At 39.5% G+C, this 110,635-nt stretch overlaps 3 protein-coding genes across 3 annotated transcripts in view; 2 read left to right on the forward strand and 1 right to left on the reverse strand.

Moving 5' to 3' along the window:
- LOC122494657 (UDP-glucuronosyltransferase 3A2-like) overlaps window positions 1-25,360 on the forward strand; it is a 45,539-nt gene extending 20,179 nt beyond the window's left edge. The window contains exons 3-7 of the mRNA XM_043600013.1: window positions 9,289-9,397; window positions 14,935-15,466; window positions 20,872-21,103; window positions 22,423-22,642; window positions 23,758-25,360. Of these exons, the coding sequence (XP_043455948.1) occupies window positions 9,289-9,397; window positions 14,935-15,466; window positions 20,872-21,103; window positions 22,423-22,642; window positions 23,758-24,034 (1,370 nt within the window). The 3' untranslated portion in view covers window positions 24,035-25,360. The remainder of the gene's footprint in view (window positions 1-9,288; window positions 9,398-14,934; window positions 15,467-20,871; window positions 21,104-22,422; window positions 22,643-23,757) is intronic.
- A 19,300-nt stretch (window positions 25,361-44,660) lies between these two features.
- CAPSL (calcyphosine like) lies at window positions 44,661-54,084 on the forward strand. The gene is made up of 4 exons (XM_043572318.1): window positions 44,661-44,917; window positions 47,769-47,946; window positions 48,237-48,446; window positions 53,483-54,084. The coding sequence occupies exons 1-4, from the start codon at window positions 44,661-44,663 to the stop codon at window positions 53,582-53,584; spliced, it is 747 nt and encodes a 248-aa protein (XP_043428253.1). The 3' UTR covers window positions 53,585-54,084.
- A 21,915-nt stretch (window positions 54,085-75,999) lies between these two features.
- Window positions 76,000-104,088, reverse strand: IL7R (interleukin 7 receptor). Its single transcript, XM_043600026.1, has 8 exons — window positions 103,906-104,088; window positions 99,278-99,416; window positions 88,146-88,303; window positions 84,023-84,180; window positions 82,053-82,215; window positions 81,061-81,154; window positions 79,868-79,943; window positions 76,000-79,468 (listed from the first exon to the last, which is right to left on the reverse strand). Exons 1-8 carry the CDS (start codon window positions 103,985-103,987, stop codon window positions 78,965-78,967), a joined length of 1,374 nt encoding a protein of 457 aa, XP_043455961.1. The 5' UTR covers window positions 103,988-104,088; the 3' UTR covers window positions 76,000-78,964.
- Between the last annotated feature and the right edge of the window lie 6,547 nt (window positions 104,089-110,635).

The following is a 110,635-nucleotide window of genomic DNA, read 5'->3' on the forward strand; positions in this document are numbered from 1 at the left end:
TTTGTTAATTCTTTCAAAGAACCAGCTTCTGGTTTCACTGATCTGTCCTACTGTTTTTTTGGTTTGGATAGCATTAATTTCTGCTCTAATCTTTATTATTTCCTGTCTTCTTCTGGTTTGGAGTTTTATTTGTTGTTCTTTTTCCAGCTCTTTAAGGTGTAAGGTTAGGTTGTGTATCTGAGATCTTTCTTCCTTCTTTAGGAAGGCCTGGATTGCTATATACTTTCCTCTTATGACTGCCTTTGCTGCATCCCAGAGGTTTGGGGTTGTGGTGTTATCATTTTAATTGGCTTCCATATACTTTTCAATTTCCTCTTTAACTTCGTGGTTAGCCCATTCATTCTTCAGTAGCATGTTCTCCAGTCTCCAAGTATTTGTTACTTTTCCAAATTTTTTGTTGTGGTTGATTTCGAGTTTCATAGCATTGTGGTCTGAAAATATGCATGGTATGATGTCGATCTTTTTGTATTTACTTAGGGCTGATTTGTGTCCCAGTATGTGGTCTATTCTGGAGAATGTTCCATGTGCATTGGAGAAGAATGTATATTCCTCTGCTTTAGGATGAAATGTCCTGGATATATCTGTGAAGTCCATCTAGTCCAGGGTGTCATTCAAAGGCATTGCTTCCTTGTTGATTTTTTGATTAGATGATTTGTCCATTGCTGTGAGTGGGGCGTTTAAGTCTCATACTATTATGGTATTACTATCGATGAGTTTCTTTATGTTTGTGACTAATTGATTTATATATTTGGGTGCTGCCACATTTGGCGCATAAATGTTTACAATTGTTAGGTCTTCTTGGTGGATAGACCCCTTGATTATGATATAATGCCCTTCTGCCATCTCTTGATACAGTCTTTATTTTAAAGTCTAGATTGTCTGATGAAAGTATGGCTACTCCAGCTTTCTTTTGTTGACCATTAGCATGATAGTTGCTTCTCCATCCCCTTATTTTCAATCTGTAGGTGTCTTTAAGTCTAAAGTGGGTCTCTAATATACAGCATATAGATGGGTCTTGTTTTCTTATCCATTCTGTTACGCTATGTCTTTTGATTGGAGCATTGAGCCCATTGACGTTTAGAGTGAGTACTGAAAGTATGAATTTATTGCCATTATGATGCTTGTAAAGTTGGAGTTTCTGGTGGTGTTCTCTGGTCCTTTCTAATCTTTTGCTGCTCTGTGTGTGTGTGTGTGTGTGTATGTATGTATTTTCATCTTTTCTCCCCTTCAGTGTGTCCCCCTTAAAATTTCTTGCAGGGTGGTTTAGTGGTCACAAACTCCTTTAATTTTTGTTTGTCTGGGAAAGTTTTTATCTCTCCTTCTATTTTGAATGACAGCCTTGCTGGATAAAGAATTCTTGGCTGCATGTTTCTGATTCAGCACACTGAATATAACCCGCCACTCCTTTCTGGCCTGCCAAGTTTCTGTGGATAGGTCTGCTGCAAACCTGATCTGTCTTCCCTTGTAGGTTAGGGACTTTTTTTCCCTTGCTGCTTTCATGATTCTCTCCTTGCTTGAGTATTTTGTGAATTTGACTATGATATGCCTTACTAATGGTCGGTTTTTGTTGAATCTAATGGGAGTCCTCTGTGCTTCCTGGATTTTGATGTCTGTGTCTTTCTCCAAGTTAGGAAAGTTTCCTGCTATTATTTGCTCACATAACCCTTCTACCCCTTTTTCTCTCTCTTCCTCCTCTGGGACCCCTATGATTCTGATGTTGCTCCTTTTTAATGAGTCACGGATTTCTCTAATTCTTAAATCGTGCTCTTTTGTCTTAATTTCCCTCTTTTTTTCTGCTTCATTATTCTCTATAAGTTTGTTCTCTGTATCACTGATTCTCTGTTCTGCCTCATCCATCCTTGGTGCTGCTGCATCCATCCGTGTTTGCAGCTCATTTATAGCATTTTTAATTTCATTCTGGCTATTTTTTACTTCTTTTATCTCTGCAGAAAGGGATTCTAATCTATTTTTGACTCCAGCTAGTATTCTTATTATGGTGATTCTAAATTCTGGTTCAGACATCTTGCTTGTGTCTGTGTTGGTTAAATCCCTGGCTGTCGTTTCTTTGTGCTCTTTCTTTTGGGGTGAATTCCTTCATTGCATCATTTTGAAGGGAGAAAAGGAAGTTATGAGGCAGAAAAATTGAAATTAAAAAATTTAATATTAAAGAAATATTAAAATTAAAAAATTGGAAAAACACACACAAAAATCGAATAAATGATACTAGATCCTAGGTGTGTTTGGTCTGGGTGTTGAAAGTGGTTTGATAGATTAGAGAAAAAAGGTGGGGGAGGAAAAAGGGAAATCGTTTGAGAAATTGAAAAATTGAATACACTGAAGTAGACTAAAATGAAATGTTGGGAGTAAAATAGAATGAAAAAATTTACATAAAAGCAAAAAATATAGTGAAAAAATTAAAGAAAAATATTTTTAATAGAGATTGAAAATAAAATGAATTTTTTCTCTTTCTGTATTCAAGAGAAAGAAAAGAAATGAATAAGAGAAAAAAGAATAAGAAAAAAGGAAATCATTTGAAAATTGATAAAGTGAATACACTGAAGTAGAGTAAAGTAATATGATGGAAGTAAAATAGAATTTGAAAAAATTTACACAAAAGTAAAAAATATAGTAAAAAGTTAAACAAAAATGTGTTTAATAAAAATTAAAAATGAATTTTTCTCTTTCTGTATTCAAGAAAAAGAAAAGAAGTGAAAAATAGAAAAAAAAGGAAAGAAAATTGAATAGATGGATGTACTAACAGACTGAAATAGGACTGAAATTACTTCATTTTCTGCTAGAAGTCAGACTATGAAGCACTTTATAGTCCACACACTAAGCAGGCGGTGAGACTTGTGTTCTTCAAGAGCAAGGTTGGCCCAGTTGGGCGGGGCTTAGTGTAATGGCCTCATTTTCCAGTAAATGGCACTGCTAGCCTACTGGGGTGGAGTGTTGTGGCACTCGTAGGTGCATATGCACATGCGTGGGAGCAGTGAAAATGGTGTCACCCATTACCCAGTCTCTAGTATCGGAATTCTGTTCTCCCCAGTCAGCAATCGTGCACCCATCCTCTGTCTTCAGCTTTGGTCCACTGCCTGCTTCTTTACTGTCCATGACCAAGCCCCAGGCAATATCTCTCTCCAGAGTTTTATCTCAGATGCAGCTGTTTTCCCTGGCCCCTTACTTGTGAAAGACCTTGGCTTTGACCCATTCCACCCCTCTACAGGAGGGTCTCACCTCACAATGGCCGAATGTCAGCTGTACCCAGGAATACTTGCTGGACCCTGCTGCTGCCTGTGCCCCAAGACTGTGGCCAGGTGCCATCCTGCCTCAGAAAAAGTTCTCGAGATAGTGTAGCAGCAGTGTTTCAGGGATTATGGAAAATCACAATGCACATCAGGCACCAGGCTTCACCCTTAACAACCTTGTTCCAGCACCAGCCAATGTGGCCGTTTTCTGGGGTCTGCTGGGACCAGGTGGCCTCAACAGTTTCTACCAAATGTCCTTTTAGCAGTGGGACTGCTTTTTCTCATGTGGCCCAAGAACCTCCTGGACCCCACTCTGTTCCGGGGATTCGCCCTTCTCACCAGAGCACCTCCAGGTATCGAGCTGCAGAGTTGCAGACTTTGTGCTCCCCTTGTTTACAGTCTTAATGGAATTTAAACCCTTTCCTTTCTCCTTTCTCCCTTTTTAGTTTAGTCCCTGGGGTTGTTTCCAACTTTCCACTTTCTCTCCAGCTGCTTTTGGAGAGGGGTGTTTCTCCTGTATTCTCCCCTCCGTCCCAGTCTCCATCCTCTCTCTGCCTGCAAAAGGGGTTCCCTACCTTTTGGGGCTTCTTGCTCTCCAAGTTCAGCCCTTTGTGTCATGTACCTGCTGAATTCTGTGGTTTAGGTTGTGCAGATTGTTGTGTTAATCTTCCAATCAGTTCTCTAGGTGTGTAAGATGGTTTAGTGTTGGTCTGGCTGTATTTCATAGACAAGAGACCCACAAAAATCTTCCACGTTGTTCTGTCATCTTGGCTCCTCTATTATTTTTTATTGAAGTATAGTTGATACACAATGTGACACTAGTTTCAGATGTCTGACATAGTGATTTGCCAACTGCATATGTATATATATGTTATGCTATGCTCACCACACGTGTAGCTACCATCTGTCACCAAACAATGCTATTACAATTGGATCCTGTGTTTTTACCCAAAGTTTGTCTTTTGATATGGGAGTTTCATGCATGTCCATTTGAAGTACTTACTGATGAGGAGAGACTTCTGTCATTTTTCTATTTGTTTTCTATATGCCTTGCAGCTTTTTTGTTCCTCACTTTCTGTATTACTGTTTCTTTTGTGTTTAGTTGATTCTTTGTTGTGACAATTTTAAATCCCTTTGTCATTTCCTTTTGTGTATATTCTATAGCTATTTTTTTGCGTGTGTTATCTTGGGGATTTCATTTAACCTGCTAAATCTGTGTCATTCATTATAATTTATAGAAGTTCAAGTTTAATAACATTCAAAAATTCTGCTCCTGTAATGTGTTGTTCATGGTCACCCTCTTGGGTTGTTGACATCACAAAAATATCTTTTTGTACATCGTGTGCCCCCAGACATAAACTTTCATTAATTTAAATGAATTAGTTAGTACATTAAATTATATAGAAAACTTGATTGGCGTTACAAAGTTTAAGTAATACTTGTTTTTAAATCAATGATTTGTTTTAAAAAACGGACTAGTTTCTTTAATCATGTAGAAACCAAAAGTAGTTAGAAACTGTTGCTATAATACTAAGTTTATATTTTTCTATGCAGTTACCTTTATTAGAATATTTATTTTTCATTCACCTTTGAGTTAGTATCTGGTGTCCTTTTGTTTTTCCCCTGGAGGACTCCCTTGAGCATTTCTCTCAGTGTGGGCCTAGTAGTAGCAAGTTTCCTTAGGTTTTGTTTATTTGGGAATGTTTTGATTTTCCCCTCACTTTTGAGGGACAGTGTTGCCAGATATAGAATTTTTTTTTGGGCCATTCTTTTATTTTACCACTTTGAATGTATTGGACTGCTGACTTCTGGTCTCTAAAGTTTCTGATTAGAAATCTATTGATAATCTCATTGACAATCACTTGTATGTGATGAGTCACTTTTCTCTTGCTGCTTTTAATATTCTCTTTTTATCTTTCTAAATTTGATTATAATGTGTCTCGACTATGTGTCTGAGCTCATTTTTCTTGGAGTTGATGAGTTTGGATGTTTATATTCACATCTTTCATCCAATTTGGGAGATTTGGGAGATCATAGCTGAAATATTCTCTCTATCCCTTTCTTTCTTTCTTCTCCTTCTGAGCATCCACAGTGCATATGTTGGATCCTTAGGCTATGTTGTCTTGTTTTCAGTCTTAACTTTACTGCTCTCCAGCCTCTATCATTTCCATTATCTTCTCTTTAGGTTCACTGTTAATTTCTTTTGCCTCAAATCTGCCTTTGAATGCTTCTAGTGAAATTTTCATCACATTAGTTGTATTTTTCATTTCTAGAATTCATTTTTAGCTTCTTTTTTGATTTTCTATCCCTTTATTGACATTTTTATTTTGCACACATTTTTTTTTTCCTCTACCTCCCCCACATCTTGCTTTAGTTCTCTGAGAATCTTTAAGGCAGTGATTTTAAAGTCATTGTCTGGTATATCTACCATCAGGTTTTTCTAAAGAATAGTTTCTGTTGATTTATTATTTTCCTCTGAATAGGCTTTTGTTTTCAGCTTCTTGGTGTGTCTTGTGATTTTTGTAGAAGACTGAATATTTGAATCTAACCATGTGTTGAATCTGGAGATGAGACTTTCCTCCCTTCCCCAGGGTCTGCAGATTTTTGTTATTCGTTTTGTTTTAATTTTTTTGATTGTTTTATCCTGCTGTTGTGGAAAAGATCAATATAAGATGTAGATTTCAATGTCCTCAGGTATTTTCTGGACCTTTTCCTGGTCATAAGTGGATACTTTCTTCTAATGTTCCTGGTTTATGTAGTTGTTTTCCAATGTTCTAGCCTTTAATATCTGTCTCGCATAAGGGAAAACCAGAAAAATGAGGGAGAAAAAAAGATCCCTTTTAAGATCCCTTGAAGTCCATTCAGCCAGAGGGGGGAGATGTTTGCAACAATAGGTGTAGGGATAGCAAAGACTTTGCTGCCTACTTCTTTGTCTGCACTTCTGTGATTAGAGCAGCAAGCAGCAATCAGAACCCAGATACGTGATATTTGGATTTTGGTTTTTTTGTTTTTTTTGTTTTTGTTTTTTTTTTTTTGGTCCACTCTGGTTCTTGAAACCTCTGTGCATGCTGCTTTGTGAACACATGTATAGGTGCTTGCCATGTGATGGGGACAGGGGATGGATAGTTGCTACTGTGACAAAAGCTGAAATAACTGAAATTGAGTAAAATTATCTGCAATTTACATTGAAAACCTGCCCTAGAAGTTACTGCAACTCTTCAAAATAGATACTCTAGCCCGAGTCTTCTAGTTCAATTTTTATTTAATTAGGGGAGGCAGATTCCTGTTGCTCTACCATCTTCCCAGAAATTTTCCTACTATCTTTTGACCTTTTTTTTTTTACAAAATTATATATATACATATGATGTTGAATATGTGTGTGTGTGCATATAAAAGAGAATTTTCACCAGTTTCTGTTTGAATGTGTGTCCAGGAAAGCTTTTTATACATATGTGCTCAAAGTGGACCACAGGAGTACTTTCTTGACAGTGTCAGGGATGGAAAGTCCTCCACTGAACAAATAATTCTTCTTAGGAATACCTGAGGTGCTGTAGCTTCTGCTTTGTGTAAGGCAGTGGCACATCCCTCTTTGTGAGCCTCTATGTGAATTTTTGTGTCTTGAATGAATGTATTCAATGAATCTCTACAAAAGTTGTCCACAATATAGTGTCATACACGTGCTCCTGGAGAAAGGTGAATGTGGTTAAGATCTTGCCAGCAAAGCTTATGAGCAAGGCTGTTGAGGTAGCCCATGAGAAGTCAGTACAAGTGATTTGTATCCTTCAAAGATGAAGAAGAGAAACTGCAGCTGAGATCTTGTTGAAATAGGATCAGAACATACTAACAAATCTATGCTTGCAAAGTATCTATTACTACTTAGATAGAGTCAGCAATTTCAGTAATATTGGAGATGGGGAGCAGGCTTAATATGATGCATCACTGCAATAATGTTATAGTAATGTTCTGCAAGGTATCATAAATTATTTTCAGGTTTATGAATTAATCTAAATTAAGCTATTAAATGGAAAAGCAGTGTAGATAATCACTCCTTTGCTTAATAGATCTTTTATAATGGGATTTCATCCTTAAAGCCACTGTTTCAATATGTATTGGGTTGTATTTAAAGGTTAATATGTTGGACAGATCCAAACACGTCCTTTTTTGTGAAGCTGACTATAAGTGCCAAAACTCTAATATTATTTTAATTTATGACATGTTACATAAGACAACAATAACTATTAGTAGTTGATGTAAAAGATGGTTGCTATGACTAAGGGATATTTTATCCCAGTAGTTAAGACAGGGCATGGAAATTTGTCTTGTATTTAATACTTTTGGCTCCTAGTAATACAGGAATATCTACATAAATATAGAAAATATAATCATTATATCTGTTATTTTTGCCCCAGTATTGATTAAGAACACTAATCTCACTAATCTTTGTCATTGTTTCATCTCATCCAATGTTAAAATTCATTTGGAAGTTCTGACAGAGAGGTACAAAAGCAACTTGTGCCCTTTATCAGTTGTAAATTTTTAAAAGTAGTGTTAGATTCCCACACGTATCAAAACAGAACTCTGTTTTCTTTCCTGACTCTCCCACCCTGCCCATCTCCTCTCTTTCCTCTTTCTTTTGGTTCTTATTAGATGTATTTTGGGGAAGTATCTGTTATAACCTGCCTATATATATATATATATATATATATATATATATATGTGTGTGTGTGTATAAGCTTCTTCTTCAGAATATCCCCATTAGTATCATCAAAGTTAGGGGTCTCCCCATGGATAATTTTGAGACATGTGAAATTAATTTGAACTAACTCCTTGAAATAACTCCATGGGCCTGTCATCAGTCTTTTTCTCTATTACTGTGTTAATCAAGAATTTCCTCCAACTACAAGATAATCAGCAGCAGCAGAAAAGTCATTTTCTAAGGTTCTAGCACACCATCTACTTTTGCAGGTATCGATCTCATCATACCACTTGGTAACTACCCTTCTTTACATCATTCAGTGCACTTGTAAATTGCTATCAGTTCTACTCTGGAGGACCATTCTTAAGGGGACAATACCTGACTGCGACACACAGTCACAGAATTCTACCTAGCCTAGTGTCAATCACAGCTCATGCTGGAATCCAGAAACAAAATCCAATCTGATACAGAAAATAGGTTTGTGCGAGACACATAATCAAGACCATGTAAAGACTAAACCCATACTTTTGTCTCTAAATGCTAATTGTGGAAACTTCTGAGTGGTATGGAGGTGAGGATCCCCCTAACATGGATCTGGCCTGCTTGGCTTGAAAATCTTAGTCACACAAGGGAGGGCATGTTGAGTCTTTCCTCTAAGTTTTTCAGGATATGTCACGGAAGATTAAGAGAGAGATGAAGCTTGAAAGCTGTCAGCAGTCTAACTTCAAAAATGGTGTTAGACTTTTTATTACACAGGAGTTATGGGGAAAATGCCAAGATGGTAAGTAGGGCTGCAGAAGACTGCAATTTTTAACTGCAATTTTTAATTTAGAAGACTAAATTTTTAATTTAGGCATTGGTATTTTTTGGTAGAATGAAAAACCTCTGTATGTTTCACTTTTAATTTTAATGAAAATGATTTCTTTTTGTAAGTGATAAATGACAGGGGAACGGGTATTTAAATATAAGGTATGCCATTCACTATACGTGCAATCCTGACAAATTATCTGGCACTCCTTTCATCTCTGTTTTCTCACCTATAAAATGATGAATAATTATAGCTTTATGTGAAAACTTTAAATAGAATCTTGAAGTACTTTAAAATGAATAAAAGTGTCTAAACCTATTAACAGGTTATCAATAAATATTGGCAGGTTGTGTGATTGAAGAAATGAGAAAGCAGAAAAAAACCATACAAAATAGAAGTTCAGTAAGGGAAAATTTGAAAATATTTACAATAATTGGAATAAATAAACCATGATATCCTCATGCGAATGTTAATTTGGGTTGTATGGCATAATTAAAAATTTTCCTATTGGTGTTTTATTTTTTATCCTCTTTTTTAAGAAAAGGGTGAAACATCATATGAAGTTATCAGTTGGCTTCCACCTGAAGATCGTAAAAAAGAATTCAAGAAATGTTTTGATTTCCTTGTGACAGAAACTTTGCATGGCAGGTAATTTCTTTTATTCTCTGCTTGAAAGACTTACCGTTTTAGTGATTTAAATGAATGGTTGGATACATAGATACTTGGAGTGAATTTAAGAGCAATGGATAGATGAATGGATGAATGGATAGATGGAGAGATCAATGACAGGGGGCAGAGGATAAATGGAGTAGATGAATTTTTACTCGCAATTATTCAGTCTGTGTAGTGTGCCTCTTCCACTGAAAGTAGGAATGCATTTCTGTATATGAGGGGGATTGTTCCTTTTGGATCTTCCTGGCAACACTTCACCTACAGTGTTTGCATATTCTCCACCACACAGATGGTGGATAGACAATTTAATTTCTCATTGTTGGTATGCAAATGGGAGTCGCCATATTATACTTATTTTTCCTCCCACTTCCTCACATAAATTCAAGAATAGAAAAATGCTTATGAATATTGATTTCTTATACCTCAAACCAGTGTCTTTTAAACTCGTTTAAGAAACCAAATATCTTGGTGATATACAATGAGTGAGTAACCTGAGAGCTTTGCCATTACCTAGAATGATAGAAAGTTCTTCATGTTCTTGACATCAGAGGGGAAGACACAAATTCATTCCTTACTTGCTTAATACAGTGGCTTAATGTCCATCCCCCTTCTTCCTTAGAAATTCTGTTTGCTAGTAGGTGGTCATAAAATATGGCTTTTTTATAAAGTCATTTTCCTTAGTCAAACTAGACTCCAAATTTTCTCATATATAAGAGATCTGATCTAAAGTACTGATTTGAAATTTTGTCTATATCGTCTTATCTTGTTATTGATACATTTTTAAATTCTGTATCTCATCTCTTCTTCCTTAAACTGATTACCTTGAAGGCCGTTTTTTTTTTTTAATGTTTATTTTATTTTTGAGAAAGAGAGAGACAGTGAGAGCAGGGGAGGAGCAGAGAGATAGGGAGACACAGAATCCGAAGCAGGCTCCAGGCTCTGAGCTGTCAGCACAGAGCCTGACGCGGGGCTGGAACTCACAGAACGTGAGATCATGACCTGTGCTGAAGTCGGATGCTTAACTGACTGAGCCACCCTGCCGCCCTGAAGGCTGGTTTTATATACATGTCACATATGGTATAATATACCAAGCACAGTGCTTTCCTATATTTTTTTAATTAACTTAATTTCTGACATGATTAATGTTCTACTTTTAAGGAATTTGTACTTCAAATTTTAAATTTGTCACCAATATTTAGCAGCACTGTTCGGGTAAAATCACTTAAAATATAATAGAGAATAATTTCAGCTAATCACCTGTTATCACATGAAGTTGATTTTAACCCCCAGGTGTAGATCTGCATATTGCCAATGAGTTCTCACCTGTGGGCTTTCTTTCAGTGGGCTGACATAGTGTAGTGTTGTACAGGTTACAGGTTGGCCAGGCCATTGATTCTCTTAGTTCTTCATTCAAATGGTAGGCCCATGGGTCACCAAAGTACTTGTACCTGTAACTTCTGGTCAGGAACATTCTCATCTATTTGTCCCTATGCTGCATAAAAAGGATCATTTTCCTTGCAGACACTGATGCAAAAACATTGAAGCAGAATGGTTCCTGGAACAGTGCCATAGACCAGAGTCTTAATAGATATTGGTAAAATTTTAGCATGAACTTTTGTGAATACTCCAGCTGGGTATGAAGTGGAAAGGATAGTAGTTAGCTTCACAAAGGCTTTTATTTTTGTTTGTTTTAAATGTTAATCTTTTCTGGTAGGAAGACGTAAATCTCATGGTCAGCTTAGAATTAGAATTCAAATGTTGCCATCAGAAAGTTCCTTGTGTGAGGCAATCTATCAAATTCAGGCTATTCTCAATTTCAACTAAAAGGGCTATATCATGAATATTGATGTCATGAAGTTATTTCCACAGTTCACTTAGGAAACAGGACAGTCACTGATAAAAAGTCAGTATACAAATGAAAGTTAAAGAGAGCATCACACCTAAAGGAAATAGAAGCAGAACAGCAAAGACACCCCAAACCCAGAGGAAGAAGAGAAATAATAAAGATCAGAGCAGAAATAAACAATATAGAATCTAAAAAAACAGTAGAGCAGATCAATGAAACCAAGAGTTGGTTGTTTGAAAAAATAAACAAAATTGATAAACCTCTAGCCAGGCTTCTCAAAAAGAAAAGGGAGAGGACCCAAATAGATAAAATCATGACTGAAAATGGAATTATTACAACCAATCCTTCAGAGATACAAGAAATTATCAGGGAATACTATGAAAAACTATATGCCAACAAACTGGACAACCTGGAAGGAATGGACAAATTCCTAAACACTCACACACTTCCAAAACTCAAACAGGAAGAACTAGAAAATTTGAACAGACCCATAACCAGCGAAGAAATTGAATCAGTTATCAAAAATCTCCCAAAAAATAAGAGTCCAGGACCAGATGGCTTCCCTGGGGAATTCTACCAGACATTTAAAGCAGAGATAATACCTATTCTTCTCAAGCTGTTCCAAAAAATAGAAAGGGAAGGAAAGCTTCCAGACTCATTCTTTGATGCCAGCATTACTTTGATTCCTAAATCAGACAGAGACCCAGTAAGAAAAGAGAACTACAGGCCAATATCCCTGATGAATATGGATGCAAAAATTCTCAATAAGATACTAGCAAATCGAATTCAACAGCATATAAAAAGAATTATTCACCATGATCAAGTGGGATTCATTCCTGGGCTGCAGGGTGGGGGGGTTCAACATTCACAAATAAATCAGTGTGATACATCACATTAATAAAAGAAAAGAAAAGAACCGTATGATCCTGTCAATCAGTGCAGAAGAAGCATTTGACAAAACTTAGCATCCTTTCTTAATAAAAACCCTTGAGAAAGTCGGGATAGAAGGAACATACTTAAGCATCATAAAAGCCATTTATGAAAAGCCCATAGCCAATATCATCCTCAATGGGGAAAAAATGAGAACTTTCCTCAGGAACACGACAGAGATGTCTACTTTCACCACTGTTGTTTAACATAGTGTTGGAAGTGCTGGCATCAGCAATCAGACAAAAAAACCGAAATAAATAAGTATCCAAATCGGTAAAGAAGTCACACTTTCATTTTTCACAGATGACATGCTACTCTACATGGAAAACCCGAAAGATTCCACCAAAAAGCTGCTAGAACTGATACATGAATTCAGAAAAGTCGCAGGATATAAAATTAATGTACAGAAATCAGTTGCATTCTTATACACTAACAATGAAGCAACAGAAAGACAAATAAAGAAACTGATCCCATTCACAATTGCAGCAAGAAGCATAAAATACCTAGGGATAAATCTAACCAAAGATGTAAAAGATCTGTATGCTGAAAACTATAGAAAGCTTATGAAGGAAATTGAAGAAGATATAAAGAAATGGAAAAACATTCCTTTCTCATGGATTGGAGAGTAAATATTGTTAAAATGTCGACACTACCCAAAGCAATCTACACATCTAATGCAATCCGAAACAAAATTGCACCAGCGTTCTTCTCGAAGCTAGAACAAGCAATCCTAAAGTTTGTATGGAACCACAAAAGACCCCAAATAGCCAAAATAATATTGAAAAAGAAAACCAAAGCAGGAGGCATCACAATCCCAGACTTTAGTCTCTGCAACAAAGCTGTCATCATTAAGACAGCATGGTATTGGCACAAAAACAAACACATAGACCAATGGAATAGAATAGAGACTCCAGAATTGGACCCACAAATGATGGCCAACTAATCTTTGACAAAACAGGCAAGAATATCCGATGGATAAAAGACAGTCTCTTTAACAAATGGTGCTGGGAGATCTGGACAGCAACATGCAGAAGAATGAAACTAGACCACTTTCTTACATCATTCAGAAAAATAAATTCAAAATGGATTAAGGACCTGAATGTGAGACAGGAAACCATCAAAACCCTAGAGATGAAAGCAAGAAAAAGCTCTCGGACCTCAGCCTCAGCAATTTCTTACTTGACACATCCCCAAAGGCAAGGGAATTAAAAGAAAAAATGAACTACTGGGACCTCATTCAAGATAAAAAGCTTCTGCACTGCAAAGGAAACAATCAACAAAACTAAAAGGCAACCAATGGAATGGTAAAAGATATTTGCAAATGACATATTGGATAAAGGGCTATATTGGATACAAACAGAAGAGACTCATAAATATGGAGAACAAACTGAGGGTTGCTGGAGGGGTTGAGGGAGGGGTGGTGGGCTAAATGGGTAAGGGGCACTAAGGAATCTCTTCCTGAAATCATTGTTTCACTATATGCTAACTAATTTGGATGTAAATTTTTAAAAATAAAGAAGAAAATTAAAACAATTATAGAAAATGTTTAATATATAATATTAAATGAAAGAAACGATATGTAAAAAAATAAAATAAATAAATAAAAATAAAAAATAAAATCAGAAATAAAAGACATCCAGATGGCCAACAGGCACATGAAACGATGCTCAATGTCACTCTTCATCAGGGAAATACAAATCAAAACTACATTGAGATATCACCTCACACCAGTCAGAGTGGCTAAAATGAACAAATCAGGAGACTATAGATGCTGGAGAGGATGTGGAGCAATGGGAACCCTCTTGTACTGTTGGTGGGAATGCAAACTGGTGCAGCTGATCTGGAAAACAGTGTGGAGGTTCCTCAAAAAAATTAAAAATAGATCTACCCTATGACCCAGCGATAGCACTGCTGGGAATTTACCCAAGGGATACAGGAGTGCTGATGCATAGGGGTACTTGTACCCCATTGTTTATAGCAGCACTTTCAACAATAGCCAGATTATGGAAGGAGCCTAAATGTCCATCAACTGACGAATGGATAAAGAAGATGTGGTTTATGTATACAATGGAATATGAATTGGCAATGAGAAAGAATGAAATCTGGTCATTTGTAGCAACGTGGATGGAATTGGAGAGTGTTATGCTAAGTGAAATAAGTCAGGCAGAGAAAGACAGATACCGTATGTTTTCACTCATATGTGGATCCTGAGAAACTCAACAGAAGACCAGGAGGGAGGAGAAGGGGAAAAAAAAGAGTTACAGAGAGGGAAGGAGGAAAACCATAAGAGACTCTTAAATATTGAGAATAAACTGAGGGTTGATGGGGGGTGGAGGGGAGGGGAAAGTGGGTGATGGGCATTGAGGAGGGCACCTGTTGGGATGAGCACTGGGTGTTGTATGGAAACCAATTAGACAATAAATTTCATAGTAAAAAAAAAAAAAGAATGTATCAACTAGAAATGAAACTCTAAAATCTGCTAGTGTAGGGAATGCTTTCAAAGCAGAAGGATCTTGAATTAGCTCTGATAGTGGGTGCATATGGATTGGCCAGAGAAAGGGGAGGGGAGGAGGTGAGAACATTTCAGGAGGCAGAAACACCTGGAGCAGAGTGATCAGAGCAGAGTATTCATTGGACACTGGTAAAATGGGTGGGTGGTAAAATATTGTGAAATTAACACCTCCAATGAATATTTGTCTTTAGTTTTTTGTTTGTTTATTTGTTTTTGTTTTTACAGGGAAGCATTTGACAACTTTGTATCATTAATGAAACAACTGGGAATTCGATGCAGTGATTTGCTAAGGAGAGGTGATATCATGGATTTCTTAAAAAATGAGAACTTTGACTTGGTATTTGTTGAAGCATTTGACTTCTGTTCTTTCCTCATTGCTGAGAAGCTTGGGAAGCCATTTGTGTCAATTCTTCCTACCCAATTTGGAAGTGTGGACCATGGGCTACCAAGTCCTGTGTCTTATGTTCCATTATTCCGTTCCTTGCTCACCGACCACATGGACTTCTGGGGCAGAGTGAGAAATTTTCTGATGTTCTTTGATTTCTCCATAAAGCAAAGGCAAATCCATTCTACCATTGAGAACACCATCAAGGAACATTTCCCGGAAGGCTCCAGGCCAGTTTTGTCTCATCTTTTAAAGAAAGCAGAGCTGTGGTTTGTTAACTCTGACTTTGCCCTTGAATTTGCTAGGCCCCTGCTTCCCAACACTGTGTATGTTGGAGGCTTATTGGCCAGACCTGTTAAACCAGTACCACAAGTAAGTAAAACCTTAGTGCTCAATAGCGACTTCATGCAGAGCTCTTCAGTGCAGAGTTGGTGGCTTCCCTGCCAGTGGGAACTGGGAGTGAAGTAGGATGAGACAAACAAAACACCTAAATGTAAATTTTTAATTTTTTAATTTTTATTTTTCTATTCTATTTATTCTATTCTATTTTAAATTTTATGTTATTTTGGTAAAAACACTTAATATGAGATCTAGCCCCTTATCAAAATTTTAACCATACAATACATAATTATTTACTGTAGGTACCATATTGGATCTCAGATCTCTAGACCTTATTTATCTCACTTATCTGTAATTCTTTCTCCATTGAATAATAGCTACCCTTTTCTCTTAAACCCTAAACCTTGGAAACCAGCTGCCACTTTTCATTTTATGAATTTGAATATTTTAAATGCTTCAGATAAGTTAACTCATGCAGTATTTGCTTATCTGGCTTATGTCACTTATCATAATATCTTTAAGTTTCACCCATGTTTTCCCATATTGCAAAATTTTCTTCTTTTTTAAAGAATACATAATATTCTTCTTAAAAGAACATATAGTATTCTCTTTTTTAAAGAATATAAGTATTGTTTTTTAAAGAATATAGAGAACTTTTAAAAAATATGTAGTATTTTTTAAAGAATATATATATTATATATATAATGGAATATATATATACATATATATATATATCTCACAATTTCTTCAACCATTCATCTTTAATGGATATTTTGTTTGTTTCCATATCTTGCTTATTGTGAATAGTGCTTCCGTGAATATGGGAATACAGACATCTCTTTGAGATCTTGATTTCCATTTTCTGTTTTTAATTTGTGGGGAAATTTCCATACTATAGACCTTAGTGCCTTTGACATTTTTCATTCCCAACCACAGTATGTAAGGGTTGTTATTTCTCCATATCTTTAACACTAGTTGTCTTCTGATTTTTAAAAATAACTACCAATATTTGTGAATTAATAACTCATTGTGGTTTTGATGTGTATTTCCCTGATGGCTAGTGTTGTTGAGCACTTTTTTCATATATCTGTTTGCCATTTGGCATGTTTTCTTTGGATAAATGTCTATTCAAGTCCTCCATCTATTTTTAATAGAGTTATAAGACTTTTTTCTTCTCCATTGAATTGTAAGCCTTTCTTATACATTTTGGAGATTAATCTCTTAGGATTATGGTTTATAAATGTTTTCTATTCTGTAGGTCTTCTGTTACTCTGTTGATTGTTTCTTTGCTGTGCAGAAGCTTTGTAGTTTAATGTAGTCTCACTTGTTTTGTTGTTTGTTTTGGTGTTTGTTTCTTTTGATTTTGATATTTCATTTTCTAGTTTATTGTGCTATATTTTTGAAATCAATAGCAAGACCAATACCATGAAGTTTCACCCTGTGTTTTTTTTCTAAGAGCTTTGTCGTTTCCGTCTTAGGATTAAGTCTTTAATCAATTTTGAGTTGAGTTTTTTGTATGGAGTAAGGTGAGGGTCCAGTCAACCTCTGGTGAGAGGTTGTTTTCATAACTATCTGCCAACTTTGGTGAGACTGGTTACACAATTTCCTGGGGTACAGTTAGTTTTTAGTTATTTTTATTTTTATCTTTTAAGTACTTCAAATAAAATATTTTTAAAATATTTCTGTACAGAATGAGAGCATGGAGCTTCCTATTCTAATGTCATGTTGTGCTCTTTTCAGTTTTAAATAATAGATTTACATTAATCTTATAATTATCAAAAGATAGTAAAGGTGATTTTAAGTGGTCCCCCAGAATGGTAGTTCTAACAGTGTAGTGCTGGATAGAGTCAATTACAGCCCAATGGAACAATGGGGTATAGGTTGGGAATTGGGAACAACCAAGCCATGAAGAGGATGGAGAAACTGTTATAAAGAATTGACAAAACTGTATTCATGCTCATTTTTAGGGGATTAAATCAGAAACTTCCTAGGGGGCCTGGTGGCTCATTTGGTTAAGCATGTGACTGCGGCTCAGGTCATGATCTTACATTCGTGAGTTGGAGCCCCGCATTGGGCCCTGTGCTGACAGCCCAGAGCCTGGGTTCTGCTTCAGGTTCTGTGTCTCTCTGTTTCTGCCCCTCTTATGCTCGCACTCTGTCTCTGTCTCTCTGTTTCAAAAATAAATAAACGTGAAAAAATTAAAAAAAAATTTCCTAAGAATAATCTAGGAATTATTATATGCTATATATTATATAGCATAATATATGCTAATTAATATCACACAAAATAGACTTCAGTCAAAAAGTTCACAGGAGGTAAAAATATTTTATAAATGGTTTAATATAACAAATCAATCAATGTAATACATTATTAGAGTGGAAGGAATAAAAAAACACATCATGTCAATATATGCAGAAAAGATATTTGACTAAATGAATACCCTTTCATGATAAAAACAAAACTAAGGGTAAAAAAGGTACTTCTTCACATGACAAAGAGTATTTACTGGAACACTCACAGCTAACATCATATTCTTTATGATAGACAGAAATTGTGCTGCCTCAGGTCAGTAGTCTAAGATGCCCACTGCTACTTAAATATGCTATAGACAGAGCAAGTAGGCAAGAAAAAGAAATTCTGAATTGGAATGGACAATGTCAAAATAGCTTACATTTTTTTATATGACATAAGTCTCTCTATAGAACATCCCAAAGACTTCACACACCAAAAAGAAACTACTAGATGTTAAACAAATCTAGCAAAGTTGCAGGGAAAATATCAACATGGAAATAGGACTTGTGTTTCCATACACTGGCTAGGAACAACCTGAAAATGAAATCAAGTAAATTATTCTGCTTACAACAGCATCCAATTAAACTGAGGAGGTGAAAGACATGTATGTTCACTGGACACTACAAATTTCCTGAGAGAAATTAAGAAAGACCTAAATAAATAAAAAGATATCTCTAGATCATGGGTTATGATACTTAATATTGTTAAAAGAGCAATACTACTGAAAATTATCTACAGATTTGATCTAATCCTTATCAATAGTTTAATGGCCTTTTTTATAGATGAAAAAGGCAGTTTTCAAATGCATATGGAAATGAAGAGACCCTGAATAACCAAAGCAATAATAAAAAGAAGAATGACTCATACATCTGTGACTAATTCATTTTTACAAGGATGCCAAAAACAACCAATGCAGTCTCTTCAGACTCTCTTCAGAAAATGGTGCTGAGACCATTGGATATTTGTTCACATTGAAGGGAATGTATTTTGAGCCTTCCTCACACCACATACCAATATGAACTCAAAATGGATCAATGGCCTAAATAAAGAGCTAAAAGCCATAAAATTCTTAGAAGACAAGAAAGGGATAAATCTACACAGACTTGGATTTGGCAATGAATTTGTAGATGTGACACCAAAGCATGAGTAACAAAGGAAAAAAATACATAAATTGGACTTCATCAGGATAAAAAACTTCTCTGTATCAAGGTAGAATGCAAGTTTGTCTTCTCACTGCCACATTTTAGCCTCATACTGGAGGTCCTAAGTAAAACAATAAGACAAAAAAGGAGGTAAAAGGCATATAGATTAGACAGGAGGAAATAACACGGTTTGGTTCACAGATGGCATGATGGTCCATTTAGAAAATCTGAAAAGTCATAAAAAAATCCTAGAATTAGTAAGCAATTGGAGCAATGCCACAGGATACTAGTTTAATGTATAAAATCATCCTTTTCTTATATATCAGCAATGAATGGAGGAATATGAAATTAAAAACAATAAACTATTTACATTAGCACTACCAAAAATGAGATCTTAGGAATAAATAAAAAATATGTATATATACAAGATTAAATGAGGAAAACTATAAAACTCTAAAGAAAGAAAGAAATTAAAGAACTAAATAAATGGAGAGTAAGTCCATGTTCATGGGTAGGAAGACTCAATATTGCCAAGATATTAGTTCTTTGAAAATTGATCTATACATTCAATGCAATCCCAATCAAAACCTCTGCAACTATTTTGTGGATATTAATTAAAAATTTTTAAAATTTGCATGGAGAGGCAAAAACCCTAAAAAGCCAACACAATATTGAAGATGAAGAACAAAGTTTGAGGAGTGATATTGTCAACTTCATGACTTACTATAAAGCTACAATAATCAAAATGGTATGATATTGGCAAAAGATTAGAAGTCAATGTAACAGAATAGAGAAGCCAAAATAGACCCACATAAATTTAGTGGGCTGATGTGTCATAAAGGAGTAAAGACAATAGTATAGAGAAAGCAGACTTTCAAAAACCAACAGTGCTGGAAAAATGATCTGACTACATAGAAAATTAATTAGCCTCAGATCCTACACATTCAAAAAAATTAACTCAAAACAGACCGTAAACCTTAATATAAAAAGCAAGTGCAAAGTACGAAACTTTTAGGATATGATATCAGAAAAGAATCTAGAGGACCTAGGGTTTGGTGAAAACTTTTTAAATGCAAAACCTAAGTCATGATCTATGAAAGAAAGAGTTGATAAGTGTGCTAAGTTGAAATTAAAATTTCTCTTCTGGGCAGGAATTATCAAGAGAATGAAAGGAGGAGGAACAGAACACAACCAAATGTTTGGAACAGATCTGTTAAAAACTATTATTCAAAATATTCAAATAAACACAGACACACATATACACAATATACAAAGAACTATTAAAATTTAACAATTAAAACCAGTATTTTAAAAATGGACCGAACACCTTACCAGAACTGTCAACAAAGAAAACACAGATGGCTCATAAGCATATGAAGGAGACACATGACAGATATTTTCCCAGCATTACCTCAGTTTCCAGAAGGCCTACTGCCCCCTACTGGTCTAGGACATCAAGTGGCACTCTCCCAGGCACTAGCACCCTGGTCTGACATTGGAACACTCCTAAGTGACCATGTATCCCTAGAACTAGGATGAGGGATGAGGATCACCCTTGTTCTGGGGCCATGTTGTTAATGAAGAAAGAAGTTTCCACCCCCTGTACTTTCCTCTTCTTAAAACATTGTTAAATCAACATTCTGAATCTAGGTGTTGGTGCTACAGTATGTGTTAAGTGCCTTATGTGCAATGTGGGCTATTGTGATAGTGGCTGGACACCTAAGGCTCTCTACACATCCATTTGTGATTATTGAAGGTATTCATATGGTATGGCGTGTCCTGAGATCTCAGAAAAATGACTTCAAAACCACCAGACACAATGGATATGAGCACAGTGAAGAGTGCACTGAGCTGTTCCCAGGGCTATGAGAACAATTTCAAGACAGTGAGCTCTAGGTACTGACAGGAGGGCGTATTCAGTTAATAGTTGACTTTCATTTCATGAATGTCTAGGCTTTCATAAACAACTTTGTTCACATCCTGTCCTTTCTCACTTCTCTCCAGGAATTTGAGAATTTCATCAGCAAGTTTGGAGACTCTGGTTTTGTCCTTGTGGCCATGGGCTCCATAGTGAGCAACTATCAGTCCCAGGAAGTTCTCATGGAGATGAACAGTGCCTTTGCTAATCTGTCTCAAGGTGTGATATGGAAATGTAAGTTATCTAAGTGGCCCAAAGACGTCAAATTGGCAGCAAATGTGAAAATTGTGGACTGGCTTCCTCAGAATGACCTCTTGGGTAAGGACTACCCAGATCTATTTCTCTCTTTCCATTTATGTAGCTTTAGGGCTCTACTAGGCACCCCAGCAGCCTGTGAAGGGGCAGATGGTAGCTAAAGGTAATGTCTAGAGGGTAGGAATGGAGCAGCCAGCTAGAGTTCTTGGGATATTAGGTATACTTCCCAAATGGCTAAAATTTCCATGTTTTCTTCTTCCTTTCTATTCCTGATACCTTCAGTCAGAAGTGATATTATCATGCCATTATTTTGACCCTATCATATTTGGCACTGAACAACATTGCCTAAATACAAAGACAGTTTACGGACTCTGAGAACACATATCAAGGGCCATACTACCAGTGTTTTCCAGGCATCTTGAGCACCTGTTAGGCTTTACGCCATTGTAGAAACACACTCCCACACTTACTCGTTCACCCTCCTTTGCTGCAAAAGATGTACTCATACTTTCACAAGGTTTCTGTTAACTGTCTGAAGAGTGTACTAAAATATCTGAATGTCAAGCTGAATAACCTCTCAGCTTTTTAGCTGGTTCAACAAATTCTCTGGTAACAGAGAGCTAGATGGTTCTGCACATTTTTTTCAGAAGGCATGGGGTATGTAAAAAGATTCTGATTTTCAAAGAAACACAAATAAATTCTGATGCACATCCCCGTTGAGAGGCAGTTTTGGAGATGAACTCTTTGTTATCAACACTTGTTTTAGTTTTCTCTAAAGAAGGGTGGAGTAAGCACACAGGAACTGGAAATACTGAGATGGGTGGTCCATCATTCTCTGCTTTAGAGGATTTCCTATGGAATTGAATAGAAAGCATATGAGGTGTAAGTTTGATGAATGTCACATGATTATGTGTCGTCAATGAAAGTGTTAAGACTTCAGATAACAGGGAAGTGAATGGACAGTGAAAGAGAGAGGGTGAAACCTGGAGAGTGAGAGATGGAAACAGAGATAGAGTGGGATACCAAGAGAGACAACAGGGATGGGAGATGCAAGAGAGATGTAGCATTGAGAGAAAAGAATGGATGGATGAAAGGATGGATATGGGAGGAAGATTATTTCTTGCTAAGCACTGTTCTCTGCAGATTTCCTTGGGTTCTTATTCCCACATGGATTGTTTTAAGGAATCTTTGTACAGAGACAAGGCCAGAATCTTGTATCTTGGAATATGCACCCTTGAGTGTGTCCTAAGCTAAATCAGTATATCAGTTTCTCCAACATAATTTGAGATCTCTTTGTATTTTTTTTCTGCCCTTGCTACTTTATCAGATGTTCTGAAAATTTTCACCCTGAAATATTCTGCTCTGTTCCTGATTTACAACAGCTCACCCACGCATCCGTCTTTTTGTCACTCATGGTGGGATGAATAGCATAATGGAGGCCATCCAACATGGTGTACCCATGGTAGCGATTCCTGTCCTTAAAGAACAGGCTGAAAACGTGGTCCGAGTAGAAGCCAAAAAGTTTGGTGTCTCTATCCAGTTAAAGCAGATCAAGGCAGAGACATTGGCTCTGAAGATGAAGGAAGTCATAGAAGACAAGAGGTATGGAGCTCTTTGGGCTTGTGGTCACTTAGGCTGAATGAAGGCATCAAATACGAAGGGTGCTGTGTGGCACACTTTTGCAATAACAGCTGGAACTTCCAGGACACGGAATGTGTATGTGACGCTAACATCTGACCTGTTACCTTTGAGAGCAAGACTAGGCATTTAGGTTAGATATTGAGAACGAGTTCTACTCAACTATAAGTAGGACTGTGACCTACTTATATAGGGTTTCTGAGAGGTGTTATATTTTAAGGGTGCTTATAATTGAATTACTTAAGGCAGAAGGTTGCCTTTCAGTCCCCCAATATGCCACACTGTTTCTTGCCTCAGGCCCTTTGTCAGTGTTGCTCTCTAAAACATCCTTCCTTCTCCTCTCAGGACTGGCACCTTCATGACAGTCGGACTAATCTCCAATGCCCTCTCCTCAGAGAGGCAGTCTTTATCTAACAGTCCTAACTGCATTCTTCTCCCATTCCCTTCAATCATAATTTCATTTTTCCTTCTTATCGCTTCTCAGGATCAGCAACTACCCCATCCCCATTTCTTTCTGTTTTAATTTATTGTGTGTCCCTCACACTATAGAGAGTAAGCTCCCCTAGATGGCCAAGTGTGTCTCTTGTGTTCCCATATTACCAGGGCCTAGTAAAGGGCCTGCTACAAAGTAAGGGTGAATTTATGTTAAGTGAATCAGTAAAAGGGCCCATGATATCCTAGGTAAATTCCCATCCAGCACAATGATCTGATAACCAGGATGAACTGAATAATTTATTAGGGTCTCCAGGACATCTATACTGAGTGGGTTATATGTTACATCCCATATATTCATATCTACTCTTCCCTTTATCAACCATAAGCTTCCTGGGTAGAGATTTGACTTTACGACTTAGTCCCTGTTTTATAGTTTAGCACTTTTAGCACTAATCATGTATCTTCCCATGGAGGCGCTAGTTTGAGCTTTTCAGTGGGACCAACTGGACAGTGGTAAGGCCAGGCCAACAACTTTTCCTTGAAAACGAGTCTTCTGTGCATGCAGAGGAAAGCATGTGTGACACAAGGTTTTTAAGACTTCTGAGACCACAGAAGTAATGCCCTGCCTCTGTGTCTGCCAACAGGTACAAGTCAGCAGCGGTGGCCGCCAGCATCATCAGGCGCTCCCACCCCCTGACCCCTGCCCAGAGGCTGGTGGGCTGGATCGACCACATCCTCCAGACAGGGGGTGCGGCCCACCTCAAGCCCCATGCCCTGCAGCAGCCGTGGCATGAGCAGTACCTGCTGGACGTCTTCTTGTTCCTGCTGGTGGTCACGCTGGGCACCCTGTGGCTCTGCGGGAAGCTGCTGGGCATGGTGACCAGGTGGCTGTGTGGGGCCAGGAAGCTGAAGAAGGCCTGATGGGGATATAATGTTGATGGTTGTCTCAGGACCCACTGGTTGTACAAGGCTTCCAACAAACACAGGACACTGCTGGTGTCTTCCCCATATTGGCACTTTAGGGTGGAACACAAATATCTCCTCATTATAATCTGCCTCTGTTTAGAAATTCTTATGAAGTAATCTTGGGATCTTTTTTAAAATTGTGGTAAAATTTATATTATGTAAAATTTACCATTTTAACCATTAAGTGTACTGTCATTGGCATTAAGCACATTGACGTTATCATGCAAACCTCACTACCATTCATTCCAGAACTGTTTTCATCATCCCAAATTCAAACTCCATGCTAATCAAACAGTAAATACTCATAACCCTGCCCCCACCCCCATGACCCCACAGGGTCCTGCCAACCCCCATTCTACTCTCTGTGTCTGTGAATTTTATCTTGGCTTCTTGACTTGCCCCTCATCAATGGCCTCCTCACTCAGATCCAGGCCTTCATCTGACAGCCCTGCTTTCCTCCCCATTCCATGTCCTTAGACACAGGGCCCTGCTTACTTCACTGTTGCTCTCTGGACACTTTTCTCTCTCTGATCTTTCTCTATCCTCACTTTTTATGGCATGACATAAGATCTTGGCCAGTTGTTCCAGTTTGGGTCTCTTTCCTCTTGTGTCTCCTTCTCACCTCATGTCCAAGCTCAGGAAGCCTCTCCTCTGTCTGTCCTGCAGTTAGGCAGGGGTGGCCCTCCCTGGACTCCACTTGTGGTCTCTGTGCTGAGTCCCCTCCTATGAAGAGCATCTCCTTTGCTCTCAGACCTGGAGCCTGCCTTTTGGCCACAGCTGATGCTGTGTTTTTCACTTGTCACAATTACCTTCTCATTTCTCACTCTTAAAAATGTAGTCATGGTGACCTCAAGTCAGATCCCAGACCTCTGTGTGAGGCTCTGGGGCCCAGGTCCAGTGACCATGGCCATTCCCAGGACTTTGTTGATTTAGGAAACATCTTTCTGCCACCCTACTGTGGCGTAAATAGGAAGTAACCCACTATGTATAGCAATTACTTTCAGTTCCTAGCAACATACACCACAAAAAGAGTGTTTTAACCACCAGGGTTATTTTTTGTTTTCTTGTTTGCTTCTTTGATAAGGACTGGTGTGGTGGCTCCATCTTATTGTCTGTAGATTTTGCTCCATTTTTTTTTTTTTGACTTTTTGATATTCTTTACTAGACATCAGGCTCCCACTCTGGTAGGTTCCCTTTATAATATATTTTACTTTCAAGTGATTATGTGCTGATATTTGCTTTTGCATTTACAGATGGAATTATATTTCTCCTTTAAAGTTTCAAATGTATGCTATCTTGTGGGTTATAACACAGTGAAGAAAATAGTAGATATGCAGGATGGTCCCAGAAACCATAGTTTGACTGCTTAATTCTGGGGTTGTGCCCACATCTTGAAATAATTCAAATAGAGGATGAAGCAGCTGCTACCAATACTTCTTGAAGATGTGGAAAGAGGCCCATCCTTACCAAGGTCAGGATAGGATTTTCTGGGTAGAATGTGAAGTGGTGCCAGGTGTCTACCGAGTCCTGTGAGTTCTCATGCTGCACGATGTCACTTATAGTCCCAAGCACATCACATGAGGATGTGTGTGTGTGTGTGTGTGTGTGTCTGTTATTCAAGGTTTAATTTTTGTAATTCTTTTAAAAAAGTGTTTATTTATTTATTTTGAGAGAGAGAGAATATGAGCGAGCAGGGGAGGGGTAGAGAGAGAGGGGGAGAGAGAGAATCCTGAGCAGGCTGTGTGCTGTCAGTGCAGAGCCCAACCTAGGGCTCGATTTCATGAATTGTTAGATCATGACATGAGCTGAAATCAAGAGTCAGATGCTCAACCGATTGAGTCACTCAGGTGCCCCTATTTCTGTAATTTTTATGAATGAAATCTCTAAAATTTGTCTTTGGCAATAGTGCCTTGAAAGGCAGACCTGAAGCTTTTTTTGTGTTGTGATTAGAAAGATTAGAAAGAAAAGCCAAGATTTCTTACCTTCATAATCAACAAACGGATATAAGGATCAGGCTTTCAGATGCTGATTCCCTTTTCCATTCCTACCACATCATCATCTTTGAACACTTTTAACTCAGTGATGCCAACTCTCTGCCTGCTGCTTCCTGGGCTCTGCTTTCATCCAGCACATCTGATCAAAGGAAGCCGTGAGTGGGGATGATGCCTCTAGTATGGATCCATTGAAACCTTCTCCACTGGACTGTGTCAGCATGGTCTTGACAGTATGGACATCTGATTTCATCATTTCCTGGTTAAGATCCTTTCCTGGCTCTCATTGCATGTAATACAAGCCCTCTGTGGTTTGTGTCTGGCTACCACTCCAGGAGCATCTTGAAAACTTGGAAATAGACCCACACAGACATGTTTACTTGATTTATGACAAATCTCTTCAGCAAATTTTACTGGAATAACTGATATCTGAATGGTCTTTGATTTTTACTTAATGGCACACACAGAAAAACATTGACTGTTACTGCATACCATACAGTATGCAAAGTAAGACATTTGATAAATTGGACTTTATCAAAATGAACAACCTTCACTCTTCTAGAGACATGCGTAAGAAGACAAAAATATAAGCCATAAACTGGGAGAAAATATTTCAACACATTTCTCAGAGAACTTGTATCTAGAATATTCAAACAAATCTTACAACCAGTACAAACATGGACAAAAAAAGCTTGACCAGACACTTCACAAAAGAAAATATGCAAATGGCCAATAATCACATGAAAAAGTGGATACAGCAGTCATTTAGAGAAATGCAAAATAAAACCTCAATATCACAACACATCTACCAGGCCGGCTAAAATTGATAGGACTGATCATATCAATAGTGAGCAAGAAGACAGAGCTACTGGAACTCATACCCGTTCCACTGCTGAGGAGAACATGAAATGGTGCAGCCACATAGGAAAATCGCTCTGTAGTTTCTCAGTTAAGCATATACTTGCCACATGTCCCAGCATTACTTGTAGGTATTTACTTAAGTTCATGAAAACATATGTCCACTTGAAAGTCTATACACAAATGTTCATAGCAGCTTTATTTATAATGGCCCTAGATTAAGAAAACTTACATGCCCATCAATAGGTGAATGAAATGACATTGTGTTGTATCCATGTAATGAATGCAGTTTGTTGCATACAAATTACACTTTAAAATTGATTTGAAAATCTCTATGTGTGAGATGTGTTTTTTAAAAGATGTTTATTTATTCATTTTGAGAGAGAGACAGAGCACAAGTGAGGGGCAGAGATGAGAATCCAAAGCTGGAAGCACAGAACAAGAGATGAGGCTCGAACCCACCAACTGTGAGATCATGACCTGAGTGCTTAACAGACTGAGCTACCCAGGCACCCCTGTATGAGATGTGTTTTTGAGTGTCTTCCTCTTGTGTACTTTAAAATGTAGTGTTCACCAATTATTGTTGCATTACATATAATTGGAAATGCAAATACATTTTAATTTCTAGAATAATAGAACTAGTACAATTTTGATGAAGGAGGAGAAATGTGTGTATAAGAAATGGAGTTACTTCTTAGAGAATCAGAGGACTAATGGTAAACAGACTAAGGAAGGAATCAAGTTCACATACTCAGACCTAATCCAAATTTATTTTGTGTGTGAGACCTGTAGTCTCTCCATAATTATAAAATAACACATTCAGAAATGATAAAAACAGGCAAAATATTTAATTTGTTGACATCTAATGGGCATGGAATATGACACACATGAAGGATCTACATATAAAATGCATATATTTGGAGGTATGTGTTAGAATGTCAAAATGAAGTTCAATCTGTCATTTATGTTTCTTTTCACTATGTAGTGATTCTTTCACTGACATGTTTATACCATTACCACTAACCATGATCACGTATTGATTCTTTGTTTGCCTAGCTACACTAAATACTCTATGGATGTGATTTTCCCCCATGTCAATCTTCTGTTGTTTGGTTTATGACATCCTGATTGCAGGCTTAGTGAGATGTTTATTTGTCAACCAATTAACCATGAAAAGGAAGTAAATGGAATATTTGTCTTAAACTTTAACATAGTCAAGGAACTATTTCTGAAAAGCAGATTTCATATTTTGAATGCCCTTAATATGAATGCATCTTATCTCGTTCAACAATTTGATTCAGACAACACTGGCTGATTTTATGTCTGTTCAAGGCACCATGGGGAGCAATTTGGAAGATGCAAAGATGAACCAGAGTATCCTGGTCCTCTCAAGTGGCTTCCCACAGTCTTACTGATGAATTAATTGAAAGGTAGATCTATCTGTCATTGTCAGGGCATCTTGTCTCAGTGGTGAGTTTAGCTTAGTAATTTTACTTAGTGTAATGAAATAACACAGTGTAATACCATGAGCTCAGCTGCAGTAAGGAAGAATGTTTCTGGATAAAAAGCTAATGGTGTGTGGGGAAGACAGTCAGAACTAACCTGGGGTGGACGTTGGTTGCACATCAAATACCCTGCCAGTGTCAACAGCTTTTTAGTGCTTGGTGGGTGTCATGTACCATATACAGGGACCTTCTGAAAACAGAATGTAACCCTAAAAGAGAGACAAAGGACTTATTTTGCAAGTGGGTTTTTCTTGTTCCTCAAATCACACTCCTCTGGAAATTCCCTCGACATAGGCAAGTCTTTATTAAAATCCACAGAGAATATCACCTTGATCTCCAGGGCAAGGCTGAGAAGTGGACAAGACAAATATAATGTCTTCTCTAGAGATTGTAGAAATCAATGACCACACTTGCCTGAGAATACAGGTTAATGTACAGTGCAGAACAGAACATGGAATACATGTCCTAGTTTCTTTGTAGTACTTATTGGTGGAAGCAAGAGAAGGGATGGAAATGATGAGGTAGGTTGGGATGTCTTGAAGGAGAGCATGAGTTAGGTACTGTTTTCTAAACAGGGCACTAGACTGCTTCTTAACTGGCAAACTCATACTAAGGAACAAGTGTGAGAAGAGAAGAGAAGAGAAGAAAGGAAAAAAGAAGACACCAAGGATGGAAAGAGTAGGCAATGGTATCCTATCAATGTGAGGATGTGGAGGAGAGAGGGCTTTGAATCACTTACAATTACACCTATGGCTCCCCCTGTGTGCTGAGGTTTTAAATCTTACTGGATAGAGGAGACATCCTAGCAGTAAGCTATTCAGAGACAACAGAAGAGCAGGAAGGGGTTATCTTATACAACATATGAGGCACATTTTGATGCTGTCCTCTAAACCAAACAATTGCCAGCTACACTTCCTGCTGGCTTCCCTCAGAAGACAAACAACTTGAGCTTTCACAGCCACTGGATTTCCTAGGCAACAGAAGTGTAAACTTGAGAAAAGGCAGAGCCAGGGTAGGGATTGACAGTGAGCTTAGCCACTTGGGCTGTGAATCTGCTTCAGTGATTTCCAAGCTGTGCAATCAGCCTGAAGAGGGCGGCCAGCAAGTCTGAGGAGGGGAGGGAGCTGGGAGGGAGGTGGATGGAGGAGCTGAGCCCTCCCAGGGGAGCCGGAGAGAGCGTCCCTAGTTTCAGATCCCAGCAACCGGTGGCAGCAGGTTAGCATTTAAGGTAAATGAGTATTTTTGATCTATTATGTTTATTTGATCACTTTGTTTAGATTTAGCTAAACAGAGAAAGAAAGACAGGGAGAAGAAAGAGGAAAGGTGTTACTTTCTAAAGAGAAAACCAACAGTTGGTGAGAATTCTTGGTTGTCAGTCTAGGGAGGAAATAGCTTGGTTCTGGGAGAGGCTTTTGTCATCTTTATGAAGAGGTGCTCAGATAAAAATTAAAAAAAAATTATTTGATAAAGGGAAAGGAAATAAACATCACTGAGCAACACTTTGTACTAGGTACCTATGAGTGAAGTGTTTGGGTGAATTGCTTTAACTAGCTTGTATGGCCATTAAAAAATTGACCTTCAAGAATATTAAATATCTCCAAGTTATATGCAATTAAAAGATTGAGCTTTGATTCAGACCATGGGGTTTTTCTGACATTCACAGATGTGCTATTTCTGCCATACCTTGCCAAACTGACCACATAGACTCAGATAAGAAACAGAACTCTTATTAAAGTGGGCTGGCATAACTTGCTAAAACTTGTAGAGTTGATTTATCACAAAATTGAGAAGGGCCTTAGTAAATAGCAATATCTTGACTTCAGTCTGGGGTATAGGTAAACCATACTAAGTAGATGAAATTGTTTCCTGGTTTTAGAGCTCTTTTTTTTCCCCTCAAAATCTTATAACTACAGAAATGTCTTTATTTTGTAATTGTGCATTTTGAATATTGAGATTTAAATCATGGCCATTAATTTATATTCAAATAGCAGTAGTCTAATAACCATATCAGTGATCAATTCCAAATAGCAATCTAGTAGCATAGTCCTAGGTGCTGATGATATGAAGACAGAAGACACAAAGTTTACAACCTTTGTCCTTAAGGGCCTTATAGTCTAGTAGGACAGGCAGTTCTGAAAGCAGACTTACATCAGGCTTCAACATGGACGCTATTTGGGTTTTTCACAGATTATACAAAGAAAGATGCAAGCTGTATTGCTCTGGTGAGGGTGGTTATGTGAGGCTTCACTATAGTGATTATATAAGGAAGAACAGGACTTCTCTAGGCTAACAAGCAAGGGAGGGTGTTCCTTAAGGTGGGACTGCATGTACAAAGGCACAGAGACAGAATACCATAGTGTGTTTGGGGAATGTGAGTGAGTATAAATGCAGAATAGATTTTAAAGCAGTGGAGAATTACTAGAAACAAGGCTGGAGAGTCAGTCAGGGCCAATGTATACTTCAAGTGGTAAGATGTTTGCTCTTTACCTGCACACATTGGGGGGCCACCAAAGGGTTTTTGATTAGAGTGTAAAGTTCACATTTCCATTTTGTAAAGATCGCTTTGACAGTCATTTGAAGGATGGTTGGAGGGGGAAGACTAGAGAAAAGGAACCAGCTAAGAGGCAATTGCAGTAGTGGAAATGGGAAATGAACAGGTCCTAGATTAAGGAGGTATCCTTGGCCATGGAGGTGAGGGAGGGAACAGAGATGCAAGGAGTGTCAAGGTGGTGAAATTCTATAGGACTTGGCTGCTGATTCGATGTAGAGGGTGAGAAGGAGTCTAAGGTAATGTTCGGTGAATGACCTGTGGAAATGGTGGTGTAACTTCCTGAGGCAAAGAATAAGGAGGAAAAGATAATGAATTTGGCTCTGGAACATTAAACTTGAGGTGTCTGTAGGTCATTGAAGTGTGCATGTTTTGTGGGAAATTTGAAATGTGGCTCTGAAGCTAGCACAGTGCATGAGTTGGAATAAAGATTTGGGAGCTGTCATTCTGTCAGTGGATGTGGCTAAGACATGGCCATGGGATGGTGTGAGAGCATGATGAGAGGAAATAACCAAATCCTGGGAAACAGCATTTAAAAAACAGGCAGAAGAAAAGGGATAGGCAAAATAGGTCAGAACCAGAGGAAGGGAGACAGAGGAAAGTAGATTCATAAACATTGAGAGAAAAGTTTTAAGAAGGAAGAATGGTCAAAACAACCAACTGCTGGGCAAGGTAAAATAGAAACTAGAAGTGACCGTTGAAGTTGGCCATCAGGTTGGCAGTGCTTCCTGAGAGAATGTTCAGTGGAGGGACAGAGGAGACCAGACTGCAGTGGACTGAAGTATGGATGGAACATGACAAAGTGGAGAAACTAGAGACTCTTTCAGGTAGTTGGACTATGAAGGGGGTGGGGGTGGGGTTGACAGAAGCAGTCTCTGATGGAGGGACCACTGCAGATTCAGGAACTAAAAAGAGGAGCTGGTGGAGGAGAGGAAAGGGGCACAGCGGAGGGTTGAAGAGGGACTGAAATTGATGTCATAGGTGGAGATTATCCTTAAGTGGAAGGCAATTCTGAACTTCCTCTGGAGGATGGTTTCAGAGATAAATACCTTTGTAGACTTGGAGGAGGTGATGTGAGTTCATCTCTGTTTGTACTGTGATTTTCAAGGTGGTGTGGAGGAGAGTGGCATAGGTTGAAAAGATTGAAAGAGGAATCTAACCAATGTCATATAAAAGTATGGTTGACTGTTTTAGAAGGCCCAGCTGTGGTTGAAGAATAAATGTGCAGTGGCATATGTCCATCTTGGCCTGTGGGTTTGTTTAGTTGCACTTCACAGCCCGCTTTAAAAGAGAGGGCACATGGAGAAATCAAGCCAAGTTAGGCATCCATATGGGAGCATAGGAAGCTGACAAGGGTTGAGGACAGAGGCTCTGGTAAGAAGTGGTCAGAATGATATGCTGATGTGTCTAGGATGAAGAGGGGAGGAAACGGATCCAGAAGGGAGAATGCAGTAGGTAATGGCTACAGCAGAAATGCAGAGCCAAGAGACTAGTGGTCAAAAGTATCTAAGGTTGGAAGAAAGAAACTAAAAGGTGGAGAGAAAGTGGATATTGAATTTTGAGTTTTCAGAGGAGGCCATATTTGGCTGGTGATAAAAGTAAGAGATGGTCTTAGAAAAGGATGCTGGGAGAGTGAGCAGATGAAATTGGCAGAAATCAAGCAGCTCCAGGAACTTCACGGCTGCATGTTGAATGGATTGTCTAGATGAGTTGTGAGGTTGCCCAGGTTGATGGGGGCACCTGGGATGGGGAAGAGATCCCTGAGGTAGTATCCAAAGTCTCAGTGTTTTAGAAAATGACAGAGCCAAAGAGGGACATGGCAGGGATTCCCAACTGTGCTGTGCTTCAAAGAAAGATGTGAGAATAGGTCATCTTAGAGACTGTGAGATTCCATAGTACTTAGAATTTGGTGTGAAAAATATCTTTATCTGTGGAGACTGCAGAAATAGAGTTCCTTATACAAATTCAGTTCTCAGGTATGAGAAAGACATTAGACCAGTCAGCACCTTGGGAGGGAATGGATGGCACATTCACAAGTAGTAATAGCATAATTTGGATAGAGCTAAGGGATGCAGGTAAGGGGTAATTGAACACCAGAGGGCCACCATAGAGAGGCAGGGCAGGAGGAGGTGCATTATTGTTAATAAGCTTGTCTCTATTTTTATACAAGAATGATTTGTGGTGACTATAGTGGTTCCTGGTTTAAAAAATGAATATTTCTTGAAATGTTGTGGACAGCTTACAAAAGATCCCTGCGGAAGTGGCAGGCACAAAAGAACCTGCTCATAATCTTGGCTTTGATAGTTATGTCTGAACTGGGACAAACTCTAAATCTCTTTGTACCTCAGTTTCCTTATTTTGTAAAATAGGACAGCCACATCCCCTCTAATGTAAGAGTACTTTGTAAATTATGAGTTATTATCCAAACTTACTTTAGAGCGGACACATTTTCTGTTCTAAACAAATGGATAGTGAATAATTTGCAAAACACGGGCCACAGAAAGCCTGACACAGAGTAAATGATCAATAAGTGTTTCTGTTGCTTTTGTTATGGTCTGTATGTTATCTTCTGTGTGGTCCTGGGTTAACAAACTATTTCTATATAAGACCAGACACTCAGAATTCAGGCCTTGTGGACCAAAGTTCTCTGTGGCAACTATTAAACTTTGCTGTTGTAGCATGAAAGCAGCCACAGATAACATGTTAATAAATGTGTGTGGCTGTTTTCCAATAAAACTTTATTTACAAAACTAGGTGGTGAGGCAAATTTGGCCCATGGGCTATGATTTGATGTACCCAGGTCTAGATCATTTAGGTTATGTTTGCCTGAACTCAGGGTCTTTTTGATAAGTGCCCAGGGAAAGGTGGATCTTATTTTCTTCAGGGGAACAGAGGTTGAGAACCCTGAAATCATCAACATGCTAACTTCTGATTTCAGGACTCACATTACTCTCCATCAGAGTAATCTGGTTGCTCCAGATAATGGCATGGGATAAACTGATCTGGATGTGCTCACACACTTAATTTCTAGAAGGATCTGAATGTGTTCACACACTTACTTTCTAGAAAGATTCTATCTCTTCTGCCAACTGTGGCAGAAACTGCCAGCTTCCCACTCAATGGCCAGTTTCCTCTTCTTTATAAATGAAACCTGAAGGATAGCAATGTACCCAGCCAAAAATTAGGTTTCTCAACTGTCTTAGTCTGCTTGGGCTGCTATAGCAAAATAGCACATACTGGGCAGCTTATAAAAACAAAAATTTAATTCTCACAGTTCCACAGGCTGGGAAGTCCAGGATCAAAATACCAGCATGGTGGGGCCCTCTTCCTGATATAAGACTGGAGCCTCTTTTATAAGACACTAATCCCCTTCATGAAGTCTCTACTCATGATTTAAGTACCTCCAGAAGTCCCTACCTCCTAATACCAGGAGTTAGTATTTCAACCTATGAATTTTAGAAGGACAGAAACATGCAGATCACAGCACCAGCCTCCTTTGCAGGAAGAGTCAACGAAATTTAAGTGGAAGGAGTTGGGTGGGGTCTCTGGGGATCCCTTAAAAGGGGATGGATGACTCAGCTAGGAAGTACATTCTTCTTGCCCTCTGTTCTTTTCTGCTGCCTGGGGTGTGGATGTAAGGGTGGGAGCAACTATGGTGATTTTGTAACTTCAGGCAACTCTGAGGATAAAAACAATGGTAAGGTAGAAAGATAGCAGTTCCTTGAGACATTCACTCTTTGAAACGCCTCCAGACTTCCTTTATACCAGAGGAAAATAAACCTCTATCATTTTCAGAGATAATTACCTGTTTCTATCATGAGTATCTAGACAGAATTCCTGTCTGAAATTCCAGTCTGCACTGATATTGACACTCTGACATTGGATTTCTATCCATCAACACTTCTTGGTTTTCTGGAAGTTATCAGTTAAGAACCTGTAAGATGCAAATAATTGGCTGGTTTCTAAGTGGCTACAAAATAAGCATTAAATAGACAATTGACTCCAAAGGAAACATTTTAAGTGATGATAAAATAGTAAGTAAGTGATTTTGGTTTCTAATGTTGCAAAAATACAAATGGTAATCATAACTTTACTCCCATCTAACAACAGTGGAAGATCCACAGTTGAGGTTTGTCCTTGCAGTGAGTTTGAAACGGGGTATTGGAAAGTTGCCTGATTGGTTCTAAGAGCATAGTCACTAAAACCAGAGAGTTTGGAAAAAAATTATTTTTCTTTTGTTTTGTTTTCTTTTCTTTTCTTTTTGCATTTTTTACAGGAATCTAGCCAAATCTTTGCTTACTTTTGTGTAGCTTAGATCCTTTTTTTAGTCTGCTTCTTTAAGATCTTTCATGTGGCGGGCTGCCTGACCAGAATAGATTGTAAGTAATTTCCTGGTAAAAACCCCAGAGACTCAAGTCACAGCAAGATGGAGAAGGAGACAGCAAGGACAGTGTTATTAAGAAAGCTCCTGGTTCCAGAGATTCCCAGGGGATGCTCATTATAAGGATCTTGTAACCCTGGGACCTCTGTGCTTTATAAAACCTGGTATCACATTGTGTTAGCTACATGAGCCCTTGAATATCACACTAAACAGTATTTCTCACTCTCTTCATGGCCAAAAATGCTACAGAGGTTGCTAAATGCTGATAAAATTCTACTGAGAGGGGCGCCTGGGTGGCTCAGTTGGTTAAGCATCTGACACATGATCTCAGCTCAGGTCTTGCTCTGAGGGTTGTGATTTCAAGCCCTATGTTGGGCTCCATGTTGGGCCCAATGCTGGGTGTAGAGCTACTTAAAAAAAAATTCTGCTGAGAGAACAGGTTATAATGGAGTCACTTTATCTCTTCTCCCACTTCTCAGGAGGAGCTGAGTCTCTCCTCACGCTGGACTGTTAGTTATTTTTCCCAGGTAAAGGTGAATATGTCGGGTCAACCCAAGCATGTAGGAATAAGATTTTGCCGATTGTATTAGTTAGTAATTTGGCTGTAAGTAATAGAGAACCTGACCAAAGGTGTATTAAGCAAATAGGGGCTTCTGTTTCTCACAAGCTGCGAATGTGAAGTCAGGCAATTGCCAGAACTCGTTCAGCGGCACAGTGATGGTAGGGCTGTAAGTTGGTCCCTCTGTGATTCCCTTGGCTTTTCCCTTGTGATTGCACGAAGGCTGTTACATCTCCAGACAGTGCCTTCTCGTTCAAGGCAGGAAGAGGCAAAGGAGATGGAAGAGTTCTCCCAGAGCCCTCAGTACTTTTCAGCTGAGTCTCTGGCCAGAACTCATCCCCACTGCCACCCAACTGAAAGTGGAACGTAGCAGACAAAGGAGATTGGAATGACCCTTGAAGAGCCAGTTGACAGTGCCTGGAAAATCCGCTGTAGTTCAAATCCAACCAAGTTAAAACTACCCTGAGGAATGTAAACTCCTGTAAGGGACGTTGGCTATCTCATTCATTACTATTGTGTGGCACGTAATAGGTGTTCAATAAATATAAGTTGGCTTTAGGACCAGGACTAGAGTGAGGCAAAAGGAGGCACTCACTCTGAGGCTCAGGCAGGTACAAGGTTGACATTGGCACAATTCTGAGATAGAAAGCTTCCTTGAACATTACACCCTAGGAGGGTCTGGGTAGCTCAGTCAGTTAGGCATCCTGCTTTGGCTCAGGTCATGATCTCATGGTTCATGAGTTTGAGCCCCGTGTTGAGCTCTGTGCTGACAGCTCAGAGCCTGGAAACTGCTTTGGATTCTGTGTCTCCCTTTCTCTCTGCCCCTCCACCACTCGTTCTCTCTCTCTCTCTCTCTCTCTCTCTCTCTCTCTCTCTCTCAAAAATAAATAAACATTAAAAAATTAAAAAATAAACAAACAAACATTGCACCCTAGACACTTACCTGAATCCCAGCCCTGGTTGAACTTAATAAAATGAAATTTCAAGAAGATGTATGAAGTAGACACTTTACAACACTGATATTTATACATTATTCTCAAATCATGCCATATCATAAACACTAAAATGAGGATTTAAATCACACCCCAAAGATCAGCAGAAAGAATAAAAGACTATAAGTAGAGGTGGGCTCTAGAGAAAACTGCCTATTGACAAGAGCTAAAGCATGAATTTTAAGCATCTTGAGAAAATGCATTTTGGCAGAGAGGATCTGATAAGATGCCAGAATTCACTGCCATCTCATTTCCACAGTGTGCCCATGTCATTAAAGCATAGATTACATACTGTCCTACTTTAAATCTACATGGAAGTTGGCAATCCAAACAAAACCCAGCTGTTTCATATGTTCATATGTTGTGGAATAATTGTCAACATAGTTTGTGGGAAAAGAGTAAATATAATGGAAGATAATCACCACAGTAGCTTTGCGTTTAGATTTCAGAAGAACAAAAAACACCTTGCATATCACTCTACTAACTGAGCAAGGACCCTGAGGAGAGAGGGAAAGGGGTCGCGTTTAGGACCCTGTGTGGCCTGTGTTTGCTGTGCACTGCTGTCCCCTTCCCTCCTCGGCAGTGGAATCCTTCCAGCATTCCAAGGCAGTCTGTTCCTTGAAGCTTTTGCTTTCCTTCTCATTTCATGGGCCTTCTCCGAATTCCCAAAGCAGTTTATGAGCACAGTGGCATAGCTGTTGACAGCAGAGACTTGGGCAGGACACTCCTAGCTGTCAGCCCTGACTCTGCCACTGCCTTGTGGCACTTTCTCAGCCCATGACTGGGGTATGTGCTGACTTCCTGGAATAGGGCAGGAATATTTGATAGAACCCACCGCATGAGGCCATGTGCTCATGTGTGTAAAGCACTGAGCCATAGGCCTGGCCACCGGAGTGGTTACAATTGTGGTTATTACCACTTCTGCTCCTGCCTGGATCTGATCCTATGTTAGGTTCCCATCTTTCCTCCAGGCCTTCCCCTCAAGGTCTCACTCCTGCCACCAGACGAACTTCACAGCTCCTGTCACTTAGATTCTCAAACTCTGATGTACATGCAAAACCTCTGGAAAACATTAAAATACAGAAACTGGCATTCACACCTAGAGATTCAAGCTTCCTGTGTTTGGGGTGGGGTGTGGACATCTTTATTTTTCAACAACACTTCTGGGGCTCTCCTTGTCCCTGATGCTCCCAATTCCTTCTCTACAGCAGGGCTGCTCAGCCTCAGTACTACTGGCATTCTGGACTAGAGAATTCTTTGTTGTCGAGGGCTTTCCTGTGCATTGTAGGATATTTAGCAGCATCTCCGGCCTCCACGCGTGAGATGCCAGTAGTACCCCTCACCCCTGTTATGACAACCCAAAATATCTCCACCTTGTCAAATGTCCCTGGGGTCAGGGGCTGGGTGGGCAGGGTGGGTGAAATCATACCTGAATGGAACTACAGCTCTACCTCACCTGCAGAATTAGCACAGTCCCTTGCATAGCCAGAGGTGCCAAGGGTCTGTTTAGTTGAATTGAGCTCAGATGGGTTCAATGAAGGCTCTCCCAGGATGTCAATGACACTGACACACACCTGTGATTATGCCTGGAGCGGGGTGGTTCCCAATATTCTACTGCAAAAACTATGTCTTTCTTCATATCGTCTGAGTCTTTCATTTCAGTCTCAGAGGAAGCACATCCTAGCCACCTGCTACACTGCTCTGAGCACTGGGATCTAATGTTTATTCCAGAGGAACATTTTCTATGGGGAAAACCTCTTGAGGGACCACAGCTTTTTGCCGTCTACCACACAGCAATAATTAATTTATTGAATGGACTGGAGTCAATAGAGATAGTTTAATTTTTCCCAACCACGACCTTCAAACGTGATCTGTTGTATGTCTCGCTCCACCCCTGGATGACATTTCAAGTATTAAAAGATGCACTGAGTCAAAATTAAAATTCCAGTCTTACTTTCTGTTCCCAAGTAGAGAAAGGGTAAAAACCACTGCATGCCCTCCATCCCCATGGGGATGGCCCTTAGGTACAGGGTCAAATCTGAGCTGGCAGATGGGGAAAGATTTGGCTTGGATGTGAGCTGTAGAGAAGGAAAGTATGACTCCCACGTCTTAAGAATGAGCTTGGAGCCCTAATGTTTTAGCAGCAGCTACCTACTCTTTTCTTTGCCTTACTCTTTTCTCTGAATAGAAGAGTGTTTAAAATCACAAGGAGCTATTATAGCAACCCTAGGACCCTTGCTACTGAAATGGTTAATGTAATGTCACAGGTATTTAACAGTGACATAAATTCCTAAAAATGCTTTTAAGGCAAAACTCATCACTTGGCCTGGCTGTGGGGAAAATGGGCTTGATAGCAACAAGAGGCAGGAGAGGTCTTTGGAAAGATTGGATGGCTTTGCTGGCAGTTGCTGTTCTCACAGGGTGGGCTTGTGTGACTTTCTCAGTAGGACGGTTTCCTCAAGGCACACACTGTCCCCCTGTCCCAGCACCCCGAGCACTAGGGTGCAAAGAAGGACTGTCCAGGTAAAACCAGGCCCACCCATCGTAGTGCACATCCCTGCCTAGCCTGGCGAGGCCGGGCTGCTGCCGTTCCTTCTCCTCAGTACGTGGCCCACCTCCCCTGTGCTCCCCCTCCCGTGTTTACAAGGCCTTCCTGTTTCCCTAATTCTGTCTCAACTCTTACAGGCTAACTCTGCTCTCTAAAGTTTACCCAAGCTGACTAAACCTGCTTCAGCTCCCTCTGCTCCTTCATATAACCACCCTTTTCCCGAGAGATGAAAACAAGAAGTGTAGTGTCACAGAAAACAGAGAGGATAGTGTTCTTTAGAGAGTGGAGTGAGACATTTCCTTTGGATTTTTGCATCAGAGGATATGGAAGATCTTGGTGCTTTCTCTTGATGGATGTCTGAATAAGTGATCCCTGGGGCTGTCTCTTTGGTTTTGAGATCTACCTCTGTGTTGCAGATTGTTGGGGTGTAGGTTCATGAGACAGAGAGAGAAGTGAGAGAAATATGTAATTCAGCTTATTGCCACTAAAGAGAGACAGACACAGAGAGACAGACACACAGGGTGATGTAATTCAGCTTATTGCCACTAGAGGACACCAAAGACCACAGTCTGGGGCTTGAGAGGTGGTGGTTGTTTTTTTGTTTTTCCCCCATAAAGGTTCAACTTAACTCTGCCCCTGAACTCAGCAAAGAAGACTTTCATTGAGAATCATGAAGAGACAGACCTCCGTGCATTTTTAGCTTTCCACATCCTGTCCCATAATGATTCTTGCATTCCAAGAAGAGTGCTCTGGCAGTGACAAGCAGCTGTGCACCAGGACAGTGGGATGAAAGAGCCTTAACTAGTTACAGTGTGAGAAGACCTGGTGACCATTGCTGCAAAGTCTCCTTTGGCTTTGCTGCTGGTGGCTCCACTCAGCCAGTGCCCCATGCCTCCAGGACTCTGCATCCTTTTGCTCTGTGCGTGTTCCTCCTCACCAGCCAGTGGGGGTGGGGTGGTGGTGAGGAGCTGTCAGCAGGCACTCTGGCTGCCACAGCTGAGCCCTCTCTCTCCTTCAGACTGCACATTCATGTGCTCTCCATCTCAGATCTCTTTACCTTTCTCTGCCCTGCTGCCAATATCTCCATCCAGTCAGCATGACCTCTCACCTGATCATCCCCAGCCTGTGCCACCTTCCCATCCATTGTCCACACTGAACCAGAGAGCTCTTTGACATTGCAAACTGTCACCCCCTCATTGAAGCTCTTTGTGATCTTCTGTTGCTCTCAGTACAGGATCCAAACTGCCCAGCACGGTGTTCCAGGCTCCTTGTGATCTGGTGCCTGCTTACTTGCCCAGTTTCGTCTTTTTCCGACTTTCTACTTCCCACACCCCCTTCCTTTTGCCACAATGCTTCACCTTACCACCCACCCACCCTTCATCAGTCATACTACAATACTTGTGTTTCTGTATTTTTTTTTAATTTTTTTTTCAACGTTTATTTATTTTGGGGACAGAGAGAGACAAAGCATGAACGAGGGAGGGGCAGAGAGAGAGGGAGACACAGAATCGGAAACAGGCTCCAGGCTCTGAGCCATCAGCCCAGAGCCCAACGCGGGGATCGAACTCCCGGACCGCGAGATCGTGACCTGGCTGAAGTTGGACGCTTAACCGACTGCGCCACCCAGGCGCCCCGTGTTTCTGTATTTATACCGTTTTCTTTTTCGCTTTGGCCTTGGTACTTGGAAAATGCCCAGTGTCCTTCCTACTTCCACCCCGTACGACCTTGGGCTGGATGACTACTCTTTCCTTTAGGATGAAAGCTTAAACATCACCTCCTCTGAGAAGTCTTCAGTGTTAGCACCCCCTTCTGATTTGTTGTGGCTGAGTAGTGGGTTTCTCCCTGCCAATTCCCACTCCCGGAAGCACTGTGTTTCTTACTCCCTGTTCCACAGTCTAACCCAGTGCCCTCCTTTTAACTAAGCCCTTACTAAACATTTGGTGGCACAATGGACCAAGTGTACCTGGCCCAGGGAAGTGTGCAGGGCCAACACCAGGTGGCGCTGCAGCCACGTGCATCAGGAGGGATCCTGCCGTTGCCCTGCCAAGGCTGGGCCTCCTCTGTTGTCCTCATGCCTGCTTTTAAAGGCTCCGGAAGGGTCTCCTGCAGTCAGGGACACACTTTGTGCCACGCTGTGATGTTGGTGACACACGTTTGGGGACAGACTCTGGCCCAGGCCTATGGAAGCCCTGAGTGTCTCTCTTCTTCCCCAAGACCCTCCCCGATCCGTGCCTTCTTTGAAAGCCCCCAGTTCTTACCAAACCTGTTTCCTGCCTTGCCTAACCGTCACTCAGGGTCTCGCATGGTGTGTGAATTCCTGGGAGCCACACCGACTGCTCCCCACTTGCTTTATCTGTGAAATAGAAATCATAGTTATGATTAGCTAATAGGGTTTTTTTTTAATTGAGATACAATTTACATAACATGAAATTAGTCATTTAAAAATATACTGTATATTCATAATGTTGTGCAACCACCACCCATATCGAGTTCCAAAACATTAAAGCCCATACCTATTAAGCAGTCACTCCCCATTGCTGCCTTCCCCCAGGCCTTGGCCGTGACCAGGCAGTGTTGTCTCTACGTATTCCACTATTCTGGATATTTCAAATGAATCGAATCGTACAACCATGTGACATTTTGTATCTGGCTTCTTTCACTTAGTGTGCTGTTTTTGACATTCCCCCACATTGTAGCACGTGTCAGTACCTCATTCCTTTTTATAACTGAATAATATTCTGTGGTATGCTTTTACTCTCTTGCCTTTGTACGTAGTCTCTTCTCTCATTAGTGGCTTTGTCCCACTCTCTGCCTGTCAAATTGCTATTCACCCCCTGATGCCCACATCTCAGGCTACTTCCCCAATTCCTGTGGCTCTCTGTTTAGGCATTAATATTGTACTTTTCTCACTGTTCCATAATAATCCATGTGTACCTCCCTTTCTCTACCCACTAGGGAAGTCTGGACTCCCTAGGAACAGGGACAGAACTTTGTTCATCTTCAGGTTCGTAGCACCTAGCAGACCTGACCAACACTATCTACCCAACAAATATCTGTTGAATTAGTGAGTGAGGAGATTCTTCTCACATTTGTCAAGTTTACACTTATTACACAAAAGGAGTAGGCAGTAGTGTGGAAACAGCTCATGATAAATAACTGTTACTATGATCCTAAATCTGGGGTCACGTGGAAATAATGCATTTGAAACTTGGTGGCCTGAGACAAGTTGAACCACCTTTTGTTCATCTGTTTGTTTGTGGATGGACATTTGGGTTGTTTCTACCTTTTGGCTATTGTGAATAATGCTGCTGTGAATATGACGTATGCGTATTTGTTTGAGTTTCTGTTTTCAATTCAGCTCCTAGGGTTTTCATGAGGACTGGGCACATGCTTATCACATGGTGGGGGCACGGGGTTGCTGCTTTCCTGCTCCAGTGGAGGGAGGCGGGGTGAGGCTGGGGCCGGTACCACCAGCAGCCTCTGGTCAGGACTAAGAGGTACCTCAGGAGAGGATGTGCAAGGGAGCAGGAGGTGGCTGGAGTGAACTGATGTTTTTGTACAGAAAGAGGAGATTCTGATAGTGTCTGGAGCACTCCGTGGGGGTGGCTTTAGGGCCAGAAGCTGGGAACAAGCTCCTGGGGTCGTCAGCTTGGCATCAGGTGACAAAATAGTAACAAGAAAATGCAGGTTTGAGGAACACGAATGCTGCCAGGAAGGCAGTTGATCTGGGCTGTGGATGAGATTGTTGGAGTAGAGTCTGAACACTCTGGGTAAAAGCTCCTCAGGAGCTGAGAGGGAGGTCTCCAAAAGTGTGGCGTGTGGTCATCTGGAATTCTGGCACACCTGTACCTCTGGTGCTGGAGGGAGCAAAGAAGGATCCACATAGCTTTGGTCAGAGCAATTTCTTCTTAATGTGGAATAGAGAGGCCACGACCTAACAGGTAAAGGCCTCCTTCTTGCCCTGGTGTCCAAGAGAACTGAGAATAATTACTCACATTTGCATTTCTATAGTGTGAATTAGAATGCAGGTCTAGGCGGAGGGAACCCATAAGATGGCTCTTAGGAGGTGCTGTAGGAAATGAGGCAGTCAGGCACGCACATCCCTGACTTACCTCTTCTGGTCTGTTTTCAGTCTGAGCTTCCCTCCCTCCAAAGTTAAACAATATGATCTTTGTTGGGGAGAATTTATAGCTTGTATTGGAGAGGAACAGCTTTAGAGAGCGTTAATCTGAGAGTTGTCTTCTCTGATGACAAGAATCCCCTCCTAACGTGGCGCTCAGGAGAAATATCAGCACTTGGCCAGGGATGGGGGGCCCTTAAGCCAAGGGCAGATCCATTCTAACACCATCTTTCTGCATCTTGAATGCTGTGTTTGCATAGCCTTCAACCATTGCTCCCTCATTCACAATTCACATTAAAAAAAAAGTAGTTTCTAGAGTCCCTCATTTACATTGGTCAGTGAGCTTGTAAGATGATTAGTTGTTTTTGGAATAGGGAGGAACTTTCCGATCATTTAATCCAATCCTTCCATTTGACAGAGGAGGAGAAACCAGAGACCTTGAGATTTGCTCAGACATCCCTGGAGCTGCGTCTCCAGGCTCCCAGGCCAGTATGCTTTCTACTCTTGTGCAGGTTTTGAAAACTCCAGCCCCACTGCAGGAGTCTGTATGTGGCCAGGGACCTCTCAGGAGAGGATGCTTCACTGCACCCACTCTTCTCTTCCTGAATATTTAAATCACAAAAGCCAAACTGCAGAAAAATAAATATTATGTCTATTTGTCAGGAGACAGTTAGTGTCTATTTACCCTTTTCTGTCCTCAGAATCTAGGTGTTAATGGACACTAGTCTGTTAATCAAAACATTCTGGTTCCTGGCAGGGATCATGCAGTGTTGAGAATCTCAGTCAAGACAGAAACAATAATAGTTAATATTTAGACCAAAGATGAGAATATTAAATGTGGAGTCAAAGGGGAACATGTAGAATGCTAAATAAGAGAATAAAGCATATAGGGTTGACTCAAAAAGGAGAGTAAAGGGAAGTAAGACTTTTTATTTTATGGCAGGAGGAGGGTTTCAACTATATGAAAGTGTATCTAGGAAAAGCTGTTTATTTATAACTGTTGTCCAGGCTGGAGAAATCAGATGTTCTCTGGACTAAACAAGTAAGTAAGAAATATGCTGAGCACATAGTTGGTCTAAATGAAAGTTGGGAATTCTGAGAGGTTCGAGGCTGTTCCTTGGAGAGGCTGCTGTCACCCCGTAGGCCAGAAGCAGGTGAGAGGCCGAGCTCTGCTAATGTGCTGTGAACTCTTCTGTCAGATGGCGGGCACGGCACGTCATGACCGAGAGATGGCGATCCAGTCCAAGAGGAAGCTCACCACGGCCACCGATCCCATTGAAAGACTCCGACTGCAGTGCCTGGCCAGGGGCTCCGCAGGCATCAAAGGTCTTGGCAGGTAGGGTCCTGGCCATGGGGAGGAAGGACACTGCCAGGTGAGGCTAATACTGGCTGTGTGACCTTGACCGAGTCTTATTCTCCTAGGGTCTCAGTTCCCTATTTGTAAAATGTAGTTTGGAAGACTTGATCTCTGAAGCATCTTGTAACCATTTTTGGTTCTTAGTCCCAGATTCAGCAAGGCTGTGTCTGAGATGAGAGCACAGCCCCTGGGACAACTTGAAGTGAAGAGAGAGGCGTGCCCAGGTCCCAGCGACACCCAGCAGGATGCGGAGAGGGACTCTGCTAGAAACTGACAATGGAAGCGAGCTTGGAAGAGGGAGGAAGTTGCTTTCAGGCAGTCACATCTTGCTGACCTCCAGGGGGCACTGGAATTGCCTGTGGGATATTCACTGCAGGTGGGCTTCTCCCAACTCCATAGGACCTGTCCTCTGGCCCTCTGAGAGTGTGAGAAGTCCTCAGGACCAGGAAACCCAAGGAAAAAGAGATTGTAAGCCTCCAACTGGCAGGATCTCTTTTTAACAGACTGCATGGAATGCCTGCCATGGGCCAGGTGTTTGTATGTTTGTGGGTGAACAAGGCTTCTCCAGGCCCCAGGCAGGACTTAGACTAAGGAAATTGACTGTCACAAAAACCAGAATCTCCGTGGTGATGTTGTAGGTTAGAGAAATACAGGGCACCACAGCAGGGGCATCCGACCTCACATGTGGAGGTTATAGACAGCTTCACTTACAGTGAGGAACTTACTGAGCATTGGGGACATCACTTTTAATAGTCTCAAATTCTCAGACTAAGCCTGGCTCTGTCAGAAGCCCAGGCTGTGGGTATGTGGACCCTGGTGGCCCAGGTAGTCACAGTCCAGTGAGAAGACTGGCCCATTTCTCTTCAATACTGTGTCACCCCAACCTACAACCTCCACGTCTTTCATCCTGGAGCCATGTTATTGTCCGTGGTGCAAACCCCTCAGGAACACTGCCCTCTGTCCCACTCACTGGCCCACTCAGTTGAGTCCCTCTTGCTGCCTACCCACCCCCCAACCCCTCCTAGCCCTTCCAATGTGAGCCAGTCTATTGGCTCATCCTTGGCTTTTTGCTCCACTGTGTGCTCTGCCTTGGCCCCTTTACTAGTTTTTCCCTTCCCTCAATCTTTCCTCAACTCAAGTGGAAGCTGCTCCCTAGTTTTCCTCTTTATGGGACCACAAAATAAAGTGCCATTTTCATCACACGATGTCAAGGATACATACTGTCAACATGATTTATCGGTATTGGTATTGACCTTGATCACCTGGCTGAGGTAGTGTTTGTCTGGCTTTTCCCATGTAAAGTTACCATTCCTCCCCAACCCCATTCCATACTGAACTGGAAGGAAGGAAGTCTCCATGCAAAGCCACACTTAGGAAGTGGGGAGTATGCTTCCCTTCTTGAGGACAGAGCATATGTGCATAATTTATTTGGAATTCTACTCAAGGGAAATTTGTCTTTTCTAAATAATATTTATTTATTTATTTAATCATTTATTTAAACCCATATGGACTCATGGATATTTATTTTATACTTTGTGTTACAATTTCACACTATTTTATTGCTCAAACTCTAGAAAATTGAGCTTTAGAAGCTCTTTCAGTTGGCTCCTATGTCCCTTTGACATATCCCCATCATTGTTAAGTTTTTTTATTTGTTTGTTTGTTTTGAGTGCTTCCTTACTTTCTGTACAAGATACTCCAAGTTCATCTTGAGTATTTCGTGTCCCAGTCCTAGAATCAGACATTTCTCCAAGAAGCCCGATTCTTTTTATTGGATAATTGCATTAGAAATCAAGATCTAGGCTCTAGATGTACTTGTTGTTACTGGTGTATTACTTCTAGTTTCTCTTAGCTGACGGAAGAAGAAAGTATATGTGAAAATATATGTACAATCTATAGATATCTTTATATGTAATCATCTGTGTTTATATTAAGCTAAGCATGAGTTCATACTAATGTCTCCAACTCTAGCCCATTACCACATGCATCCGACCATTTAACCTCCTCCCCTGGCTTATCTATAAATTCCCATTTCAACAGTGATAAATCTGGCTCCCACCATCTGCCATCTATTTACTTAATTGTTCAATTCCAGTATACCTTATAGCAATGTCAGAATTGTTAACTCAAATCTCCATGGGAAATATTATTATCAACTAGAGTCCAGTGCTTATGTGCAGTTCCTTTTGCCTTTAGTCCTACAGACTCCCATCTCCACAGCTACTTAAGTCAGCACCTTCATACTCCATGGCCCCCCCCCACCCCCTTTCAGTGAGGTTGTTTCAAACTTTTGTAATACAGTTGAGTTCTCTTGTCACTGTGCATTCCTTCCTGGGATCCCCTGACCTCCTAAATAGTTATTTTAAAATTTGTATACATTAAATTTTATTCTTTGTAGTCTACAGTTCTATGGGCTTTAGCCAGTATATCATGTATCCACCATTATAGTTTGGGCTTTAGCAAGTATATCATGTATCCACCATCATAGAGAATAGTTTCTCTGTCCTAAAAATTCCCTGTTGCTCCACCTATTCTCTTCCTTCCTTCCTTTTTCTTTTTATTGTATGTATAGTTTTGCCTTTTGCAGAATGTCATAGAATTAGAATCACATAGTACATTTTCTTTTAAGGTTTTCCTTTTATGAGATTCTGGGAAGAGGCTCTCCAATTTTGGAAGGAGAGTACAGACAAGAATCTAGGGCTTCTGTATTTTACTTTGAATAACATTGAGAGTGGTTTATTTTTAAATCTTTGTGCTTACATCTTATTCTATGTTCTTTTCTTTCCTGTGTGTGTGTGTGTGTGTGTATGTGTGTGTGCATTTTCTTCAGAGTGTTTCGAATTATGGATGACAATAACAACCGGACCCTTGATTTCAAAGAATTTTTGAAAGGACTAAATGATTATGCTGTGGTCATGGAAAAGGAAGAGGCAGAAGAGCTCTTCCGGAGGTTTGATAAAGATGGAAATGGAACGATAGACTTCAATGAATTTCTTCTCACATTAAGAGTAAGTGGCCTCATGAATCAGTGTATCTTCTGAGTTTGGCTTTCACGTGGTTTGGGTTGGTTATTTTGAGGTTTTGTTTTCAGAAGTTGTTACTGTGCTGTGGAGGAGATGGGAAGGAGATTGATAACAGGTTTAGGGACTTTTTGGAATAACCATAATGCATGTCATTTAACAGCACACAATTTCATACTACTGAGAGGAATCAGATATTTCATCATATATCTTATTAAAAAAAGCTCATTTGCTTGTGTTGTCTGTGTTTGTGTTTTTTTTTTTTTCTATTTATCTAGCCTCCAATGTCTAGAGCCAGGAAAGAGGTAATTATGCAAGCTTTTAGGAAGTTAGACAAGACCGGAGATGGAGTTATAACTATTGAAGATCTTCGTGAAGTGTATAATGCGAAACACCATCCTAAGTACCAAAATGGAGAATGGACCGAAGAACAAGTATTCAGGAAGTTTCTGGATAACTTTGATTCACCCTATGACAAAGATGGATTGGTAAGTAAAAGAGCTTAACCTAAGTGAAGTTTCTTCTGTTGAATTTGTCATTGAAATTAGGAAATAGGTCCAAAGCCTTAAAAAGTACTTATAGCATATTCATTATAAATAGGAGTAAAATATCTCCTTAGAGACTATTTAGAAAGTTGGCAACTAAAGTGATGATATATGTGTGTGTGATATATGATATATATGTGATATATATATTGGTGAGAGGTCCACATATAGCTAAATACCCATCATCTGAAGAACACAATATTTTGATTTAACACTCCATTGCACGGTTACTTATGTTTACCATACTTAGCCAGCCATATTCCAATGAACTCGACTAGGGTAAAGCCTATTTAACTTCAAAATGAAACCATGATTTAATTTTTTGGAACATGATTCACAAGGTATTTCAAGATATTGAAGTGTTTTTCGCACTCATCCTTACAGTATCACTTGTTATCACATTTTGCTGTGTGGAAATGCCATTTAAGGGAAGCTTTCAGTAAAGGGAATGCCAGGTAACAGAACTTACTTCGATTTTGTCTTGAGTAGGCTTGAGATTAACTTGCATTTCTAAACTATAGTGAACTTAAAAACACCTGATCTCCATTAATGGTATCTTCAAGTTATGAACACATAGCTTGGTAGGGTAAGGAATTACATCTCTGCAACTGTGATGTTGTCTCCCTAGGCTGAGATGACAATGTCATCTGTCTTTTATCAACAGGCTTAAGTGGGCTTTTGAACTCAGAACCAGTTCTGATCTTAGGTGTCCTAAAGGCCCTGATGATGGGGAAGGGAGTGTTCTACTTGGTCCACAGTCAGCACCAGCAGATGTCTGGGGAGGGTTACTCAGAACCCCTGTGTCACACAGGAAGGAGTAGTGGGGCACTGGGCAGGAAGAAAAGATATTAATGATAGGAATAGGAAGCAAGGCTTCCCCTTCTTAAGGGAGTTTCTCCCAACTTTTTCCCTGAAACTTCATAGTGAGTCTAATTAGCAAGGGGTTAGGGGAGTAGTAAGGCAACCTTTCTTTCCTTCCTACTGACATTTTCCTGTTGGGGACAGAGAAATACCCTTCATTTTAGTTGAAGGATTAGAGAGGTGGATTAAAAAAAGGGCGGGGGGGGGGGCTAGATTCTCAGGGGAGCCTAATGCTTAGGGACAGAAGTAACAGAACCAAACCATATGTTTTCTTCCAACATTGCTGGTCTTTGATCTCTGAAATGGCAGTGGAAAAATAGTCAACTGCCATTTCCCCAAATTAGCCCGCCTCTACATGAGATCCCAGGGTGTACTTTCCTCCTCTCTGCAGGTGGTTCCTTCTCCTCGTTGCCAGGGGAAACCTCAGCTGCTCTTTTCTCTACCCCAAGTCAAAGTAGCCAGTTGTTATGATTCAGCTGATTTAAAGTTCCCACTTCTGTCCCTTTTGACATTTATTTTAACAAGCCATCTTAAGTTCTCAAATACTCATAAAGGTCATTGGGGTTTTTAGTAGTTACAGCATTTGCTATCACCTGACTATCACAGACACTGTGTTAATATCCAGCTGACTGTGCATGATCATCATCCAGGCTACGTATTAATAACGTACATTGCTGGCTGTACTGCAGAACTACAGAATCTGATTATTTTTGGGTGGGGATCAAGGACTTACAGTTTTAGTAAGTACCCCAGATGGCTCTTATTCACATTCATATTTGAGATCATTGTCTCTAAAAGATTCAGAAGTAATTTTTAATTACTACATATAATATGCAAATGAACCTCATTTGGCATAATTATGGAGCTGGATCATTTATTGACTACTTATCTACTGGATATAGTACTAAGGGTCTTAAAATACGTAATGAAAATATTTTTGGAAAGTGATGTGGAATTCAAACTTTTGTTCATTGAATCATATTTTAAACACACAAAGAAATATTGATGTAAACAAACTCCACGATAAATTCTTTTATAAAGAGAAGAATTAGTTCTTAAGTGAGATTTTCCAAATTGAGTTGTTTTATACATTAAGATTTCTTATGGTGAAGCATAGCTAGCTATGCTTGAAGCCAGTGCACTCATATATGGCTAAAAAATGTAGCGGATATCCAAATAAGACAGAATTTAGAATAAGCCAATAAATTTAGCATACTCATTATGATGCTGAAATTTGTGAACTTTTAATAGTTTGGGCTAAGTTCTCAGGTAGTCATAAAAACTCCTGAGTTTGTAGCAGTCATGGATTTTGATGTAATGGATCCTGTGTTAATAATCCTCACACCCCATCTTCAGAGCCCTCTGTACACCAGAAGCCATATGGATAGAGGTATGAAAGCAACCAAATCGTGTATGAAGTGAACCTTCCTCACTCTAATTCTATCCCTAAAACCCACCCTAGTTGGGTGAGATTTTCATTTCTTACTTTTTTATTTTTATTTTTTAATTTTTTAAAATGTTTATTTACTTAGAGAGAGAAGGAGAGAGCGTGTGAGCAGGGGAGGGGCAGAGAGAGAAGAAGACAGAGAATTCCAACCACTGGCAGTGCAGAGTCCAACACGGGGCTCAAACTCACGAACTGTGAGATCATGACCTGAGTCAAAATCAAGAGTGAGACTCTTAACCCACTGTGCCACTGGGGTGCTCCACTTCTTCCTTTTTTTAATATCTAGGTTTGGAAGTTTTCATTTATATATGTTATTTTACAATTACAAATATATTTTTTAGATGTCAGAAGTAGATTAGCCTTTGAGCAAATATGGGTCTTACAGTCTTCTCTCATATAGAAATTTTTTAATAATTAAAAATATTAAAAAAAATTTTTTTTTCAACATTTATTTATTTTTGGGACAGAGAGAGACAGAGCATGAATGGGGGAGGGGCAGAGAGAGAGGGAGACACAGAATCGGAAGCAGGCTCCAGGCTCTGAGCCATCAGCCCAGAGCCTGACGCGGGGCTCGAACCCACGGACCGCGAGATCGTGACCTGGCTGAAGTCGGACGCTTCACCGACTGCGCCACCCAGGCGCCCCAAAAATATTTTAAATACATTACTGAGTGTATATAAATAACCTGAACTTATTTTATGATTTTTCTAATCAGTCTGAAACAGAGAAAAAGGTACTGTGTTCTGTACCATGACTCAAATATTTCCAACGCTCCCATTCAGGACCTTCTCCATTATATAACGAATATTCTGTCAATTCATGGTAGCATAGGCTGATCAAAAGCAGAGGTGTCCATTCTCTCCATTTTACTAATGTCAAACAAAATAGTTAAGTAGGAGTAGTTATTATGACTGAAAATTAATTTACTACAATGAGGGAAAACTTGGGGAAATTATAGGATTTGTCATTCAGGCTATTCTGAGTATAAATTGAGTCTCAGGAAACAAGCAAACACTTCACTAAGAATAACTGATGGCCTTTTCTGAAATGATCAAATATATTAGCTCTGATGTCTGGTTTTATGTAATCTGACTTCTGGAAGGTTTAATGCTGGATAACTGGGAAATGCAAAGGAGGACATACGTAAAGAAATTGAAGAAAGGAGAACACTAATGGTATTCTAATTTTAACAAAAGCTATGCACATATTTATTTCTACTTCCAGACCATCGAAAAGCCCAGCTCAACTATTAGTTCAGTCCAATGACTTTCTTCCTTCTGCTTTTTACTATTTTGTGGGTGGTGGGGCAGGGGGTAAGTACAGGGAGAGAAATTTCGTCCCCTGACTTTTTTTTTCTCTGTTTACTTATGATTACAGTAAAAAAGGCAAGTGGGTCGATCAGCTCATATGATTATTAGAAGACATAAGTAGGCACTCTGGAAGGGGGGTTTTGAATTATTTATGGATTTCACTTTTTGATGTTTTTAATCTTTCATGACATTTAAAATTGAGGGCTGACTAGGGGTGCCTCAGTGGCTCAGTTGGTTAAGGAGCCGACTTTGGCTCAGGTCATGATATCAAGGCTTGTGAGTTTGAGCCCCGCATGGGGCTCTGTGCTGACACCTCAGAGCCTGGAGCCTGCTTTGCATTCTGTGTCTCCCTCTCTCTCTGCCCCTCCCCCTCTTGTGTGTGTGTGTGTGTGTGTGTGTGTGTGTGTGTGTGTGTGTGCGCGCGCGCGCGCGCGCGCGCTCTCTCAAAAATAAATAAACGTTAAAAAAATTTTTAATTGAGGGCTAATTAGAGAACAACAATTTTCCCAGCCATTGTTGTTGTGTCTGTGTCCTCCCATGGAAGCAGGGCTGTACTTTGGGTTACACTGATTGCTCACAGAGATCCTTCCAACAGGAAGACAATTCCTTCTCTGAGTCAACTAATCCTGTCAGCTACTATGGTTGAATTGCAGTGTACATATCACCGACAGCTATTAAAAAATAAGATCGATACCTGTTTCTTCTTTCTAGCAGCAAAGTGATATAAAATCTAGCCTGGAAAAACACATTGGTCGCTATACCAAAGAGACAGTTCTAAGAACAGGAGGGAGAGAACCCAGGCTAGTGTGAGGGGGCATGGAGGAGGGGCGTCTTTTTTCACTCACTTTGTGCCATGAATGAGTAATTTCTACCTTAAAAAAGCATGAAGTTAAGGAGGATTTAACTATAAATCTATTTCTTTATCCACAGGACAGAATTCCACTTTCTAAAAGGTAACACATTACTTGCCTCGACCCCAGGGCATGCCGTGTTGTTTCTGATGTGTCACAGAAAGCCTGTACTAACTACAGCTAAAGAAACTTGTTTCTTGCTCTGAATTTCAGTCTCACTGATCCGAACAGATGGGTTCCTGCTCTTAAAGAGAGGCGAGAACCTATGTTTCACTTTCCATTTAGGTTGGTGTGGAAATTTTCAAGATTTTCTATTCATCTTCCCCTCTGCCACCCATCAAGGCCATCCTCAGCTTGACTCTGCTCTTGTCTGAGATCTATTCTTGATCTGTGTCATTAAAAAGCTTCCTTGACCAAAGTTCCCCTCCCATTTATAGGTACTAGAAATATGCTTCCATTGAAGTGGTGGGAAGCAAAGTTATGTTTTTGTTTCTGACTTTTCCACTGCAGGTGACCCCCGAGGAGTTTATGAACTACTATGCAGGGGTGAGCGCATCCATTGACACTGATGTGTATTTCATCATCATGATGAGAACTGCCTGGAAGCTCTAAATGTAGGATCTGGGGACCAGGGCATTGGGTGCAGCCACATGGCTCCAAATGATTAAACATCAGCCCCAAACCAGGATCACATTTGATTTCATGTTCATCCCAGTGATTCTTCCCTGTCAACACACACTGCATTTTCTAGGGCAGGCATGACACTATGTAGTTAACTGTGACTTAACTTCTCTGAAACTGTTTCCTTAGCTCTAATATAGGAATTAATTAAAATAAGATTCGGAAAGCTCTTAGAGCCAGGCTCTAGGATACATACATGTGTCTAATAAACATTAGGTGCCTTCCTTGGCCATTAATAAAAGTTTGAGTATTTTAATTGTAATTCCCACTCACACACCCACAGTCTTTCTCCACATCCTTTTAGATGGTCTATTTCTAGGTGTGAGAATTCATCTGTTTTTATGACTGACTGTAAATTTTCTTTAAGTTTATTTATTTATTTGGCAAGAGAGAGACAGAGAGAGGGAAAGAGAGAGAGCTCACAAGCACACATGAATGGGGGAGGGGCAGAGAGAGACAGGGAGAGAGAGACAATCCCAAGCAGACTCCATGCTATCATCGCAGAGGAGACAGATGAGGGGCTCAAACTCATGAACTGTGAGATCATGACCTGAGCTGAAACCAAGAGTCAGATGTCTAACTGACTGAGCCACCCAGGCACCCCCCTGACTTTAAGAGCTTCAGTTACAAATTGGGTACCAGAAGAGAACACACATTAGCCTCAATTTTTATACCTGAATCTTGAGTTTCTCTGCCCGTGGTTTAGGGAAGCCTTGGTGTGGTGAATAGATTAGAATGACATTTTTGGGTCATCTAAAGCTTCTGTGAGATGGGAGGCCATTTCCTTGAGCAGTAGAGCTAGGACCATCCCTGTGGTTAAAATTTGAGGCTGGGCTGTGCTCTCAGATTTTATGGGGGACCTCTTGTTTAGTGAGTGAGCAGATTGTATCATCAAACCTTTGTCCGGTGGAATGTTCATCTCCCCTCTCCCTGCCATGGGCCAATGATGTTGACATTCCCACCATCACAAGAGGGTGGGGTATGACATAGACAAGGGTCACAGGCCTACTCCAAAGAGTGTGTTCCATCTTGACACTTTATGGCCCAAAGTATTCTCCTTCCAGCTCTAAGCTTTGGCTTTATATCGTCAATGTGCAAGAATCTCCCCACGAAAGACTTCAAAGCAAAGGCAGCTTCAGCTGTTAGGAAATAGATGTTGAAACAATCACTCTCCTTCTATGTGTTCTATGTCTGGGGTCAGAGATAAAAACACAGTGATCAGCCCTTTGGCTGTGATGCTGGAGGTAATAACCACCTGCCTTGTTATCAGGGCCATCCTTTTTTGTCTCCTCTGTCCCTGGCTGTACTCATCCCCTGGCTTGGGGGCATGCATTGGGATAATAGTTAAGATCCCATGTATTTAAGTGGCTCTAGAATTAGGGTCAAGCACACTTGCCATATTTTGTACTAATTCACTTGTTTACTTTTATCTCACAGACTTGGAAGTCTAGATCAAGATATACTTTGATTTAAAATTTGTGTTTAGAGCAGGTGTTTCCAGATGAGAATCATGGCAGTTTGCTTGTTGTCAAGAAGCTAAACTCCCACAGACTCTGATGACAGACTGGAAAAGTGACCTTTTTCTTGAGGATGGGAGCACCCCCAAATTTCGGGAAGCTAGTTTTTCAGAAATTAATTACACAAGTTTGGTTTTCTACTGGATTTATTATCTAGGCTTATATAAAGATTGGAAGGCTGAAAGATGCCAAGTATTATGAAGAAATATGTAGAAATGAGGCAGAAATCCAGTAGAAATTGTGATGGGCTATATCAGAAAAATATCCATGTTTTCTGTAACCTGTACTTAGCCAGTCGTGGCTAAGGAGAGGTTCCTGGTTTCCTGGCCATGGGCAGTTTGAAGCCTACTGCTCTAGATAGATCTGTGTCTTTGATTCTAGGAATGACTCATACCTCTGCTTAACTGGGGACATAGAGTTAGCATGTGATTCTGAACAAGGACTAGGCCATAGCTATCAGCTTTGTCTCCCCCAGTCATATTTTTACTTCCTGTCTAAATGGGGCACAGGCCATGCTCTCAGATTTTAGATAACACGTGCCTCACAGTCTGTTTGGTCACATTCAGTTATCTCTCTTCTAGCAGGTCAGGTTGTGGGCCCAAAAGTGAGGATTCCCCCAAGGGCCTCTCCCCTACCCCCCTCCTCCCTCCACCCCTGTAAACAAGATCTAGCAAGTTGATCATCAAGGATCACTCCACTCCTATTTTGAGCCTTCTCTGTGATTTCTGGCCTAGTCAGAAATTTAACTCGATTATTATAAATTTAACTGTATTATAAATTTAACTCATTATTTAACTCTATTCCTTCTGGTAGCAGTGGGAGGAACAGAGAAGAGTCATTTAAGAAAAATCATTTGCTAATACTTTTCTGGATGTAGTTTTTGTTTATTTGACTTTCACAATTTAAATTTTACTCCATTTGCAAATTAAAAAGTAAGTACCGAGGTCAGAAGATAAAACACAATAAAAAAATCTCTAAACTAACTCGTAGGAGCACCTTACCTGTTGGGTCTGAACCCCAGAGAGCAAGTAAACATACAAGCCAAAGATAAGAGGGTGAATTTAGTAGCTTCTCCTGAAACAGAAACAGTGTATGTGAATATTCTGAGAATCGTGATTGCTCAGAATAAGCCGCCAATATCAGTACTGTATCTGGGTTCTAGCTCCCCCTAAAGGCAACCCTAGGGAGGAAGGGAGGGGTGACCCTAACTCACCCTCTCTTCAAGGGCTGGTTCACATCCTGCCTGAGTTCCCTTCAGAAGCACAGGCGAGTAATTCAAGAAATGTTGGTGTCGTAGTCTAGGGAAGAATTCCTCCTGTCATTCTGCACGGCTAATTTTCTGACATTCATAGACATTCAAACCTTGATAGAATTTTTCTTCCCAGACCCAAATGGCACCCTGGAGGCTGATGTATGGCTCTTGGTGGTTTGGTGGCAGCATGGAGTAACACTTCATACCCTAGTAGCAGCTTTCTAAGGCAGAGCTGGGCCCCCCTCAAGTAGGCTGTAGATTGGCTTTGTCACATCACAGTGTTAGATTGAATACATCCCACTGGTAAATATGTATTGAGTCACTGCTATGTGCCCTGTTCTGTTCTAGGCTGTGGGGATAGAGGAAGGAGCTAGAATGAATGTAAATAAAACCACTGGCTTTCAAACCAAACTAATAGCCCAGAGCTAAGATATCAGAGAGGAAACATAGGCACTGAAGCCAAGACAGTTGCAGCCCTTTATATGGCAGTGTGTTGCAGAGCATGTAGTAAATTTGGTGAATGTAGACAATCTATCAAGACAATGTCAGGAAAATACTCTTCTGTTCTTGGAAGCAGACCACTGTGTCTGCCTTTCACTTCTCTTGGCCAGTGTGGATTGCCTCACTGAGCCACAAGAGTACAAGCAGGTAATGATTCAAGCCTCTTTAGGCACCCAACAGATGGAATTTGTTCTGCTGATGTTTAATCAAGTGGAGAGATGAAATTAACCAAATGCATTTTTGGCTGGTGTGTGGGTGCCCTTCTGCTCCCCTTTCGTGAAATTCTACTAACACCTCTGAGCGCTATACCCTTTTGGATTTATGCACAACTCTCTGGGCCATAGAGAATCATGGCAGTTCCAATTTCTCAGTTCAGTCCATAGAATGGCTTTCTTGGAAATTATAGGCTGTTCTTTTAAATCAAGAGCTTGTTGAAAGAAGCAGCAAAGTTTTACATTTCAGAAATGCTTATGATTCAAGGAAAAACAAAGGAGCCCAGGATCTGATAGGTTGTCATATAATGTTATCTTCATATAATTGATCCTTTTGAAAGCCAATGTCTCTAAGCATGATCCTACTCTTCCAGGTCGCTGATGTGGAAACTATATAACCTTGATGGAGATAGCCAGTTCTTTTCTTCTCACAAAAAAGCTCACTAAATGAATCCCCTAAAATTATGTCTTGTAAAACAGATGACAGGTGAAATCTGTTGGAAGAAACATAAACAAATGATTGATGGGGGTTCTGAGAACACTGCTGTGTGAGAAGAGTTCTTTTGTCACCTCAGTTGGTGCGGTGAGAGGTTGTGGTGAAGCAGCTCTTCCTCTCTGAGAATAGCATGACCTTCTTGTTTTATTTTCACACCTGCTTCGCCAAAGCCAGTATCTTCCCTCAGCAGAATAGAGTGGAAGGTGCTCGTTAGGAGTGCAAGACACTGAAACTATGAGCCACCAACCATTAGCTGAGGTTTTGATAATGGACCTGGCAACTACCAGAAAGGTATATTGTATCAGGGAAAGAAAAATCTCCTAATGTAATGGTCTATTTTCTTTTGTCCTAGATTCTTCTTCCTCTTCATAAGTGGAATTTATTTATGGTTTCTCTGGAGTGTTACACAAATCCTAACAGCCATTGAACACGGGTGATGCAATTTCTGTTTCACCAAAGTTCCTGTGAGCGCCGTGGGTTTCCTGTTCCCACTCTCACTCCCAACATGGGGTCAAGTGGCAGATAGCCAAGATATGCACAGGGTCATACCCATTACGCTGCCCATGTAACTATCATTCATCTCCAGTTTCATTCTGCTCTAGGTCCCATAATAAATTTAAGATAGACCCTGTGACTCAGAGCTCAAGCACCTGAAATTTGAAGCCAGACCTGAGTATGTAGCTTGTAATCCTGTCATGAAAGACTTGAGTTACTTTTTCTTTTTCTTTTTTTTTTTTTTTTTACCAACCTTAAAATTTGGTGCTTAGACACTGGTATTGATTCTGGGAACATCTCGATCTTCAATTTGAAAGGTTTGAGTTGCTTGTCTCCTAGAAACACTTAGGCCACATGCGGAACTGATGACAATCAGTGCTCGGAGAGAGCCTTAGAGCAGGAAAGGAACCCATAATTGAGAGAAAATGACAGATGGCAGAGTAGTTTGCTCTTGCCATGGTTATAGGGAGCCTCAAAGCACTTCCACCTTGATGGGATAAAGTTCAACAGAAATGCAGGGCATTACCAAACGTCAGGCACTGACTTAATGAGACCCAGATCATTCTTTTAGTTTCCAAGGGGGATTGGAAATTAAATTCTGTTCCACAGATTGCATACTTAGTCATGCCTCAAATCTCATTTAGCAATATCATTCAGCATTCATTTATTTAAGATTATCTTTGAAGCTGCACAGTAAATACCATAAATCACCATTAATTTAACTTTGCTAATTGAGTTCATTTAGATAGGGTTTGAATGAAAATTTACTTTTGTTTCATCTATACTAAAGAGAATGAGCAGGTCAGTATATAAAGATTATAGGAGCTGTGCCTACCTACGTTCATGTGTGTTTTATAGGTACTTGGAGAGATCTATTTGCATATGAATGCCATTAGTAGGCTAGTCCTAAAACGTTCCCACATATCTCAAAACCGTCCTAGGCCAATTGTTTGATGGCAAAGCTTTATTTATGCAACTGTACGTAACACAAACTATTTTCTAGATATTGAGGCATTCCTATATGTAAATCCTATCCTGATTGTATTTTAAATAGAAATTGAAGCTGAAAAAACAATGTTTTATAAGGCACAATTTCCATGACATTTATGCTATAAATTTTAAAATATTTTGTTTAAAAAGTTATACATGCTTATAGTAGTAAGCTACATATGCATTGAAAGTAAGAATTTGTCATAAAAGCAATAGTTAGGATATCACTTCAAGGAACCAGAAATTGAGAAGTTTTTGAGTTACAAAATTAGATATGGTTTAAATATATAATACCAACTTTGTCATTGTTATTTTATCATACCGTGCCTTGCCATTAACATGATTCTGATTTAATAGAATTTCTTCAATTTAAGGCTGGAAAACATTAACGACCCTTGTACTAAAAGAGTTCATTTAGTTTTTATTTCTGTTTTAAGGTCTTTCTAAAATCTATTTCTTCTTAATTAGCTAACATGTTACATATCATGCTTCTTTAAAAGTTTACTTCCTAGATGGTGCTTTTGGATCATTTAAAAATGTTATGTGTGTGATATTTCAGTTTCAGGTTATGGAATTTATTCTTTAAAAATGATGAGGCCCTGTTCAAACTGTACTTGCTCATGTTTAAAAAATTTTTTTTTTCAACGTTTTTATTTTATTTTTGGGACAGAGAGAGACAGAGCATGAACGGGGGAGGGGCAGAGAGAGAGGGAGACACAGAATTGGAAACAGGCTCCAGGCTCCGAGCCATCAGCCCAGAGCTTGATGCGGGGCTCGAACTCACGGACCGCAAGATCGTGACCTGGCTGAAGTCGGACGCTTAACCGACTGCGCCACCCAGGTGCCCCATCTCATGTTTTTAAAAGAACAAAATGTAATCCACCCCCCCCCCCAAAAAAAAACCCCACATTATTTTGACAGCCAAGAATGAGAGTTTGGAAATTTTATGTTAACATTCATTTTCTTGCAGCCTTGGACTACTTCTGTCTAGTGGGCCAAGCAAGTTCCCACAATGCTCAGCCTCTGACTGGTGCCCTGAGGACTGTGGGCAATAGAATTACTCTATGCATTGGTATTGAGGAATGGGGGTGGTTAAGAGGGATGAGAGAGAAATGGAACCTAGGGGCTGATTCCTGCTCTTTTACTTTCTCGTTTCCCATTATAGGAGGCACAGGGCCAACTATGAAATGCTAACATGTATCCTGACCAAATTGAGAAATTGGCCTTCTAGCACTTCTTATATGGCTAGTTCCTTGCCCTCTGCTATTGAATACCAGGCATCATGGATTCCTGGGTGACCAAGGATCCTGGAAAGTGCCCCCACTCTCTAGTTCTATCCTTACTTATGTGATCAGTCTAAACTTTCCCTAAAGAGCTTTTTTTTTCTGTGCATTTATGCTGTAAATTTCTCTATCCTAATGTACTAATAATAATCACAGGTGCAATCATACAAAGGATGCTCTAAAGTAGTGCTTTCTCATAGAAACTTCTGTGATGATGGAAATATTCTACATCTGTGCTCTCCAAGATGTCAGCCACTAGCCACATATGGCTACTGAGCAGTTTAAATGTGGCTAGTTCAACTGAGGAATTCAATTTTTCATTATGTTTAATTTTAACCAATTTAAATTTAAAAGCCATATGTGACTAGTGGCTACTGTACTGGATAGCACAGTTCTAAACATTTTTTTATCTTAATGCAAAAAAAAAAATGATGGCCAGTGGGCTGGCAAATCTTGCAAATGCCCCACCTTAGAGGGGAAAGGAAAGCCAGGTACCCTGATCCCCAATTACCTGAGTTTCTTGATTGCCAATGGCAATTCAGACTCAATAGAAAACATTTCAGGGAGAATGTAAAATGCTCTACTAAGACTCACATGTTTTGACACCATTTCCTTCTTTTCCCCTTGCTTTATCCCCCCCTCCCCCCACCAGGTTTCAAAAGAAGAATTTTTGAACTATTACGCTGGTGTTAGTGCTTCTATTGACACCGACGCCTATTTCATTTTAATGATGACAAAATCCTGGAGATTATGACACTGTCTATTAATTCTTTTGGAAATCATGGACTCTCAGAGAGTGGAATGACTTTGAAAGAAGTCCATTGCTATAGATTTTTGATAAGATATAAACTGAAGTTTCTGAAAAAGCTAGCCTATGAAAAGCAATAGATCTTCAGTCATCTTACTTAATTGCCTGGAACATATCCATATTCTTAAATGCCTAGGATATATATTTAAATCAGAAAGAAAGGAAGAACAGAAGGAAGAAAGGAAGCCATGGAGTGAGGCTGGAAAGTGGGTCTTAGGTGAAATCATGTATTTCTTGTTATAGTTGTTTCTCTTATAGGTGTACATGTAGGTGGTTCCCCAACTTTCACTTATTTGTTGTCTTTGGAGTCTTTAGCAGGAGGTGATGATAAAAGGATTGGAGGAACATCTGACTGTGTAAAATATCCTGAGCTTACTTATTTTAATGTGTCTCTTGGTGAATGCAAATAAAATTTATTTTATTCTGAAATTTAGTGGCTTTTTTACCCCCCTATTTTCATATTTTGATCCAGGGATTTAAAGTCAGAAAATTCCCACACATGAATGAACGGGGACATAAGTGATTCTGGGGACAAAAGGAGGGTGAGCTCAGTTGGCCCTCTTAGTTGAAGGCTGGGTTTTCATGGAGTGGGATCACTTCCTGGGTTGGCCTATTAGGATGAAAAGCAGTGCACAGGGGAATCGATGGGCTTATAAGAAGCCTTGGATACTTTCTGGAGCTTTAAGGTAAATTGATGAGGAGGACTTTGAAAATGTTTTGGGAATTCATCTTTGGAACCTACATTTAGGCTCCTTCACAAGGCAGGTGATACCAGGTTTCCGGACCCATTTCTCTTCCTCTAATATCTGCTTCTCGGGAAACAAAAGTGGCTGGGAATTGATTACTCATATAACCACAGGCTCTTCACCTTGAAAAGATGAAGAAATGAAGTGGGAGAGGAGAGGAAAGGCTGATGCTGTGCTTCTCAAACTTAAAAAACATTTTTTTAAAAATATTTATTTTGGGAGAAAGAGAGAGTGCAAGTGGGGGAGGGAGAGAGAGAGAGAGGGAGAGAAAGAATCCCAAGCAGGCTCTGCCCTGTCAGTACAGAGACCAACATAGGGCTCAAACTCACAAACCATGAGGTCATTACCTAAGCCTAAACCAAGAGTCAGACACTCAACCAACTGACTACCCAGGTGCCCCACTTCTCGAAATTTAATGAGTACCCAAATCACCAGAGACTCTTGTTAAAATGCTAATGCTATTTCAGAAGGCTGGATTGGGGTTCAAACTTTAACTTGTTAACAAGCTTCTCTGTGATATTGATGCCTCTGGTTTTCAGGTAACACTTCAAGTTACAATGGATAGAGATACCAGCCTGTATATTTCCAGTACTTATGGTTTATTATTTTTCCATCTCTAGTTGGCCATCATAATTTGTGATTTTTGACTGCTGAGCCATCCTTTCTTTGTCTTGAAGTTCTGAAAATATGAAGGAAGCATCAAGAAAATGTATGTGCCTCGCAGGCATGTGTAGGAGAGAAATAGCGCTTTCAAGAGACCTTGTGTGGTGACATTCTAATTGGAGAATTTCTCACAGCCCAGGGCTGAGTCCCACAGCCTTCCAGCTTCAAGGATCTGAATGTGTCAGTCCACCAAGAGTAGGTTGTTGCTCAAGAGGGACTACACTGAGCAAGCTCATAGCAATCGTTGCTAAAACTGGAATGCCAAGCCATTCAACTACTATGGCATGTTAGGGTAATGTTTGATGTGGAAAACAAACCCTAAAATTTATAAAAGTTCAAACAATGGATATTTAGTTTTCATTCATGAAGCAGTATTATGTACCAACTGTTTGTGGTCGATGAACAGCTTTCCTCTGTGTAGTGATTCTGGGTTGCAAGATTCCTCCATTTTGTAGTTCGGCTGTTTTTCCAGGGTTTTGTAGTCAATGATATTCATGTGCCTGAAGAACAAGAGTGTATAGAGGAGACTGAACAACTTTCTGAAAAGCTGTGGTCTGGAAGGGACACCCTCTCTTCTGCTGGCATTTCATTTGATGATAACTAGTCACATGATTACATAGAAATGCAGGGGAGGCTGGGAAGCGTAGTCCTGGTCAGGGAATCTCCTTGCTGGTGAAAATATATCTAACATAAGGTCAATACAAATTTTAGTGGACTATTAGCTGTCTCTGCCACTTAAAACAGCAGTCCCCATTGCCTTCCATTTTCTTAGGGAGGCATGCTTGGTGGTCTCAGTAACCCATGCGGAATAAGATATTTTCCAGGTTGAAGGAGTATGGAATGGAGGTCTTTCTATCTTTAACCATGTTAACAACCAAGAAAACAACTTCTACAACCGTATCTGGTAATGATTTCCCACTTAGCGAGTCTTGTCACTTGGGCTTTTATGGCTCTATTCCTGACCTTGAAATTCATGCTAAGACAACACTGAGGCAATTTTCTTGTTTCATATTGGAGGGGAAAATTAAATTGTAAGAGAATGATCTTATCTGTAGATAATTCAGCAGAATAATCATCTTGATTTAATAAATCATGGGAAGGTTTTGGGGTTTGCAAGTGTTATATATTGATAATTAAAGTGGACTGTTATTACAGATAGAAATTGTAGGGAACAGTTTTAGAATCAAGTAGAGTTAAAAATCAGGATATCATTAAGATATTAGCCCTAACATATAATACCAGCTGCTAAAAATGGTAGGAGGGGAGATCTTACTTTTTTTGGTTGCAGGAGTTCAGGTAGTAGACGTTTGCACATGTTCGTTACTTTCACTTGAAATTATCAGATCCAAAATAAAATTCATTACTCCTTTCCATGCCCTCCATTAACCTCCCCCCACCATCTTCTACTTACACCAAGGATGCTTCTATCTCAGTCTGCGTCTTCAGCTACATGAGCAAGAAATCCAAGGATCTTTGTTCCCTCTCTTTCCAAGAGGCAGAATAAAGATGGTTAAGAGTTCAAATGCCAGAACCAGTCTGCATGGTTTAAAATCTGACTCTGTGTGGATTACTAGCTGTATAATCTTGGGCAAATTACTTGACTTCTCAAACCTCAGTTTCCTCACCTGTTAAGTGGAGATAATAGTAACTACACCACAGGATGAGGATTAAATGAGTTAATATATGGAAAGCACTTAGAACTTTACCTGATGCCAGGTAAGTAAGCTATGTAGAAGTGTGTGTTATTATTTTGCATCACTTTTTAGAGTCATCTGATTATATTTTAGGGTGTCCCTTCTCTCCTTCTCCACTGTACATGTTCAGTTCCTCTTACCTCAAACTCAGAATGGTCCCCAGATAAGTCCTTACCTGCAGTCTTTTACCTTTTCCTCCACCCTTCACATTGATACCAAGATGATTTTTCCTAAGCCTCAGGTTCACCCATATCACTTCATTTCTTAAAGATGTTCAGTAACTCCCCAAGCCCATTTAAAAGTTAAGATATCTTGGCATGGCATTTAAGGCCTCCCTGATTTGTCCTGACCTATATATTTACAGACATCTATCCCATCACATCCTTCATGTTTTCCATGCTTTGGTTATACAGTGTGTTCTCATAAAGAATTTCTCTGGTGTTTGTCCTGGGTTCTTGGAGCATGAGCTTCTAAAATTTCCTGAGTGAGAGCATGTCTTTGTTATGTTAACAAGGTGACCCAGAGTGAACACCTAGACAGTTTCAGGATGGAGACTGCTCACCAGAAAGCTGTACCATATGATGAAAGAGTTAGAACTTTGGGCCAGCCCACCTCTGAAAAGGGGAGGAGTTCTGGAGACTGAGTTCAGTTTCACAGACAATGATTTAATCAAGCATGCCCATGTAAGGAACTCCAATAAAAACTCTTAATACTGAGTCTCAGTGGCACTTGCTGGTTGGTGAACATATTGATTTGCTGGGAGTGTGACATCCCATGATTTCAGAAGAAGAGAAGAGAGCACTCTGCATTTCCTCTCAGACTTTGCCTTACATGTCTCTTTATCCTCCTGATTTGCATTCTTTATAATGAAACTGTAATTGTCAGTAAGCGCAATGCTTTTCTGAGTTCTGGAGTCATGCTAGTGACTTACTGAAACTGAGGGTGTCATAGGAACCTGCATTTTGAACCAAGTGGCTATAAATTCAAGGCTGTAATATAAAAATCCTGCCTGAATTTGTAGCCTGCCCCACAGAATTCAGACTTAAGACTTCATCAACTCTTACCTGATGCCAGCTTGCCAGCTTGCTCTATGGACTTTCCAGCCCTCACAATCATGTGAACCACTTTCTTAAAGTAAATCTATATATAGTTCTCTCTCTCTCTCTCTCTGTCTCCTCTCCACCGCCCCCTCCCCCTTCCCCCAGCCTACATTAACACACACTATTGGTTCTGTTTCTCTGGAGAACTCTGACTAATACTGATGTGCGAACAGCCCTGAAGTAAGAAGTAAACATCTGAAGTAAGAGCATTCTTATTGGAGACTGTCCTCTATCACTTGAGGGGCCTGTCCTAACTCTGAGTGGTTAGTACCAGAATTGATTTTCAGTACACTCAGTTGGGGTTGAAGCAGTGTAACAAGCTGAGTGATTCTTTGCTAAACTGGCTCAAATCTCAAGGCCCAATTCAAAAGATAAAGTCTTTACAAAGCTTTCCACAATCTTCTAACCAGATTGACTTCCTCTTTCATTATTCTATTCCTCTTTTACTGAGTATATATGTGTCTTTATATGACAGTCTGCCAGTCAGATGTATAAGAAATTTTACTTTATTTTCTCTAATAGACTTTCAGACTTGGAGCATTCCTCCATTCAAGATGGCTGGCAGAAAATGTAGCTTAAGTCTTTCCTGGGACTTCCACTTAAGGTTTTTCTATGGTTCTTAGATCTGGCATGCAGGGGAGGGGCAGGATATAATCTCAGCTCATACAGGCTATCCTTGAGACATCTACTGTTTTTCAAGGTCTCTTAAGTCCATTGAATTATGGCAGCTTCTATATCATACTTGGGAAATGACAACTTTGAGAAGCTACTAATGGGGTAGATGAAGAACTCACTTTCGAGATATCTGTGGATATCTAAGTGAGGAATCCAACAGGAAGTTGGATATTCATCCATTAAACCAACAAGTATTTACTGAGAAAATATTCAGTATTATCAGTGAGTAATATCTTAGGTGCTGGGGATTTAACCTTGAACAAAAGACATATGATATATTTACTTGTGGAAGTTCAAATTATTAGACATGATTCTAAAGTTCAGGGTGTTGGTCTGGATGGATAGGAAAATCTTGAAGAGCCAGTGAATGTAATGAAAAAAGCAAAGGTACAAGAGATATCAGATGACTGAAGGGGCAAAGTTCTGGAGTAGGAGGGAAAGATGGAATAAAGAACTTAATGGTTGATTTGGTCTTCTACTGACAGAGGGGCATCTTCTCCTTTGACTGGGAGAACAGTTGTTAAGGATTTATGGGAATTTGGGAGCTTGTAGATGGAAATAGAAAGAGAAGAAAAAGAGTCATGGCCCAGTTTTCTCAAAGCAAAGGCAAAAACATCTGCTGGGAATGAGGAGGACTGAGATTCAATGGGGGACTTGGGGAGGTGGAGATTTGGCAGTAGTCATGGAGGTCATTGGAAGGGAAAAGATGCTGCCAAGCACAAATAAAGGAAAGCACAAATTTATGTGGACACCATTTTGGCAGAATTATGAGATTTTTCAACCAGGATAGTAAAGCAGATAGGATAAAGAAGAGATGTGAATCGTAGAGATGTGTCATATTGAAATAGGACTTTAGCTACCTCCATTTTGACCTCAATGTGTACTTTCTACCTAATTAGGTTCTGTTTTTCCAGCTCATCTCTGAACTCAGGCAAAAGATCTGCCAGGAAAAGCATCCCATAATGGGAACCAAAACCACATCTTCAAGCAATAACTGCCCTGATGCTAGCAAGACCCCACATAACTGACCCCAAAGCAGTGATTGACCTGACCTTTACTTCTCACCTACATGTACCCACCAACTTTTGTTCCATATTTTCCTTATATAAACCTAGAAGTATTTTTTTTACTTTGGAGACAGCCTCGGGGACATCAGACCTCTGTCTTCCTGGCCTCACTGAAATAAATTCCTTTCTTGTTTCACCACTGTTCATCTCTCTGCCTTTGGATTTTGTCAGTGATGAGTGGCCAAACCTGGTCTATTTGGGATTCCTGGAGCCAGGTGCTCTTTTGCACCCTTGGGCCCTGGTTACAATTTCATCTTGTTCCATAGTATCTATCTCTGCAATTTGCACACAAGAGGTGCTCAATGAACTGTGCTGGAATTCAGTAATTATTTAAAAGATAGGAGGATAGGGTTTCCGATTCTGTGTTTCCCTCTCTCTCTGCCCCTCCCCCGTTCATGCTCTGTCTCTCTCTGTCCCAAAAATAAATAAATGTTGAAAAAAAAAAGATAGGAGGATAGGGAAATCTTGAAGTTCACTGTTGTGTCACCCATAACACAAGGAAGAAATCAGATGATGATTCTGGAACAGTAGAATCTCATTTTTTTCTTGAATAAATCAGTATCAATGTTATTCTAGAAAATTAAACATTACAGAAAGAAATGGAAGTTTTAATTACAAGTAAGAATTATATTAAGAAACACTTTATTCTTTTAATTATTTTTATTATGATAATAAAACATATATACTCCCTTCCAAAAGGAAAAGAAGACAAATGTAGTAATTGGAAAATCCCTTACTTTTATATAGTAATCTATCATTCCATTCTCCTTATTAATAACCACTGAAAACATTTTGGAGCTTTGCCTTCAAAGTTTTGCCTCAGAGTTTTTCTGAGCATATTCTAACTCTAATTTTATTTCTATGTCTATATATACTTTTTAAAAAATATATTTTGTAGTAGACACTTTTGTTTGCTTAACATCCTTTATTTCCTTCCTCTCACCCCTATTTTGTCCAGGTTCCCATCTCATCCCCAGGTCCAGAAAGTGAGCCATTTCCAAGCCAGTCAGTGCATGGCATTCATTAGTGACTGGCACTGGTCTAAGGATGTGCACATGACTTTAGCTGGGTCAGTCATACTGAAGGGAAGAAATTACATTTTGTGCTTAGGAGAGAAGTGTGTGTTTTTTTCCTCTTGCTTAACAATTTATGTGAGAAATGGCTATATTTTTTGTTATTAGATTAAAGGATCTATAAATATTGAAACCCTTTTATTGGCCAACGACTTTTCCTTCCCTAAAGATTCCCAGTACACGTATAGACAAAAGCCATTTCATTAAGGACTGAAGAGAAGGTATCTTTGGGTCTGCTGCTGTATGGATGGGACAGGGGAGCTTCTTCAGATAGGGATGCCATTTGTGTTCTCCTGTAAATGTGGCCTTATATCTGTCTTCATATCTGACTGAAGGAGGTGCATTAGTGACTCAACTCTTCATCCCTTTCCTATCTGCATGCTTTACCTTATGTTTCAGAGTTCCCACACAAAAGAAAGTATTCTTTCACTCCTTGAGCTTGGTCATTTGGCCTGTTTGACCAATAAGATGAGGTGCAAGTGACAGGTGTGCTGATTCTGAGCTTAAGCCTCAAAAGGTTTTTGTGTTTCTGTTTGCTCTCTTGTGCCTCTACTATGAAAAGAATAAACCCGAGTTCCCTTTCTGTCTCAAGAAAAAGATAGGATGGCACAAAAACAGACACATAGACCAATGGAATAGAATAGAAACCCCAGAACTAGACCCACAAACGTATGGCCAACTCATCTTTGACAAAGCAGGAAAGAACATCCAATGGAAAAAAGACAGCCTCTTTAACAAATGGTGCTGGGAGAACTGGACAGCAACGTGCAGAAGGTTGAAACTAGACCACTTTCTCACACCATTCACAAAAATAAACTCAAAATGGATAAAGGACCTAAATGTGAGACAGGAAACCATCAAAACCTTAGAGGAGAAAGCAGGAAAAGACCTCTCTGACCTCAGCTGTAGCAATCTCTTACTCGACACATCCCCAAAGACAAGGGAATTAAAAGCAAACGTGAATTACTGGGACCTTATGAAGATAAAAAGCTTCTGCACAGCAAAGGAAACAACCAACAAAACTAAAAGGCAACCAACGGAATGGGAAAAGATATTCGCAAATGACATATCGGACAAAGGGCTAGTATCCAAAATCTATAAAGAGCTCACCAAACTCCACACCCGAAAAACAAATTACCCAGTGAAGAAATGGGCAGAAAACATGAATAGACACTTCTCTAAAGAAGACATCCAGATGGCCAACAGGCACATGAAAAGATGTTCAGCGTCGCTCCTTATCAGGGAAATACAAATCAAAACCACACTCAGGTATCACCTCACGCCAGTCAGAGTGGCCAAAATGAACAAATCAGGAGACTATAGATGCTGGAGAGGATGTGGAGAAACGGGAACCCTCTTGCACTGTTGGTGGGAATGCAAATTGGTGCAGCCGCTCTGGAAAGCAGTGTGGAGGTTCCTCAGACAATTAAAAATAGACCTACGCTATGGCCCAGCAATAACACTGCTAGGAATTTATCCAAGGGATACAGGAGTACTGATGCATAGGGCCACTTGTACCCCAATGTTCATAGCAGCACTCTCAACAATAGCCAAATTATGGAAAGAGCCTAAATGTCCATCAACTGATGAATGGATAAAGAAATTGTGGTTTATATACACAATGGAATATTACGTGGCAATGAGAAAAAATGAAATATGGCCTTTTGTAGCAACGTGGATGGAAGTGGAGAGTGTGATGCTAAGTGAAATAAGCCATACAGAGAAAGACAGATACCATATGGTTTCACTCTTATGTGGATCCTGAGAAACTTAACAGGAACCCATGGGGGAGGGGAAGGGGAAAAAAAAAAGAGGTTAGAATGGGAGAGAACCAAAGCATAAGAGACTGTTAAAAACTGAGAACAAACTGAGGGTTGATGGGGGGTGGGAGGGAGGAGAGGGTGGGTGATGGGTATTGAGGAGGGCACCTTTTGGGATGAGCACTGGGTGTTGTATGGAAACCAATTTGTCAATAAATTTCATAAAAAAAAATAAGTAACAAATGCCAGAAAACATACAAAATTTGTTTCTCAAGTTCTCTTTTCTATTAACCACATCTTTCCAGTAGATTAGCTGTTGATCTAAGGATGGGAAAATTACAATCAGAAGCCAGATGCTCCCACAATTTGGTTTTATAAATAAAGTTTTATTGAAACATGAAAAAAAAAAGAAAAAGATAGGAAAGTCACAGATCAGTGGTATTCCCAGCTGAACCCAGCCTAAATCAGCTGACTTCTGTTCTGTTGCTGATGTTGAACTCTTCCCAGCTAATACTAGTAGAACCACCCAGCAGAATCCAACCTAGGTCATTCAACTCCCACATAATGGAAAGTTTGTGACAATACATGATGTTGTTTGAAGCCACTCAGTTTTGGCATGGATTGTTACTAAGCACCCATATAGCAATAGCTAACAGATACACAGATCAATCTGGTAGTTTCTCATTGTGGGAATGAGAGGGGGAAGGAGTAAGAGGGAGGTGGAGCCTCTGCAGAATTTCCTCTTTCTAGAAACATTGACAAAATGGCATAGATGTTTTTCTTTATCAGTTATCTAAAAATGTGCCATATTTCTTTTAGTGATTTTGTTAATATTCTATAATATAGATATACCATATTTTATTTAGAATATTTACAATTTTTCTCCATTAGAAGCAGTACTGCATAGATATTTTTTGTGCATAATTTTTGAGCCCTTTCTGTGATTATTTCTTTAGAAAATTCTTAAAAGTGGAATTTTGAGGAGTGCCTGAGTGGTTCAGTCAGTTAAGCATCCGACTCTTGATTTCAGCTCAGATCATGATCTCATGGTTTGTGAGTTCAAGCTCTATGTTGGGCTCTGTGCTGACGGTGTGGAGCCTGCTTGAGATTCTCTCTTCTCTCTCTCTCTCTCTCTCTCTGTGTGTGTCAAAAATAAATAAACATTTAAAAAGTGGAATTTTGGAATATACCCATTTACATTTTTCTATGTATTTCCAAATCACCCTCTTAAAAGTTTGCAGTAATTTACATTCACACCAAAAGTATATGAAAATACCTTTCCCCGCATTGAAGTTTGGCAATATTTTTAATTTTCACAATTTTATAGGTAAAAAATTTACCTCATTATGTTATGTGAATTTTTTTATTCTGAAGGAGATCCAGCATATTTTCATATTTTTAGAATAAATTTCACTTCTTCTGTGAAACTGCAGCTCATGTGCTTGTTCATGTTCCTCTTAGATTGTTTTTTGCTTATTGATTCGTAAGACTCTTTAGATATTAAGGCTATTAGCAGTTTGTCACATTGTTACTATATTTTTCCGGTTTATTTTTATCTTTTCTTTTTGTTGTGGATTTTTTTAATACAATAAAAAAATTACCAATATTCTATATTTTACATATGCAAATGTATCACTCCTTTTCTTTTATGGTTTCTGGGTTTTATGTCTTTTTTAGAAATGCTTTTTACATCCAAAGAGTATAAAATTATTTGCCCATGTCTTCTATCATATTTTTCATTCTAAAAATTATATCTTTGATCTACGTTGGATTTATTTTAGAAGAAGTCAGTTAGTTCTTTCCTCTTTATCTAAAATTGGCTAGTGTATTGTTCTAATCTCTATTAAATAATGCACCTTTATCTACTAATTAAAAGCAAATGAAAATTTTTTAAGTACACGGATCTGGACACATAGGTTTTCTATCTATTCCATTGATTGTCAAAAAACAAAACAAAACAAAAAAGAAAAAAGAAAATTAAAAGAAAAAAGAAAAATCTAACCAGGGATATCTGCAGTTTCTAGGCAAGTAATACCCTTGCAAATTTTTGTGCTGATAATTATTATCATTTTGTGACTTGTAAATGTATAACGAAAGTAATTTATATTGCCTCTAAAAAATGAATAAAATGTCAAAACCACCCATATAGACTCTTCTCAATTCTTTTCTTCTCCAGAATTGTGCAGGCTCTTCTTAAACATATATTTTTCCACATGATATTTAGAATAATAGCATATATATATGTATATATATATATGTATATGATGTAGAAGACTACACATCATTTATGAAATATGACTATTTCTGAGTAGTGGGGTTGAGGAATGAGGTCTTTTACTTGCTGTATTATAGATGTCTGTGTTTCTTGAATTTTGAGGAACAAGCAAGTATTAGTTTAGTAACAAATATTCAGTGAAGATTTAAAGAAATATATCAGCATATGTAAATATTATAATCAAAGATGTTAATGAAGTGTTAGTGTCTTTTAGTGTTTTGTTTTGTTTTTGTTATTGTTTTTTTTATGCTTGGTCTCTTTGGGTTTTGCAATATGCAATGATTTCATCTGCCAATAATAAATATTTAGTTTCATAAAACATTAAAATCCTGTTTAATATTTATGTTTCTTTCTTTTTCTCCTTGTCTAATTGCATTTGATAGCATTTCTAGAACAATGTTAAATGTGGTGACAGTGGAATTCCTGCTGTTTTATCTCTAAGTTTAATGGAGTACTTAATATTTCACCATTGAGCATGACTCTAGCTTATATTCTATTTTATTTTACTAAAGTTGTATTTTTTCATTAAAAAATAAATCTTAAGCATCACTTAAATCTACATTGCCAATGTCACATCTTAATTCATGAAATTTTATTAATATGTAAAAAAGGGACTTCACAGCATATTTATCAGTCTTGTGATAGGGCATTTATTGGATTTTTATCTAATTAAATTATTCCTTAGGCTATAAAAGCAATATTTCACTCTTCTCAGTGGATAAAAGTGTCTTTAACTTAATATTAAAACATTTTCTGATTATTTATCTTTTTTGTTTAATAGTTAGTCCAATTTATACTTTGCAGCAACTAATTTGTCATAGAAAAAGTCCTCAGCCTCTGCGAGTTCTCTTCTCCTTGTTGAGAAACCTTTACCCAGAGTAGAAAGGGAGTGACCCTAATAATTTACAGTTGAGGAGTCCACCAGATCAACTCAAGTGTTTCTGCAGAATTCAGCATTGAAATTTTATTTTTCAAACCTCAGGGGCTTCCCGGGTCATTTGCTTCACATTTGGTTTTCACCAGTAGCTTCTGGAGTGTTAACGTATTCCTCCCACCCACCAAGTTTTACTCATCATACTTTCTTTGCCTGAACAGCTACCTCCTTGTGAACTATACACAAATCCCACATGAATGCCACAAGCAAATAAAAGGTAGAAGTTAGATTAGACTTCAGTGTGGATCTAAAATAAACTAAATAAATGAATAAACAAGATTAAATGCAGATATTCATCACAGAAATGAAGCTTTGGAAAATTCCTTCACCCTATTGTTTCCCCGTTTCTGTGGTTACAGTGGTTAATAGTGCAGCTGGGGAGGTAACTGTGGATGGGGAAGGCAACTGACTCCTTACACGTGGCTGCCCAGATGTGCTGCTCACTCAGGGATGCAGTGCCTGCCTCTGAGCATCCCAGCCTGGCATCATTCTATCCTGAATGATGGTGAGGAAGCACACTGACTAATATAGCATCATTCACTAACATGCTGATTCATTCATTCCATGTTTATGGTTAAGTGCCTTCTAGACCTTAGGTGCTGTGTTTAACAACAGACATAAACCCCAATAAGTCATAGAGTGCTTAGAAGACCAGAGGGGAGTCAGATGAGGTAATTGCAGATCAATGTGGTGACAGTAGGGGTAAGCATAAGGTACTCTAGGATTTCTCCATACACACATGAAATTTATTATGCCACACCCCTGATTGAAATCCTTCCAAGTACCCCCACCCCCTGAAGGCTAAATCAAAACTTCTAAGCCTGGCATGTCAAATGCTTAACCGCTGGTCCCCACCAATTGTGCCACATGCCATCTCAGCCACTGCTCAGTAGACTTCGTGCCTGTGGATGGCTTCCAATGGACCACCTGCTGAATGAACCAGCAACACTCTTCATTCATTCTCTCTGTGAGATACACTGACACCCATGTTGAGACTTGGCTGCCAGCAGGCTATCCTCCAGTGCTCTCTGTACCCACCAAGTGAGACACAAACTCACCCAAGTCAGTCCTGAGTGTCCCAGACTCATTTAGGCCAGTTCAACCTGTTATTGTAATCACATTATGAAGCTGATAAAGTATGAGTATGCAAAGAAAGTCTGATGCTGATCTATAAGAACTACCTTCAATGGTTTGAAAATACTTGACAAAGGCATGTTGAAAGAATATTGCTAGGGGCACCTGGGTGGTTCAGTTGGTTAAGCATCCAACTCTTGATTTCAGCTCAGGTCATGATCTTAGGGTTCGTGTGTTCGAGCCATGCATCAGGCTCTGTGCTGACAGTGCGGAGCCTGCTTAGGATTCTTTCTCTCTCTCTCTGTCTCTCAATCTCTCTCAAAAAATAAATAAACTAAAAAAAAAATTTCAACTGAAAAAAATTAAAAATTAAAAAAATTAAAAAAAAAAAAGAATATTGCTACCCATATGCTTGATAATATGATGGTGCAAGATTAGGCTGAGGGATACCTTTAAAAAGTTAAGCATCTACACTTAGATTTTTTTGTAGGTGTTTGAAAGTCCTTATCCATTTTAAAGAAAGCAAAACTAGACAAAGTAGTTGATGTTTTGCAGTGTGTTACCAAAGAAAGATAAGGTGAAACTATGGTCAGGAACCCACAACCCAAAGGAGAAAGTTTGGCCTTGTTACAAAAGGGTGGTGAATGGACATACAGTCAAATGTTTTTAATTAAAATAAAATGTTCCAGGCATATATGTATTATTTTTTTATACAAGTGCCCTGTGTCTGACTTTTGGGAATAACCACCAATGCCCTACTGTTCCCGACTGAGGCTGACAAGGAGACATCACCTATTGTAGCTGTAACTCCTTAAATGCCCCAGTGCTCTGTCACAGCTCCATGGCTTTGAGCGCATTGTTTCCTCTGCTAGGAAATGTCCTCTGGGCTCCTGTATCTGGCACATTCCTACTTACTCTGTCTTGCCACATCAAGTGCGATTTCCTTCACATTACCTCCCTGGTTTGTTTGCTTGTTTGTTTGTTTGTTTTCTCAGCCAGTGGCAGAATGTCCTTCCTATATTTGGGGACCACCCCAATCTATGAGGCACAGCCTTTTACTGGAGAAGATGTAAATGCCACCTATATTCTTCTCTGCTTCCCATTGCTAGGGCCCAGGCACATGAGCTTGGCATAGTTCTAATCAACCACAGGCTCCAGCTGTACCTCTAAACTGGTGGCCAGTAGGTGAAGCTGCTGGACGTTGCTGCTCGCTCTGCTCTGGGGTTGGTGGTGACAATGGCGGAGGCTCTTTTCAGTTTCTGGATGTGCCAGTGGTAGAGATAAGGGGAGGCTCTGTGAACTCCATGTTCGATTCTCAGATATTCTGGGAGCACTCTAGTAGCCTTTATTAAATTCCTTTTCTGCACAAATCAGCCTACATTTGCTTCCATTGTTTACACTGAGAATCCTAATGCTTTGCCTGCAAGCAGTGATACGACACTGGAACTATCCCTATGTGTCTCTGTCCCCCTGTGATAGTGAGCTGGGAACAGTACATTTCATCCCTGTAACTCCAGTGCCTAGCACGGAACAAAGTAAGGCAAGGCAGATCCTCAACAAATTGCTGTTTAATTCATTAACTTGTGAATTAATTACTTAATCGATGAGTGACGTTCCTCTGAAAATCCAAATATAAAATGACAGCAAGTGACACCAGAATGTTTTCAGTGGTTGAGGAGGTCTGTGGCCTATTCTGTCCCTATTCTTCACAGAAGACAAGCACAGGCACAGAGAGTTCCATAGCATTTAATTAAATATGAGATGGTAACACACGTCGGATAGTTGTATACTTAGCAGCTCTGCAAAATGTTTGTAATGCATATGGGAGGTACATGGTCAAATCAGAGACCTTCACTGTAGTGAATGATGGGTAGTTTTTAGAAAAACCCCAGAAAAAAACCACTGAGCTGACACAAATGCCATCTGATCTGCACCATTCCAGATGTCTTGACCACATATTCTCACCACCTTCCTGATGGTTCCGTCTTGTAGCCTCTCCAGAAGTGCTATGGAAACACAATATGCACATCTGAAATAGCGTCTACTTGGCTTTTCTGAAGGAAATTTCCGTGGAAACTAGAATGACAGGAGAGGCAAAGGCTAGTGGAAAATCAGTCGAATAATCCAGGGGCTCCCTAGACCCAGCCAAGATTGTTTAATTGCCCAAATCAGCTGCCTGTTTACTGGTTCTCATTTCATGTTCTACAGAACTAGCAGTTCACGCTTCTGACTTATGCATTGTGTCTGAGACCAATTTTTCTTTCCTAATGAAATGCAAAAGGAGGTTGGTGGGAACAAACTTGCAATCTGACATTATACCTTGTCCTTGAGTATAAAATCAATCATTAGCAGCAATTATGATTATAAGAGTATAATACATGGATTTTAAATCCCTCCAGTAACAGACATTCACACACTAAATTCAAATAATAACGTGTGCCCCAAAATACTGAAACATGGGATTTTAGAGTGGGGGTGGCTTTGATCTTTATCGAGACTTATCTCCTGATTTCTTCAAGAGATTGTCTATTATATCAGGGGAACAAACTTAGGGCTTCCAGTCCTGAATTAACATGTAAGGTTTCTGTGTTCCAATTTCCCCAGAAATTAAAGATGACAACAACACACCTCATAGGACCTCTGTGAATAAGGTATAGGACACCCCGGTTGGCATGGGATTTCCTGTGATAACCTCCTCTTTGAGACCTAGTTCCCATTTCTACAAAAGGTAAAGAACACATGTCCACCTGGTGGAAAATGTCTTCTAGGGCTGACACACCAGGTAGGTTCTGCTTTCCCGCCACACAGATGTATATCACTTGTCTGGCATTTTCCCTGACTGTCTGCAATTGGGCACCCTGAACATGCCTCTATTATAGCACTTTGTGTTATTGGATCATTTGTTTACAAAGTTGCCACTTTTATCAGATTTTCCACCTTATGAGGGCAGGGTCCCCAACTTTATTCACCTAACCCTGTGGCTGGCACATAGCAGGCTTTCCATGAATACTTGCCAAGGAAATGAAAGGGATAATGCTTAGGGAAATGCTTTGAAAATCACAAAAGCACTAACAAATCTAGGGAATAAGAGATTATATTCATCACTACTGATTCAGAGAAAAGGATTTGGAAAGTACAATGGCCAACAGAGGAGTAAATGATCTTATTATCATTAGGCCTCAAAGCTAACAGATATGATTTTAGTCCAAAATTTAAAACCCCCTTTACAGATATCACAAAACAAAACAAGAAAATTGAAAACTTAAAAACACTTAGCCCCCCAAAAACTAACAGGACAAAAAGGTGTAAAATGTAAACAAAAACAATGGAAACAACCCCTTGAACAAAACAAAACCCTGAACTATGCCCTTCATTACTTCCTGTGCCTCTGCTGCTCTGTGTGGTTCTGCATCTGTCCATGGTCTGGGGGGGCTGTGGGATGGGTGTTGGCAGCACTCCTCTGAGCTGAGATTTCTCAGCTGCCTTGACTTGGTTTGAGCTCGTCACTAAAAATTCATCTAGACCAAGAAATGCATGTTCTTTACCTTCAAGAACATGGCCCCAGTCGGCTCGCTCACTGCATGTGCTTATAACTCTTCTCCCTGAAGCTTGTGGCAACATCCACAGGTATAAAACTCAGGACAATTTGTGGATGCATTTGGATTGGGGCAGTCTCTACACACAGAGAAGTGTTATTCCCGGCTCATTGCTCAAATGCACCTGTGTCTGGAGTTGGCAACAGGTTCTTCTATTTCAGATGGATGCAGCCGGGTGGTATTAGCAAGACAATCATGCTCTCGATAACTAACAACAGAAATTCTGGGCTTCTACTTTTTCAGAAAAACAGAATCGAATGGGATATGTGGGGAACAAACTTCAGTTTTCGTAGACATGGCTGGCCATGGTAGTTCATACATCACATGACCCTCTCTTTCTCAGTGTTTTTAGTTTGGTGGCCATGTCGCTGTCTGGGACACTCCTGGTTTATGCTTGTTGTCCTGGAATATTTATAACTCCTCCTTTCACTTTCAAAAATGACCCAGTTTGGACAATAAATGACATAGTCACCCCATTTGTTATTAGTGGGGTTTGTCACTCAAGAATAGGATAGTCCCTAGTCAAGGAGAAGGCGCATGCTTTGGGGGGAACCATGGTTAGACTCCCGACCATCAAACCCCACACTGAGGGGGGAGCAAAATGGACAAGTTACTTCATACTTCCAAGTCTCCATTCCATCATCTATTAAAAAAGAGAATAATAATAATGATAATAATAATTGTACCAATGCCTGGGATTACTATGAGGATGTAGGGAGACGAGCTATGTAGAGCCCACTGGTACATAGTAAGTCTTAACAATGATGGCTATCATCCTTGTTCTCCTTTTCCTCTTTCTTTCCTTGCCCTCTTCCTGCCTTCCTACCCCCTCCCTTCTCTCCTCCATCCTTTCTTTCATTCTTTCCTGTTTGTTTTTTCCTTAAATAATGGAATAATTTGGGTTGCCTGAAGCAGAGTGCTCCTGCCTCAAGACAAATGCCCCTGGAGTGAAAAGGAGTGATCCAAGCCATGCTTCTGAATCCTGTAGATGATACAGAGGGCTTGCCTTAATTCTGTCTTCTTTGTGGTTCGAGGAAGAGTAGGCAGAGCTCAGTCATCTTTGTCAGTCATCATGGTTCCAGTCCTGGGTTTCTGAAAATTCACTGGTTTTGGTAGAAACTGGACATGGTGACATAGGCTTCTTCCTGGCTCGATCCCAAGGAAGTGAGAATGGGTTGTCCCTGGGCAGCTGGGTTCAATGTCAGGATTCCTGATTGGAAAGGAAATGGAGTGGGCCCAGGGCCATTTGTAGTTCCAGGGACAAGCAGCAGGCCCTGGTACACATGAGGCCCATTCTTGCCACCATCCCTGAAGTCTGGGGGTCTGGAAGATGGGAGCACAAGGGCCTCACACATACTGACATTCCCAGCCAGGCATCTGAGGGGTGAATCTCCTCTGAACGTTTTTGGGGTGATGACTGCATGCTCAGATGGCCAGATGGGGCTCTGCACACCCCCTACAAGCCTCTGCTTTTCAGACTCCTCTGGTTGTGGCAGAGAAGTGTCTTGCAGAAAGCCTTCGGCTTCATCTCTAGCTTGAATGCCATCCACCTTATGAATCTGGCAGTCCAGGAAACTTTCAGGATTGAAACTCACATTCAAATTCTACACCAAAAAAAGAGAGAAGGCATTGAGAGTGCTCCAAAGAGACACACCAGCAAAGGTTCAGTTCAGGGAAAGATGTAACAAACTTTCTGACAGGGGTTTACCAGAGAATGTCAGAGAATTACCCACATGTTCTAGTTGACTCTACCACTGGATGCACTCTGACATGTCAGTCTGAAGGGACTGGCCATGCCCTCCAGCCCCATGAAAGCCCAGGAGACTTCTGAGACTTGTATCTCATTTTAGTTTTCTATATCCAGGGAGCTGCAGCTAGGATCTTGCAGTTATGGGATGCACAAAAGACCAACACTTGTGGTTCAACTGTTCCCTATCCTGCAATATTATTCTTGGCTTTTGGAATGCCTCCAACATTGTGATAGAATCACCAGAAGCACTTACCTTTTTTGGTTTCTTGCAAAGTTGTTCCAGAGTCTTCTTATGATCTGGGAGACTGGGCCACACAATAGGTTTAATTCTGAAATAAGAGGACATTGAGAAAGATGAAATGAACAGTGAGGGAGCATGCATGCACAATAGGTCTTTCCACCAATTCTGAGCCAGAAATCAGAAGAGCAGATTTCTAGTCTTGGCTCAGCCACAACTAGGCGGGTGAACTTGGACAAGCGACTTGCTTTCCCTGGGCCTCAGTGTCCTATTAATTCACAGAGGAGTTGGACCAGGGGTCATTGTCAGTGATCTCTATGAACACCTTTGGGAGAGAACCCTGGAGAAGAGGAACAGTGAGGCTTGGCAAGGGTGTGGCTATGAAACCAACATTCCCCCGGCTCTTCTACTCTTAATATAGGTGTTGTCATCCTACTCCTTCTCTTAACTGATAGCAACTCCTCTGCTCTGATTTTTGTGGAAGTGAGGAATATTTTCTAAACCACCCAGGGAAATTAGAGTATCATGGGGCACCTCAATGGTTCAGTTGGTTGAGCATCCGACTTCAGTCAGGTCATAATCTCATGGTTTGTGAGTTGGAGCCCTGCATCAGGCTCTGTGCTGTCAGCACAGAACCTGCTTCAGATCCTCTGTCCCCCCCTTTCTCTGCCCCTCACCCACTTACTCTCTCTCTCTCTCTCTCTCAAAAATAAATAAACATTAAAAAAGACAAAAAGACAAATTGAAGTATCATGAGAGCATGTGGCACTGTGCTGAAGGCATCTTCCTAGAATATTAATAACTTGATGGTATGTGTCAAAAGCATCATTTTCATAATGAAACAGACAGGGCTCTGTCATGAGGTAGAATGCAAAAGTCCCATGAATTTGTGTGCTGAAATTCAAGACTTCAAATACATTCTGTATTTTCCATGGGTACCCTCAGCTGCCCAGACATTTTGGAGGCATGGTTCCCACTATTTTAGAAGAAGAAGTTTGGGGGCAGGGTTTGCCCTATGTCTAATTTATGTATTTTCACCCCTTATGAAATTAAATGTGGAAATTCACCAGTGCCTTAGGGTGGGGAGGGATGTTGGGCACTACAATTCCTGAAATGTCTTTTTCCCTTTGTAGTTTTCTCATCAATAAATAGGCTAGAGCTCCAACTGTCTGGGACCCCATGTAACCATCCTATTGATTAAAGTTCACCTTTTTTTCCATAATGCACAGGCCAAGATGACCATCAGAGACACAGAGAAGAAACTCAGAATGCTAATAGTTAGTAAAATAGGATCCATCCTCCCTGGAATGCAAGGAAAGATCTTGTTAGTAATCATTAAACATGGAGTTGGGGAAGCTTTCAGTATGCTTTGAGTTTATTTAGTAACTCGAGACCATTTACTATTTCTTCAAAGTCACCCTTCAGTGAACAGGATAATGTACTAGCTTTATGCACAAAGAATTTTGGCTTCAGTAAGTGGCACTCACGTGAGTGACCAGGTGTAGAACATCTCATTTGAAATGTAAAAGTGGCCCAGCATTAAGGATAGCAGTACTCTTTCCCCAACATCTACCATCAAGAGAAGTAAACCTAGCAGGGGAATCAGGAGGGGGATGCTCTACCTCACAGGTTCATCAAGTTCCAGTCTGAGAATGGGATGTTGGTATGTCAAGAATTGTTCCCCTCATACTTCAAAGAGAAGGTATATGTGGAGTGAGCCGTGTTCTTTGGCTTTTCTAGCCATTCTCACTTCCTAGACCATGTGGATACCTTTGTTATTCTGGAAAAGGAGGCATGAATGAGCAGCACTAACCTGCTCATCTTCTATCACAAAAGGTGTTCCCCTAGAGGAGCTTTTGAGAGACCAGCCATTGGGATTCCAGTCTAAATTGGTAGAGTGGAGGTAGTAGGTGGGGACTTTATTCAGAATTATTATCAGCTCCCAAGAACACCTGGGTCAGTGGAATCCAGGGCAGCCTATATCATTTGATCAATGACTATGGGTTCTATTCCCACTACTTCCTTATTCTTCACAAGAGGGGCAAATATGGCAGGTCATTCTCCAAAGACAGTGTAAACATACCCTCAGGGGAGTCCTAACATGTGGGTTCCTTTCACCTTTCTGCCTCTCACTCTTGTTCACACACCTTAACATGCAAAGCACTTTGCAGGGGACAAAGATTCTGCTGTCACTTCCCACCTGTGATCTCTGGAGTTCTGAAGTGGAAGCTTGGACTCCATTCACTCCAGAAGCCTTCAAAATAGTCATGATTAGGAATGGACCGGACTTTAATCTCATACATTGCATCAGGTTGTAGCTTTCTCTGTAGGAGTTCCAGCTTTGTACTGGATAAGTTCACATGCTAAAGAGCAAAACATGCCATTATATTTTTAGGGTCAAAAAAGACATGTTGCCTAGATCCCCCAAATCATTTCAAGTTAAGTGACTTTAGTCATGTGGGTACTCTTGTTAGGAAAAGGAGATATGACATGGAGAGGAGCATGTGTGAGCTCAAAATGATGCTACCAGTGGTCAAGGAGGGCAACAGTACCATGGGTCTTTGTTTAGGTGAGCTGGACTCTTCAATACCAGGAGGATATAAATCACTCCCAGGCCCCCACCTTCCTTTCCACACTTCGATTTCTCTCTCTCTCTTTTTTTTTCTCTTTTTCTCCTCTTTCACATCCCAAAGGAAAATACAAGGGAATGGTAAGGTAAGTGAGCAGGAATAATTTCTCTCTAGAAAGATTCAATTCTACATTGCAAATAGCAATATAGAGAACAACAGTCTCTTCAGCAATGTGCATTATCCTTAAGAAAAAACTATCAATTTGATGGATAAAAAGTTAATATTCCACTGTTATTTACATTTATACTTATTTGATTATTAGTTTTCATATATTTATTGCATTTACATATATCTTATTTTATGAGACATTTCCAAGTTTCTTGCTAATTTTTTCTGTTGTTACATTTGTCCTTTTCTTAATGATTTATAAGACCTCTTTATATATGAAGGATATTAACCATCTGTCAGTTGTATGTATGGCAATTTAATCCTAATATCTAATTTGCCTTACAATTTTGATTGTCATGTGTGCTGACATTTATAAGCCTTTATTTTTATATATTCATATGTATCCATCTTTTTCTCTCTTTACTGCTTTTATGCTTAGAATATTTTTCTTCATCTCAAGATTACATAAGCATTTACCTATATTTTTTCTACCTTGTTTAGTGTTTTCACTTTTACATAATTTATTTAAATCATCTTTTTATTCTACTTTTTAAGTTAGGCATTTAACTTAATTATTTCCCCAAACAGCTAACTGTCCTGGTATCATTTATTCAAAATTCTTCTTTTCTTGGGGCTCTGGGCTGGCTCAGTTGGAGGAGTGTGCAACTCTTGATCTTGGGGTGATGAGTTTGAGCCCCACAATATATATATATATATATATATATTTTTTTTTTTTTTAATGCTTCCTTTCTCCACGATAGTTGCTTTTCCATTGGTGCAATTTTCAAATGAAGACTCAAGAGAACAGGACCAAGGTACCCTCGTTTGTGTGGTAGAAGGAGGGTAGAACTGTTTTAGGGTAGACATTACACTTATGTAAGTACTATACAGCAGCATATTGCAAACAAAGAAGGCTGATCCTGGCCTAAGAAAAGAGAACAGCATGAGTGTAAATAGGCATTCTTTTCACTGTGAGAAAGATAAGCCATCATCTGGTTTTTGTCCATGTGTTACAAATAGGACAGAATTTAAGCCAGTGAGCCCAGAGGAGCCTAAAAACCTGGGACACTTTACTTTTCTCCCACCTTCTCCTCAAGAGAGATTGCAGGGATGGCCAGACCATTCCAATGACAATGAGAGCTATAACAGGATGGCCCAGAGAAGATCCAGGTTTTGTGAAACCTGAATTTCTTATACTTTGGGGAACTTCTTTCAGTAAAAGGTATATTTTGAACACAAAATTGCAAGGGGCCCTCCCCAGGTGAATGTACCTCTGGGATGAAAAAATTTATAACATTAAGAAGTTTTTATTTTATGATTTTATATACATATATTATAATTTTATGTATTTTATAGAAATTTACTTATTCAATATACTTATGCAGTCATCTTTATGCATTTTTTAATGTATAAATGTAGTTGATCTACATACCATCCAGTCATTTTCATGTTTTTCCTGGCGATAGGCTACCTCATGCAATAATTCTTTCACATACTTCTTTTGTAAGTGAGATGTGTTAAATGTCACCAGAAAGTCATTTGCTCCCTCACGATAGATGACTCTTACGTCAAAAGGAGCCTCAGGTTTAACTGGAAAAGAAAAAGAAAGGAGGTCAGTCTATAGGGCAGTCAAGAAAATAATTATACTTTTTAAAGTTCATCCATTCTGAAAATCACATTCTTTTTCTGGGTCAGTAATCAAGCAACAAATCAGAAAACATATATTCTTCCTGGTTCAAAGCTTGACTAGACTTTTCAGCCTCCTCTGCAGTAGAATGTAGCCTTGTGAACAACGTGAGTGGAAATGTGCACCACCTCCCACCTGGCCCAGAAAGCTTACATGTGTGACCTTATGTTTGTTCCCTTTCCACCATTTGGAGTCATATGTTGAAGACAGTGGAACCACAGGATGAAAGAAGCCTGAATATTGTTTGAAAGAGCACTATGCACACATTAGAAATACCCATTTTGGCTTTTGTGTGAGCAAGAAATAAACTTACAGTGTTTGAGATATCATGTTTTAGGGCTTATTTGTTACAGCAGCTAGTGCTAATTCTACACTAAAACACATTCACTTTGCCTTTTGAATACTACAGAATTTGTTACTAAGTAGCCTCAAAGCAGGAGTGTTTAAACTTTGAGCCTTCATTATTCCAATAAATCGGGTTTTAGGCTGGGAGCCTTGTACCTCATCTCAGCTATATAGAAGCTGAGGGTCTGCATTCTGTCCCTAAGCTCATAATTTTTAGTGTGACTTTAGTCTGGTTGGTATTAGCTCTGAATTCCTCTCTAGTCTCTTTTTCTGTCTGCCTGCTGAGCAAACTTACTCTTAGGATCACAGGCACCATATATGAAATGCTGTTGGAGGGAAATAGGTTTTATTTCAGGCAGAACCTACCCTGAGAAAGGTACTGAATTCTTTGAAAAGCATGCATGTCAAGCAGCCTCCCCATCATTGACCAGGGGCTTTCCTGTCTTGGGTTCTTAGCTGTTCTATCACCAAAGCCTGGGACGTTTGTTTTCTAAAGATGGGGCAGCCACTTTTTTGCATGGCTGGTCTCAGAGAATGAGAGCACATGGACTAAAATCTAATCTATACCTATTGTTAATGAGAGAGTATGTGTTCATTAAACTCTTACCCTCTAGACTGAGCTGAATTCTAGGCTCTCTGCACTGGGCTTTATGGCAGACTTGTTGACCCAGTAAAGTGAACTCATGTAATGGAGTTTGGCTCACTTACTGTAGTCACTTGCTCATAGTGGTGACCACCTAAGTTTCTCCTGCATTGCCCCAGAGATCCTGAAAAAGAGGAAGTGTCTCCTTCTTTGCCCTTGGATGTCTTGTAAAAGGGGAAGTTTATCCTTCTTTACTTTTAGATTCACTATAGAAAGGGGAGATACCCTGGGGGAACAGGAGGAAAGGGTGGTGAGTGTAGAGAAACAGACCAACAGAGAACCCCTGCCAAGCCAGTTCCTACTCTTCATTCAAGGGAATAATTCAGATTCACATTTTCAGTGAAATCTCTGATGCTAAATTCCTTGCCTCATCCCCATCTCTCAAAGTCTCATAATAATGGAAGAATTAAGGAAAGAACAGACTGATATTGATTATACACCTACTAAGCACTTATGCCAGCTTCCACCAATAATCTCTATCATCACTACACTGATGAACAAACTGAGTCTCAGAGAGGTTAATTAACTTAAGTTCAGGTTCTTATAAAATAGTTTGATATGATTTAAATCCAATTCTGTCTGATTCTGAAGCTCACTCTTCTTCATTTAGCTTTTCTTTCTGTACTCCATTATCTCACTCTGGCTTGTCCAGGTGTCTTCCAAATAGTGCTGTCTCTGGTTCAACGAGTGTCTCTGAGCACATCAGAAAAAGTTACTCATTTCTCAAGCAACATTTTTATAGCTTAGTTTATTCTGTGAGCAAACTGAACAATTACACAGAGTCACTCTACCAAGACAAATGGGAAGGCAGGAAGCTGACCCTCTAGCCTTATCAGAGGGCCCATATCTAAAGAAGGGGGAGTGAGGGGCAGGTGGTTGCAGGGTAGCTCTGGTCTAGGGCTCAATCAGGAACTTCCAATTTAAATTCAATTAAATGACAGTTCTGCTAATCAAATGTCACCTTAAGAACCAGAAGAAGGTGCTGCTGAGCGACATACCTCCATTACCTCTCATCTGGTTGTTTAAGGGTGCTTTTCAAAGCCTGAAGGGGCTCACCACACCCAGTTCACAAGGGCCCAGGCTACCAGCTGTGAGCACAACTACCTTTCTTCCTTGGCCTCTCAGATGTGGCTTGGTAGGTTTGCTTCTGCTGAGATATAGAAAATAGGCTTCTGAGAGCACTGGATATGTGAGATCTGGGGATTCAGATCAGCAGGGTGCTACCTGGAGTCTTGAGTAGTCACATGCTCGCTCTGTAAAATGCCATGATGCTGTCAGAGGACTGAGAATCTCTGTCTTCCCTACCTGATTTTAGAGTAGTGAATATAGATTTGCAACCCCAATGTAAACATTTAGATATGGTGCTCTTGTGCAGTGCACAAACTGGCCATCCATCCATAACAGCCCAGTCTCCAAATGACCAAAACCTACTTTGCTTGTGTCCTATATTCAGAATTACCTTGCAGTTACATTGGTTGTGGCCTATGTTGCTGTGTGTTCAGTATGTACAAACCATTTGCCTAATGTCTCTTTTTCACTATCTGAACTTTTGTAGGGTAATTATTCACACATGGAACTTTTGTTTTCATTCTTTATTTTACCAACTTAGTGAGGCAAAGCTGAGACTAGATTCAAAGTTTCTCACCTCTTTATTGTCTCTAATGAGTATTATTCTTTTACCTTTAATTTTCTTTTGGGATGGTGAAGAAGGGGTTGAAAATAGGGACAGAGAGTGAGCCATAGTACTTAAAACCAGCAAAAGAATGAATGTACCTCTTCTATCACTTTGACCAGTTTCCCTCCTACATATATTATTTCATTTGTAAATCTCCATAGGTATAATAAACACAAGTAGTCATTATTCCATTGCACTAATGCGTCATAATTGGCTTAGACATTCTCCTATATCAGAGTCTCTCTGAGGTTTTGAATGTAACTTTATTCGCCCTAGGGTTATAATCTGTAAGTAATAGAAAAGAAAATTTCTTGGGTCTATATTCTCAATCTTTCTGATTATTTTGATTTACTTGCCTGGCAACTAAATGATGAATTGGTAATTAATGTTGACTTATAGTCAGATAATTGAATGGATTTACTGATTCATATTACTATGTATATGAATATTATATAGATTGAAAGGAAACATGTAGGTGAATTTACCAATTTCGATTATAATTTTGTTTGAAATATTTTTTGACCAAATGTAATATGAATATTCTAGGCCAAATATTAATTGATATTAACTTTTCAAAATAACTTGATAATTTAACTAAACATACTCTGAATATGGTGGATATATGGGAAGAAGAATACAAGGAATTCAGGAGAAGGAAAGATGAAGAGGGAAAGGGCATCAGAGGTCCAGCTCTAGTGACTTCATGTAGAACTCTTCCTGCAATCTGTAGGTGCCAATCACTATCTTTCATGGCTGAGTTTGAAGACCCTCAAAATTCTTTTTAAAAAACTTTTTAAAAATGTTTATTTATTTTTGAGAGAGAGATAGAGTGTGAGCAGAGAAGGGGCAGAGAGAAAGGGAGACACAGAATCAGAAGCAGGCTCCAGGCTCTGAGCTGTCAGCACAGAGCCCAATGCAGGGCTCAAACTCACAAACTTTGAGATCATGACCCTAGCCAAAGTCGCACACTTAACCCGCTGAGCCACCCAGGCATCCCCCTCAGAATTCTCTCATATTAAGAATTAGTGTCACATGCTTCAAAACTTCCAGATTAAAAAAAAATTCCTTCCATTAAGGACTTTGCTATTCTCTATTGCAAAGAGCTTTCATGATTTGTCTACTTTTAACATGCAGAAAGTCCAGACACAATCAGTGTCTTCATATATGTCCGAATGGCAAGCCTACTCCCATATACAATTTCTTACCTATCTTGACTACATTCATTTTCCTGCAAGTTATCTTTTTTCCTTTAAGCTTCACACATATTTCGCTGTCTCCAATCAGTAAGAATTTCTTTGTCCTGATGAAATACATCTCTTGCATTTTATTAAAAGTCAGGCATTTCACATCCAAAAGAGCCCCACTGTAGAAACAAAAAAGGAATCTATCTTAATTCAAGTAAGAGTTTCTGTATACAATGGAATAGCATTACATGTACATTTCAGTTTTGTGACTTCAACTCTGTCCACTGGTATGTGGATGTATAGGTGCTTGTGTGTGTGTGTGTGTGTGTGTGTGTGAGAGAGAGAGAGAGAGAGAGAAATTAAATAATGTGGCTTCTTGGTACCATCACAATGGTATAATGATAATATACTCTGGCGTTACATGCAACTGAATATGAAACTGTCAAAGCCTGTTCGTGAAAAACCTGGAAAATTCCTATTTTTAAATAATTGATCATTGAAAAACAAAAATGTTTTGTAGGTGGTTAGATAATTGCTCTTTTTGATGTTCTGCAGAAATAAATTCAGGAAATAAAGCCTGTAAAGGAACATTGACCAAAACAAAGTTAAAGGAAATGATACAATAGTCTAGAGGATTATATACATAAAACCATATACACTTAATGAGTAATTTGGGGACTTTCAAAGGTAATTTTGACTGTGCTCCACTTTTACCTCATCAACAAACTTTAAAATCAACCCTTATTCCCATGTTCGCTTTCCTCTTCCCAACTAAAATCAGTTTCTCAATAAACTGAAGAAGAGAGATTGTTGCTTATTGTACAACTAACATCAAAAGCTTCACATTGCACTTTTTTCAATAAAAAGTATAACTATTAGGTCCAGTAATAGCAGAACAACTTGTATCATACTAACTTTCCAATATATAACTATTATCAACCTTGGACAAGATATTTTTGAAAATCCTTTTTAAAAGTTTTAAAGAGTAATCAAAAGTATGCAGAAATTACAGGGAATTTTTAAAAAATGTTAACTTATTTAATTTGAGAGAGAGATAGAGAGGGAGCAGGGGAGGGGCAGAGAGAGACGGAGACAGAGAATCCCAAGCAGGCTCCATGCTGTCAGTGTGGAGTCCAGTGTGGGGCTTCAACCCATGAACTGTTAGATGATGACCTGAGCCCAAATCAAGAGTTTGAGTCTTCACCAACTGAGCCACCCATGCACTCTGAGAGGGAATTTTATCCTTTATAAAAGGGTAGATGAGCTCCTTGTTCCTGCTTTTTTCTTTTTCTTTGTTTGATAGCACTCCTCAGGTCACACTGTGACAGGCATCTAGAATCTAACAAAAAGCCACAGTTTTATTGTCTTGAGAAGTTAGAGGACTTCTTGTGTGGATGGATATTTTTAATGGGGAAAGGCCTAGAAATGAGGAAGCTATGGAGAGATCTGCATATAACCTCTGCTCATATCATTATATGTCCCTTTAATTGTCAAGTATGAAGGAAACTCTAAGGAAACCATGGGAAAGGAATAGCTAGATGACACTAGAAATAACTGAGCTGAGATTTTAGGTATTATTTCAAAAGAAAAGAGAATTTAAAGATTAATCCAGTCAAGTTAACTAACAGAGTTCAAATCAACAGTTGGCAGAGTAAGTTAACAGAATCCAGAAAACTTGTTGTCAATAATGTCTTTCCTATAGTCAAAAGCTACTACAAATGACTTAAGAAAAGAAAAATGAGACCCATAGTCAAGACAAAAAACAGTCAATGGAAACTGACCCTACTGTGACCAGATGTTAGAATTAGCAGAAAAAGACCTTAAAGCAGCTTTTGTAAATATGTTTAAAGGCTGAAAAAAGGATATAGTCATAATGATTGAAGAGATACATAATGTTAGTGGTGAAATGGAAACTATAAAAGAAAACAAAATGAAAATGCTATAACTGACAAGTAAATCTAAAATCTTTAAAAATGTACTGAGTGTTGGGGCACCTGGGTGGCTCAGTCGGTTAAGGATCCGACTTCAGCTCAGGTCACGATCTCGCGGTCCGTGAGTTTGAGCCCCGCGTCGAGCTCTGGGCTGATGGCTCAGAGCCTGGAGCCTGCTTCCGATTCTGTGTCTCCCTCTCTCTCTGCCCCTCCCCTGTTCATGCTCTGTCTCTCTCTGTCTCAAAAATAAATAAACTTAAGAAAAAAAAATTTTTTTTAAATGTACTGAGTGTATTGGAAGGACTTAATAACAGATTGAAGATTGCAGAAGAAAGGGTTGTTGAACTTGAAGATAGATCAATAGAAATATTCAGTCTGAAAAAACAAAATCTCAGTGACCTGTAGGATGATATCAAGACTATTAATAGAAGAACACTTCCTCAACCTGAAACAGGAAATTTAGGAAGAGTCTACAATTAACATCATACTTATTGGTGAAATTTTGAACATTTTCCCCTAAGAGACAGACAAAACAGGAATATGCACTTTCACCATTTTTACTCAACAATTTACTGGAGGTTCTAGCCAGTGTGTAAAACAGGACAAACAAGCAAACAAAAACATATCCAGGTTGTAAAGGAAGAGAAAAAAAGCCTTTCTTTATTAGCGGACAACATTATATAGACTCTCCAACAAAATTACAGGAACTAGTAAGTTGAATTCATCAAAGTAAGAATATAAAGGACAATTATATTTCTACAGACTAGTATCAAACAATTAGAAAATAAATTTTAAAACCAACAGCTCCATTTATGACACCAATGAAAACATAAAATGCTTAGAGATAAAATTAATAAAGGATGTTCAAGGCCTTTGAAATAGAAATTACAAAACATTCCTCAGGGCTATTAAAGGAGATCTAAATAAATGAAGACATACATTCATGGATTAGCAAATTTAGTAGTAAGAAGATGGGAATATCCCCTAACTTGGTGTATGTAATATTAATCAAAATCTCAGCAGGATTTAAAAAAAATTGACAAGCTGATTCTAGAATTTATGTGGAAATACAAAAAACTCAGAAAAGCCAAAATCACACTGAAAAAGTAGAACAAATATGTAAGATTCAGAGCAGTTGATTTCAAATTTACTATAAAGCTATGATAATTGGGCAGTCTTAGCACTGGTGTAAGAATAAATAAAAGGATCAATAGAAAATATAAAGAGTTCAGAAATAGGCTCACACATAGAAGGTTAACTGATTTTCAGTACAAGTACTCTATCAATTCAATGGGAAATAGAAAATTATTTCAGCAAATTGTCCTGGAACAAGTAAACAAATGTAGGGAAAATATGACCCTTAACCTCATGCAAAATTAATTAGATATGGATTATAGACCTAAATGTAAAGGCTCAAACTACAAAATATCTAGAAGAAAACATAAGAAAATATCTTTTTGACTTTACGAGGGGACAAAAGGAGTAATGACACACAAAACACTGAAACATAAAAGAGGGGGAAAAAAAGGGTGCCTGGGTGGCTCAGTGGGTTAAGCGTTGTACTCTCGCTTTTGGCTCAGGTCATGATCTCATGGTTCTTGGGTTTGAGCGCTGGGTGGGGCTCTTTACTTGCTTTTGGCTCAGGTCATGCTCTCACAGTTCTTGGGTTTGAGGCTGGGTGGGGCTCTTTACTAACAGCCTGCTTGGGATTCTTTCTCTCCCTCTCTCTCTGCCCCTCCCATGCTTGTCCACAGACATAAGTTCATGCACACACACGCATGTGCTCTCCTTCTCTCTGTCTCTCTCATTCTCTCTCAATAAAAAAACAAACAAACTTAAGGGGCACCTGAGTGGCTCAGTGGGTTAAGCCTCGGCCTTCAGCTCAGGTCATGACCTCACAGTTCATGAGTTTGAGCCCCAAGTCAGGCTTCTGTACTGACAGCTTGAAGCCTTGAGTCTGCTTCAGATTTCTGTGTCTTCCTCTCTCTCTTTGCCCTTCCCCAGCTCACATTTTCTCTATCAAAAATAAATAAATAAACTTAAAAAAAATCTGCTGCACCTTTACAAGAAAAAAAAGACATTGGACTTTCATCAGAATGAAAACTTTCTGCGTATTAAAGTACATCTTAAGAAAATGAAATGGCAAGCTACACACTGGCAGAAAATAGTTGTAATGAAGACATCCGACAAAGGAATTGTATCCAGAACATATAAAGAATTCATACTCATCAGCAATAAAAGGATAAATAATTGGGTGAAAAGGACAAAAGGCTTAAACAGGCACTTGCTACAAGAAGACATGCAAATGGCCAGCAAGTATGCAAAATGATGGTCGACATGATTTGTTACTTGAAATACATAAATAAAAATCACAAGGTACTATTTCAAAGCCAAATGTTGGAGATGACTTTAGCTCTCACACTCTGTTGGTGGGAGAGTAGAATGGTATAACCACTTTGGAAAACTGCTGGATAGTTTCTTACAGTTAAATACACACCGACCCTATGATATAGTAATTCCATGCTGAGGTTTTTACTGCAGAGAAATGAACAAACTAATTTGTACAAAAATTTTAACAGCAACTTAAAAATTAATAGTCTCAAATTTGGAAAGAAAAAAACCTCGAATATCCATGTAAAGGAGAAAGGATTACAAATTTGTGATATATTCATTCAGTGGAATGAAAACTCAGCAATTGAAAAGATGAGATCTGAAACATGCATCAATGTGGATAAATCTCAAAAAGAAAAGAGTAAACAGTGTGTTACTCCACTTATAAGAAGTATTGGAAACTGGCAAACCCAAAGGGTGATGGATTGTTCACAGGGGATGGGTGGCTAGAAGGGGACAGAAGGGTAAAAGAAATGTTTTGTATGAAAGAAAGAATGAAAAGTATGTACACCTATTGCAACAATAATTAAACAATGCAAAATAAAAATAAAAGTACTCATTTCTCTTTCTTTTCCAATTGTCAATTTAATTTCCGTCTCCTGTGATAAACATGATTACCAACTTGTTTTCCTATATGCTCTTCCAGCCAAATAGCCCTGAAAAGAGGAATAGCTGGCTCAAATTGGAAGTGGGGATTGTAGCAAGAAAAAAAAAAAAGAAAAAAAAAAGAAAATGAGTTTGCTTACATGAAAAGAATTCTTTTCATTAACCAGATATTTTTAAAAATATCACAGGGAATATATTCTAAAAATGTCCTTTGCTACCTATGGTACAGAATGTGTTGGTTTTCTTTGGTAAATTAGATGTGTGTACACTTTCCTCAACATGTGCTCAAGTGAGCCCTTTCCAGGATTGTTGCTGGATTCTGAGCAGAAAGAACATGTCTGTGTGGCTTGAGGTGAGGTGGGTGTGGGGTTAAAATCTGAGGAGGATGGCTTGGCTGTAGGTGCACAATCTCCCTGTTCTAGGCTGCTGTGGTCTTTGAGTGACTAGTTACATTCCTGTATTCAAAGACAGAGATGGGTCAAGAAATTTTAAGTTTATTAATTGGCTAAATATATTTACTATTTGTGGAACATCCCTTAAAATTTCCACCTTCCCCCAATTATAGTTTTTTGTTAACTGTTAATCTTTCAGGGTATGCAGCTTTGTGGCTTTAAATGTGTGTGTGTATGTGTGTGCACGTGAGTGTGTTGGAGTTTCTAGTGAGTGTGTCCCTCATTGGGCTAACTGGGTTTTCCCCCTTGGAGTAGAGTAAATATTAAAAGCAAATTTTTAAGTTGGGCCAGATGGATACCAGGGAACAAACTTGGGATGAATGTCATATGGACAGTTCTGAAGATAGCCTACATTTCATAATTTGATAAAGATAGAGGGGGAGAATTAGAGCATGATCCCATTTCTGAATTTTAGGTAAACATATGATGTGGAGAAATTAGAAAGGCAATGCCTTTTAGTTCAGTCAATGAGTTTGAATATATTTTTAAGTGAAGCATAGTACAATATTCAATTATAAATCCTTAACAGGTAGCAAGTTTTTCGTATTGTTAGAAATTTAAAAAGAACCTAAAATGGCATTCTTGGTTTATTCCCACTTTTTGGAAAATAAGATAAATGAGCAAAAAAAAAGTAAATAAATAAAGGATCACCCTATGGCTGACTTTTGAGCTTGGGCATCCTTTTAAGGGGTCTGAATTCCAGGAGCCACCCTATGTGGAGGGGAAGCCATGTTTGTTGCTAAGAAGAACCTATGGCCTGGAATAGACAATCTTCTTTGTGCCAATGACACTGGCTTCAGGCAAATGGAAGAAACTTAGTGTATTCCCCATGAGCTCAACTCAATTCAATGTAATTCATTTCAACTCACTTACCTAATTTGAAACAATTTCCTTGGTTACTAAATATGTATTGTTAAGGTTAGACGTATTCTAGAATGACACTGTCCAACACAATAACCACCTCCCAATATGTGGTTATTGAACACTTGAAATATCACATGTGATGTGCTCTAACTATAAAATATACAACAGATTTTGAAGATGCAAAAAGTAATGTAAAATATCTCATTAATGTTTGTGTTTATATTGATTACATGTTGAAGTGATAATATCTTGGATATAGTATATTAAAGTGTACTGTTAAATCAGATATATTAAATTAAATTAATGTCACCTATTTATATTTTATTTCTTAAAATGTTGCTACTAGAAAACTTAGAATTATATATGTGGCTCACACATTTATGGATCACACTATATTTCTGTTGGAAATACCCAAAATTCTAGGGTATTTTGGGGGCAGAAAAAAGCACCACAAGTATCCAATGTTAAAATTAAACACAGAGACCACACTTGAAAATTCCCTGAGCAGACAAAACAAGTTTGTCATATATGCAAATATTATTTTAGCTTACTTTACAAGACAAGCAAGATTAACTTAACCTGGGTCACTTCTTGTTTATGCCTCTGAAAATCATAAGCAAAACTTAAACCATTTGCCAAAATTGATATGAGGTAACACCAACCAATTTCCTTTTGGTTAAGAAAATTCCAATATTATAGCTAATCATTGTAAAGAATAGACACTCATTGTCTTTACACTATATAAGTCGCTTTATAACAATATACCTCTGAGCTTCATTCTATATTTTAGTTTGAGCACAGCTGGTTTGCAAACTGTCTTTTTGGTACATGCTCAATAAACTTTTAGAAATTACTATTTCAGTGATTTACCGGCTTTACTTCTGGGGTGGCTTTTTTTCATGTACTTTTGACCCCAGTAGTACTATAGGCCAACAAATTTGGGCCTATACGACCTTCCCAGAGGGAATCAACAGTAACCCACTCACACAAACCCTCTTGTTCTGAAAATAGGGAGAGACTCCTGGGGAGACCATAGTGCCTACTTCTTCAATTTAGCTCCAGCCTCCTAAATCTCTTTCAATCTTGTGTGGTTTAGCTTGATAAATGCATTTCTCCTGATGGGGCAGACAGATACCTACATGGAAACATTAAAAAACAGAAACAAAAACTGTAGCCTTTGTTCCTCATTTGGCCTCTAAAGACAGAATCTATCTCAAAAATATTTAGCAACTTTGAAAGTTAGCATGGTTTACTGGAGAAGGACTAAATTAATAACCCCTGGCAGATATTGCTAGGTAACTCTAGAATATGAGATAAATTTGGCAGGGTGCCTGTGACATTGGTGGTAAATCATAGAAACTAAAAATGACATATAGGAAGTGCTATCTGTAGGTGGCACGTGGAGGTGACTGTGATGCTCCCAAGAATGTGGAAACAAACAAAAAAATCAGTTGCCTTCGAGAGTTGACCATGGACCTTATATAAGCACCTAGAAAGCAGGGTCCCAAAGTCAAGTGCCCACAGTGTCTACGAAAGTAACATAAATGCGAAAAGTGGGCTTACGTTCAGGGCTGAGATTTAATTGTTCATCCACAGAAGCAGCAGGAATTCTGTTCAGGCCCTTTTGCTGGATGGGCCTGCTATTATCAAATCTGATTTTTAAAGAGATACCTAGATGTTTAAGTGCTGGTAGCTAGTCTTAAAACATTAAACACTTTGAGATCTGAACCAAATAACTTTAAACTTTAAAAATTTTTTTAAAATATTTATTTATTTTTGAGAGACAGAGAGAGACAGAGCATGAGCAGCAGAGGGGCAGAGAGAGAGGGAGACACAGAATCTGAAGCAGGCTCCAGGCTCCGAGCTGTCAGTAGAGAGCCCAACGTGGGGCTTGAACTCAGAAACCGCGAGATCATGACCTGAGCTGACATCAGATGTTTAACTGACTGAGCCACCCAGGTGCCCCAACTAACTCTAGTCATAAAACCAACAAATAAATTTCCTTTGTTTTGCTTCTATATTTACTGAACAACCTTTTGATCTCATTTTTAATAAAAATCAATCTACATTGAGAATTAAGTACTATTTACAGGTATTGACCATACGCCAACCACCCCAATGCAATGTGGTTGTTATGATCAGAGAGCTTAAGTAGCAACTCCTTGGTCACAGAGCTCCTTAAGTGTTACTATGGGAATTCTAACCTAGGTGCTTGCTTTTAGTGCCTCTGTTGTGTTATTCCAGGTACCTGAGAGGTGGTTAAGTTTCTGGTGAATAAAAAATTTTCAGATCCCTCAGTAAGAGTGGATTTATATGGACATATACTCCATTGGTCTACTCTGTTCCTCTTCTCCCCAAACACCCACTCCTATTGGTCCTGAGCCCAGTGTGAATATTTGGGTATCTATAATAATTGTATCTATCAGTGTGAAATCTTCAATTGGCATATCGGTAATATAACTCTGTGATTTTGGCTAATTCAAGTCCATTCCTGGGAAATGGATCCTTTCATTGAACACCAAGTAATTTGGTTTCTAACCCCGGGAGACTGGTGACCAGATCAGGCAGGTGGTAAACTCTTCTAGGAATATGCCCCTAACAAGCCTGCTGGGAAACAGCATCTGGTTTCTGTCAACAATTCCACCTGTGAAAAGACTTCAGAAGAAAGTACATTTTTCAATGATTTCCAATTTCTTCTTTATAAACATGTTAAAGGAACAGAAAGCTCCAATGAAGCTAGTTACATTGGCAAAGCAACCTAGCCTCGTAGGCAAATACAGCACTCCAAATGACTTTGACTTGAGAAACAATGTTCCTCCTGGGATTAGGAGTTGCATGAAAGTCCCCCTCAAAGTGTGGATACCTTCACAAACACAGGTGCTCTCTAGAATCACCTTAACCTCCTCATACTTAGTGTTTCACACTGAAAACATGTCTTAAGACAATCCCTTTCCAACCAAAATACATAAACCCAATTGCAAACCCCCACTGGATGCTGCAGATAGATTATAATATGACAGAAGTAATCAAAAGACTTGCAAAAGGAAGTGGGCAAGTTTGTTCAAGTGGTCAAGGAAGTGGTGTGAGTGAAAGTGGACAGAAAGGTCAGCCTCAGCCTCCTGAGGAGAAACTATATGAACGCTGCTGTCTACCAAATAGCGTGGTGGAGAACCCAAAGTCACATAACTGTTGGGGGGGATTTTGTCCATAAAAAGGAGCACATGGCTGGAATAAGCTGTTTGCCTGTTTTAGTGTAGTTTAGTTGCAGTATAGATTCTGGACATCGTAGATTCCTATTCTCCTGACAGATTTTATTCCTGGAAAGTGTGTTATAGAAGTGAACCAAGAAGCAGACTGAGAACACACAATGGAATTCAAGTCCAAGATTGTGTTCTCAAAAGACTGCATCAGGAAGCATTGCATGAGCACATTCAGGAAGCTCCTATAATTTAATGTAAGGCATGGAATTTAGGGCTTGTCTAGACCATATATTAGGGGGATTGGTGAGAGTCTACTGAATTTAAGAAGCCCTCTTTTACTACTAGTGGGTCTTGACTCCCTTTTCTTGGTAAGAACCTACTTAGGGCATTTGCTATGAATTTGGAAATAGCCCTAAGTTAGAATTTCATGTTGGAGTATCTTTTTCAAGTCATCAGAGACAGTAACCCAAAGCAATGAGATGGTTTATGGAGGGAGAAGAAAACTCTCTGAGTTTTTCACCAAACTTTCAAACCAGAGAGAGACTTACTTTTTTTCTTTGCCTTTTCCCCGAGGCCTTATGAAAACAAGAGCCAGATTATTCCTGCTGATTTTTGGAAAATTGATACTAAGGGTACCATCTAGAGTCAAACTGTGCCAAGAAGGTGGAAGTTAGGTCTGTATTCATAGATTTTTTAATTTTAATGCCTCTTTCCCAATAATTATATATGGATATGTCTTCCAATTAAATTATTTTTTTAAGTTTATTTATTTTGAGAGAGAGAGAGAGTGAGTGGGAGAGGAGCAGACAAGGAAGGAGAGAGAAAATCCCAAGCAGGCCCTATGCTGGCAGTGCAGAGCCCTGTGTGTGGCTCGAACTCACAAACCATGAGATCCTAACCTCAGCCAAAATGGAAAGTTGGATGCTCAACCAACTTAGCCACCCAGGCACCCCTTTAATTCAATTATTAAAGTATTACATTATTTATTTATCCAAACCTCCCTATGAATTTGTACAACTCATTTAACAGGTGAAGAACTTGAGGCCTACATGAGTTCCATAGCTTGCTTTAGGTTGAAAAGCTAAGACGGTGCTGGTATTGGGATTAGAAAACAGGCAACAGCCCTCCAGAGTGCAGCAAGACACTAGATTGTCTCAGGCAGATAAATTTTGGGGGAGGAGTGTTCTAAGAAAGCAAGATTTAAAGTCTGCTATGAAGGGGGCGCCTGGGTGAATCAGTTGGTTAAGTGTCCGACTTTGGCTCAGGTCATGATCTCATGGTCTGTGAATTCAAGCCCCGCGTCGAGCTCTGTGCTGACATCTCAGAGCCTGGAGCCTGTTTTGGATTCTGTATCTCCCCCCTCTCTCTCTGCCCCTCCCCTGTTTGTGCCCTGTCTCTCTTGCTCTCAAAACTAAATAAAATATTAAAAGAAAATAAATGCTAAAGTCTGCTATGAAGTCAGGAGGGTTGGGAGATCTCCAAGTTCCATACCATCAGCTTGCTGTACCAGCAAGGACTGACTGACAGGAGAACCTATGAAAGTATCTTTGCTGGAGTATTTTGGTGAAGAACAAGGAGTTTCAGGAAGTTTTTGGAATTCATTCGATTTTAGTACTTGACAATTATGCTCCATACTCTTTCCTTTGCTGCGTAGTACATGAAAAGAGAGACAGGATTTCCAGGCACCCGGAGGAGCCAATATTCCTCACCATATTTCAAATTCCAGATTGGTGCTATTGACATCTGGGTCGTCAAAAGTACAGGTCAGCAAGTGCTGGGATCCATCCACTTCCAACTGACTGTAACACGAGAATGGATAGTCATCCAGTTCGGCATCATCAAAGTCTCCTGGGGAGGAACAAACCTGTAGTTGTTAATGGGGCAAATAAGTGCATCCTTTTGAAATCTGGAGTGACATTAATGAAATGGCAGCCTTTGGGGGCAGACATGAGGGAGCTGTTATAAGTTTATCTCAAGAAGAAAAGCCCAAGGCAAAAGACAGAAAAACCAAAACCAAAGCAGAAAAGATCCCAAATCCAAACCAAAATAATACCTAAAGAGCACAGATTTTTCTAGAATCATAATGATTTTTCTAAATCATAAAAATTAATAAATAACTTCCAAATATTCATTTTTAAATACATTATACTCTTTTTCTTTTTAAAAAATGTTTATTTCTGAGAAAGAGAGAGAGAGAGAGAGAGAGAGAGAAAGGGAGACACAGAATCGGAAGCAGACTCCAGGCTCCAAGCTGTCAACACAGAGCCCAATGCCGGGCTGGAACCCATGAATCGTGAGATCATGATGTAAGCCAAAATGGAGAGTTGGACACTCAACACACTGAGCCACCCAAGTGCTCCTATCTCCAAATATTTCTAAATACCTCTGACACTGGGTTAGTGCATTAGAGATCTAGAGTAAAATACTAAACATACACTTTCCTTTTTACACTATAATTTCTTCTGTTAATTAGTGAATTTCAAATAAGAGATACTCTATCTCTATTATTCAAATGCTACCTAGCCTTTGACTTTATTACTAATCTTCATTTATTTCCTCCCAAGTATTTTTTGAATGAAGGAAGATGAGAGCTATCATACAGTCAGAAGTTCACTTTTTTAAGGGATAGATTTCCCTTACCTGAATAGGAATTCCAACTAAAAGTACAATTGATTATCTCCATTGTGTGAATATTTATTTAAAGCAATTTGTCTTAAAAAGCTACTAAGGCAAATGTGATTAGATTAGATCTGCTGGGACTCAGATCTGGTGGACTTTCCTACAAATCCTATAGGTATTACTTCAGTGCTTATAGATCCTTCTTCTATAGATACTGTATCTTAAGATATTATCAGAATTCTGAAAGTATGTAGTGAGCCAGAATCTTTTGTCAGTCACTTTTGGTAAGTACAATTTGTCATAGATTATATTCGATTTTTTAAACTGGGTTGAGGCCCTTAGGATTCAATAGACATTTTGTATCTATATTTCATAATATTTAATAGAAAAAAATGTATCAGCAAATATACTTGGACTGAGACCTGAGAAAATCCAGAGTAACCGAAGCCATTCTCAGAGTAATCAAGTGTGAGCTTATGATGGCTTCTAGGTCCATTGTTACTAAAAATCACTTTGGCCCATCAATGCTAGAAATTAGAAGCTTCTAGAGCTTCAAATAGGATACAGAATATACTAAAATCAAACCCGTTGAGTGTCCTGAAGGTCCTTTTTACTTAAATTACCAAGTAGTTCTGTGGGAAAATTAGTAAAGCTGGTTGTGAGTGGAGTGGACCAGCTAGATGAGTGACAGGTTGGTTCAGTCAAAGCCACAAATCTTGAAAAACTACATCAAGATAAAAAGCTGTGGGTGCTGCTCTATCTGACCATTCCTAGAATCCATAGGCTTACAATTCTGCCACAAGCAAAGACTCCTTATGTAATTTCAGTAGGGTATAGACCCCTTCCTGATGACAGTCAGGTTTTTGTTTGTTTGTTGAGAGAGAGAGAGAAAGATACAGAGAGACAGAGAATCTTAAGCAGGTTCCATGCTTTGCACAGAGCCTGCCATGGGGCTTGATCTCATGACTGTGAGATCATGACCTGAGCTAAAATCAGAAGTCAGATGATCAACTGACTGAGATACCCAGGTGTTCCCTGATGACAGTTTTAAATAATGAGGGGCAACCCACTATTTAGGGCTCACACTTTAAACCATGTTCATTCCTAATCTGATAGTATTAAAACCTCGTCTCCTAAAACCTTTTCTCAGTGGAACAGTGGTGGTTGTAGCCTGTCTTTACACAGCAGTCCTCACTCTGTTTTGAGGTTTTCTCTTCTTCAAATCTTCCACCAATCCTGTACAACAGAACCTACATTACTATTTGGATTCAGACTTCTGTGGATCAGCTTTGTGTCCAAAATTCTTCAATATACAATATAATACAATATACAAGATAAACCGGAGAGCATAGACTAGCAGATGCTGAGCACCAGCAGAACGAGGCATTCCTACCACCCTTAGCCATCCAGTCTGGTGAAGTGTGTCTGATGTATATGCTCATACAATATACAAAACACTAGCCATACAATTAAAGTGGCTATGTTTTGAGAAACATCTTACTGGCTCTTTAGGAGATGTTACTGGGCAAAATTGCTTTGTAACCAAGAAAAATTCCCCTCAACAACTTGCAAAATTGCATGGCATTTTACAAAGAGAATGTTCTACCTGACCTAAGCTGAAAAATTCTTAGAGTATTATACACAGTGGTTAAAACCTCCAACACCAGAGCTGGACAGATGTGGGTTTAAATTCTTCCTATTTACTCAACCTCTCTACACCTCAGTGTTTTGATATGGAAATTCACATTATATGAGAAATCATTGAACAAATATATGCAAAGAGTTAGCTTAGAACATAGTAAGCACCTTGGGGAGCCTGGGTGGCTCAGTCGGTTAAGCATCTGACTTCAGCTCAGGTCATGATCTTGTGGTTTGTGAGTTTGAACCCTGCATCAGGCTCAGAGCCTGGAGCCTGCTTCAGATTCTGTGTCTCTCTCTCTCTGCCCTTCCCCCACTCTCACTCTGTCTCTGTCTCTGAACAATAAATAAACATTAAAAAAATTAAAAAAAAACATAGTAAGCACCGAATAAGGGTTAGCTATGATTATTATCATTTTTCTGTTTTTGAGAAATAAGTAATGAAACGGTAACACAAGAATTCTAATTCTAAGAATCTACATGAAACCTTTGAGGATCCTTTGAAAGAGCTCTATGTCAAAGGTATTATTACTATGATTTTGAAATTACATAGAACCTTTTAACAGTGAGTTAACTTACTATTCTTTCAATACTATCTAAGCATATTTGTCTATAAAAATTTAGTTTTTTAAAATATACATTATTGACAAGGCCGTGTGGTTTGGAAGTCTTCCTGTTGAAAGGAATTAGTTGATCAAAAACATACATGGTTTGGATTATTAAAAAATATCCCTTTCTTCTCTTTATCATCCTTGTGGTTATCAACAAACTCATCTTTCAACAAAGAGCAGTGGATTATTATACACCCCAAACTGAAAAATATTTTGAGGTGATCAATGTGGATGCGTGGTTATAGATATCCTAAATAAAACTGAAATTTGAAAAGTTGAAGTGAAACTCAGCTTTCAGTTAGAATTCTTATTTCTTTTTTTAAAAAGTATGGCCATCAGAGAGAAATAGAAGGAAAATATTATACTCCAAAGAGTAAGAATTAGGTGTTACCTGCCAAGCAGCTATCTGTGCAAACATAAGGGGACATGTACCAAGGAATTATGATCATCCCCACAAAGTGATTCATTCAGGGTCACACTGAAAAATGTCAGCTTTCTGACAATTCCCTTAGTGAAAATATTCTAGGGATTTCCACCCTTAGTAATTACATGACTTAACATATCTAAGCTGAATCATTAAGCTGATGTCTTTGTCCTATCTTTGATAGGAAAATACTTTTCAACTCTTAGAGCCAAAGAGCTTAATTATCGGGAGCAAATGGGTGGTTCAAATTCCCAGGTTGCTCCTCTTGTTGCCATTTTGTCTTTGTTTACAGTTGTGTTGTCATTATGACCTAGTTCCTAAGTAGATAGCATTGGCTTGTAGGTGCTAAGTATTTCAAGGATCCCAAAGGGAATTACTATATGATGATAAATGTGTTGATATGAAGGCAATTAAATATATTTTTAGGAGACAACTAATACAGATCTTTCTCTGTTCAATTATTCACTAAGTAAGAATCTCACATAAATATCAAAACTGAAGTATTTTGAAGGAATTTTCAAATATTCAATTCAAATATTGAATGTTTACTACGTTCTAGACACTTTTAGGTGCTGGAGATATGGTGATGGTAAGTGCAGACAAAGCTGTTGTTTCTGGAAACTACTTTATCATGAGAGTTATGCTTTTGGAACCTCTTAAAAAACTAAACAAAATAAATCTAGTTTGATTTTTTTAACAAGGTAAAATTACCTTGGAGATTCTCTAACAAGCACAACCATTGCACCTATATGGGTATTCCTTTTGTAAGAGTAGAAACATTGACCAACATTTAAGATCCACATTTATAGAGTTAAATGCATTCTTTCTAGACAATTCTAAGACTTTATACCACCCACAGTATTGTTTCCTGGCCTCCTGTCCCCGTGGTTAGAACTTACAAATGACAGAAAAATGACAGAATATATGGTAATTCTCCAACTCCATTCCAACCCAGTGTCCAGATCAGGTCTTTGGGGATCTAAGTAACCCAAAGCATATGCTAGAGATAACCTGAAATCCTAAAGAAAAGTTAGAAATGACTCACCATTCTGTGCATAGCCACTTTCTCCAGAAACGACTTGAAGTAAATAGAAAACCATACCAAAAGCTGTACCTAGAATCATCATTCTGAGAGAGAGAAAGAGAGGAGAGGGGAGGTGTGTGAGCCTGTGTGTAGGAATGAATGAGAGACAGAGCACCAGTGAGAGAGAGAGAGAGAGAGGCACCAATCTACAGCTTTAGCACTTTATACTTATTTAACCACAGACAGGGGGAAGTATAAACACAGCAAAAAAAGAAGGCAAGTGCCAGAAACAGGAAGTCTGAGTAAAAGTATTGCTGTTGTAAGCAGAGGTAGAGGAAATGAAGGGATAGAGCATTTGAATTATTGTACCTCTCTGGTATTCCTGTAAGTCCCCGAACTTCTTGTGCTTATTCCAGAATAAGGTAGTACATTCAAATATAGTCCAAGATACCTGAGACTATAGAGTGTGAATAAGGCTCAGTTCAAAAAAGAATCACAAAACAAAACTGTAAACTTACAGAGCTAATCAATTGATTGGGGTAAGTTTTGCTTTAAGGAAAGATTCTGCACTTTATTAAGTACTTTATTGCAGATTATTTTAAAATAGATCATCTCCAATTTCTGAACATATACACTAGAGAATTTCACAAGAACAGCAAATGTTCATTTTGTTTTCTGTGTATCCCTAATACTTATACTTCACTGATCAAAGTAGGCATTCAAGAATTATTTATTTAGTTTAGAAGTTGGCAAACTACGGCCAAAGGGCAAAATTTGGCCCACCACCTATTTTTGCAAATAAAGTTTTATTGAAACACGGTTGCTTTTGTGCTACAGCAGCAGAGCTGACGACTTGCAGCAGAAACTGTATGGCACACAAACCATAAAATCTTTACTCTCTGGTCCTTCACAGAAAAAAACTGTTGATCCCTTGTTTAATAGATAAACAGTTATTTTCTCAGTGTATTTATAATAGGATTCTATTTCTGACAATCTGATTTCCACACATTTCAGGAACATATGGCATTTGCAAACCAAACTAGTACATACAATATATATAAGGGGCAGAAGCCTGAGACAATGACAAAGATAATTCAGTCTCTCTCTAAACTTGTGTGTCAATCAAAACTATTCCCAACACGGCCTCAGGGTTAAAGTAGTGACACTTGTGAAGCCTAACTGACTTCCCGGGAATTGTTGGATCTTTTTCTTTAAACTGCTATAAGTATTCAAATGACGGTTCGTAGCAATCATTGTTATCAACAGGCAGAGGAAGCCTTCTGGAAGACAGAAGTCTGCTCAGGTCTTCCACTGGCTAATCACCTGGATTCAAGCTAGGAAACACCACTCGCCTCTCTTTTAGGAAAAAGCCACAAGACTGCAATTATTAGGTGATGAGTACCGAAATGATGAGTAGTCAGTGTGTACTTAACTGTTTGATTCATAGATATTGGGTAGAATTGGCCCTACAGGACTATAAAAATGGCTAAATTAGCAAAGATGAGCAACACCCTCCCGTGCATAAAACAGAGAGTATTTGAAAGCTGCATGAGTTCACTTAACTCACCATTACAGTTATTGTGACAATCTCATAAAATAAGAAAAGAAGAAGTAAGGCATCTGTACCAGTCTCTAGAAGCCTGTCTTCAGTGTTGAGGCAGATCCAGTGATAGAGATGGGATGCCCTGTTCAGAAGATCACACCCTGGACTGCAAACTCAAGGGATATTTCTCTGCAAGAAGCCAACTGAACGGGCATAATATATATCCTCCATCTGCTAAGGCCTACTTTTGGCATTTTCAAACATATTTCAAGCCAAATAAAGAGTGACAATTTTGTGCATCAGATAATAATTTCTGCCCTCATTTCTAATCTTGTCTAGAAAGCTTGGTTAGAAAATCATGAGTCTGATTCACAATTGGTATATTTTGTGCATTGAGCTGAATATCCTTCCAAGAAAGATACAATTATAAATTCTCATAAGCTAAATAAGTGTTAGAGGAGGAACCATGAATTATATATATATCCACCAACCGAGGTGTCATGAATTGTTCAGATTTTCACTCTATGGGTGGGTAATTGGGTCGTGTCTCTTTAAATTCTCTTGTTTATCATTTAAGTGGACTATCATTTTGATTGTATCTCTTTCCTTTAGTTGTGAAGATGTAAAAGAACAAAGCCAAGACACAATATTTTGGTACAGCATGTGCTAGTTTGCTCAGGGGATTTCCACTGGTGTACTTACTCTTTTTGGGTGGGGCAGGAGATGCTGAAGGACCTACAGAGAAACCTAGATATAGCGTGGGGAGCTCAAAGAAATGTGAAGGCTCATTAGTCAGTCCTTCTAGAGATTCTTGGGGAACAATGGTGCTTTCTCTGTTTTCTTCACCAGTCTTGCTAGTCTTTTGAAACTTAGGAAGGCTGAGGAAGAACTGCCTTGCCCCACCCATTCCCCCAAATGAGAGACATTCACCTTGTTGCTTTGTCATTATTGTCCCTGAGAGAAGTGGAGAGCTAAGAAAAGCAGATCAGAAAAGACGCTCAGGGCACCAGAGCCTCCAGCTGAGAAGCCAGGATCCCAGCAGTGGACAGAGGACAAGGCAGATCCTTGGACACAGCAATCTGGTTGGAGCACACATCCTTCCCTCCTCTTTTCCCATCATTTCCTTTCATCACTATCTTCTCTCTTCCCTCTCTGCTATGTTGTCCTCCTATGATGTGGTGGATCATAGAAGAGGAAAGCCATTGTATTGTTTCTCATACACAAGCAGAATTCAATAACCTTGTAAGACTCCCAGTATCAGTTGGTCATAACTTTCCTTTCTTCCTTTGTGTGTGAGGCTGTGTGTGTGTGTGTGTGTGTGATCATTCAGACTATTTATTAAACAGAGAAAGCATAGAATGCTTTTCTTTCATTTTCCTACTGTAATAAGTTACATGCCCTTTGTGTATAATAGGTAGAGTCCTGAAGAACTCAGAGAACATACCTTTTAGCTAGATTTGGGATTCCAGGAAGGGGGGGGGTGGCATTGGAAGAGTGTGTGCACCCTTTATTCGATTTTTGTTTTTTTGTTTTCTTGATAGAAGTCCTCTCCCAGAAGTTCCAGATTCCTCTCTTTTTCCCAGTCAGTGAGGACAAAGATTTTCCTGGGCAAATTCAGGCTGAGAATCTTTACTACTAATCTTCATTATCTGGACTCATCTCTTAGGACCAGAAATTTCATTTCCATCCTTGACAGAAATTATAAATTTAGTGGGACAGGCACCAATGCGTTATCTCTTTCAGCACCCTTGGGAAACAAACTGTTTCAAGGGCAAAAGCACTTCTCAGAGTCAGTTTTTATATGAAGCTTATAAAACAGCCATTAACATTTAGTAATTTATCCTAAGTGAGAAAGATTTAAAAGTCACTCACCTTGTGACTGAAGACTGAAGGACAATAAAGTGAAACAACAACAGCTACAATAGTAATAATAAGCAGTATTATGTTGCTATGGAAATATCCTGGGAAAAATCTGATATTTGAAAAAATACTCAGAAAGTTCCAAAATATGTTCTGTGAAATCTGTATAAGTTCCCCCCATCCCTGTCACTTATCTAATCCTTAATTAACAGATATTACCCATGAGATGGGAAACAATCTTGAGCACCTACATGCTGGGAAAAAGAAATCGAGGCCAGCTTAGTGGAATGACTGGGGACCCCCAAGGACTATAGGGCATAAAAGGAGGAATAAAAACACCCAAGGCTGTCAAGTAGGTGAGGGTGGCAGTCGGGAGCCCTAATCTTGCTCTAGTCTTAAATGAATTGTCTTTAGCATTTTACCAGTGTGTGCTGAGTCAGTCCCTAGGGCCCTAAGGGGGAGTCCCAGCATCACGAAGTTTCATTTCCAGGAGCACAGCATTTTCCTTGTTGTGGCTCTTCTTTCATTTCCCTTTCCTCCTTACCCTGCATCTTCAGCCCCCGGGCTTGCTGTTGTGTCATGCAACGAGTTCTTTCTGGGCAGAGTTTGAAGAGCTATTTTCGCCTTGACAAGATTTTAGTCTCTGTCTTTGAATGCAACAAAAATGGAGTCTTTGCTAATTTTTCACTCTTTGCTCATTTCTGCTAGACAGAGTGTTTTGATGTCAATACATGCTCAAATTTTGGTAAAAGCGTGAACCAGAATGCCAGTCCTTGAGGAAAGTGGTATGCCTTTTGGCAATGGCTCCAGGTCTGGTTGCTTTTGCCGACAGCTGGAACACAGCGTGGGTCTCTCTGTCCCTTCAGACCCTTACCAACAGACAAACAGTTCAGACCAGGCCCATTTTCTCTGATCGCAGGTCTCTGATCCCAAGAGGCTTTAAAGAACAGTAAAACTCCAGAACTAGGGTTCCAAATTTGGGTACTCCATGCATCTCCTGAAACTCCAAACAATACATGGAGATAAAAGATTTTTCTTTTCTTAGAACCTCAGATGGGACTGTGACAAAAATATTTAAATTCCAATACATTGACTCGGGGGAGACACCATGATAAAGCACCTGAGCTGTCCTCATGGGGACCACGGACTATACAAGACCTGAGTAGCTGTGTCTGAGACTCTTGATTTGAGTTTCCTGGTTAGTTCTCTTAATTCTTGGCAGGTGATGGGAGTTTACGTCCGACACGATACAACTCAAGCATCAAGTATTTGTGCTGGTTACCACCTTCCCTACTCTGGGCAGATGAGAAAAGGCTGTCCTTTCTTATTCTACTAACACTCACTGGAAGGAGGCTGGCCTTACTCCCGAGGAGGCTTCTCATCATTTTCTTCTGTCTCAGCACTGTGTGTGCACTTTCTAAAGCAACTCTCTTCCTCCCTACAAACAGCATAGTCTATTTCTTGACTTTAGCCAGGTTGAGTGCTTTCTCTGGCTGAACTGTGTTCCACTACTAGAAGCAGAAAGGAGGGCATTTATTTTGGGTAAATGCAAAGTAATAAAGGTGGTGGCAGCAGGCAGGGAATTTTAAATTTGTACAGTGTACCTCTTGTACTTGTGTTTTCACTGAAAGGACTCATCTTTTTTCCAGTTTATCATGGGAAGCTGGGTTTTGCCTATACTGGTTATTTTACAATGTCTTTCAGCAAGGCAAAATCTTATTTTAAGTAAAGTCTCAGATCGTTTTGGGCAGTGTTGTGTGCCCAAGTTTTCAGAGGTCCTTCATCAAGGCCTTAGGGGTAACAGAGGATGTAGGCAGGAAAGGAGGAAGCTGAACCAGCATGCTGTAAGTCTATCTCCAGCATGGTGATGTTTGGGAAATATGAATCATTGCTCCCTCCCTACTCCTACCCATGGGTTTTCCTTTCCTGTTTTGCTCTTCTCATGCCCCACTCCTCACACATTCTGAACTTTTCACTCAGGAGAGAAAGGTGGCAGTTGAAAACATTTAAAAAGAGTTCTTTCCTGGCTTTTGAATTCAAAAGCCAGAGACTCGAAGAGAAGAGTGGGGTATATAGGGTCACAAAGGAGAGGATTCTCGACTCCTTTGCCCCCTCAAATATCACTTCCTCTATCCCTCAGACTAAACAAGTGTCCACTTTGAGGGAGAAAAAATGGAGAGAAGGGGCAGGGAAAGAGGGAATATTCCCAGGCTGACAGGGACCAAGTGGGAGAGCTCAGGTGGAAAAGAATGGAACCCACAACTGCAAACCATATGCCAACACCTGGGATCTCCTTGCAAAGTGAGTCAGATTCCCTTCTCTTCACTCTGGGGGACCATACACAATGCCATAATTCAGAGCTCCACCAGCCATCCTTCCCGCAGGAAATGGTGAGGGCTTCACTTCACCACAGACATCAATTTCTGCTCCAACTTCCCAACAAGGACAAGATTCTAACACAGTCTGGCTTTCTCCCCATCAAAGTGTCAGGTAATTCTTAAGTCCTGGAGGAGAACGGCCATTCAGATGGGGCTGGAAATAGGGAAAAGAAATCCTTCTCCTTGTTCCCCCACTATGGACAGACTGTACTTGAGGGACTGAAGGAAACAATGTGAGAATACTCAGAGCCAGGAGAATAGTAACATTCCTACTGCTTAAAACCTAATTTATAGTGTAGTTTTCTGTGTTAGATTTTGTTTGGAAAATGAATGAGGTCCACGTCTTAAAAATTTTAAATCTCTAGATTCTATTCAAGAGGGCATGGATTTGGAATCACACCTGGGCTGCTATTCAACTCTGGCTAGTGCCTCTCATCAGCAAAATGGGGGAATGATATTTAATTCTGAGGACCATTCTATGGTTGAAGTACATGCTTCAGTGACTGTCACATAGGTATTTAGTGCCTGCAAGTTTTCTCCAACATCTGCATTCATCAAGAGGGAAACAAAAGTAGCAGATGATGTAAAATGTTACACCATGTATCTCCCCTTTTATTAACTTTTACCCCATGACCCTCCTCCAACAGGTCTCTACTGCCCCAAGTGAAAATTATCATACTAGAAAACAGAGACTTCAATTTTTTGTTTTCAATTTCAAAGGCACACTCTATAAGGTGGGAAAAATTTAGAGCAATTTTTTTTAGGTAAGACATGTCCTCCTTTCTCTGCATCATATGAAGCCAATTCAATACACACACCCATTCTCACCCACACCCCTCCCTCCCTCTCTTTCTCTCATAACTAGATACAGAGCTTGTAACTGACGGAGGGAAAGGGACAGAAAGTGAGTAGAAAAGAGAGAGCACTCATGACATGGAGCCCAGAATCCTAAAACCTCCCTACACTAGGA

This window comes from Prionailurus bengalensis, chromosome A1 (genome assembly GCF_016509475.1).
Source record: "Prionailurus bengalensis isolate Pbe53 chromosome A1, Fcat_Pben_1.1_paternal_pri, whole genome shotgun sequence".
Lineage (NCBI taxonomy): Eukaryota > Metazoa > Chordata > Mammalia > Carnivora > Felidae > Prionailurus > Prionailurus bengalensis.

Bases quoted from the DNA above. Each gene is read 5' to 3' on its own strand.
- IL7R (XM_043600026.1), bottom strand. From the start codon at position 103,987: ATGATGATTCTAGGTACAGCTTTTGGTATGGTTTTCTATTTACTTCAA. The intron at 84,181-88,145 runs GTAAGAAATTGT...TTTCTTTTCCAG, and splicing joins AATGAATGTAGTCAAGATAG to TTAAACCTGAGGCTCCTTTT. The intron at 81,155-82,052 runs GTGGGAAGTGAC...CTTGCATTCCAG, and splicing joins CAGAACTCCAGAGATCACAG to GGAGGATGGATCCTATTTTA.
- CAPSL (XM_043572318.1), top strand. From the start codon at position 44,661: ATGAAAGTTGGGAATTCTGAGAGGTTCGAGGCTGTTCCTTGGAGAGGC. The intron at 44,918-47,768 runs GTAGGGTCCTGG...CATTTTCTTCAG, and splicing joins GGCATCAAAGGTCTTGGCAG to AGTGTTTCGAATTATGGATG. The intron at 47,947-48,236 runs GTAAGTGGCCTC...CTATTTATCTAG, and splicing joins AATTTCTTCTCACATTAAGA to CCTCCAATGTCTAGAGCCAG.